Source organism: Balaenoptera physalus, assembly GCF_965194825.1.
Source record: "Balaenoptera physalus genome assembly, chromosome: 16".
Classification (NCBI taxonomy): Eukaryota; Metazoa; Chordata; class Mammalia; order Artiodactyla; family Balaenopteridae; genus Balaenoptera; species Balaenoptera physalus.
The window spans coordinates 55476078-55594586 of record NC_138898.1 but is presented as its reverse complement, the minus strand read 5'-3'; the positions used below and the strand labels follow the sequence as shown (position 1 = coordinate 55594586).

At 46.9% G+C, this 118509-nt stretch overlaps 2 protein-coding genes, 1 long non-coding RNA gene and 1 pseudogene across 9 annotated transcripts; 2 read left to right on the top strand and 2 right to left on the bottom strand.

Annotated features, from left to right (window-relative positions):
• Nucleotides 1-34617: 34617 nt before the first annotated feature.
• LOC309644859 lies at nucleotides 34618-83771 on the bottom strand. 2 transcript variants are annotated; one of them, XR_014254624.1, is made up of 4 exons: nucleotides 83052-83771; nucleotides 58866-59039; nucleotides 58447-58504; nucleotides 34618-46295 (listed from the first exon to the last, which is right to left on the bottom strand). It is a non-coding gene; the product is annotated as an uncharacterized lncRNA (long non-coding RNA). The 2 variants fall into 2 exon arrangements; XR_014254625.1 differs by lacking the exon at nucleotides 34618-46295 and adding an exon at nucleotides 52848-52916 and having other exon boundaries at nucleotides 58447-59039.
• On the top strand, nucleotides 59039-92690 carry LOC309644858 (ectonucleotide pyrophosphatase/phosphodiesterase family member 7-like; annotated as a pseudogene). Its single transcript has 5 exons — nucleotides 59039-59363; nucleotides 75825-75970; nucleotides 83726-84354; nucleotides 86804-87036; nucleotides 88176-92690. The product of its transcript is annotated as an ectonucleotide pyrophosphatase/phosphodiesterase family member 7-like (transcript).
• Nucleotides 92691-93053: 363 nt separating this feature from the next.
• Nucleotides 93054-106450, top strand: EEF2KMT (eukaryotic elongation factor 2 lysine methyltransferase). 4 transcript variants are annotated; one of them, XM_082429073.1, is made up of 8 exons: nucleotides 93066-93220; nucleotides 95075-95137; nucleotides 97032-97112; nucleotides 97724-97825; nucleotides 98491-98777; nucleotides 102774-103069; nucleotides 104317-104466; nucleotides 106200-106450. In XM_082429073.1, the coding sequence occupies exons 1-8, from the start codon at nucleotides 93125-93127 to the stop codon at nucleotides 106298-106300; spliced, it is 1176 nt and encodes a 391-aa protein (XP_082285199.1). In that variant the 5' UTR covers nucleotides 93066-93124; the 3' UTR covers nucleotides 106301-106450. The 4 variants fall into 4 exon arrangements, with proteins under 4 accessions (XP_082285202.1, XP_082285199.1, XP_082285200.1 ...); XM_082429074.1 differs by lacking the exon at nucleotides 98491-98777 and adding an exon at nucleotides 102557-102690 and having other exon boundaries at nucleotides 93067-93220; nucleotides 104222-104466; XM_082429075.1 differs by lacking the exon at nucleotides 98491-98777 and adding an exon at nucleotides 102557-102690 and having other exon boundaries at nucleotides 93075-93220.
• On the bottom strand, nucleotides 104497-117983 carry ALG1 (ALG1 chitobiosyldiphosphodolichol beta-mannosyltransferase). 2 transcript variants are annotated; one of them, XM_082429072.1, is made up of 14 exons: nucleotides 117735-117981; nucleotides 116725-116802; nucleotides 116488-116591; nucleotides 114938-115086; nucleotides 113371-113460; nucleotides 112923-113033; nucleotides 112051-112172; nucleotides 111830-111868; nucleotides 111454-111513; nucleotides 110628-110738; nucleotides 109380-109494; nucleotides 108400-108475; nucleotides 106572-106673; nucleotides 104497-104802 (listed from the first exon to the last, which is right to left on the bottom strand). In XM_082429072.1, exons 1-14 carry the CDS (start codon nucleotides 117934-117936, stop codon nucleotides 104761-104763), a joined length of 1401 nt encoding a protein of 466 aa, XP_082285198.1. In that variant the 5' UTR covers nucleotides 117937-117981; the 3' UTR covers nucleotides 104497-104760. The 2 variants fall into 2 exon arrangements, with proteins under 2 accessions (XP_082285198.1, XP_082285197.1); XM_082429071.1 differs by having other exon boundaries at nucleotides 104497-107287; nucleotides 117735-117983.
• Between the last annotated feature and the right edge of the window lie 526 nt (nucleotides 117984-118509).

Sequence of the window (118509 nt, the reverse complement as noted above, 5' to 3'; positions counted from 1 at the left end):
GACAGCAGTGGGAGTGAGCACAGTGAGTCCTGGGGCAGGCAGAGGCCCTGAGCTCAGAGCTTCTGGACAGAACCAAAGCCAAGCCCTCTGTGGCCCTAGGACTCTCAGCATCTCACCATCACCATCTTGATGTTTAAGGGCTCATTTCTGTGTGTCACTTTTTTTTCCAGAAAACTCTATGTAATGCATTGTGTGAAGGGGAGATTAAAATGAGTTTCTGTGGGCCATGGGATAAAAACCCATAATAGCTCACGCACTACTGAACCCACTGAGATTATATGTGTGTGTTTCCCTTTTTCTCAGAGAAAGATTCTGAATTCAAAATCACAAAGGGTTCCTTGAGCCCCCAAGGCAAGAACAACCAAACTGTGCATTCACTTCAATATTTAATATACTTTGATCTTGAATATGACCAAGGATAGGAGAAAAGGGGAAATGTCATTGTCTGGATGCCTCCACTGCACAAGGCACTAATGTGAACCATCTCATTTCTTTTTCACATTAACTCTATGAAGCACTTATTATCAACAGCCCCCTTTTTTAGATAAGGAGACTGAGGACAGAGAGTACAAGTTACTTCCACATGCCATCCAGTTGATAAGAGCTATGGTAATAATATCAGCAAGATAATAATTGCTGATGTTCCTGAGACCTTACTATGTCTCGGGCACTGTTCTAAACACTTTATGTATGTTAACTAATTAAATCCTCACTACAGCCCATTGAGGTGATTATTATTGTTATTATTATTATTATTATTAATACTATCACCATTTCATAGGTGAGGAAGCTGAAGGAGAGAGCTGAAACTTGCATCTCCATTATCTGCCTTGAGCCCATGCTCTTAACCTTTCAGTGACACCACCTCCCAGAACTTTCTGGTGATCACTGTAAGATCAGGCTGACTTGACTGTTTAGAACCAGCAAAGACCACAATGTGTTCTGTAATCATTCCAGGTTTAACACTAGCAAGTCTCCTCCTTAGTTCAAACACCACTTGACACCCAGAAGCCTGCATATCCATGCTAGTAAAAAAACAAGAGGTGAAGAAAGCTCACCCAAGACCACAGTGAGTGATGGAAATAAGGTTTGCAGCCAGGTATGTCTGTCTTGTGAGCCTGAGCTCTTAGCCACAATGAAGTCACCTGCCCAACATCTTACCTTCCTGCACGGAAAGCCCTGGCTTGATGGAAGGCAGCGAGGTCCCTGGAAGGTCCATGTGAGGCACAGAAGGTAGACGGCAAACCCCTGGTCACCTCCAGAAGATTATACCTGAGAAGACCAAATACCAACCATGTAGGTTGGAAGACACCCTTGATTAACCAGATAGAGGAGGAAATTCCCCATCCCTTGGGCTAAGAAAAGAGTCTCCTAAGACAGAACAGAAGTGGCTTTCATCTTTCCTCCCACGTTGCTGACAACACTCAGCAAGAGTCCCAGCAGGTAAGGCTACCTGTGTTTGCATCCCAGCTATGCCACTGTACTATTTTATGAGCATGAGTAAAATCAGTTTCCAAGCAATGCCTCCAATGCTGAGTAGAATTCATACAGTAATAATTACCACTGTTCTTACACACATGCACGCACAAGCACACATATTCATACATACACAGACAAAATTTAATGATTCTGAGGGAATGAACACTTGCAAAAAAGATATGTGTTATCTCCCTACCATGGACCTGTGGCATCTTACCCCTCATCTACACCTAGGTAGGATTAATCTCTCTCTCTCTCTCTCTCTCTCTGTCCCCTAACTATTATCTCTCTTCCTCCTAGGCTTTATCAGTACATAAACTCTGATAACCCTAGCCACATACCCCTTTTCTTGCTGGCTGGCTCCCTGCTTTCCAATCCTTCGAAGCTGGACCTGTACTTCAGCACCATGGCCAGAGCAAATCTCCCCCTTTCCTTCAGGGCAGTGGATGACTAAATTTCTGACTCACTCTCTGTCCCCATCCATCCCTCTCACTCCCTCTTGCTCTCCTTCTCTCTACCCCCTCCCTCCCCCTCTCATCCTCCCTCCTACGCTCTACTGCTCTTTCCCTCTACCTAATGCTGTTGCGGTGATGTCAAAGTTTTGCCCAAGGAGAGAAGTTGCTATGACAGATAGAGAGACACAATCCAGCTGGCCAAGAAAACACAGTTTCCCAGGCACGAGCACCACCTAGAGATACCATGTCTTGGCTCTGACGTCTGAATCATTTGGGCACTGAGCCCCTGTAGAAGGGACTAGGGGTCAAAAGCGTAAATACTGAGAACCACACTGCATTTACCAGTCCTAGGATGCACTCACTCCAAACATGACATTTCCATCCGAGTCCAGAGCAGGGAAAATATTGAGGAATAAATGGGCTAAGAAGTGAGCACTCAGGTTCTTCCTCACTGCCCACACTTGCTACCCTCTCCTACCTGAAACTAAGAAAGGACAGTGTGTGTTATGTATACCCAAGTGTGTGTGTAATTGGCTCTGTATGTACATATATGCTGTGGGGTAGGCAGGGAGGATTCGGGAGAGAGGGAGGTGTCCACGAACAGCCCTAGTAATAGGATGGGATGCAGTCCAGATCAATCCGAGAACAGAAAAAAAAAAACCAACAGATGTTAACTACCTGGGGACAGGTTCATTACCCTGTGCAAATAATCTTAAAATAGCTAACATTTTTGAGCAATTGACACAGCTAGGCACTGATAACTGCTTTGTATGAATCATGCCATCCAATCATGACAACTCTATGAGGTAGGCACTATTCCCGTTATACAGATGAGAACACTAAGGCTCGGAGAGGTTGAGTAACTTGATCAGAGTCACACAGCTAGTAAGTGACAGACAGACATAAGCATGAGCATAAAAAAAGCAAGAGCAATCTGGTTTAAAGGGCAGAAACTAGTCCTACGCAGAGAAGTTCAGTGAATTAGGGTTTCACAAGCTTGGAGATTATCTTTTCCCCTGTCTTCCAATCTCAACAAAGAATTTTTATAAAGACAATGCTGATGAGTTCTTCTCCATGTGTGTGGGATACCAAAGAAGAGAAAAGTGACAAATCAAAGCATAATTGTTTTTAGTTGGATAAATGACAGACCTTACTGTCAGGGTGTATTTTTTTTTAAGCCAGGACATTAATGCTGTGATGCAAACAGCACTGGGCAAGGGAACTGAGAGGCTTGAATTTGAATTCTGGCTCTTCTGATAGTTTGTTCAGTCCTCTGGGTCTTAGCCTCCCTCCACTCCACCCACCGTCCAGCTACCAAAAAGGAGGGGCTCCAACCAGGTTATCTGATCCTTCCAGCTACGGTAGTGCTTATGTTCCCAAAAGGTGCTTCATGACAAGGCCTCCTTCTTTTCAAGAGCAGAAAAAAAAAAAAACAGCAGCACTGGACACTCTCTCCCCACCGAGGAGATTAAGGATTAAGGAGCAGGGCATCCCCAGCCACCAGTGGGGGCCACATCTGACTTCAGTCCCCCAGAAAAACGTTCGCTGAGTCTGCCTGGAGTGCCAGCTGCCTCCCAGTCCCCTCTGAAGCCAGTTACCCACCCCCCTTCAGGTGCTAATCCATCAGCTAGGTTTCCTGGGGAAACCGAACTCATTCTTAAGCTCTCTTTTATGGCTTTTACCCAGAATTGATTTGAATAATCAGTCTAATGCTCTCTCTACAATGGAACCAATTGTAAAAAAGCTTTATTTGCTCAGCTTTGAAAGCAGGTTGGAGCTTTCTTCTTCCCATTCCAGGGCTGATGGTAAAAAAGGAAGCACACACATTAAATTTGACAAAGGAGGATTCCTCAAAAGGTGGAGACCCAAAACCCTCCCAGGATTCCCTAGCAAGGGGGGGGGGTCCCCTGCAGGACTCACACCTGGAGAAGGAGGCCAGAGGTAACTAAATGGGGTTTATCTGCTCCTGATGCTAATACCTTGATATGATACCTGCTGTGCTCAGCCAGAGGCTTGAGGAAGCAAGCCTTCCCTGAAATCTCCTGTTTTCCTGGTTCTTCTGATTTCTCTCATAAAGGACACAGCAAGAGCTAACCTCCACTGAGTCTTGCCAACAGGCCAGGCACTGCATCAAGTCTCAAAGGCACCTCTAGTTCAACGATCCCAGTGACGAGGGCTGTCTTTCTGTTCTGCAAATGCCCCCAAGGTCTTGCCTACCTCAGGACCTTTGCATGTGTGGTCCCTCTGCCTCTCTCCACTTCCCACACACACCCAGCCCTGCAAGGCTGGCCCTTTCTCTTCCTTCATCTCTTTTCCCCAATGCCACCTCATCCTAGGGGTGTTCCCAAAACACACTGGTACAAATGATATTCTCTCATGGACCATCCTATTCTTTTTCCCCATATCACTTTATAGCATAGAAGCAAAACACCATCTTGTCTAAGGATGCAGGTTTGGGAGCCAGGGACCTGAGAATGATTCCTCACTTCTCCTCTTATTAGATGCTGACTTGGAGAAAGTGACTCAACCACTCTCAGCCTCAGTTTCCTCACCTGTAAAGTAGGGGTTATAAAAGTGCCCCCTTCTTGGAGCAGCTGTAAAGATTAACTGAGCTGACATCTGTAAGGTGTTTAGAAATGCGCCTGGCAGGAGGTAACCACTCCATCAATGTTTGCAGCTACTTGTGTTGTGTCTGTTTGATGCATGTCTGTCCCCCCACGTGCCTGTGTGCTCCAAGAGCACAGAGCTTGGTCATCCTGTTTCTCATAAGAGCCCCACGGCCAAGTTCAGGGCCCGGCACACCTGGATACTAAAAAAATACTTGTCAAATGAATGGAAATTTTGTTTGTTTGTTTTATGTTCACCTCACACAGGCTTTAGAGAGACAAAGCAGAAATGGCACTGATTTTTACCATTTTACAAATGGAAAACTAAGACTGAAAACCAAGCCTGGTCAATCAGGTGTCCAAGCAAGGCAAAAGCTGTGTGGCCAGCTCTTTTCCCACCAGAGGGCAGGAAGCAGAAACCTGGGGCTGCCCCTCTCCCTCTGGGACCTGAGACCACCACACCTTCAGCAAAAAGGAAGTCATAGCTCAGTTCCAGGCCCAGGGAATGGGCTTACAGGGTTGCCGCAATCTTGCCCCACCTGCCCCTCCCAGGGGATCTTGATGAGCTGCAAAGATCAGGCCCAGGGCACTGCCTGATGGTACAAGAGGTGGGCAGAGGCCACGATACAGGGACTGAGGACCCAGGGCTCAGAGGGTCCTCACTCTCAAATGAACACGTCGAACAGGGGCGCACACTCACAAAGTGGATTGACCTTCAAAATCAAGCAGAGGTACGGACCACATATTCTTTTGTTCACTGAAATCCCCAGCACTCTTGGCAAAGAGCTGCTGTTGATAAATATTTGTTGAATGAGTGAGTAAATAAACTGATGATTGAATAAATCAGTGAATCGCAGCAACGACGATAGCCCTTATTTGTCCAGCTTCCTCCCTCCTCTCTGTAACTCCTGATTTGGGGAGGTAGAGACTCATTATGGCTAAGAAAGCATACTGTGAAACTGCTAGGGTTCAAATCCCAGCTCTACCATTTACTAACCCTGTGACACTGAACAAGTAATCTAGCCCCTCTGTGCCTCAGCTTCCCCATCTATGAAATGAGGGTGTTAATAGTCCCTTCCTAGTAAGACTGTGAGGTTTAGATGAATTCATACATGGAAAGCACTTGGAACAGTGTCTGGCACACAGCAAGCGCTGAAAATAAGTGTTAGCTGTCACTGTTACCGTACTGGCTTTTCTCTGTATGTTTATTATTTTCAGGCTTTATTTGATTTGCCTCTTGCTATAAGCTTCCTTGAGCCCTTTTGGGGAAGAGGCAGAACACAAATCAATTTAATAAATGAACTACTCAAATATAACATTTACAGGGTGGACTTAATCTAACAGATTTTCTACTAATAAGACACACTTGCAAATTAAACTGTCTAATTTGGTAATATCTTTCGAAATGTTAAATACTCATACTCTCTGCCCCAGAAATCTCACTTCTAGGGATTGATTTTAGAGATATGCTCAAATGAGTGAACCAAGGTGGCGTATAAGGAAATTCACTGCAGCATCATTTGAGAAAGCAAACAGCCGGAAACAGTCTACATGTCCATGCATGGAAGATTGGCTAAATGAATTTATGGTGTAGCCTAAAGCAGAATGTATGCTGCTACTAAAAATGGAGCAAAGTTTTATGCATTGGCATGGAAAGATCTCTAAGATAATACGGTTTATGAAAAAAAAGTTGCAGAATGTTGTAGAGAGGATGACTTCATTTGTGCCTCTAAATACACAGGCGCGCACACACACACACACACACACACACACACACACACACACCACAGTCATTATGCACATTTTAAAGATGAAGAAACTGAGGCTCAGAACCCTAAGATCCCACAGCTAGGCAATGACAACCTACACTCTTACCCACTCTGCCTTGTGACAGGGTCTCAGCACAGGGAGACACAGTGCAGATCAGAGCACAGCTCCAAGGAGCCATCCTGGTAACAGATAAAGAGAAGCTAAAACAGCCAAAAGTGCTGACATTGAGCAGAGCCTGGGAGTATGAACTGGCTCTTTTTTCTCCGCTAGTTCCAATGTCTTGTTTTGTCTCTCTCTTTCGGACTTCAGCATTTGGGATAACACTTTCTAAAAACGTGCCATCCTCCAAAAAATAAATCAATAAAATAAAAAGGTAAAAATAAAAAATAAACAAAATGTAGTATATGCACACATGGAATATTATTCAGTCTTAAAAAGAAAATAGAATTGACACATGCTACAACATGGATGAAACTTGAGGACATTGTGCAGTGACATAAGTCAGACACAAGAGGACAAATGTTGCATGAATACACTTATATGAGGTTCTTAGAGCAGTCAGATTTGTAGAGAGAGAAAGTAGAATGGTGGTGGGAGGAGGGGAGAGTGGGAATGAGTGTTTAATGGTAAGGAGTTTCAGTTTGGGAAAATGAAAATGTTCTGGAGATGGTTGGTGTTGGGGGCTATACAATAATGTGAATGTACTTAATGCCACTCAACTGTACGCTTAAAATTGGTTAAAATGGTAAATTTTATGTTACATCTATTTTACCACCAAAAAAAAAAAGAAGTTTTTAAAAATACGCTATTCTCCTAAACCACATAGAAAATCCATGGAAATCCATGTAGAAAAAACATGAGGGAGATGAATGGGATCAGGGTTGGCGACAGTGGCTCAGCTGTGAGTACCACCCACCTCTCACCCCAGGTGCCTCTGCCCTATCCCCTGCCTTCAACCTAAAGCAGTTGGTTGAAACCTTTTGTTTTGATATTCTTTGAGAAAATATCTCATCCTAAATCAATAGATCCATGACAATTATAAATTACTTTCAAATTTAGTCAAAAGACCAGACGGTGGCTCCATGACAACATTCAGGGGTCCCAAATTCACACTCTCCTGCTCTGAGCACATTTTCCACCTAACAGGAATTTCCACCCTGATAATTGGTCCTGGTTTTGTGTGGGTTGAAGGATGCATGGCTTCCCCTCATGACATCGCTCTCAAAAGTTTAAGGCCATGTCCCCAAACCACTCAGGTTCACTCAGTGACTGGTGATGCACAGACTCATCCAAATCCATGTGAAGCTTGTATTGGTTAGGATGATGCTTTTGGAGTCAAGTAACAAAAAATCTGGACTCAAGCTGGCTCACCCAGTAAAGAAATGTATTTTCTCATACAAGTGGCAGGCCAGAGGGAGGGCAGGGTCCAGGTGCCTTATGCATCTGGATAATTCCATCAAGATCTTGGCTCTTTCCATTTCTCTCCTCTGCCAACCTCAATCTGCACTCCATCCTGAGGCTGCTTCCCCTCCTGGTCACAGGATGGATGGGATGGTATTTGGGGCTTCATGCTCTACTTTCATGTCCAGGAGGATGCAGGGAAACTCTCTCTGTCACTCAGGAAATGCAAGTTCCCTTCAGCAAAACTAGGTCAACTTGAGGACACATTGACCAGACAGATAATAGTCACCAGGGTACAAGAAATATGTAGCTAATGATAAGAATGTACGGTGTCACACTGGAGAGGGACAAAATGGTTCTAGTGACAAAATTATCTCTATCAGAGAGAAAAACTCTTCAGTGGGATTTTTTCACAGCCTCCCATTCACTGCTCTGAGGAGTTCCCTTGCAAATGTCCATTATTACTCTGCTCAGTCACACCCTAGGACAGCTCTAGCCCTCATTACCCATTTGTAATAATAATACCTTGCATTTAATGTACTGCTTATCATATATATATGTCATATGACATTTATGATATATTTATTTACATTTAATTATAATTTAATAATTTGATGTATTTTATAACGTACTGCTTTATCATATATGTATACATAGTACATTAAATTCACGATAATTTGATACCTATCTGTGAAGTAAATAATTAACCCAGCAGCCTTGAGTTACTCAAATCTTGTACATTCTCAGAAAGGCCTACTTGTATGACTAGACTTTGGCTGGCTCCTAGGAACTGAGGTCTTAGAATGTTCCCTATGCTACTAACTGATTAGGGCACTGTGCATGCTTGAGGTCTTGAACCACACTATACCAGCTTGTGTGGATAGTTTGTGTAAAAAATGTGATTTATGGTGAACACCTGCTTTCCTTCTGGGGGGTCTGAAGTTTCAGTAACTGCAATCAGCACTGCAGTTACCCCAATAAAAACCCTGGACTTTTAGGCTCAAGCAAACTTCCCTGGCAGAAAACATTTTGCATGTGTTTCTGCAGTTCATTGCTGGGGGATTTAGTATGTTCTGTGTGACTCCCCTGGGAGAGGACTCTTGGAAGCTTATACCTGGTATCCTCCAGCTTCTGCCTGATGTACCTTTGTCCTTTATTGATCCTGCTTTTTATCCCTTTGCTGTAATAAACTATAGCCTGACTATAATGAAGAAAATAAAAAATAGTCACCAGGGTAATGACATACACTAATTAGGCTAACTCAGGGGGTCAGCAAACTACAATCTGCAGGTCAAACCTGGCCCACCATTTGGTTTTGTAAATGAAGTTTTATTGGAACACAGCTATGCCTATTCATTCATATACTGCCCATGACTACTTTCTCTGTACAGTGGCAGAGTTGAATAGTTGCAACAGACCACATAACCTACAAAGCCTAAAATCGTTACTATCTGGCCCTTTACAGAAAGAGTTTACTGGCCCCTGGATTAACTGGCCAGATGAGGTATAAAGGCCATTGGGCAGTCAACTCCAATGCCCACCACACCCCTGTTTATTAGTTTCAGTCAACACTGCCTCTTAGACCAACAAGGTTCTATTTTAGTTTATCACCCACTGGGTAAAATAGTACTTCCTTTTGAATGCTCTTGTCTCTTTCCTTTTAAACCACAAGGACTGTCATTAAGTTCTTTTATTTATTTATTTATGTGTTGGCTGCATCGGGTCTTAGTTGCGGCACGCGGGGTCTTTGTTGAGGCGTGCGGGATCTTTCCTTGCAGCCTGGGCTCTTCCTTGTGGCGCACGGGCTTCTCTCTAGTTGTGGCGTGCAGGGTTTTTTTCTCTCTCTAGTCGTGGCACGCAGGCTCCAGGGCACGTGGGCTCTGTAGTTTGTGGCACCTGGCCTCTCTCGTTGAGGCGTGCAAGCTCAGTAGCTGTGGCACGCAGGCTTCGTTGCCCCGCAGCATGTGGGATCTTAGTTCCCTGACCAGGGATCGAACCCACATCCCCTGCATTGCAAGGCAGATTCTTTACCACTGGACCACCAGGGAAGTCCCTCATTAAGTTCTTTCAATCCAGGATTTAGTGTTTGTGAGCAAGCTGATATAACAGAATGCACATGAGGTCTGGAGTAAATTGCCAAGCCAGCAGCCAAGTGGCAGCATTGCGATGGACATCTGATGTTACTGCCCACCAAGCATACATTCCCCTTTCTCTTAGTGAGGTCACCCCCACTTTTCCTTTAGGGCCTGTATCAGTTGTCTATCATTGCATAACAAACGACCCCAAAACTCAGTGGCTTAAAACAACAACTATTTATTCTGCTCACAAATCTGCAGTCTTGGCAGTGCTCAGCCGGGCAGCTCACCTGTGTTCCATGCAGCCTCACCCTGGTTAATGGAACTGTTTACTTTCAAGACGGCAAATCGGTGCTTGCTGTTGGCTGGGAGCTCAGTGAAAGCTGTGAGCTCTGGGCCTCAGTTCCTCTCCATGTGGTCCTCTCAGTGGGCTGCTTGGGTTTCCTCATGACATGGTGGCTAGGTTCCGTGATCAAGTGTCCCAGTAGAGAGGAGGAACGAGGAAGCTGTATTGCCTTTTATGACATAGACTCAGAAGTCACAAATTGCCATTCCCACCATAGTCACGTGCCCAGATTCAAGGGGAGGGAACAGAGATCCCACCTCTCAGTGGGAGGGGGGTTGGTCAGAACCATTCTAACTGGAGCCATTGGATATTCTTGTTTTAATAAAAACAGTTCAGCACTATATTTTTTTTTTTAATTTGGTTGTGCTGGGTCTTAGTTGCGGCAGGCGGGCTCCTTAGTTGGGGCACACGGGCTCCTTAGTTGTGGCATGTGAACTCTTAGTTGCAGTATGCATGTGGGATCTAGTTCCCTGACCAGGGATCAAACCCAGGCCCCGCATTGGGAGCACAGGGTCTTAACCACTGCACCACCAGGGAAGTCCCATATTTTTGCCTTATTTGTTGACACCACCTCTCTCTGGATGGAGTAATATGTTTGCAACATTCCAGACTCAACCAATACATTCATTAAGACTCTTTGACTTGCAAACAGCAGAAAAACAATTCAAACTAGTTTGTATTAAAATGCTGTTGACTTATATACCCAGGAAGCTTGAGGGAATGGTCCTAGCTTCAAGCTCAGCTGGATCCAGGTTCAAACAGTGTCATCAGGGCTCTCTGTATCTCTCTCTCTCTTTTTATCCCTCATCTCAGCTCTGCTTTATTATCAGACAAGCTTGATCCAGGTGGACACAAGATGGTAATTCAGAGCCTCAAGTCTACGTCCTAGACACAGCTCTCAATGCCAATTTATGAAGAACCATCTTTCCCGAAACCTCTAAGAAAAGATTTGTGGAAAACCATGATGAGCCCCATTCTTATAATATGCCATTCCTGAACCAATCAATAGCCGTTGGGATCAAGCCTTCCAGTTGGATGAGCTTGAGTCACATGACTACCCTGAACCACAGGAACTGAACAAGATTATTCTGAAAGTGGGAGAGAGTGGTCCACCTAAGGTAGAGGTGCTGACCTGTCCTTTGTACCCAGTGGTCAACAAGCATGATCTGAAGAAGTCAGGAAATCACAAAGGGCTCTAAGACAGTATCAAGTAATGCTCTAGGACCCCAAAACTACAGCTGTTCCCAAATTCCAAAAGGACAACTGGGTGAGCTGCTTGTTTGTTGGTTGGTTTTGATTCAATAAAGAAAGATGTGAGCTCCAGGATCTCTTGGGAGGCTGCCAGTTAAAGAACCATGTGGTTAAAATTCACTCTTGGAGCCCGCACTCACGAAAAATGCAATCATGGTTCTATATGGCTGGCATCAAGAAACAGTAATCTTTCAGCAAGTTTGAAATCTTACTTGGTGTATTTTTCTCAGTCTTGTCACTAGAACTTCAAAGTTAACCCGAAGATACTCCTGAGTTAGTAGGAAGCTCAGCATTATTTCTTTCCTGACAAATCTTTGCCCTTCAGCTCCAGCGATCTCTGGGAATGCAACGTGACTCTTCGTTCGGAAAATACTGCATTTGTCCTTTCCATAGGAAGGGTTGTTCCTCACCATACATAATGAGGTTTTTCCAAACCCAAGAAAGAAATATGTCCCCTTTGCTCCATAACCCGAGAAGAAAATAAAACCTAGATTCTCACAAATAGGAGAAGGTTGAATTGTGTTTGTTATTCTCAGCTTCGAGGCTGCATTGATTACTTCTAGAAAAAAAAAAGAGTTCTGTTTCTAATATACAGTCACCCCACATCAGATTTATATACTTGAGTTTAAAGGAAGCCAAGTAAAGTTATCTGTTCTTGTTGTACCTGATTAACCTCAATACACAAATCCTACAAATCAATAGTTAATTAAAAATGTGGCACTGCTTCTGTAGTTAAGTTACCTCATCCCTCGGCAAACACTACCCACCTTGTATATTATGAAGCTAAAAGTCATGCAGGCCACCCTCTAGGGCAATGTAGAATTGTACATACAAGAAAATAAACATAGTTCCAAAATATTTCTACACAGGAGCCTCAAATGTAATATTTTGGCTGTACTTATAACTTGAGGCATCCCATTGAAGCTGCCTCGGGTGGTCTGCAGAGCTTCCTAAGTCTTGGAATCATTTTCTCATATGGCCATGTAGCCTGTACCCTCTGCATAGTCAAGGTTTGTAAAGATGCTCCCATGGTGATTTGAAGCGCTGGCTTTCCATTTTCAAATTGTCTCCAGGCTGAGAGCCTAAGAACTCACCCTCACCCTGATTTCATATTCACCCACACCTTCAAAGCTACAAATAATCAAGAACAATAAGGTAGAACTGATTTATTTGTCATTTCCTGGTTACTGGTAATTCTTTGTGGGTTTCTTTGTTTTTAACTTCACACTCCTTTCTTCCATAACAAAATCATACATATTTTTTTAATTATATATATATTTTTTGGCCACACCTCACAGCATGCGGGATCTTAGTTCCCTGACCAGGGGTCGAAACCGCATCCCCTGCGGTGGAAGTGTGGAGTCTTAACCACTAGACCACCAGGGAAGTCCCAGAATCATATATTTTTTTGATAAATGTACTGGTGCCCTGCCTTATTCCAAAGGGGGATTGAAGTGGCTAAGGAAACAGTGCAGTGGAAATAGCTTTGCCAGAATCACCCATTGCGGTAGACTCAAGTCACACATTGATTTAACAAGTGATTTCTCCTGATGGTCTTGTCTGTGTCCCCACCACCAGCAGCCTTCTTCTGGTAACAGATGCATCCAACCCTGGCCCTGGACTCAGGCTGAGCCAATCATAGTATCTCAAACCCCTGGTCTACAGGTGGACAAGTGGCCCAGGAGGGCCCATCACAACCCTTTTCTGGGAGTTTTCATACTGGAGCTAGGAAAGGGAAATCAATTTTTTTCCTGGTGGCAAAGCCATTAGGATGAATGGTCAAGACACATTTGCCAAGATCTCCACCATATACAAAAATTCCATCTACTGTAGGAGCTAAGAAACTAAGATATAGAAGTGAGAGATGGAGAGGAGATGGGCAAGAGAAAGCTGTTCCGTGGTCTGGTTATGTCAACCAACACATTCCCTTTTCTGCTTCAGTGGGATAGATGCTGAAGCCTGGAAAAATACCCCATGAAGAGATAAAGACAAGACACCCATCCTCTGACCTTTACTGAAGTCAATGTTTACATATTTTAACTGATCCTCAATACCCAACTTAGCTGACAGAACCCAAAAGACCAAGAGTCTCACCAGCCAAGAGCAAAGGCTGGTGGTTCCTGCCCCTCCATCCTCCTCAGTTGCAGGAACTGGGGAAGACCCTATTCCTCCTTTATATAAACCAACCCCTACCCAGAAACCCAGCAATCAGGGGCACCTGACCCGCCTCTTGGACTGCCTGGGGTTGGATTTTCAAGAACATGAACCTGGCACTTGGTGGGCACCATTAGCCACGGGGCTACCTAAAGAGAAGTGGAATCCTGGGAGACAAGGAAGCAAACTGGGTATCCAAAGAGTCTAGGCAGAAGGATGGGATCTGGGGATCCCAGGGGAGGGGAGTATCAAAGAGAAATTGGAGAGTCGGAGGGGACTGTCTATGGAGATGAGATAGTGGCTGTAGACATTTCAGAGGAAGTCTGCAGCCTCAGAAATGGGCATTAAAGATGTCAACCCAGTTTGGACAACCTAGCTCAGGTCACCAGCAGCGGTTCCTGGAAGCCACCTTGCAGCTGTGGAGTTATTTGTAGTGGTCCTGGGATAAGTCAGGGGCATACCCAGCAAGCTACAGCCTCCCTAGTCTTTATTAACAATAGTTAACATGTTTTGAGTACTTTCTAGGTGCCAGGAATTATGGTAAGAGTTTACCAGCCATCATATCAATTATTTCTTGAAATAACCCTATGAGGTATGGATTCCATTTTTTTCTCCATATTACAGATGAGGAGAATTTATAGTCTTATAATTCAGAGAAATTAAGGCAGTTTCACCAAGTCAATGGCACAGCCAGGATTCCAAATGAGCTCTTTGTGACTCCAAAGCCACAATGCCAGGGTGCACTTCTGCCCAGACCCTCCCGGTTCTCCTCCAAGATAATGGACTCTATCACTGACACCCCCACCTTCAGGCACTGGGTAGCACCTTTTCTCCAATTCTCAGGCCACCAAAATTGGATCAAGGGTCAGCACTGGTTCAGAATTGCAGTTGCTGGCTCTACGCCCGTGGCTAGACCACCTTGGATAGCATCAACCCCCACCAAAGCCTGCCTACATTCTCCACCCCTTCTTTACATAGTAATGAGAATGCTGGGGTTCACCATCCCCTCATTAAAGCTGATTCGGTTCCTCCAGCCCCACTCTGCTCAGTCTCCCTGTCCTTCCCCATCAACTCAGCCCAGGGAGGCCCAGAGTGCCTCATGGTCAAATCCACCCATGTATTGACAAAGGGTCACAATTTTCCATCTCAATTTCAGAGCCAAGGTCTGTGCACTGGGCACAAAGGAGAGAATGCTTTGGATAATTTCCAATGAAATAAAAGTACAGAGAAGAGGAGAAATGAGGAAAACCAGCCCTGAAGCTGCACCAAGTCCCATAATGACAAATGCTGTACACTCATGTCAGGAAGCCAAGGCTATAAAAGCCACAAGTGAATTAGGAAGGAGGCCAAAGCAGTGATGTCATGTGAGAACATCTTTATGTAGCGCTGCTGCCTTGCAACGAGGTCGGCGCTCACCTCCTGGTCAGACAAGTTCTCAGACCCCGATGGTGCCTCCCATCAGGAGAAGGTGAGGAAAAGGCAGAAATGAATCCAAAATGAATTCTGGAGTCACTACTTCTCTCAAGGAAGCCAGGGTGGCCAGGGAAGACAGCCACCGTCTCCTTCTCCATGAAAAGCATTCCAAGAAAGATGTGAGAGTGGACATTTGTCGGTCTGTGCCGACACCCCCATTAGCATCCTGATCGCTCTTTGGGGAGAAGTCCTCACTGTGTATAGCCTTGGCAGGAGGTAAATCCCAAAGCCCATTTCGCACTGCCAACCCCCTTCCCAAACACCCATGATGCTTCCTACCAGGACTCTGACTCTTGATAAAGGATTGCAAAGACAGGGGTCAGTTCTATTCCAATAGGTAGCTCCAGCTGGCTGGCTCCAACCGCCACACACACACACACACACACACACGCACACGCACACGTGCACACACACACACAGCATTCCTGCCCATTCCCCAAGCCTGGTCCTGCAGCTACCTGTGGATTCTGCGAGCCCCCAAGAACCTTACAGTAAACTCTCTTCTTGCTTCATAGACCAGGTTAGTTGCTGGTGTTTGCAGCCAAGAATCCTGACTAATGCACACTTCATTGTGTTCATTGGGTTTGGGTTTTGGAGCCAGCAGCCTTGAGGATATTTCAAATCATGGGCATTGGTGCAATTCTATAAAAAGGAGCCAGAAACTACTTAGATATTTGTCAGGAAGAAGCACCTACAGATGCTTGAGGAAATGTGCATGACAGTGATGTACTGAATGAGGTTCAAATTGGGGGAGGTCCTTCCTTTAGAGCCTCAGGGCCTTTGTACATGCTCTTCCCTGGGATTCCCATCTTCTAACACCCACACCTCATCCAAGCCTCAGTCTAAATGTCACTCCCTCAGAAAAGCTATCATAATTGGCCATAATATGTTGTTGCCTTGTTGTTTATCTGTTTAGGGTCCATGTGCCCCACTAGACTGTAAGCTCCAGGAGGGAGAGACCAAGGCTATTTTTCTCATCACTCTCTCCCCAGTGCGTAGCAAAGTGTGGCATCTAATAGGCATTCCAAAAACATTTGTGAAGGAATTCACATTCATGTGATAGAATCACCCATCCAAATTATTATTATTATTATTGTTACTGTTATTATTAAACTTTCATGACATCCATGAGGTAGATGTTATTATCATCCCTATGTTACAGGTGAGGAATCTGAGAAACAAGAAGGTTAAGGAATTTGCTGTAAGTCACCTAGATGATGTAGGGTGGTGAGGGGATTTGAACCCAGGCATTCTGACTCCAGTGTCCTATTAATTATCCCCACAGAGCTTTATGCAAAGTAGATGTTCTGATTATCTTTTGCTGTATAACAAACTGCTCCAAAAGTTAGTGGCCAAAAAAATACATAATTTGTTCACGGCTCCACAGGAAAGGCTTATTTCTGCTCTTCGCAGTATCAGCTGGGGTGACTTCAGTGGGAGCTGGAGGGACCATTCTCAAGACAGCCTATTCCGTGGCTAGAGAGTTGATGTCAGTGTCAGCTGAGATCCCAGCCAGGGCTGTGAGCCAGAGGCCTCAGTTCCTCCATGTGGGCCTTGCCACGGGCTGCTTGGGCTTCCTCACAGCGTGGTGGCGGATTCAAAGAATAAGTTTGCAAAGAGAACTTCGCCTCCAAAGTCACAGAGAGCTACTGCCGCTGCATCCTATTTGGGGAAACAGACAGATTCAAAGGGGGCGGAATCATAGTCTGGCTCTCCGTGGGGATGTGATGGGTTTCTAAAAGAATCCATAGGATGGGACTTCCCTGGTGGCTCAGTGGTTAAGAATCCGCCTGCCAATGCAGGGGACATGGGTTCGATCCCTGGACCAGGAAGATCCCACATGCCGCGGAGCAACTAAGCCAGTGCGCCACAACTACTGAGCCTGTGCTCTAGAGCCCGCAAGCCACAACTACTGAGCCCATGTGCCACAACTACTGAAGCCCACACACCTAGAGCCCATGCTCCGCAACAAGAGAAGCCACCGCAATGAGAAGCCTGCGCACCACAACGAAGAGTAGCCCCCGCTCGCCGCAACTAGAGAAAGCGCGAGCACAGCAATGAAGACCCAGTGCAGCCATAAATAAATAAATAAATAAATAAATAAACAAATAAATAAACAAATAAATTTATACCAAAAAAAAAAGAATCCATAGGATGGGAGATAGTATTGACATTACGATCGGCCACAGCAAACAGGATAATGCATGACTTCACCAGACTGTCCTAACTTACAAACCTGACTTTAAAATAACCACCCCAATCACCCACTCCCAAGGACCCCAACTAAGAGTTTAGAAAACCAATGGACTCAAAGAAAATAAACTAGGGAAAGTAAAATTCACTCGTGGGGCAGACGTAGAGAAGGGAAACTTCTGCCATAATATTAACATATTTTCACTTCACTTCCCTACAATGCCTGAAGCTCTACTCATTAGAAGCTCATCTGAGATAACTAGTAACCAATTTAAAAATGCAAACACCTAAGGGTCTTGCCAGAGTCCTCCAAACCGTCCAAGCAGATTCATCAAGGATTTCCTCCTGCTCCCTGCTGAGAAGCAGTGACAAGGGGAGACTGGAGGAGGGCTACGGGTAACTATTGGTAAAAGCACTTATGGATAGAGATGTGCGGTAAAGAGCAAATGGAGTTCAGCAGAGGAGGTAGAGAGGTAAGCTTTTTTATGCATCTGAACAAGTGCCCTGGTTTGGGACTCTGCAAAAATAGCCCCAATCAGGCTGCACGATAAGTTGCTCCTGTTGGGCCAAGCCACTTTTCAAAATACCCTTGCACAGCTGTGCAGAGTGGCCAGCTCCACTGGCAGCTGGCAGAGCCATAATGCACACTGTCACCACTCCCCTTAAACCTCTTCGGTAAGCACTCTGAATCAGTGAAACAGGAGTGAACATTTGCTGCCGAGTGGCATGTGCCACAGAGGAAAATGGTTCCAGCTGAAATCAAAACCTTCCAGCTGTTTGCACCTATGAGAGCCCACAGGAAAAGCCCTTTATTCTGGTATGGCCGTTAGGCTGGGCAAATTTTCTCCATGGGGTGAATTTCTCTCACTGGGTTAACTTGCACTCTGAGGTGCCATCTGTCAATGACACTGTTCTCCAGTTGACTTTTCAAAGCACTGCTCCTCCCTAAATGGTCACCAGCCTTGCCCTGCAAGCCCCCAGATGATACTGAACTTAGGTGAGAAAGCAGGAGGTTTCAGGGGAATTCCAGTTCAGCATCTTAGAATCTCAGTGTGCATATTAACAAATTGAAGGAGAAAAACCATATGATCATCTCAATAAATGCAGAAAAAGCTTTCGACAGAATTCAATACCCATTTATGATAAAAATCCTCCAGAAAGTAGGCATAGAGGGAACTTACCTCAACAAAGGCCAAACATGACAAACCCATAGCCAACATCGTTCTCAAGGGTAAAAAACTGAAACCATTTCCACTAAGATCAGGAACAAGACAAGGGTGTCCACTCTCACCACTATTATTCAATATAGTTTTGGAAGTATTAGCCACAGCAATCAGAGAAGAAAAAGAAATAAAAGGAATCCAAATCGGAAAAGAAGAAGTAAAGCTGTCACTGTTTGAAGATGACATGATACTATACATAGAGAATCCTAAAGATGCTACCAGAAAACTACTAGAGCTAATCAATGAATTTGGTAGAGTAGCAGGATACAAAATTAATGCACAGAAAGAAATCTCTTGCATTCCTGTACACTAATGATGAAAAATCTGAAAGAGAAATTAAGGAAACACTCCCATTTTCCATTGCAACAAAAAGAATAAAATACCTAGGAATAAACCTACCTAAGGAGACAAAAGACCTGTATGCAGAAAACTATAAGACAATGATGAAAGAAATTAAAGATGATACAAACAGATGGAGAGATATACCATGTTCTTGGAGTGGAAGAATCAACATTGTGAAAATGACTATACTACCCAAAGCAATCTACAAATTCAATGCAATCCCTATCAAAATACCAATGGCATTTTTCACAGAACTAGAACAAAAAATTTCACAATTTGTATGGAAACACAAAAGACCCCAAACAGCCAAAGCAATCTTGAGAAAGAAAAACGGAGCTGGAGGAATCAGGCCCCCTGACTTCAGACTGCATTACAAAGCTACAGTAATCAAGACAATATGGTACTGGCACAAAAACAGAAATATAGATCAATGGAACAGGATAGAAAACCCAGAGATAAACCCACGCATATATGGTCACCTTATCTTTGATAAAGTAGGCAAGAATATACAGTAGAGAAAAGACAGCCTCTTCAATAATTGGTGCTGGGAAAACTGGACAGCTACATGCAAAAGAATGAAATTAGAACAGTCCCTAACACCATACACAAAAATAAACCCAAAATGGATTAAAGACATAAATGGAAGGCCAGACACCATCAAACTCTTAGAGGAAAACATAGGCAGAACACTCTATGACATAAATCACAGCAAGATCCTTTTTGACCCACCTCCTAGAGAAATGGGAAAAAAACCAAAAATAAACAAATGGGACCTAATGAAACTTAAAAGCTTTTGCACAGCAAAGGATGCCATAAATAAGACAAAAAGACAACCCTCAGAATGGGAGAAAATATTTGCAAATGAAGCAACTGACAAAGGATTAATCTCCAGAATATACAAGTAGCTCATGCAGCTCAATATCAAAAAAACAAACAACCCAATCCAAAAATGGGCAGAAGACCTAAATAGATATTTCTCCAAAGAAGATATACAGATGGCCAACAAACACAAAAAGGATGCTCAACATCACTAATCATTAAAGAAATGCAAATCAAAACTACAGTGAGATATCACCTCATACCAGTCAGGATGGCCATCATCAAAAAATTTACAAACAATAAATGCTGGAGAGGGTGTGGAGAAAAGGGAACCCTCTTGCACTGTTGATGGGAATGTAAATTGATACAGCCACTATGGAGAACAGTATGGAGGTTCCTTAAAAAACTAAAAAGAGAACTACCATATGACCCAGCAATCCCACTACTGGGCATATACCCTGAGAAAACCATAATTCAAAAAGAGTCATGTACCACAATGTTCACTGCAGCACTATTTACAATAGCCAAGAGATGGAAGCAACCTAAATGTCCATCGACAGATGAATGGATAAAGAAGATGTGGCACATATATACAATGGAATATTACTCAGCCATAAAAAGAAAGTAAATTGAGTTATTTGTAGTGAGGTGGATGGACTTGGAGACTGTCATACAGAGTGAAGTAAGTCAGAAAGAGAAAAACAAATACCGTACGCTAACACATACATAAGGAATCTTAAAAAAAAAAAAAAGGTTCTGAAGAACCTAGGGGCCGGACAGGAATAAAGACGCAGATGTAGAGAATGGACTTGAGGACAGGGGGAGGGGGGAAGGGTAAGCTGGGACGAAGTGAGAGAGTGGCGTGGACATATATATACACTACCAAATGTAAAACAGACAGCTAGTGGGAAGCAACCGCATAGCACAGGGAGCTCCGTGCTTTGTGACGACCTAGAGGGGTGGGATAGGGAAGGTGGGAGGGAGGCACAGAGGGAAATACTTCCCCATCAGACAACCCTTAAGTTGAAGACTAGAAGGTGATAAGAGTTATCTAGGTAAATAAGGAAGATGGTGGAAGATTGTTCCAAGCAGAGGACCAGCATATGCAAAAAATGAGAGATGAAAGAGTGTTCGAGGGACTTCTCTGGTGGCACAGTGGTTAAGAATCCGCCTGCCAATGCAGGGGACATGGATTCGAGCCCTGGTCCGTGAAGATCCCACATGCCGCAGAGCAACTAAGCCTGTGCGTCACAACTACTGAGCCTGCGCTCTAGAGCCCGCGAGCCACAACTACTGAGCCCACGCACTGCAACTACTGAAGCCCGCGCGCCTAGAGCCCATGCTCCCCACAAGAGAAGCCACCTCAATGAGAAGCCCGCACACCACAACAAAGAGCAGCCCCTGCTCGCTGCAACTAGAGAAAGCCCGCGCCCAGCAACGAAGACCCAACACAGCCAAAAATAAAAATTTAATTTAAAAAATAATTAAAATAAAATGAATGAATTTAGAAAGTCCTCTCATCCTTTAAAAAAAAAGAAAAAGAAAGTGTGTTCAAGGAGCTGAAAGAAGTTCATTTAATCGTTAGAGTAAGGGGTGAGGAATGTAGAAGTAAGTTGGAGCCAAACCATAAAGTTTATCAGCCATGTTTATCGTGTGGACAAAGGGAGCCAGTAGGTGTCTTTAAGCAGAGGAGTAACAATCCTCTTTGTGCTATAAAAAGAGAAATCTGGCTCTGGAGGATGGATGGGAGGGAAGGATACCAGGTGGGAGGATGCTATAAGCCAAGTGAGACAAGATAGTTGTCTGAACCAAGGTTGTGGCCATGTGGATGCAGGGGAGAAGATGGACTAACTTGATTGAGGTGGGGGCAGGGGGAGAATGTAGGATGGCATCTAAGTTTTTTGGAAGCATGATGGATGGTGGGGTGAGTTGGACCTGATGAACCAAAGCAGAAGAAGTCAGGAAAGGAAGGGTAAGCTGAGGTCAGTGCAAGAGGGACATACAAGTGGAAGTGACCCATGTACAGTTTGATACGCCAGAGTGGAGTCATGCAGAGAGTTCTGGAATGTAAATAAAGATTGAAGTGTTAGGGAACCATTGACTGAAACCACCCACCTTGGCCAGGCACGATGATAACCACTTACATGAGTTGTCTTGTGAGAGATCCAGATAAGGAACATGGTGCTGCCGTGAAAACTAACCAGGAGAATTCGGGAAGGGACAAAAGGAGGAAGGAGACGCCAGTCCATATGTCCTACCAACTTCCCAGAATCCTCCTCACTGGAATCCATCTTGGCTGAGAGATGCGCGTGCCACCAGGAAGGACCCTGAGTCAGACCAAATATGGGCCAAGCAAGATGCCTGGCCAGAGACAACCCAGAAACTAACCCCATTACATAAAACCTGAGACTGCAAGCTACATCGCAGAGCAGTTCTCCTGGGTTTCCTTACCCTGCTGCTCTCCACCCGGGTACCCCTTCCCAATAAAGTCTTTTGCTTTGTCAGTACGTGTGTCTCCTGAGACAATTCATTTCCGAGTGTTAGACAAGAGTCCACTCTCAGGACTTGGAAGGGGTCCCCCTTCTTGCAACAGAAGGATCCTGGGAGTAGGTGATCCCCCAAAAGAAGGTTCAGAGGAATAAGAATAGAACCCGGGGGATGGATGAAGGGAAGAGATCTTCCAACCCTCAGACATCTTCCCAAAAAACACTGATTGGTGGTTTCTTCAGTATGCGTTATTCAGGACCATATTTAAAGATCATATTCAAAATAACTCAAAACATTTAATATTGCTTTTTTAAGATTAAATCTAAAAAACAGGACTTCCGTTATTACATAGACCCTAAAGCAATTTTCCAGCAAGTGTCTATCAAACAAAAATCTGATCTGACTCAAGTGGGTGTCACATCAAGTGTAAGAATCCAATTCCATTGTCTATAAGAGCCTTCTGCCAGGTACACGACCCTAATCCAGTTGAAGTGATTTTCTATTGATTAACAGGCTGGGAATACACAGGTTGTTGGTTTTTGAGATTCCTTCTCTGGGTCTTGATGTCACCTGTGAATAATTTTCACAGAGTCAAAAAGCTCCCGACCGTCAAAATAAAAATGACAGTTGGTCACGAAGGAGGCAGATTATAGGTCAATCACCTTGATTATTTTTTAACTGTGAGTAGCCATTAATGTTACGGAGTAAGCAAATCTGTTTGCATAACCAGATGTTTATAGGCTACTGGGAATAAAGGTTTCCTAAGTGGATGATTTTTACAACGATAGCCTTTGGGTCTCTGATGGTACAGTTCTGATGAGGAAATGTTCCTTTAATTATGTGGAAGGCCAATTACCATGTTATAGCCACATTGTTTTGCAGATTGCATATAATCTCTCCATTTCCATAGCTTCAGCACTATAATTCTGGAGAAAACGCAGCCACCAAGAAGACACTTGAGGCACATTATGCTGGAGATGAAGATGTTTTAGCGAATTCAATTTAAGCTACAACATTAAAGTTATTTTGTTGAATAAAACATAATGCAATTATGAGCTTGTGTATGTCAACTCTATAGTGGAGGTAATAATAGCTAGAGAGACAGCATCCTCTCTCCCCTTTTTCGTGCTCATTAGAGTAACAGATAATGCTATGGAGAGAACCTTGCTCTAATATGTGCTTCATCTCAGGTTACGTGTGTTTCCTGCAACTGCACTTCGTGGGGGAAAAACAGTAAAGGGACTAATTTGGGAGCCATTCACAGAAGTGCTACTACTTGATGTTTTTTATCCACTGAGATTTCTTGTTCCCAATGCCAACCAGAAAAGCACTTTCTTGAGAAGCTCAGATTAATCACTATCTTTTACGTATTCAGCAATGGGAGGTTTGTAGAGAGAAAGTGAAGAAATCAGTAGAGTGGAGATAGAGGAAGAACATGATGGTGGAGAGGCAAAGATATTGCAGTGTTGATCTCAATCCTGCCACTAATTGGTGGAACCAATGACTTCCCCCTCTAGAACTCAGTTGTTCTTGTCTGTGAAATGGAGGAGTAGAAGGGTCTTCAAGGCCCCCTCAAAGTACTACCATTCCATGAGCACATCCTGAACATGTAGGAAGACTACATTTTCCAGCCTCTCTTGTGGTTACCATGTGACTGCATTTCCACCAATAGGAATGTAAGAAATCACATGTCACTTCTGGTCCAAGGTAATTAAAAGCAAGTGTGGGTTCTCCATGCTCCCTCTCTTTCCCATCCACATGGCTACAGGAGATGGCAGAATTACAAGATGGAAACCTCCAAGACCTCTGAAACACTGTTGGAGAAGGGCCACCAAGAAAGCTCCTGACTTGCACTGGACTGTTATGTGGGTGATAAGTAAATGGTTATTGTGTGAAACCTCTGAGATTCCAGCGTTTCTTTGTCACAACAGCACTGTCTAGTGTTACCCTGATTAACATATAAGGTTCTGAGAGATCTAGCAGACAGAGAAAGAAGTTAGACTTCAATTACACTGCTAATTTTGATTATATATTTAAAAAACAGATCATCCTACAAAGCAGATCATCCACATTCCTTTTAAGCATACATGGCATGAATGCAAAATATTGACCACATATATAGGCCATAAGGAAAATCTCAACGAAATCCACATAATTGTCATTATACAGATGACATTTTCTCACTATAATGCAGCAAAATTAGAAATTGACAGTAAAAAGACAGCTAAACACAAGCATGCATTTGAAAAATTAAAAATATCCTTCTGAACAATCCATGAGTTAAAGGAGAAATCACAATAGAAATTACTAAATATTTACAACTGAATGACAACAAAACTGTATATTTTATGCCTTTTTTCACATGGATTCATTCAGCTACTTGGCTTTCACTTTCATCATGTTATTCTAGGAGGCAGTGGTTGCTTATTCCACCCCCTACCTACTTTTATGGTGACCTGTAATTGGTAAGAACATACTTCTTTCTTCCAGAGAGCTAAACACTGAGCTGAATTGTGCAGCAACACAACCATGGTAGGAGCAACTATGTGTTACTGGTGGGGCAGACAGTGGGGGCAAGGGACGGTGAGCATGCACACACTTGCAAACTTGTGCAGTGACAGACACAAATAATCCCCCAGGCATCCCTCTTCTGCCATGTTGAGCATCTAGGCAGAAACTAAAAGCCAATCACTGAGCCATCTCAACACTCATTTTAACTTTTGGCAGCAGGTTGCAATTGAGAGAAAGAAAAGTGACAAGAGTGTAAAATAATATACACACATGTGTAAAAGAAAATGATGAAACCAATTGTATATTTATCTCTCTTTACCTCTTCAGGCCATTTGTCTCATCATATACTAGGTGGCCACCTACAAACTTTTTCCTGGGGTAGTGTCCCAGACATATGAGGCCCTTTCCAGGAGCCACAGTGCAGGTTAGCATGTGGGGCAAGTGTGCACTCGGGGAATCATGTGTAGGAAGGAGCTTCAGACGGTGCTTCCCTCTGGGAAGGAGGGATATGGGATTGGGTGGGGTGGCTTGGCTGTATCTGTGATGTTGTTTCTTAAGAAACGAAAAAAGGTCTGAAGCCTATATTGCAAAGTTATGTTGTTAATGGGGGTATTATTTCCTTGTTGTCTGTCTTTTTCTGCATGTTGGAAATGTTGCACAATTTAAAAGAAAAAAGAACTTAGAGAAACACCTAAACCTCCTTTGAGGCAACATCCCAACTGACTTGAAGTTGCTGAAAAGCTAAAAGCAGACCTAGCTGGAAAAGTGACTGAGAATTGGTCTGAGAATGCCTCAAAGGAGTGTCTCCCAAGGAGACGTCTTATGCGGCCCCACCTGTCCCATTGCAGGTTCACCCAGCGCCTAAGAGTCCTACATCTGGCCAAGAGCTAAATACTAGAATGGAGTTTGATTCCTGACGGTCTGGCTTGATATGCCTTTGTGAACTCCAAGGTTGATGTTATAACCACAGATGTAACAGCAGATGGGATATAAAATGTGGTCCTGGAAGGAGCAGGACAGCAGCCCCACTTCCCCCACTGAGGGATGCCGCAGGAGCACACCCACGTGCCCTCGAATGGAGGCCCCCTTGCACCCCCCCTACACCCACTCATTCTCCGCCCTGATTTGGGGGAAGGGTACCTTTAGCCCCATCTTGTATCAAACCTTCTAGGCTCTGGGAATGATCCTGGAACATTTTCAGATCCAACTTGGGCACCAGCAGACCCCAAATGGTTAAGCGCTTTCCCCTCCCACATCTGAAACACCAAAGTTCATCACAAATTTCAGCCTAAATTGGAATGTTTCTCTGCAGGTTTTATAATTAAATTCTAGCCTAAAACCAGTCATTCACTTACATTTTGTTTGTTTGTTTGTTTTTGTCTTTTAGGTACCAGTTGAATTTCTGATGAAGTCTCCTTGCGATGGTGGTGCCTGGCTCAGGGCCCAGCAGCAGGGCAGCCAAACTCTCCCTATACTGCCCAGGGCTCAGGGGGTGGGAGTAGAAACGAAAAGCTTAAGGCTGAGGCCCCAGATGCAACAACCAGGAAAATCTTGTCAATCAAGGAAACAAAAACCCTTCTAAACTCTGCAATACTACTATACTACTGCACACCTAAAAAAAAAAAAATTAAACCACTGCTCTCTAGATAATGGACAGCCTGTCCACTCCAAGACAGGGTTGCTGTAATCAGAGCTCCCTGATCAGCCCTGGATCCAGTCATCACTCAAAAAATGGTTATTGAGCACCTACTGTGTGCCAGGCAGTGCTTCAGACACTGAGGGTACAGCAGTGAGCAAGATGGACAAAAATCATGGATCTCATGGGGCGGACAGTCTAGGTGAGGGAGACAGACAGTAAAAAAATTAATATATTAACATGTGTTATTGGGGCTTCCCTGGTGGCACAGTGGTTGGGAATCCACCTGACAATGCAGGGGACACGGGTTCAAGCCCTGGTCCAGGAAGATCCCACATGCCGCGGAGCAACTAAGCCCATGTGCCACAACTACTGAGTCCACGCTCTAGAGCCCGTGAGCCACAACTACCGAGCCCGCATGCCACAACTACTGAAGCCCACGTGCCTAGAGCCTGTGCTCCACAACGAGAGAAGCCATCGCAATAAGAAGCCCGTGCACTGCAACGAAGAGTAGCCCCCACTCGCCGCAACTAGAGAAAGCCCGCGCGCAGCAACGAAGACCCAACACAGCCAAAAATAAATAAATAAAATAAATTTTTTTAAATGTGTTATTAATATATCATGTATGGAATGTATTAATACAGAGTTATAGCTAATTAATATATAGTAATGTAATAATATATGTATATATAACTATGTATTAAGACATTATATGTATAATACATGCACATTACATATACATATATAAGTACAGTTAGAAAGCTAGTGACTGAGTTCTAAGTGCTAAAGGGTAAAGTAAAGCAAGAAAGGGAATAAGTGCGGGGCATGGGCGGCAGCCTCAGCTGAGTGGCCAGGGAAAATGACCCTGAAGGCCAGGGTCAAGCCCTGCAGCTCTCTTATGAGAAGAGCATTCCAGGTGGAGAGCACAGCAAGAGTGAGTGACCTGCAACTTGGTTGGTTGCAGGAATCACCCGGAGCAGGTGAGGAGGGCGTGCGTACAGCAGCAGGAGGTGGGGGGCTTGGCTTTGCCCAGTGAGATGGAGCTGCAGGAGGTGATGTGAGCATGGGGGTGGCATATTCTGGCTGCTGCAGGAGGAAGGACAGGAGCCGAAGAGCCAGTCAGAGGCACTTTAATGACCAAGAGGAGAGATGCAGTGGGCCTGGAGCAGGGAGGCAGCTATGGAGGCAGAGGCAGGGAGAAGCCCTTGGGAATCACTGCTGGGAATCACTGCTGGAATGGGAGGGGGATGCAAATCTTGGGAGTGATTTTATTTCTATGTCCTTTCACATTTCTGTGCCTTCTTTTTCCCATCTTGAAATTGGGCATAACGTCAACTTGCCTGCTTCCCTGGGATGTTTCGTTAGATTCGGTGACTCAGAAAGGAACCAACACTCATGACACTGACGGGAGGATAACTTACCTTCCCGGTTATGCTGTCATAAATGTAACACCCTCGAACTCGTGAAGCTAGAGTCCATCCTCCGTCAAGATAGGAGTGGTGGAGAAAACCACACCCCACACACAGAGAGCCAGTCTCCCCAAAAGCCCATCCCCACTGAGATCCTCTTTTATTACTGTCAGAAAATGGTGCAAAAATTTGATTAGGCAAGATACCAAAGTTCTGCTGTGTGACAGAGAGGGCTCTCACTTGCTGATGACGTGCAGACACGGCAGGTCAGAAGTACTTTTTTATTGCTCTGGGGCCGCTCAGTATCAGAGTTCCAAAGCAGCGGGCTGAGTCAGCTCGTTCCCAGCCACTCAACCTTCCAGAACATCATCTCTGCAAATCTGCAGTGCAATGCTGATTTCTGAGATCATCCTCTGGGGAGGTTGGGTGGGATGGGCCACTGTCTCCACAACAAGCGGCAATGATAGCAGATGGCAGATGCCCAGGCTTTCCCAGGTTGGGGGTGGGGTGGTCACTGTCCTAGGAACACAGGTGTTCCGAATGTAACATCTGTGAAGGATTCTCCTCTCTGTTCAGTCCCACCACAAGAATCTCATTAACAGATGCTACTGTGTTTAAAACGTTAAAATCTCTCCTTCGGAATATGCAATGTCTGGATTTTGCTTCTTTAGTACAGAGGCGTTGGGGGCGGGGGTGGAGAGTGTATGAGGGGTGTAGATGAAACAAGATTGGCCATGAGCTGGGAATTGTTGAATGGCGTCAAGGGTACACAGCATGCATTAAACTACTCTCTCTACTTTTAATATATTTGAAATTTTCTGTAATAAATTTTTAACCACCTTAGAGCAATTTGGCAATATCTAATAAAATTACATTCCCTTTCACACAGCAATTCCACCTCTTGAAATTCATCAGATATACTAGCAAAAGTGCCAAATAAAGTGTTATTCCTTGCAGTACCGGTTCTAAGAGCAAGAGGCTGGAAACAAGCTAAGTGTTCATCAAGAGGGGATTGCTTAAATAAATTATGGCACATCAAACAATGGAATAGATCTGTGCAGCCGATAAAAGGAAAAGAACACTCTATGCCCTAACATGGGACAAACTCTAAGATAAAATATAATGGGCAGAACAATGGCCCCAAAAGAGTCTATGTTTTATCCCTGAAACCTGAGAATATGTCCCCTCACATGGCAAAAGGGACTTTACAAGTAGGATTAAGTTAAGGATTTTGCAATCAGGAGATTATTCTGGATTATCCAGGTGAGTCCAGTGCAATCACAAGAGACCTTATAATAGGGAGGAAGGAGGGTCAGAGTCAGAGAGGGATTTGAAGATGTTATGCTGCTGGCTTTGAAGATGGAGGGAGGAAGGGGCCACGAGCCAAGGACTACAGGCAGCCTTTAGACGCTAGACAAGGCAAGGTAGCAAACTTGGTTTTAGCCCAGAGAGACCCATTTGGGATTTCTGACCTCCAGATTGTACAAAAATTAATTAGTGCTGTTTTAAGTACTAAGTTTGTGGTAATTTGTTATAGCAGCAAATAGGGAACCAATACATCATTTAAATGGAAAAAATAAGATGAAAAACAGTGTTTATAGTAAGCTATCATTCATAGGAGATGGGTAGGTATAGGTATAGATATAGTTATGATATAAGTATACTTTCTGGAAGGAGACAAGAAACTGATCACACTGATTGCCTGTGGGGAGAACTGGAGGCAGAGGAAAGGGATGGAAGGGTGACTTTTCAATGTGTATCTCTGTCTTAGTCCATTAGGGCTGCTATAACAGAATATCATAGACTGGGTGGCTTACAAACAACAGAAATTTCTTCCTCACAATTCTGGAGGCTAGAAAGTCCATGATCAAGGTGTCAGCAGATTTGGTGTCTCCTGGTTCACAGATGGTGTCTTCTTGCTGTGTCCTCACATGGCAGAAGGGGTGAGGGAGCTCTCTGGGGTCTCTTTCATAACAGCATTAATCCCATTCATGAGGGCTCCACCCTCATGACCTAATCACCTCTCAAAGGCCCCACCTCCTATAACCATCACATTGGGGGGTAGGATTTCAACTTATGAATTTGATGGGGTCGGGGTTGGGGGGCAGGGGACACAGACATTCAGTCTGTAGGAGGCCTTTGTACCTTTTGAGTTTTGTACCATTTGAATGGTTCGTCTAGAAAAAACAATAAAATTTCAATTAAAATAAACCTCCTTCCATTACCATGATGTACAGATTTTCAAGGTTCAGGTTATTTTAAACGTGTAAACTCAAGAAGCACGGAAACAGAGTGATCACTACCCAGTGGCTGGGGCTCCTGGGTATCTGGGAAGCAGAGACAAAAATGGGAGGAAAATCTTACCAGATTTCATTGCCTACATGGCATTCATCAACTCAAAGGGAGTTGGGCAGTGGTTCCTTTCAGGACTGACTTGGGAAGTTTCTTCCAAATAATAAATAAGCCGATACTACAGACCTTCTCCAGTCTCCGCTGGGTTCTTCTCCCTCCCCGAACACACCCCAAAATGGCAAAAGGAACACAGCCAATGCCACCTTTCCTGGAGCCTGGTCTATCCTTCCATGCTCCACATGGGCCACAGCTAGGCCCTTCACACCCCTTGTTCCACCTAAAAAAATCCTCAATTCCCCTGATTTTATATATCAGCTAGGGAACCAGTGGAAGACTGTAATAGCCCCAGGCAAAAATGCTTCCAGACCTAAAATGATTAGCTTTATGGGAGCTATTATGCAAATATATGGCCATTTCAAAGCTATTCAGCCTTGCAAAGACCTAGATGAGAATGGGGAGTCGAGTCGAATTCAAAAGTTTTTGATTATCCAAGTTCACTCAAATTCTAATTTGAATATTAAAACTCACTACAATTATTATGTGACCTCCCCCCCAACACCCGTACCATCAGATTTTTTAAGCCTTACTTCTATCGTGCTCAAAATCAGGGCGGTGGAGAACTGACCCAAGAACAAAGGTTGGTCTAGTGTTATCAGTCCCGGGGGGGGGTTTCTCTCCCCTCACCTTTGTACCTGGACCACAGCATCAGCCTGATCTCTTGGACAACCAAGAGGAGGCAGCTGCAGGCACGCCCAAGCTCAAAGACTATGAGCCAGGTCCAGACTGAGATTCCTGACAACCCAGAAAGAGACAGGAGAACATTTACTCAGCACTTGCTACCAGCCAGACACACTTCAGAATATATCACTTGTATTAACTCATTTACTCCTCTCAGCAACCCTATGAGATCGGTATTGTTACTACCAACCACTTTGCCAAATGGGGAAACCGAGGCACCGCTGATGCGTGGCAGAGCTGGGCTTCCATCCAGCGATTCAACCACTCTGCCCCACCATCTCCTGGATCCATATATGTTTCCCCTCTGAAGCATATAAAACTAGTAATTTGGGGTTTCTTAGGTATGACATGGGTGGATAAGGATCTGGAAAGGACGGTATTGGACCCTGGAAACAGCCTGAGTTCAACCTTGGCCCTGACAATACTCCTTGTGTCATCATGGTTGAGAGTCTTTTATTAGTGTTGTTGTTCTTATTATTATTATTAACATTAAGATATGACTCTTACTGTAATAATCACCCTCTTTTATTAATAAGTATTTTCTTTTTTTTTAATTTTTATTTTACATTGGAGTATAGTTGACACTGGAATGTAGTTGATTAACAATGATGTGTTAGTTACAGCAAAGTGATTCAGTTATACCCATGCAAGTATCCATTCTCTTTCAAATTCTTTTCCCATTTAGGCAGTTACAGAATATTGAGCTGAGTTCCCTGTGCTATACAGTAGGTTCTTGTTAGTTATCTATTTTAAATATAGTAGTGAAAATTCACCCTCTTAAAGTATACACTTCAGTAGTTTTTAGTATATTCACAAAGTTATGCAACCATCGCCCCTATCTAATTCCAGAACATTTTCTTCACCTCAAAAGAAACCCCATACCTATTAGCAGTCACTCCCCATGCCCCTCTCCCTGCAGGCCCTGAAGCCACTAATCTAGGTTCTGAGGGACCAGACTCTCTTCCTCTCCATCTGCACAGAAGGGTTGGTAACAGCACCCGCCTATTGGTCTGTGATGAGGATGAGATGAGATGGTGTGTAGTAACACACTGTGCAGTGAATGACATACAACATATGCTGAGATCTAAATCCAGGCACTGGGCTGATAAACGCCTCTCCTCTCTACCCGCCATCCTCAAGGCTATGTCAAGAGAGACCCCCAGCACCAAGGCCTAACTCAGAAATGCGGGATATTGGTCAGCACGTTCTCTCCTTTCCCAAATGAATGACCCTCCTGAGAAGACTTTCATGGATGAGTGCAAACCCTGCCTGATGAGTCCTGGACCCCACACCCAGCAAAGGGCTTGGATGTGACAGTCTCAGACTGTCTGATCACACCATTCCTTTCCTTAAGAACCTTCAGTGTTTCCCCATTCTCCAAAGATAAAAAATGCATGCCTGACTCTCCACAATCTGGCCTCCACCTACTTCCTCCAATGATCTCTGAATGTTGGAGAGATTCCAGTTACTCTGGAAAAGCTCCTTTGAACTCAGGTTCCTCCTATTGCTCATTTGTGACCTTAAAAAAATCACTTTACCTAAAGAAGATGTGGTACTTATATACAATGGAATATTACTCAGCCATAAAAAGGAATGAAATAATGCCATTTGTACCAACATGGATGGACCTAGAGATTATCACACTAAGTGAAGTAAGTCAGACAGAGAAAGACAAATACCGTACGATATCACTTATATGTGGAATCTAAAAAAAATTATACAAAAGAACTTACTTACAAAACAGAAATAGAGTCACAGATGTTATGTAGAAAACAAACTTATGGTTACCAGGGGCAAAAAGGGAGGGGAGGGATAAATTGGGAGATTGGGATTGACATATACACACTACTATATATAAAATAGATAACCAATAAGGACCTACTGTATAGCACAGGGAACTCTACTCAGTACTCTCTAATGACCTATATGGGAAAAGAATCTTAAAAAGAGTGGATATATATATATGTATATATAACTGAATCACTTTGCTGTACAGCAGAAACTAACACAACATGGTAAATCAACTATACTTCAATGAAAAGATTTTTTAAAAAATCACTTTACCTCTCTGAGCCAAAGGATCCTCGTCTTTAAGATAAGGGAGCAACAATGGCTCCCTTGCAGATCTGCGGTGGTTATTAAACAGGGATATAATTGAAGCGAAATTGTATGGCTCCTGACATACACTAGACCAGAGCTCATGTATTTTTTTTTTTTTTGTAAAGGACCAAATAGTAAATATTTTACGTTTTGTGGGCCACACAGCCTATCACAATTACTCAAGGCTGCACTTGTAGCACAAAAGCAGCCAAACACCATATGTAAAGGAATGGACGTGACTGTGTTGCAATAAAACTATATTTACAAAAGCAAGTTGTCGGCCTGTTTGGACTGTAGTTTGCCAGTCGCTAAATCTCTCTCGTTCTCCTACAACACTTGATTCCTGAGCCACACCGGACCCCTCACAGCCCCCTGCCCACACGCTGCACCCCTACTCCATGCCTCCACTCCAGCCAGCCCACAATCCCAGAATGTCCAGCACGAGCATCCTACCTCTTTTGTGGATACTTGCCTGGCTCCCCTGTGCTCTGCAGGCTCTCCTAGCCCGTGCCCCCAATCAGCAAGCATCCATACCATCTCATGGTGAGTGGTTTACAATTCTAATTCTCTCTTCCAAACTGGACAAGGAAGCCCTATGGTCCACCTATCCTCAGGGCCCAACACAGCACCCAGCACATTGTAGGTGATTAGTAAATGTTTATGGAAAGAATCAGCAGTAATCTCCACATACAGCAGGACGAGGAATCTCGCAGACATGACGTTGAGTGAAAGAAGCCAGACACAGAAGAGTTACTACTGGATGATTTCAGTTATACAAAGTTTAAGAACAGGCAAAACAGATCAATGACCGTAGAAATCAAAATAGATGGTTACCTCAGTGGAGTAGGAGGTGATGATCTGGGCAGGAGCCCAAGAGAAATGTCTGGGTGCTGAAAATATACTGTATCTGCATCTCCCTGGTGGTTACACGGGATATCAGCTTGCTAAGCTACCACAACAAAGTACCGCAAAGCGGGCAGTTTAAGACAACAGAAATTTGCGGTCTCAGAGTTCTGGAGGCCAGAAGTCTGAGATAAAGATGTCAGCAGGGCCGTGCTCTCTCTCCAGTGGCCCTAGGGGAGAAATCTTTCCATGCCTCCCTTCAAGCTTCTGGTGGTTGCCAGCAATCTTGACTTCTTAGTTCATAGAGGCATCATCTCAATCTGTGCTTTCATCTTCACATAGCCTTCTCCCTATGTGTGTGTGTGTGTGTGTGTGTGTGTGTGTGTGTGTGTGTGTTTGTGCGTGTGCCCAAATTTCTCTCTTCTTACAGGGACACCAGTCATACTGGACTAAGGGCCCACCCCAATCCACTATGACCTCATCCTAACTAATTATATCTGCAACAACCCTGTTACCAAATCAGGTCACATGCTGAGGTCCTGTGGGTTAGGATTTCAACATAGTTTTTGTGGGGACACAATCCAACCCACAACAACAGTGTACACATGTGTAAAAAAAATCAACAGGGGCTTCCCTGGTGGCGCAGTGGTTGAGAATCTGCCTCCTAATGCAGGGGACACAGGTTCGATCCCTGATCTGGGAAGATCCCACATGCCGTGGAGCAACTAAGCCCGTGAGCCACAACTACCGAGCCTGCGCGTCTGGAGCCTGTGCTCCACAACAAGAGAGGCCATGATAGTGAAAGGCCCGCGCACCGCGATGAAGAGTGGCCCCCGCTTGCCACAACTGGAGAAAGCCCTCGCACAGAAACGAAGACCCAACACAGCCAAAAATAAATAAATAAATAAATAAATTTATATATACATAAAAAAAAAACTAAAAAAAAATAAAAAATCAACAAATTGCACATTTAAGATGAGTGCACTTTACTGTGTAAATATTATGTCTCGATAAAACAAAATGGAAGGAAAAAAATAAATAAGCAATAACCAAAAAGCCCCACTTCTCTGTCAGCATCTGAGAGACAGAGCCAGTAATAATACCCCCCCACTTATGGTGAAGGTATAATGTGTTTTTAAAAATTATTTTTCCCCTCATGGGATCAGACATGTACACCCTCCCCATAAAATCTGCTGGGTTCCTGGGATCTGCCTCTTCCAGAGGTCAGGGAGAGAATGATGGTGAAGCAGAAATCATTTTCTGAGTGAAGCCGCCTCAAAATTAGCAAGGACCAGCCAGCTGCTCACTTTCCACCCTCACGTGCTGCCCTTGGCAGACAAGAAGGAATTTTTAAAGACTGATTACACATTCTTTTTTATTGGTGCCATGTTTGTAGTATTTGCTGTCCCCAGCTGGTGCCACAGTAGGTGATATAAAAAGATGTATAAATAATGTATACAACAGCTCCAGAGTCATCAGAGAACCTAGCTGCCAAAACAGGGATGGCACGGCGGGCAGAGAGAATGGATTTGAGAGGGAAGCAAAGGACATGCATATTCCTGCTCAGCTTTCCCTGAAAACCGTGGGCTACTGTCAGCTTGAAGATGAGCAAGTGGGATCTGCATCCGGCCCTAGAGAAAGCTCCCACCAAGAATGCACAGGGTATGAGACTTCCTTGGTGGCACAGTGGTTAAAAATCAGCCTGCCAATGCAGGGGACAGGGGTTCGAGCCCTGGTCCAGGAAGATCCCACATGCCGCGGAGCAACTAAGCCGGTGTGCCACAACTACTGAGCCTGCGTTCTAGAGCCCACGAACCACAACTACTAAGCCCGCGTGCCACAACTACTGCAGCCCGTGTGCCTAGAGCCTGTGCTCCACAGCAAAGAGAAGCCACCACAATGAGAAGCCCGCACACCGCAACAAAGAGTAGCCCCCGCTCACCGCAACTAGAGAAATCCCGTACACAGCAACGAAGACCCAATGCAGCCAAAAATAAATAAATTTATTTTTTAAAAAAAAGAATGCACGAGGTATGTATTCCAACACAGCAATCCCACATCCGGAAATGCAACCCACCAAAATACAATCATGGATGTACAAATATTTATGGACAAGGATGTTCATTTCAGCACAGTCTTAACTGTGGGGGGAAAGAACTTAAAGCTACTGATATAATAGGGTTTCTCCAGAAAGTCCCCCTCCTTGGGGCAGGAGCCCTCCAAACAGAAGCTGCCTCGTAATGAGACAATCCTTGACATGTGTTGATGCATGTAGATCTTTTTTTTTTAATATCTTTATTGGAGTATAATTGCTTTACAATGTTGAATTAGTTTCTGCTGTACAACAAAGTGAATCAGCTATATGTATACATATATCCCCATATCCCCTCCCTCTTGAGCCTCCCCCTCCACTCTCCCTATCCCACCCCTCTAGGTCATCACAAAACATCGAGCTGATCTCCCTGTGCTATGCAGCAGCTTCCCACTAGCCATCCATTTTACATTTGGTAGTGTATATATGTCAAGGCAACTCTCTCACTTCGTCCCAGCTTCCCCTTCCCACTCTGTGTCCTCAAGTCTGTTCTCTACGTCTGCATCTTTATTCCTGCCCTGCCACTAGGTTCATCAGTACCGTTTTTTTAGATTCCATATATGTGCATTAGCAAACAGTATTTGTTTTTCTCTTTCTGACTTACTACACTCGGTATGACAGACTCTAGGTCCATCCACCTCATTACAAATAACTCAATTTCGTCCCTTTTTATGGCTGAGTAATATTCCATTGTGTATATATGCCATATCTTCTTTACCCATTCATCTGTCGATGGACATTTAGGTTGCTTCCATCACCTGGCTATTGTAAATAGTGCAGCAATGAACACTGTGGTACATGACTCTTTTTGAATTATGGTTTTTTCAGGGTATATGTCCAGTAGTGGGATTGCTGGGTCATATGGTAGTTCTCTTTTTAGTTTTTTAAGGAACCACCATACTGTTCCTCATAGTGGCTGTATCAATTTACACTCCCACCAACAGTGCAGGAGGGTTCCCTCTTCACCACACCCTCTCCAGCACTTACTGTTTGTAGATTTTTTGATGATGGCCATTCTGACCAGTGTGAGGTGATACCTCATTGTTGTTTTGATTTGCATTTCTCTAATGATTAGTGATGTTGAGCAACTTTTCATGTGTTTGCTGGCAATCTGTATGTCTACTTCGGAGGAATGTCTATTTAGGTCTTTTACCCATTTTTGGATTGGGTTGTTTGTTTTTCTGATATTGAGCTGCATGAGACCCTTGTATATGCTGGAGATTAATCCTTTGTCAGTTGCTTCATTTGCAAATATTTTCTCCCATTCTGAGTGTTGTCTTTTCATCCTGTTTATGGTTTCTTTTGCTGTGCAAAACCTTTACGTTTCATTAGTTTTCATTGTTTCATTTGTTTATTTTCGTTTTTATTTCCATTTCTCTAGGAGGTGGGTCAAAAAAGATCTTGCTGTGATTTATGTCATAGAGTGTTCTGCCTATGTTTTCCTCTAAGAGTTTGATAGTGTCTTGCCTTACATTTAGGTCTTTAATCCATTTTGAGTTTATTTTCGTGTATGGTGTTAGGAAGTATTCTAATTTCATTCTTTTACATGTAGCTGTCGTTTTCCCAGCACCACTTATTGAAGAGGCTGTCTTTTCTCCATTGTATATTCCTGCCTCTTTTGTCAAAGATAAGGTAACCATGTGTGCGTGGGTTTACCTCTGGGCTTTCTATCCTGTTCCATTGATCTATATTTCTGTTTTTGTGCCAGTACCATACTGTCTTGATTACTGTAGCTTTGTAGTATAATCTGAAGTCAGGGAACCTGATTCCTCCAGCTCCGTTTTTCTTTCTCAAGATTGCTTTGGCTAGTCAGGGTCTTTTGTGTTTCCATACAAATTGTAAAATTTTTTGTTCTAGTTCTGTGAAAAAATGCCATTGGTAATTTGATAGGGATTGCATTGAATCTATAGATTGCTTTGGGTAGTATAGTCATTTTCACAAAGTTGATTCTTTCAATCCAAGAACATAGTATATCTTTCCATCTGTTTGTATCATCTTTGATTTCTTTCATCAGTGTCTTATAGTTTTCTGCATACAGGTCTTTTGTCTCCTTAGTTAGGTTTATTCCTAGGTATTTTATTCTCTTTGTTGCAATGGTAAATGGGAGTGTTTCCTTAATTTCTCTTTCAGATTTTTCATCATTAGTGTATAGGAATGCAAGAGATTTCTGTGCATTAATTTTGTATCCTGCTACTCTACCAAATTCATTGATTAGCTCTAGTAGTTTTCTGGTGGCATCTTGCGGATTTTCTATGTATAGTATCATGTCATATGCAAACAGTGACAATTTTACTTCTTCTTTTCTGATTTGGATTCCTTTTATTTCTTTTTCTTCTCTGATTGCTGTGGCTAAAACTTCCAAAACTATGTTGAATAATATTGGTGAGAGTGGACACTCTTATCTTGTTCCTGATCTTAGAGGAAATGCTTTCAGTTTTTCACCATTGGGAATGACGTTGGCTGTGGGTTTGTCATATATGGTTTTTATTATGTTGAGATAGGTTCCCTCTATGCCCACTTTCTGGAGAGTTTTTATCATAAATGGGTGTTGAATTTTGTCAAAAGCTTTTTCTGCATCTATTGAGATTATCATATGGTTTTTATCCTTCTATTTGTTAATATGGTGTATCACATCGATTGATTTCATGCACGTAGATCTTGAGAGATAACAAGATGACAGGACTTTCTTGCAGTGGGGAGACTGAATACAGTGACATAGAAGAGCACAATGCATTAGTCGGAAATTTATTTGGAAGAGTTGGGGGGGGGGGGTTGTTCATCCATAGGTAGAGGTCCCTCCTCTGCTCTTTCTTTCTCTCTTAGCTCCATCTACAGAGGTTGAACAAAAGAGATGCTTGCTTTTCCAGCCTCCCTTGCAGCTAGGGGCAGCCACGTGACCCAGTCTTGACCAATGGGATGCAAGGGGATGTCTCCTGGGAAGATGTCTACTCCTTCATAGAAAGACTAATCTCATTTCTTCTTCTTCTCTCCTCCTCCCCCTCCTCCTCCACTTCTCCCACCTCCTCCTTCTTCCCTCCCTCCCTCTCTCTCTCTCCAGACCTTTGCATGGAGCTCTATAAAGATTTCCTGCTTGAGCCACAGCAGCCATCTTATAACCATGGGGGAAAAGCCAAGAGAATGGCAGAATCCCCATCTCAGAGCCCTGACATCATGGAGCTTCTGAACCATCCCCAGAAACACCAACCTCTAGGCTTCTTGTGGATCTTCCCAATCATGTGCCAAGAGGTGGGTTCTTGGTTGCTTGCAGGTGAATGTGCCCTAACTGCTCTGTGGCCTGGCCTGTAGCACCCATTCAGCCTCAGAAAAGTCTTGGCCTTTTGCCTGGGCACTTGGAAATACCAGGACAATTCCTGTAGTAGGTTGAAGAGTATCCCCCAAAAATAATCACATTTACCCCCAACCTCAGAATATGATCTTATTTGGAAATAGGGTCTTTGCAGATATAATTAAGGTAAGAATTGAGATGAGATTATTAGGGTGGGCCCTAAGTCCAATGACAGTGTCCTTATAAGAAAAGGACATAGAGATATGTAGGGAAGAAGGCCATATGAAGACAGAGGCAGGAATTGAGGTGATGCAGCCACAAGCCACGGATTGCCAGGAGCCATTAGAATCTGGAAGAGGCAAGAAAGGATTCTCCCCAGAGCCTTCCAAGGGAGCATGATCATGGCAACACCTTAATTCCGTACTTCTGGACTCCAGAACTGTGAGAGAATCGATTTCTGTTGTTTTAAGCCACCCAGTTATGGTGATTTGTTGCAGCAGCTCCAGGAATCTACAACACTCAAGTCTATTCCATGGCCCTAACACTAGCTGGGACCCACTGGTGAAACTGCTGTGCCTCCCTGACCAGGCTGTGGGGATGACCACCTCACCCCCACACCATGGCCAGCACACCTCCTCCCTTCCTTCCTGGCTCAGAGACCTGTTCCTTTCTCTCCACTGGGTCTGGGATGGCAAGAGGCAACAACGAAGTGAGCTGTCGTTTTACAAGTCTAGACAGTCTGCGTCCTCAGTGTAAGGTCCCCTTCAGAGGAGGAGAAAATACTTTCATTTAATTCACTTTGCAACTAGAAAATGTGTCTTTATCTAGATTAAACACAGCTGAAATGCCCATCGACAGGAGACAGGATAAATAAGTTATGGTATGTTTATCAGTGAATATTAAATAATAGTTAAAAAGGAATAAGGTACACTGAGATATTTATAAATTCAGTGATACAACATTTGCGATTTTCTTTAAAATAATGTGGGAATGGGGGAAGCGGATGGAGGGGGCATCTAGATGAAATATGTTTGGTCAAGAGTTGATCATTGTTGAGTTGGGTAAAGGGGGATTCATCTCACTATTCTACTTTTGTTTATGTTTGAAAGTTTCTGTCACAAGGAGTTTTTTTTTAATGAGGCAGTCTTTCTGCACTGTCTTGGAAAGATGTTCATGATATATTCTATATTAAAAGAAGCAGCAAATTGAAGAATATATACAGTATAATCCCACTTATTTGTACGTGTATGTGTGCTTTATATTACTAAGCATGGAGAATCATCTATACTTATTATTATGCATAATAATTACAAGATCTATAATGATTTAATTATGAACTCTATAAATTCTGTAATAATCTATACAACAAACCCAGTAACAGTGATAAAATTTGGCCCACTCTTATTCTCTCTCTAATCACCATTTCTTTTCCACAATAGCACTTCTCGTCAATGTGATTACACATTCACAGGCCCGCAAATATTAATACTCCAAAGATATTTGCCCAGTGATTGTGTGACTTCACTGCCTCATACCTCTGGTGCCCAAGAACTTGCTGAATTCACCAAATGAGCAAGTGAGAGACTGGACCCCAGGAGACTCTGGAAGTTTATTACCATTCCGGAGCGGTTTATTTATTTACTTCTTTTAAAATAGAAATTCTGCTCTTGGCAGAATAGCCTGTGGGCTCAAGTGCAAAATTCTAACATGAAGGCAGACCTTGGGAACCACCCAGGCAGCCACAAACAAGATCACAGACTTGAAATCGATCAACACAAAAACCCTGCAAGCCTTCCAACCAGGAAAAGTCGGTTTTGACAGAAGGATTTTGCTGGGACCCAGAGGTCTGCTCACAGGGGTTGGGGGTTGGCGGCAGAGCTTAGGCCAAGGGCAGTGGGGAGCAGGGGGCTCCACCAGAAAGAGTCTATCTTGCCTGGGGTTCGCTCTGCCAAGTTCAGCCCACATAGTTATCAAAAGGCTTGGACACAAGTAAGCTGGGCCCAAGGTAGGCACACTGGCTCAACACGGGGCGTGGTGCCTGATGTCAGGATTCTTGCCTTCTGTACCCATACTGTAAGTTTAAAGAGGTGCACCATGAATGCCCTCTCGGCTCGGAGGGTGGCAGGTGTGGCAAGAGAAGATCAGAACTCGCCCAACCCAACACACGCCACGTACCACCCACCACTTACCTAAAAACACTGTACAAAGTACAGGCTGAGAGTTTGGGCATTGGTGCCAACAGACCTGGGTTCCAGTCCTGGCTTGGCCAAGTGGCTTCAATTCACTAAGCCCCCATTTCTTCATCTATAAAGTGGGGCATGATGGTTCCTACTGGGCAAGGCTGATGTGAAGATTAAATGAGATGATATGCTTAAGGCAGTTTAAGCAGACGATGTCCCAGAAGCAGACCCCTTGAGATAAGGGTTTGGGTACAAGTAGTTGATCTGGGAGGTGATCCTAAGAAGCACGACTGGGGAGTAGGGATGTGAGACAGTGAGGAAGCCAATACAGGAGGTGTGATGAGCAGGTCCCTACTATGGGCAACTGGGGCTCAGTCACACTGGGAAACTCAGGGAAACAACCTGGAGCGAGTCTCAGAACCTTGTCTCCTGAAGTGGAAGGAAGCTGGGTTCTGGAAGGAAGCTGCCTGTGGTTGGCTGAGGATGTTCCCGGTGTGGTAACTTCCTGGTACATCTGGTCTACCCCCTGTACAGCTAAGCAGGTGGCCATGGGTGCAAGAAGAAGCTCTGTGTACACAGGAGTGTCTGCAACAGCCACATGCTATAGTGGACAAGAGAGCAGACTTCGAAGCCAGGTTGCTGGGGGTGGAATCCTGACTCCACCACCCACAAGCTGTGGGGTCTTGAGAGAGTACCCCGCTGATAACCAGGGCTGTCGACAGAATATGAGGACATGAAGGTGAGCAGCAAAGGTCCCTCCACTGGGCCACAGTGTTCATTTAGAACGTCAACCCAGTGATCCGGGAGAAACAAGTGCTTTGTAATATAAAATACAAGTATAATCAAGACAACCACCCAAAGGTAGGTGGGATGGCCCAGCAGACATGCAGAAAGAACCCTGTGAGTCTCACCTATAGCAGTGATTCTCCAGATTCTGTACATCAGAGTCACCAGGGAGGGTTTGAAAAAATGCAGATTCCTGGGCTCCAGCACCAGAGATTCTAATATAGCAGGTCCCTCATGGTGCCCAGGAATCTGCACCTTAGCACACTCTCCAGGTGATTTGATGTAGGTGGACAAAGGACCCTGTTTTGAGAAACACAATGCTAATAGAACCCAAGGCATTAGTTTTCATATCTCCTGGCAACACCAGGTGGGTAAGAGACGCCTCCAGGGAGAGGTCACTAGTCAGCTTTTAAAACAAATGTGTACATGTGACCTCACATGATACACACACATGCACACATCAACAACACCAACAAACAGGTCTTGGAACACCAGCTGTGTTGACTCAACAAAATTAATGACCCTGCTCCCGACACACTCCAGAAATTATCAAAGAATAATTCATACGTTCCACCACCACTACAACTACCACCAACTCTCCCCCCGATAAAAAAAAAAAAAAACCCTCTTGAGAATGAGCCAAGGTTAATGAGGCTGGTGATTATCTGCTGAATAAGTGCTGGTCACGCAAGTTAAACTGCCCGAAGGTGGATTCAGTCTGTGGGTCCAATTTTTCCAGTAATGCAAAGAAAAATGTTTGCACGAGAAGAGAGGCCAGACGCCACAGGCCTGGGTGAGAAAGAGAGACAGCAGTGTTCCACCAGGACGAACTCGGAATTTGGTTCGGGGAGGGCAGCTGGTTCCCCAGATGCCTTTGCTTCCTCTCTATCAGACTCACTCTTTTCCCGCTCCATCTCCTGAGCCAAAGGCAGCAAGAAGAACCTCTCCCAAACCTTTCTGTCACCTTGAGCGACTCTCCCTACCCCCTGCTTCTGAAAGTGAAGGTAGTTTCCACCTTTTCTGCTTATCCCCTCATCTGTCTCCAGACAATGGGCAGACAGGCTACATTCAATGCGTGTCAGAGCTGAGGAATTTCTCCTCTGATGTGCACAGTGCCTTGAAAACTTCATTGCTCAAAGCGAGGTCCTCTGGCCAGCAGCATCGTCATCAGCACCTACTCAGGATCTCGTCAGAAATGCAGAACCTCAGCCCCCTCCCCCGCTCCCGCAGGCCCACTGAATCGGAATCTGCATTTTAGTAAGATCCTTATGCGATTTGTATGTACACATTAAAGTCTGAGGTCCCACTGTCCTCAGAATAGGGCCTGAAATCCTCTTCATATGGAGGGACCCTGCCTCAGAAAGTTTGGGGGTGGGAGAATAGACCTCTGCTGTCTCTGTGAGGCCTCCCTGGAGATAGCACCCAGCTCCTCTCCAGTATATGTTTTTTTCCATATTAACGGGAAATTGGTCAATTTTATACTGTCCCGAAACAAACAGAATTGTGTTTGGCAATTTACATAGATAATTTCACTTACTTTGAAACTTTTCTCATGAGGTCTTAGATGGTTAGACCACAGTCCAAATCAGAGCTGCACACCTGTTTGGTTTTGCCTGCACACTGTTTTTACATTTTTGTTAACTAGCTGCCAATATTTTTAAATGAGGATTTCCACGTATTTTTAAAAATCTGATTTCTAACTTCTACTAAAAAATCATACCACACGGCAGTCAACCGAAGCAGAGGGGTGGCTGTACCTCCTGGTGGGGCCTCTGTTTGCCCCCAGCCCCATCCAGCCCCGTGGGCAATGGAGTCGACAACTCCCGATATCACATTTCTGGTGTTTACACGGCTTTCCTCCTCGTAGAAACTGGAGGAACAGGTATGTTCCCCGCACACGTTCCACCCCTCTGTGTTGGTTTCCCGTGGCTGCTATAGAAAACAAGTAGGCTTAAGACAACAGAAATTAATTCTATCACCGTTCTGGATGCAGAAGTCCAAAATCAAGGTGCCAACAGGACTGTGCTCCCTCTGAAGACTCTAGGGAAGACTCCTTCCTCCCTCTTCCAGCTGCTGGTGCCTCCTGGCGAGCCTTGACATCCTTGGCTTGTAGCTGCATCACTCCAGTCTCTGCCTTTATCACACATTCCCTTCTCCCTGTATCTTTGTGTCTCTAGATCTAAATCTCCCTCTTCTTTGTCTTGTGAAGACTAGTCATTGGATTAGAACTCCCTACTCCCAATCCAGTATGGTCTCACCTTAACTTGATTGCATCTGCAAAGACCCCATTTCCAAATAAGGCCACATTCACAGGTGCCGGGTGTTAGGACTTGGACATATCTTTTCAGGGGACACAATTTAACCCACTGTGTACACCACTAACCACACTTCCCTCTGCCTCATTTCTTACCCTTCTCCCTGCCCATCGCAGCTGCCCACCACAACCTTGGGAAGCTCTGTCCCCTGACCCTTTGCAGGGGTGCTTTTCAGCATTCCTCCTCCAGGCCCCCATCTCAGTCTCAGCCCAGCCATCACTTCCCCTGGGAAGCCTTCTCACCCCAAGTCCCCCATTAAGGGGCCCTTGTCTTTTCCCAAGCTATATGCCATGCCTTGAAGTTGCCTTTTAGAGTATCTCTCCTACCACTGTCCGTAAACTCCCAGAGGGAGTTTGTCCACTATTTTAACTCTAGTATGTAGCACTATGTGGATATGTATGTAGGAACTCAGATATTTGTTAAATGAATGAATAAATGAATGAATGAATGAGCAACAGAATGAATGGAAGGCAGAGAGCAGGGAAGAAGAGGGGGACACAATAACATGTATCACAGCAAAGGTTTACAAGGATTGTATGCTGTGGTAAGAGACACTTTAAACAAAATGTCAGGAACTGCTCGGCACTTTTTATTTCCTTTCTTAATCAATACTGCCCCATCTCAGTGTTTGCTCCTGTCTCATTAACATTTATCAACAAGCTCGATGATACGTGGGCTTTTGCAATTGTTTCCCCACTCTGAATTTTAGTTCATCACACAGGCAGCCCATTTAGCATTGGGTGAGGACAAAGGCTTCTTCTAATCTGTATCCCATGGGTGACACCGGCTTTATCAATGTCATTCCCAACCCAGGACGGCTGGGGCCCTCCCTCCTCCTTTAGAGCTGCATCAATTCTAAGAATACTTCATAATCCAAATTGACCTTCCACCTTACTCTATCATGCCACCCTTTTTGTTGAGAGAGGAGGGTCCTTCCCCATCCTGCCTGGCAGTGATGTACAAGCAAGCAATTTCCGTCCCTTCTGTGGGACAGCTATTGACAAGAGTGTGTTTCAAAGCCCAGAAGGAGCTGCATTTGCAGAGGGAGGGAAGGGGGCTCTGGGGCTGATCAAGATGTCACCAGGTGCTTCCTTCCCTGCAGTTCCATTAGGGGAGCTGTGGGCATCTGTCACAGGCCAGCCCAAAGCAGTCTCGAAGTGACCCTCTCAACTTGCTCCCCGGCAATAACCTCGTTACACTCAAGCTTTGGCTGAGAAGAACCTAGAGACCTCAGGGTTAGTGGCTTTTTATGTCTAGCCAACCTTGACTTCTATATCACTTGTTATTAAGTGTACCCCACGGCCCCGTGAGCACGAAGACACTGTTTTTCTGCACAGGTGGTTGGTAATTTGGTTCTTGAACCTCACACCAGCTTCCCTGGGCCTCCTTCTGCGGAAATGAGACAGCATTTGTGTTGTTTCAAAGAGCCTCTGACATCTGGTAGATTCCAAAAAAAATCACCACTTAAAATTCATCTTCTGGGCTTCCCTGGTGGCGCAGTGGTTGAGAATCTGCCTGCCAATGCAGGGGACACGGGTTCGAGCCCTGGTCTGGGAAGATCCCACATGCTGCGGAGCAATTAGGCCCGTGAGCCACAATTACTGAGCCTGCGCTCCGCAACAAGAGAGGCCGCGATAGTAAGAGGCCCACGCACCGCGATGAAGACTGGCCCCCACTTGCCGCAACTAGAGAAAAGCCCTCGCACAGAAACGAAGACCCAACACAGCCATAAATAAATAAATTAATTTTAAAAAAAAAATCGTCTTCTCTCTGAGTTTTATTTCATCCAAGACTTGTTTTCCTTGGCTGGCAGTCTGCGGAGCCATTGGGAAGAAGCATCAAGGGTGTTACTCTGTTCCTGTGGTCCCACCTGTTGCTCACCTGCAGCTCTGATCATGGCACCTCATGATTCCAGCTCATGGCTCGTGGGTCTTAGGTTGGGAGGGGGAGGGCTGGGGGACTGCAGACACTGCCTCGGGAGGAAGAGAGAAAAGGAATCTAAACAACCAGGTCTTACCTTGGTTGTGGCTGGTTAGGAAAGCACGGCCCCAACAAAGCACAAATTGGACAAAGTTTTTCACACTTACCTCTCAGCCTCCTCCATCCTAGGCCAACACCAGGCTCTCTCAACCTCTGGGATGCACGCAGCTGTGATAACCCCTCCTCCCCCACCAATGTCTGCTCGTCTGGGAGGAAGGAAGTTTCAGTAGGCAGAATTCTAAGATGGCCCCCAATATTCCCACCCTCTGTTGTCCATGTCCTGTATAATCTCTCCTTGAGTGTGGTCAGAATCTGTGATTAGGTTACGTGGCAGAGGGGAAGGGATTTTCTGATGTAATTAAGGTCCCTAATCAGTCTACCAGGAGTTAAAAGACAGATCATCCAGGGTGGGCCTGACCTAATCAGGGGAGTCCTTTAAAGAAAGTGAAGTTTCAGGGGCTTCCCTGGTGGAGCAGTGGTTGAGAATCCGCCTGCCAATGCAGGGGACACGGGTTCGAGCCCTGGTCTGGGAAGATCCCACATGCTGCGGAGCAACTAAGCCCGTGAGCCACAACCACTGAGCCTGCGCGCATCTGGAGCTTGTGCTCCGCAATAAGAGAGGCTGCGATGGTGAGAGGCCCGTGCACCGCGATGAAGAGTGGCCCCCGCTCGCCGCAACTGGAGAAAGCCCTCGCACAGAAACGAAGACCCAACACAGCCAAAAATAAATAAATTAATTAATTGGAAAAAAAAAAAAAGAAAGTGAAGTTTCAGAGAGATTCACCCCTTGGCCTCCAAGGAGAAACAGAGGGTGATGCTGTGAGCTGCCTGTAGAGAGGGTCAGCCTCTAGGAGTTGAGAGCCTCAGCCCCACAACCACAAGAAACTGAATTTGGCCAACAAACTGAATAAGCTTGGAGGAATACCCCAAGCCTCATATGAGACCCCAGCCCTGACTGACACCTTGATTACAGCCTGTGAGACCCAGCTAAGCTCTGCCCAGACTCTTGACCCACGGAAACGGTGAGATAATAAATGAGTGCTATTTTAAGCAGCTAAGTTTGTGGTAATTTGTTACCCAGTAACAGAAATTTAATATGGAAGTAAACTAACACTTTTGATCATCGATGGAAGTTATTTTCATTCCCTCTGACTTAATCATCTTTATCTCCACTCTGAAAAATGGATGCTCTTAACTCCATTTGTTATAGATGAGGCTGAAGCCCAGGAAAGCAATGGAATTTAGCAAAGGCTGCCTCACTATCTGGCACTTGAGATAGAACTCAGCCCCAAGTCTGTACAAATAAAATCCACAATCTTTAAAACACCCACTAAGTTTTGCCCCTCTCCCTAATCCTTACTCTTCAGAAACCTGTTCCTTTGATAACTCCCAACCAAGTGTTCAAAGTTGTTGAACTCTTAATTTTGACAAAATTTAGTAACTAACCCCCCAAACCAATAATAATAATAAATAGTACTTTGAGCCCATATGTTTCAATCACTGGGCTATCCCCATAGGGATAGATGATACTATTATTGTTGTTGTTGCTGTTATCTCCATTTTACTGATGAAGCATAAAAAGATAAAGAAAGAAGAAACTTTCCAAAGATCACACAACCAACAAGCAGTAGAAATAGCACTTGAACCCAAGCAAACTAACATCAGAGCCCTGCTTTTAACCATTACACCATACCGTCCTCCAAGAACAGTCTTAAGTCTGACATTCTGAAACAAAACAGTGCCCAATAAGAGCTTGGAAATGCACATATCTTCTGAAGGCTAATGGATTAGAATTCGCTTCAGAACTTGGGAGGAATCACAAATAAGTAACTGTACTTAAGTGAGTTCTTCTGTGTAACTGATGGGAGCAGCCAATGAGGCTGTTCACAAATATTCTGGCTCTCCTTCCAGGCACATGGAAGTTAGGCATGACCATGTGATCTATTTTGTCCAATGAAACATGAGCAGAGGTAACTCATGTCATTTCCAGGTAGAACACTTAAGAGACTGTGGGATTCCCCTGTGCTGGTTATCAAGGAGACACATGCAGATGGAACTTTCAAAAGCCTGGACTCCTGAGTGACTAAGAATGGACAGACTACCTCCAAAATGCCCAGATATACACTAGACACATAACATGACCAAGAATAAACCTTGCTGTATTGAGCCACTATGATTGGGGGACTGTTGTTACAACAGCATAACCCAAACCATCCTGACTAATACACTGTCCTAACTAGGGCTTCTTATCCAAAGCAAAGGCATTTTTAAAGTTAATGACATTGTAAATAATAGAGCAAATATCAACACAATCTGCCACTTTGTTAGGCTAACGAGCCCAAACAAAGCCAACAGACATAAGTTAAAAGAAATAAATCATTATATTGAAAACAGAACTGTCAAAAGAGGCACAACTGACTAATTTAGTGATTGGCGATGAACATCAGGCAAGACACAGATGTTGTCATCATCATCATTTATTATATGCCTAATTGCACATAATTTCTGACTAAGGAAAACACAAGGTGTTTAATCTCATCATCTATAGTTCAGAGAAGTAACTCTCCATTTTTTTACCCCTTCACTCTGGACTTATTTATCCAGCAATGTGTCAGGCACTGGGCTGGGTGCTGGTGACACAACAATGAACAAGGTAGGTGTGCCTTGGCCCTTGAGGAGCTTATTGCTACTGGGGGAGACAAAGAAAAAATAATAAAGTCCATGAAGAGAGTAGCAAGAGGCTGAAGTGGAGAATAACCAAGAGTCCTCTTTATAAAAGGGATCAGGAAAGACCTCCCTATGGAGTGGACATTTAAGCTAACACTTAAAGGATGATCAGAGGCTAGTTTGGGGAGGAGCAGAGGAGAATCATTCCAGGCTAGAATAACAGGTTCTGGGGTGGGAAAAAGATTGCTGAGTCCAAAGACCCAAAAGGAGGCCAGGGTGACTGAAGCAGAGTAGGCAAAGAAGAGGAAGCAGGAAGGAGGTGGAGAGGTGGGCAGGAGCCTGAAGGAGACCCAAGGTCTGGATAGTTTTCTCCATGCAGTGGGAAGCCAAAGCAGGGACCCTAAGATCCCTTTAGCTTCCAGGTGGGAAATGGGTTGCTAAGGGTTGAGAGCAGAAGCAGGAAAACTGGTTAGGAGACCACTGCCGTAGCCCGGCTGAGATATGATGTCCTGTCCTGGCAGCAAAGATGGAGAGAACAGACAAGTTGAGATAAAGTTCAGAATCACAGGACTTGCTGATGGGAGAGGGGGAAAGAGGACAATGCCTGGTTTACTGCCTTGAACAGCTGGGTAGCCAGTGCGCTATTTAAGGAATGGGGAAGGCATGGCTGGGGCACAGAGAGGGAGGAGGACGAAAAGAAAGAGTTTGCCTTTGCTGGCTTTGGACATGTTAAGCATGAGATGTTGACTTTGCTGACAAGTGGAAAAAAGAAAGAAAAACATTGGATGTGTAAGCTGGTGTTCAAAGGAGACAGAGATGGACCTTTGAGGGTCATCAGCCAAGGAGCGGCAGCTAAAGCTATGGAAACGGAAGGGCCAACCTAGGAGCAAGTCCAGAGAGAGCAGATGACAGTGTCTGGACTAGGCTGTGAGAACAGCCAACGTTTAAGAGGTGATTGTGTTGGACAAGCAAAGACCTGATTGAATGCCATCCCCCTCCCTCTCAACCCTGCATCATGCCAAGAGGGGGCTCAGCCTCTGGGGACTTCCAATGAGCTCCCACGTGTCTCTCTTTCTTCTGAGACCTTTTCCAAAATCCTCCTTCCATACTTAGTGAAACAGGATTCTCAACATACGTGCCTTTTCCTCCCCCACCCAGTCTAAGCAAAAACTTTTGACTATGAGAGGAATAAAGAAGCCTTCAGTGTCTGTCCTTTACTGCTAATTCCATCAGATTTCTTGTTATTCACACCTGGCAGTCTAATTTTCTTCTTTCTCCTCTCCCAGCACAGTCATAGCCTTAATTATTGACCTTTTCACTCTTCTAACACCTGTTTCCCCTCGTCTTTGTTCTCAGGAAGTTCTGCTCACATGATTATCTGCTGGTTCCTCACGTGGGGATAGAAATTATTTTCTGTGGACAAGACCTCCCCTTCTAATCTCAATCAGACAAGCCAGAGATCTCTGTACATCAAATATTAAATTCACGCTCGACAGATCACGCTTCTGGTTTCTTTCCTGCCAGCCTGTGGATGAACAGGTTTACATCCTTCACAGAGATGTCCCACCAAATTTTCACAAAGTTGGAGTTTCCAAGTGTGACAGTCACTCCTGCTCTCTTTCTCCTGCTCAAAATGCAGCAGGAGAGAGTGTTACATCATCACATTTGCAGAGTATGCATCTTGTTCTCAGGGCCACATTTTAAGAGAGACAGACAAACTAACAGGCATTCAGAAGATGGTTGCCACAATGGAGAAGAAAATCAAAGCCACAACAAATAAGCAATGGTCAAAAGAGTTAGAGAGGGCCTCCCTGGTCGCGCAGTGGTTGAGAGTCTGCCTGCCAATGCAGGGGACACGGGTTCGAGCCCTGGTCTGGGAAGATCTCACATGCTGCGGAGCAACTAAGCCCGTGAGCCACAATTACTGAGCCTGCACGTCTGGAGCCTGTGCTCTGCAACAAGAGAGGCCACGATAGTGAGAGGCCCACGCACCGCGATGAAGAGTGGCCCCCACTTGCCGCAACTAGAGAAAAGCCCTCGCACAGAAACGAAGACCCAACACAGAAATAAATAAATAAATAAATATCTTCAAAAAAAAAGAAAAGTTAGAGATATTCAGTCTAGAGAGAATATGCCAGTGCAAGGGGTCAGGAAAAACGAGACCTGCGGTGTATTTTTGCAAATAAAGTTTTATTGGAACTCAGCCATGTCCATTTGTTTACGTATTGTCTATGGCTGCTTATCATGCTACAGTGGCAGAGCTGAGTAGCTGTGACAGAGACAGTCAGGCACACAAGGTCTATCTGGCTCATCATAGAAAAGGTTTGCCAACCCCTGCTCTGGAAAGAAAAGGGAATGAGGGAGGGAGGAAGGGAGGGAAGGAGGGGAAGAGAGGAAATATGGCTGTATTCCAAATATCTATTGTAAGAAAGAGGAATTCGATTTGTTTAGCATGGCCCAAGATATCAAACAAGGAGCAACAGATCTGAAGTTACAAGACAAGAGTTCAGCTGAAGATAAGGATGAGCTCTCCAGCAGGCATGCAATCCACACCAGAAGGGCTGCCTGGAGGAGTGAAGATTATGTCGCTGGATGTCCACATGTGTCAAGTGGACTAAGGTCCCCCAAAGGCATGCAGGTTTGCTAAAGATTTTGCTAAAGGAAGCATGCAAGTTGAAGAGGTTTTGAAAGGCACGGTGTGGTTGGAGAAAGGGCTGTGGCTAAAGAGAGCAGAGGGGAGAAATTATGGGAAGGAAGGACAGAGTGCCGTGGCCATATAGTGAGGAACTTTACAAAAGATGGAGGTTTAACCATGTGATGTGTGACATTACCTCTTCTATGTTCTCCTGAAATCTTCAGTTAAAGCAATGTTCTGTCAATGCTTCTGGGGTTGCATTTGTGGAGATTTCTAGGAGGGGATGTGACGTGGCATTTGCCTTAAGGAAATAGCATATTAGCCCAAAGAGACCTGGGTCCATTCCAGCTGAATCCAACCCTTATAGGTATGTCAGAGATGCTGGGAGGCCATTCGAATCCTGCCAACCCTGAGGCCATAGCAGTCTTTGAAAACATTATCTGGCTTAACACTAGCACTTAGCTGAACACTCAACATGAATCTTGCCGAAGTGAAGCCATAGGAATACATTTTTTACATTTTTCTTTCATTTCAGATCCTTCTTAGGAATTGCTAAGGCTCAACCACATGTGGAAGACTCCAGGAGGCAAAATAATTTCTGAGCTTTGGGATTTCCCTGAGGATGGTCCAAATCTGTGAAAATTTCATAGGAATTCTCCAAACCCATACAATGTACAACACTAAGAGTGAACTGTAAAACTATGGACTTTGGGTGACTATGATGTGCCAGTGTTAGGTCCATCAATTGTAACAAATGTCCCACTCTGGTGGGGATGTTGATAATGGGGGAGGCTGTGCATGTGCAGGGCAGAGGATATATGGGAAATCTCTGTACCTTCTTTTGATTTTCCTGTGAACCTAAAACTGCTCTAAAAATATTGTCTTTAAAGAAAATTTTCATAAAAGTTTCAAACAAGGACACTGAGGACATAAGTTGGCTCTGGGTTGGATCCTAGGAACTCATGGATCTTCAGCAGATGGGAATTGTGTACCCCACATGCTCACACCCTCGTGGGCTATTTCTACTACACACAAAACTTAGTAGCTTTGAACCACAAAATTTGTTATTTCTCATGATTCTGTGCGATGGCTGGGCATTTCCTCTGCTGGTCTCATGTGGGCTCACTTGTGTGGCTACATGCAGCTGGAGGCTCAGCTGGGCTGGAAGGTCAACATGGCCTCACGCACATGCTTGGCAGATGGTTCTGCTGGTGGCTGGGAACTTGGTTTTTCTTCATGTGCCCTCTCGTCCTCCAGAGCCCTTCTCCACATGGCCCCTTGAGCAGGAGATCCAGGGCTTACTTGGTGCTGGCTTCCAAGAGAGCAAAAATAAGAGAAGCTACAAGGGCTCTCAAGGCCTAGGACCAAACATCAGACACCCTCACTTCAGCCGCATTCTACTGGTCCAAGCAAGTCGTAGGCCAGCCCAGGTTCAAGAGGAGAGAAATAAACTCCACCTCTTAATGAAGAGTTTGCAATCACACTGCAAAAGGGCATTTGTGGGATGCTGCACTCATCTTTGGAAAATACCTAACATACATACACACACACACACAAACACACAATCCTTTATATGCAACCGTCCCTCCAGGTGCATCCAATGCCAGCCAGAACCTAAACTTGACAGTACTCAATGGAAGAAAGAAATTAGAGTGTCCTACATGCCAGTTCTCCTCTTGCGTGACTTCAGCCCCATCAAAAGCAGACCCTATCAGAGTTTACATCCCTTGAGAAGCATTGTAATTGATCTTTGGATCAATCAATAAGTATTTGAATCCACAGCAACAGCCTGCCCATAGGAAATGTTCAGCTCATGCTAGGATTTTCCCTTTCTGCTAAATCATGCTGAAAGAACCACAGTGAAACTTTATATTCAGAAAAATGTTCAAAGCCCCAATCAGTAACAGGTTTAACAGGATGCATCTCCTAATCCTTTCCTTTCATCACAGACATCTCTTTTTTTTTTTTTTTTTTTTTTTTAGCCTACCGGCCCCTCCCTTCTGTTGAGACTTGCACCTTTTCCTACCCCAGTCACATGGCTCTGGTGGGGGCTGCCATGTTCTTACATGACTCCGCCCCCCTGTCCACAGTTGATTGGTTCAGGGATGGGCATCTGACCCAAACAGGCCAATCAGAGTTCCTCCCTCAGGTTTGTTTTTCCTAGCTGGAACTGGGAAAATATAGACATGCTCTGTGATGACAGGAACTTTGGAGTGAGACAAAGGGGAGTGTTTGTGGCCACACTCCTCACCTTATGGAGAAAGCCAGTCCCCAGTGAGAGAAAATTGAGGTGATATGCAGACAAAGGCAGACACAGAGATGGAGAGAGAGATCTGGTAATGTGTGAGCCCCTGGTTCCTAGAGCCCAGCTGCATCCCTGCCTTTCTGCAGAATGACTTCAGTGACATGGGAAATCATGCCTCAAAAGGCCTCTTGCAGATGCCATGCCCATAGCCCATTGGTACTCACCATTCTAGTACTGCACGCACCCCAGACTAAAACTCGCCATGCTGGCCTTCTTCCCTTCCTTGAATCACGTCCCCACTCCCTTACGGGTGCTCCCTGGAGTCACCTCTCAAATAAACCACTTGCACTCCCATCCTTGTTTCAGGGTCTGCTTTTTTAATATATATAAATTTATTTGTTTTATTTATTTATTTTTGGCTGTGTTGGATCGTCATTGCTGCGCGCGGGCTTTCTCTAGTTGTGGTGAGCGGGGGCTACTCTTCATTGCAGTGCGCAGGCTTCTCATTGCGGTGGCTTCTCTTGTTGCGGAGCACGGGCTCTAGGCACGCGGGCTTCAGTAGTTGTGGCTCACGGGCTCTAGAGCGCAGGCTCAGTAGCTGTGGCGCACAGGCTTAGTTGCTCCATGGCATGTGGGATCTTCCCGGACCAGGCATCGAACCTGTGTCCCCTGCATTGGCAGGCGGATTCTTAACCACTGCCACCAGGGAAGTCCCTCAGGGTCTGCTTTGAGGGAAAACCAGACTAAAGCATAGTCCCTTTTCTTACCTACCCTAGTAAGATGTGGGTTTCTGTCACTTGCAACCAAGAGTTCTGACTATTACCTTCTGTTGGGATGATTCCTATAATGTGTTTGGAAATTTCTCCATCTCCACTCTAGTAACTATGTCATAAATATGTAGATTTCTTAACAAAGTTTAATGGGATTCTTGATCAACCGTAAGTTTCACAAAATGCACTGCACTTCTGTAACAATTCCCAGTGACTGATATAACTGCCATGCAAAAGAAAGTAAGAGTCAGAGATGGCTCTACCGGGCTGGCAAAGAAGAATCTAGTCCAGAATGGCATGGGTGGGAGATGCTTCTGGAACTGTGGGACCCTCAAGCCTGCATGACCCACAGCTGAGTACTAGGACAGCTTGAAAACATAGTGGCCAGGAAGAGATTTACTCTCTCCTCCATATTTCATCTTCCACCCCATCCAAAGTGCTCAATAAATATTTGCTAAAACAGATGATGGATTTATACCTTCCAAACCAGAGCTCACCAAAGAGAAACCAAGATACACTGCAATGCTGTGACCATAAGCATCATAGTGACTACAATTAGAATTCCCTCTAGCCAGCCACCTCCACTAAGCTCTGTTGATTACACAAAATGTTGCACTTTGGGGAAGTTTCAATGGACATGGTGGATTGCTGAATGACTGCTGGCTGTTTTTTATGTGTTTTATGTGTTTTTATGTTTTTCCAGAATATTGAGATATATATGTGTTGTCCCTAAAAGGGCCTAAGTGATTAATATACAATTCCCAAAGAGCCAGACTACTTAGTACCAGTATTCACATTCCCTTGGAGAATCTACATACCAGGGACTCAAAGTTCTCTCCTGACCAAAGAACGCCTGGCCTTGGACAGTCCTGATCCTGGTAACAACAGCTCCCTTCCAGGCCTGGCTTCCCCAGAGTAGCATACGTTGTTCTTTGCCACCAAGGGTATCCAGGGACGCAAACTAAAGATAATGATGCTTTATTGGCCCTCAATCATCTGTCTTTTCCACGTGTTGGAAGGAGTGCCAAGTCCAATTTGTCCAAGCACAAAATAGCATATTGGCATCATTAGATCAGACAAAGAAACTGTCAGTAGCAATTTATTATTGTACTGAAAGTAACTAACATTTGTTGAGCACTTACCAGTATAAGGACCCATGTAAGTGCTTTACCTGCTGCATTAGCCAGGGTAGACTAGGTTATGCCACAATAACAAATTAACCCCAAAATCTCAGTGGCTTGGCAACAGAGGCTGACTTCTCACATTCCATGTCCACCACGGGTTAGCTGGGGACTATGCTCTATTTGGTCACTCAGAGACCCAGAATGATGGAGACTACCATCTCAATGCAAGACTTCCACAGTTACTGTGGCAGGGGATGAGAGGGTGAGATGGTTATGCACCAGCACTTGAAAGCTTCAGGCTGGAAGTCATAGATGTGGCTTCCACTCAAAACACATGGCCCACGATTACAAGGGGACTGGGAAGTGAGGGGGCGCATGTGGATATCCCATGAGCAGTAAGCATTCCTGTCAACATGCATCATCTCATTGGAGCCTCACAACCTCAGGAAATATATCATTATTCCTTTTTACAGAGAAAGAAACAGAGGCACAGAGAGGTTATGAGATTTGCCCCAAGTGTGAAATGTAAGCCCAGAGCAGAGATGTGAGCCCAGGCCTGCAAGCTGCAAAATACCCTCAACTGCTTCGCTGCATACTCATCACAAAATTCTACAAAATTCCCTTGTATAGCAAAACACCGTGCTAATTAATGAGAGGCCAAGTTATGCAAATACAAAATGGAGCACCCCTGACACACCACCTCCTCACCCCAAAAATTCAACCTAAGCAAATACTTGGAACAGAATTCTCAGGCAATTTCAGGAAGAGGGAAATGTGTCATCTCATCTGGGTCTGATATCCAGCCCACAGTCCACCCACATCAAGATAAAAACCTTCTGAAAACTTCACCTGAAAACCTAGGCAGACTGTCACCTCCTGTCACTAGAAAACCCACTGGTGACATCTTTATACAATTCACAGATCTTTCCAAAGCTGTAAAGGTAAATGTCATCCATGTACCTGTAGAAAGCAGCCACAGGCAGATCTGTTAGGAGACTGTTGTCATATCTGGATGAGCGGCTGAGTGAAGATGCTTCCAACAGGCTAATTCTTCCCAGCCTGCAAAACTCAATTCTAGCACCACCTCCTCCAGGGAGCCCTCCTCTTCCTGGCTTCTCCAAGTTAGGACCCTCTCCCTGTTCTCCTGTGTCACCTCCCATTCACACCTCTGGCAGGACCCCCCTTATTTGTCTGCCTGTCCCCTGGACTCTGAGCCACCCACAGGCAACCTCGGCATCTATACTTCTGTGCCTCTGGCACCTGACACATAGTATGTGCTCAATAAATGTGGGGTGGATGGGTGGATGCTTAAGCCTGTTCCCTTGGGGAATTTAAACCCCTGTGTGCAGCAAATGTGTAGCCAAGTATTAAAATTACAGTCCCAGCCTCACTTCTGCTGTGTGGCCTTGGAGAGGTTCTATAGCCTCTCTGATCTGTTTATTCAGCTACAAAGTAAAAACCACCTCATAAATATGTTGAAAAACTTAAGTGGAAAGCAGAGGGTATTGAAACAAAAGCTCATACACAAATGTTCACAGCTAGATTATTCACAATAGCCAAAAGGTGGAAACAACCCAAATGTCCATCAGCCGGTGAATGGATATAAAAAAATATTATTCAGCCATGAAATGGAATGAAGTGCTGACAAATGCTGCAATATGAATGAACCTTGAAAACATGGTGCTCGGTATAAGAAGCCAGACACAAAAGGCCAAATGTTATGTGATTCCATTTATATGAAATGTCCAGAATAGGTAAAGCCAAACAGACAGAAAGCAGATTAGTGGTTGCTAGGGGCTGGGGGAGGGAGGAATGAGGAGTGACTGCTAATGGGTATGAAGTTTCCTTTTGGGTGATGAAAATAGTCTGAAACTAGATAGTGGTAATGGTTGCACAGCACTGTGAATGTACTAAATGTCACTAAATTTGTCCACTTGCAAATGATTAAAATGGTAATTTTTTTTTTTTTAATCTCAAAGACAGATCTGAACTCCCATGTTTATTGCAGCATTATTCACAATAGCTAAGGTATGGAAACAACCTAAGGGCCTGTCAATGGATGAACAGATAAAGAAAATGTGATACTCTCTCTTTCTCTCTCTCACACACACACACACACACACCACTGAAATATGATTCAGCCTTAAAAAAGAAGGAAATCTTATCACTTGCAACAATATAAATGAACATGGAGGGCATTATGCTAAATGAAATAAACCAGAGAAAGATAAATACTGCATGATATCAGTTATATGTAGAACCTGAAAAAAGAAATGGCAAGTTGAACTCATACAAACAAGAGTAGAATAGTCTTTTGCCTCCCCATATAAACTTTAGAATCAGTTTGTTAATAGCCACGAAATAACTTGTTGGAATTTTGATTGGGACTGCATTGAATCTATAGATTAAGTTGGGAAGAACTGACATCCTGATGATACTAAGCCTACCCATCCATGAACATGAAACATCTCTCCATTTACTTAGTTCTTTGATTTCATTCAACAGAGTTTTCTAGTTTTCCTCATATAGATCTCATACATATTTTGTTAGATTTACGTTAAGTATTTCTCTACTTACATATATACACATATATATGATATATACATAATTAAATACATTGTTGTTATTACTAGTATGAACAAACTTATTACCTGTTAGATCAACTAAAAAGAAGGAAAACAAAAGTTTTAATTTTACATTTACCTTTACTTATTCCTTCTTTGATGTTCTTCCTTTCTTTATACAGAACCAAGTTTCTGACCTATAAAAAATGGTAAATTTTATTGTTAATGGACCACAATGATTTTTTTTAATTCTTATAGGGAATTTTCAACTAATAACCTTTCTAGGATTTCAAAAAAATTAAATGGGATAGAATAGATGATGTATATACAGTTCCCAGCCCTGTGGGCACTCAATCCACAGTGGCTGTTTCCATAGTCATAATGAACAGTAATTTGTTCTCCCTATAAAAACAGGCTATGCTGAGTAAAGGAAAGCACCAATCTAATTTGTTCTCCAAATGTTCACAACAGTGGAATTCGTGTAAGAGTCCAAAATATTTCACACTGTCTGTCTTTTTTTATCGTGGTAAAATACACATAATACTTAGCATTTTTTACCGTCTTAAAGTGCACCATGCAGCGGCATTAAGTGCATTCACAGTGCTGTGCAGCCACCACCACCATCCACCTCCAGAACTTTTCCATCACGTCAAACGTGCCAACTCGTTACGCTCCAGGTGTTCTGATCCACAGCGGAGCTGGGGCAGAATTATCAATGTGAACTTTGATCAACTGCAGATAAAAAAAAAGGGAGAAAATGGGAGCAGGCCGTGAACTCAGCGATGTGAGCGTGTGAGGCACTGGGGACATGACGGGGCCCAGGGCCCTCGTGCTGCTGCTGCCCGTCCGGTTGGGCTGCGCCGGCTGCCACCCCGTCCCAGGAGGAAGAGCTTCCACAAGCTGCTGCTGGTCTCCTTTGATGGGTTCTGCTGGGACTACGACCAGGACGTGGACACCCCCGACATGGACCGCCTGGCCGGGAGGGCGTGAAGGCCAAGTCCCTCACACCGCCCTTCGTGACAATGACCTCCCCGTCTCACTTCACCACCACCTCAGGTAAGCTCCGCCCTGCAGCCAGGCCATGATGCGGGCGGAAACCCCGCAACTGTAGTTCCCTGAAACAGAGCTGATTCTCAGTCATCTCTGGGGAGACCGAGACAGCCAATGCCACTTGGGGTCACCCCCTGGAAGAAGCACTAGCTTAGAATACTAAGGGATGCACAGGGCTGTTTCTAGAACCCATGGCCTGCAGGCAGAATGGGGACCATGGCTGCAGCCTCCTAAGGGATCTCCCCAATGCCCAGGCCCACCCTACCCTCCACCCTGCCTTTCACATCGTGGCCGGTGATCTTTTTAAAAAGTAAATCATTAAAAGAATTTTATAAAAATAATAAAACATTAAAGTTTAAAGTAATCAGTTAGATCAGGTTACTCCCCTGCTTAATACTGGTGCATTGGAGGGACACGTATGATCTTTGAAGAAAATTCAAATTTTGTCTTTCAGTGATCCAGAAGGTCCCCATGGCCTGGCCCCCGACCTGCTCTCTCCAGACCTCTCTCATCTCTCTTCCCCTCACAAGCTTCCCTCCAGATCACAAAGGTCCCCTGCCTGGGCCTCCAACCAGCTCCCACCGGCCTCAGGACCTTTGCCTAAGCTGGTCCCTCCAGCTCACCTGGAGCATGTGGTCCAATGCGGGAGACAGACATTAGACAAGTAAACACACCAACAAATGTCATTACAAGTCAGAGAGGCACCAAGAAGGAAGAGAAGAGCTTCTCCAGGAGAAGACAGCAAGGGCAAATTGACTTGAACTCGGAGAGGCAGGGAAGGGTTCTCTGAGGAAGGGGCAGTTGAGCTGCGAGTGAAAGAAACCTCAGGAGTCCAGAGGAAGGAAAAGCATTCCAGGCAGAGGGAACAGCATGTACAAGGTCTTTGTGACAGGAAGGAACGTGATTGTTCCAGAATTTCAGTTGCCACTAAGCAAATAGATTCCAATCTAAAAGAGAGGCAGAAAGACATTCACACATTACTACACATAAAACAGATAACTAATAAGAACCTGCTGTATAGCACAGGGAACTCTACTCAATACTCTGTAATGGCCTATATGGGAAAAGAATCTTTAAAAAAAAAAAAAAAAGAGTGGATATATGTATATGTATAATTGATTCACTTTGCTGTACACCTGAAACTAACACAACATTGCAAATCAACTACACTCCAATAAAAATTTGAGAATAGGGACTTCCCTGGTGGCGCAGTGGTTAAGAATCCGCCTGCCAATGCAGGGGACACAGGTTCGAGCCCTGGTCTGGGAAGATCCAACATACCTCAGAGCAACTAAGCCCGTGCGCCACAACTACTGAGCCCGCGCTCTAGAGCCCTCGAGCCACAACTGCTGAGCCCGCGCACCTGGACCCAGTGCTCTGAAACAAGAGAAACCACCGCAATGAGAAGCCTGCGCACTGCAAGGAAGGGTAGCCCCGATTCGCTGCAACTAGAAAAAGCCTGTGCGCAGCAAAAAAAGACCCAATGCAGCCAAAAAATAAATTAATTAATTTTTTAAAAAATAAAAATACTTGGCCCTACCACATAACAATTAAATAAAAATCTTTGAGGATGGGGGAAGAAAAGGAAAAAAAAATAAGAAAAGGAGGCAGTCAGGATGCAAAGGACTCCACTATAATAAGACTAACATTAGCTTCCATTTCTCAAATGTGAGCCTGATGCAGGGCTCTGTGCCAGGTGCTTTGCCTCCATTATCACCGGTACGATACTGCAAAGCAAGCGTTGTCCCTGGTCCACAGGTGAGAAAACGATGACTCAGCAAGGCTGAGTAACTGACCAGTCACTCTGTCAGAAACTGGGAAAGGAGAAGCCAGGCTAGGAACAAGGGTGCCCCTGGCCACACAGAACTGGTTCTGCCCGGTTCTGATCTGGGAATCTGCAGACCCCTCTCACAGGGCAAGGAGGGGTACTGGTAGCATGAACCTCACCCCACAAAGAGAGCCACTCACTGGGGTCCGAGGGCAGCTCTGGGAACCTCTGACATGATGGGAAAACTGCTGGTGCCTTTTTGCTGGAAGAGGTTTTCATCACTTTCACCTGACTCTCAAAGGTGTGTCTGAATCAGAAACTCAAAAAATAAAGCTGAGCAACCGCTCAGAGAGAGATTTGCTGAGAGAGATTTTCCTACATGTAAACTCTTCGAGAGGCAAGTCATTCGGGAACTATTAGCACCAGGAAGCAGGAACTAAAGAGCCCTTTTCTGGAGAAAGCGAATGCTACTTCCCAGTGGCATTAACTTCATAACACTTAAAAGATCTCCCATGGGCAGATTCTGGGTCCCTGAATGCTGAAAATACAATGGGCACATAATATTGTGAGGTAAGGCACGCTCACCTTTTATTTATTCCCAGAAGGCTTCTGATGAGAAGATACAAACAGTGAGAGCAAATTTTTTAAATTACAAAATCACCCCAACACCTCTCCTACATTCACTGCCAGCAGGGAATGGAAACCGGTACAAGCTTCAGTGGAGTGTAAGTTGGCAACATCCCATACAATTACAAATGCACAAACTTTCTTATTTGGCAATTCCACTTGTAGGACTCTATCCTACCATTACATACTTGCTTGGTGGAAAATGATGTACATACAAAGATATTCATTACATTAGTGTTTGTAAGAGCAAAAGAAAATAGAAACAACATGACTATCCATCCAGAGGGGAGTGGCTAAGTAAAATACTGGACATGCATAGAACGGCATACTCTGTCACCTTTAAAAGAAAAACTGAGAAAGCTTTTTGTGTCCAGTAGGAAATTATCTCCAAGATGGATTAAGTGACAAAAGCAAGATGCAAAGAATATGTGTAGCATGCATATATGTGTGTATATAACATGTGTGTATATATGTGCATACAATTGCTTATAGATGCACAGAGGACCTCTAAAGAAATAAACAAGAAATTGGTAACACTGATTCCTCCAGGAAGAGAACGAGGTAGAAGGGAGACTTTGGATTGTACATCCTGTGTACCTTTTAGATCTTGGACCATGTGGATGTATTGCCTATAAATAACAAAATTTATATACATAAGGTACTCTTTTTAATTCGCCCCTTATAGTAAAAACATGTTCTTCTGTCCCTCTTATTTATAACCGACCTGCCATTTATTGAGTTGGTGAAGAGTCACTGCTTTTTTTTTTTTTTTTTAAAGAAATTCACGTTCTTTTATTTATTTACTTATGACTGTGTTGAGTCTTCGTTTCTGTGCGAGGGCTTTCTCTAGTTGCGGCAAGTGGGGACCACTCTTCATCGCGGTGCGCGGGCCTCTCACCATCGCGGCCTCTCTTGTTGCGGAGCACAGGCTCCAGACGCGCAGGCTCAGTAATTGTGGCTCACGGGCCCAGTTGCTCCGTGGCATGTGGGATCTTCCCAGACCAGGGCTCGAACCCGTGTCCCCTGCATTGGCAGGCAGATTCTCAACCACTGCGCCACCAGGGAAGCCCAAGAGTCACTGCTTTAAAACGGGTTTTGCAGCCTCAGCACTACTGACATTTGGGACCAGATGGTTCTCTGTGGTGCGGGCCATCCTGTGCACTGTGGGATGTTGGACAGCATCCCTGGTCTCTATCCTCTAGGTGCCAGGAGTGCCCCTCCTCCCACGGCGACAACCAAGAATGTCCCCAGACATTGCCCAAAGCCACCTGGGAGACAAATTGGCCCCCAGCTGAAAACCCGTCTTTTTTTTATATATAAATTTATTTTATTTATTTATTTATTGGCTGCATTGGGTCTTCATTGCTGCGCTCAGGCTTTCTCTAGTTGCGGCAAGCGGGGGCTACTCTTCATTGCGATGAGCGTGCTTCTCATTGCGGTGGCTTCTCTCGTTGCGAAGCACGGGCTCTAGGCGCGCGGGCTTCAGTAGTTGTGGCTCGAGGGCTCAGTAGTTGTGGCTCACGGGCTCTTGAGCACAGACTCAGTAGTTGTAGTGCACAGGCTTAGTTGCTCCACAGCATGTGGGATCTTCCCGGACCAGGGCTTGAACCTGTGTCTCCTGCATTGGCAGGCATATTCTTAACCACTGCACCATCAGGGAAGTCCTGAAAACTTCCACTCAGTCCCCTGTCTTGAGTGGTTGAACCACTACCTGGCTTACAAAAATGCTCAGCAAGTACCATGATCATCATATCCTTCGATTCTCGTAACAGTGACAAGAAGTCAGAACAGTTGAGATATCCAAGGTCCATGAATGTACAAATCTCTCCCGAGGTCCCACAGCAGCTGAGGGGCAGAAGCAGGATTTGAACTCAGCCCTGGACGGTTCCAGACACTGGTCCTCAATTCTTGCCTCTAGCATGCCTACAGCCCTCCAGTGTCCTTCCTTCTAATTAAGTAGTCCAAAGGTATTCCAAATACCTTTAAATGTTGCATATCCTCAGAGCTCCCAGGCAGCAGGTAGACACCCTGAATATGTTGTATTAATGACACAGATGCCACCCTAGAACCAGCAAAAGCACCAGCACTTGTCTTCATGAGCTGGGCTCAAGCCGACCTCTGACTCCAGTGTGGAAAAGCATCATCCGTAATAGAAAAAACAATGGATAAAAATTGGTGCTGCCAGCACCCAAAGACCTCTTCAGATTCCAGGGGTAGGCCTGACACAAAGTATGATAAAAGGGGCTCTCTAGGCCCAACGACTAATTAAATGGAGTTCTTACGAACACCTCGGGGCAAGTTAGCTCGGAAGAGAGGTGAGGAAATGATGCTGCTTCCCTGATTCTCAGCTCAGCTGCACAAGGAGGCAGCTCACATAAGGGCTCAGGTCTGACAAGCCACGTAACCACCCCTCCAAGCTTCCTAGACAGAGACCAAGGGACCAGGGACCACGTGGTCCCAGGCAGGGAGCACAGCAGGGAGAGGCCATGCCCTGGGCATAAGACTTAGCTGACTTGGCTCGTTAGGTCAGAACTCTGGGCCCCCTGGGTCCACATCTGGGCAGCAGGGCCTCTCCATGCCTGGGGTCTGTCAGGTGTGTGAATATCTGAGCCCTCACCCCAGAGCTAGAATCACATGGACCCTCATCGGCTTTCCTGATGCTGGTGAAGAAAGTCTTCCCGGAGAATTTGTTAGAGGGCTTACAATGTATTCATCCTTTCAGTTGACGAATATTATTTGAGCATCTCTGTTGGACCAGGCAGTGTAGACGGTGGCCAGCTACACACGTACATGTCTCCAGGGTCTGGCCATCTTTCTAGGGCTTGACGCACAGCTCGGGCTCCCGCCCCCTCTGCTCCCAAATCCCACAGATCTTTTGGGGGGGTTGTTTCCTTCTCTCTGGAGTTCCGCCAGAGTAAAGGACAAACAGCCCCTTTCTTGGGGATCCTTCCACCTCTTTGCTTCCTCTCTCAGGGAATCAGACAGGAGAGATTTGTTCTTACTCCCCTGGGTCCCCCCCAAACCTTCCTCTACACCCGAACTCCTCCATGGCTCCCACAATGGGCTGAGCGTGTGACACCCCAAAGCCAGAAGGAGTCTCTGCTTTCTCCACTTTCTCCCATGGCATCCTTTCCTCGGAGCATGAAAAACAAAAATCCTGACTGTTTGAAAGGAAAGAATAAGGGAGAAAGGATTTTAAAAATAAAGCTAACTATTAATTCAAAATATCTCACCTCATCTCTTCACGTGAGAAACTCTTTGCATCTTTATAAAGGGTGTGTTTTTCCTCCAAGTATTTGCCCCCCAGCACCACCTGCAAGACAGTGCAAGTGGGGCCTCTGTCTAGGGTGGAGGCTCCCAAGACCTGACACTGGGGGCGATGTTCTCCCTCCAGCTCCCAGGGCTGGGCACTGGGCAGATCTGCATGTTGCTCAAACTGCTCTTCTCTCTCATAAGAAAGGCAATTACTTCCTCCAAGGTAGTTTTCTTCTTCCCACCTGGCTCCATCCCCTGCCCTTCATCATCCCCCACCTCCACGTACACACACACACACACACACACACACACACACACAGAAACACACACACACAGGGGTCTTGGCCACAGCACCTGGTAGTTCCTTAAAATGGAATGCCGTATTCATTTTCTATGGCTGCATAAAAATTAACCACAAACTTAGCAACTTAGAACAACACCCATTTATTATCTCTCTGTCGTCAGGAGTCCAAGCATAGCTGAATTTAGTCCTCTGCTCAGGGTCTCACAAGGCTGCAATCAAGGTGCTGGCTGAGGTGGTGTCTCATCTGAGGCTCGGGGTCCTCTCCCAAGCTCACGCAATTGTTGGAAGACTTCATTTCCTTGCAGCTGTAGAACCCATGGCAGCTTGGGTCCAGACCCTCTGCTAAGAGCACACCTGAGGAGGTCAGGCCCACCTGGGATGATCTCCCTTTGGAATAACTCAAAGTGAACTGATTAGGGCCCTTAGTTACATCTGCAAAATCCCTTCAACTTTTCCATGTCTACTGGTTAGAAGCCAGCCACAGGTCCACCCATGTGCAAGGGGAGGGAATTATACAAGGCGTATATATCCGAGGCAGGAATCTTGGGGCCATCTTAATTCTGCCTACCATGAATAGGTCTTGGATGGGGCTCAGACAACCAGGGGGTGAGCATCAGTCTTTGTGTAAAGGCAACAGGTAACAGGATGATGTCCCAGCATGGAGCTCCAGAAAGCCCCAGAATTATGGTCTAAACCTGGAGGCCCAGGGGCCGATGCAAGAGGGGCACTGACTGACCATGGAGGCTGGACAGCCCACATCACAGTCTCCACATCCATAGGAGACCCTCTCTATTGCTTAGGCAAAGGCGATGATAATGATGATGATTTTGAAGAAGGAGGAGGAGGAAGAGGAAGATTACTGATTTGAAAGTACTTATACTAATCTCCTAGGGCTGCCATAACAAAGCACCACAAACTATGTGGCTTAAAACAACAGAAATTTATTGTCTCACAGTCTAGAGGCCAGAAGTTTGAAATCAAGGTGTTGATAGAGCAATACTCCCTCTGAAAGCTGTAGGGAATCATTTGTCTCTTCCTAGCTTCTTGTGGTTCACTGGTGATCTTTGGCATTCCTTGCCTTGCAGATGCATCCCTCCAACCCTCCATCCAAACCATGGAGTTCTTCCTGTGTCTCTGTCTTCACATGACCATCTTATTACAAGAACACCAGTCACTCAGATTAGGGGCCCACCCTACTCTAGTAGGACCTCACCTCTACAATGACCCTGTTTCCAAATAAGGTCACATTCTGAGGCTCTGGGGTTTAGGACTCCAACATATCTTTTTTGAGGAACACAGTTCAAACCATAACACATAATTAATTGATAGTTACAGGCATGGCTACATCCAGATCCTCAAATTATATCATCAGAACGATCGAGCTCTCTCTTTACTTCTCCCTCTCCTCTCTATTTCTCTTTCCTAAGAGTGACCACAAAATTCCCAAGATTGACTCTCATTGGACCAATTTGCTTCTCAGAACCAATCTCTGTGGGGGGATGGAATGATGTTGACCACCCAAACTGGGACCACATGCCCACCCCCAGGTCAGGGTGGGGAATGGCAAGTCCCACACAAACCACGTCACCCACTGTGGGGGGATGGTAGTGGGCCCCAAATGGAAAGTCAGGGACTGTTATCAGAGGAAGGAACAATGGAAGAAGGACTGGCAGAAAGCTCAGTGACCCACCACCCAGCCTGAGCCCAACAGTGTGGGGATGGGGTGAGTTGCAATCGATGACCCAGAGTACTCCTGAGTCCCAAGAAACCCCAACTCCATCCATGGGGCTGCCCACACGGCACGGGCTGCCAGTGGATTCAGTGACCACACCTCCCAGCACTGTCCCTCTGTGTCTCTGAACTCTGTCATAATTTCCCTCAGACCTTGCCGAAATGAAAAGCCATTCTCTGGGGGTGAGCAGCTCATTCTGCTAGTTTAAGTCACACTAGTCTCTGCTAGTTTAAGAGAGAGTCCCTCTCTCTCTCCAGAAGCCTGTACTTACTGCTCCATCACTGGTAATGACAGTGAACATTTTTGCAATCACAGTTTTTATTGCAAAGTGATTGAAGACCAGCAAGAATAAGTTATGCTGCTGAAACTAAGGAAATCCCGCCAAGCAAATAGTGGGTGGATAGGAAGTCTTATGGCAGCAGCGTGTATTTCCTCCCCCAAGGAACTGATTGAAAATAAGAAGCTATCACCACCATGTTTCAAACAAAAGCCACGATATTATAATCTGACAATTTTAGATCTAGTCAAATGGATATGGCCCAGGGGTGAAGAGGAGACGTTCCATAACGAGACGATGGTCTAGAATGATGCAAGTGAGGTCCTCACAGTTCCACATTTCCTCTTTTCTTGAAAGGACACTCGCTGGCATGCTCAGGGCTCACGGTGGCCAGAAATAAAGTCTCTCCCAGTTCCAGAACCCCCAGGGCAACCCCAAAATTGGAGCAACCACTTATAGCTGTGTAGACCGTGTACTGTGCAATTCTGAAAGGGTTGTTTTCATGAATACTATGTGGGTGGTGTCCCCTGAAGGTGTGCAGGGCACAACTTGCACAAATGAGCAGTCACTTATATTCTATCCCAAAATCAACTTACAAGAAGTAAAAATTCCTCAGAGATGTTGTAATCAGTCATGAGTCCACCTCTCCTTCATGGGACAGAGCAAAGAAAGTGTGGCGAAATACGCTTGGATGATCTTTAAGACTAGATCAGGGTTTCTCAACGTCCCGCTATTGATATTTGGGGCCAGATCTTCCTTTGTCTTGGGGGAGCTGTCCTGTGCGTTGTGGAGTGTTTAGCAGCATCCCTGGCTTCTTCTCACTAGATTCCAGCAGCATCCTTCTCCTAGTTGTGCCTATCAAAAATGTCTCCAGACGCTGCCCCATGTTCCTTGGGAGGTAAAAATCACCCCCTAATTGAGAACCTCTGGACTAGATGTGTAATATGCAAATCACATGTAAATCAGAGAGCCGAAGGTCACATACATGATACTCTAGTCAGTGGACAAAAAATCTGAAAGAGGTTAAGAGAGGTAGGGAAAGAGAAAGGAAATTAAATTCCTGCTGCCAGTAACAACACAAGCCCAGCAGATGTTGTTGGAAACCCAGTTAGAACATGCCATAAACCTTAATCAGCTCCCATCCTGCTCCCCCAGAAACAACTTTCTGCTGAAAAAGCCCTGAAAGCCAGCAAAACCACAAACATGAACAAACAGAGCAAAGAAAACCACAGACTGAGATAGAAAAGATGTCCCTCCAACACCAGCCATTTCCACTAAGGGATAAAAATGGATTCATGGAAAAAAACTGAAAATAAGGAAGGCTGGGAAACCAAGATATTCCCTAACTTTTCACTATGGAAATTTCCACCTTGCAGAAAAAAGCAGAGAAAATTGCACAATGAAGCCCCTTGTACCTAGCACTGAGCTGCAAAAACGTGTCCACATTTTGCCAGTCTTGTTCCATTGTCCTCACCCAAGGCCCTGTCTTTCCTCCTTCCTTTCCTTCCTTCCTTCCTTCTTTCCTTCCTTGAATCTTTTACAGCAAATTTCAGACATCATGTCATATTATGCGTAACACATCAGCATGCAGTTCTAACCTAAGGGTTTGGTCTGTTTTTACAAAACCTCCATGTCGTATTTAACAGATTTGACATGAGGAAGCTAGGATACTTGGAGAAAAGATCTGAGTGACACCTTCGAGTTTCTCCTACTAGTGCTTCTCAAATTTGAACGTGTATATGAATCACCCGGAGATCTGGTTAAAATGCAGACTCTGGTTCAGTGGGTCTGGGGTGGGGCCTGAGAGTTTGCATTTCCAACAAGCTCCCAGGTGATACCAGTGCCGCAGGTCCATGCGTCACACAGAGGAAGGGTTGGAAGGGTCCAAGCGTAGAACTGTTTGTTAACAGAGTTCCCACATGGAACGCAAGTGCAGCCGTCTGCTTCCGGCTTCTTGAAGAGAGAACGTTTCTGTTTCTGACAGTGGATTAAAGGAAGAGGTGGGGAGTGAGAAAGCCATTCTCTGTTGGTCTAGTTCCTGAGGAATCGTGCCTCTGCCTTAGGGCCATCCTCAAGTCTTGTTCAAGGATAGAATGATTTATTGATGGCCATAATTAAAAAGCAATGCCAATAAAGAAGCAGTCAGCACTTTACATCTGCACTTACACATGAGCAAGAGCGGTTTGGTAAAATGGGCACTAGGGTCTTATTTCCCCATCCAGAAAAGGGCTCCCATCGTGAGGTGTCCTGTTGGGGTCAAGCCTCATGTCTGCAGCAGGAGTTGATAAGGTTTTAAATTTCAACTGGTACACTGAGCCACCTGTTCTCATCCCCAGCACTTTTATTACAGGTCTAGTGGATCATCAGTGGGTGGCACTCTGGATGTGTAGACTTGGGTAAGTGTGGTTTTGAGCCCCAGTGGGGGCTGTTTTTCCACCAGTGTCTTGGCTGTAGGTCTGAACTTGTCTGCTTGAGACTGGAGCACTGGGTTGATTTAAGGTGTTTGGTTGACTTGATTTAGCAGCTGTTCGTCCTCATTGATTTCATACTAGCTGGTTAATAAGACCTTTCTTCTTTGGTTTGGGGAATGTGAACTTAATGAAGCGCTGGACCCCACAAATCAGGAGGAAAATGAAGACATGTTTACAGCTTAATATGGTAGGTTGGTTCAAAGGAACTACTGAATGAAACAAGTAGGTCCTTAAAATATTGTTAAACAACTGAATGCATAATAAAGTGTGTCTATCCCCAAATGGTCTATTGGCAAATAGTTACTGTTCCACCTGAAAATTAGTAGGTAGGAATTGAGCAAATGTTTTTGGGGGGGGGGGGGGGAAGGAAGGGAGATGCTCTTATTGAGTATATTAGGTTATGCATTTTATTTTAATTCCACTAAAGGTTTATTTTATAGGTTTATTTAATGATTTAACTATTATGTATAGGTTTATTTTCATCCCACTACAGTATTTTTTTCCCAAATTGACTTTGGACTAAATCAAGGTCAGCTTCCTACTTCTTCAGTTTGTACCTGGCCGCCTACATATGGGGCAGAGGATGGGAGGGAATTTGTTCAATTAAATCCAACAAATATTTGTTGAATGCCTACTAAGGGCAAAGGTCTCTGCTTTGTGCCAGGGAGACACCAAAATAAATAAGGCACAGCCCTACTCTCAGCCACGTCAGGGAGCAACAGTTGTAAGAAACAGAAGGCAAGGCCCTAACAGGGAAACTCATGAGGATGGGAACCAAATTAGAGGGAATCAGGGAATAGAAACTGCAATTATAGAAACCAAACTTCCTCCTCTGGCTCTCAGAAGCCCTGTGGTCTTTCTTATCAGCCCCATGGGCTTTCTTGTCTCTGCTTCCCTCGCTCGTGACCACCTTTCTCTTTTCACTCCTGGTTCCTCATGGGAGACAGCAGAGCCCACCACCAGCTGGTTAGTTACTGTGTCTCTTGGTTCAAGTCTTGAGAAAGACAGAATTGGGTTTCCGGCCAACCAACTGAACATAGGGAGGAGACTTGGTACAAATACGGTGCCTAAACCTGCCTTTCAGCAGGGCCTATGAGTAGGGGAATTCCAAGAGAAAATACCTGTGAGTACTGCAGGCACCAACACACTCTATTTTTTAACTCTCTCCCGCCCCCTAGAGGGTAAATACCATGAGACAGTTTACGATAGTACTTGGCTCAAAATATTTGAGAAAGGGAGGGAGAAAGGAAGGGGTTGGATCAAACTCTAGACTTCCTGGTTTCCTAAATTCACGGTGCAAGTATTTGGAAATAAATAAACATCAGTCCCTGAGAACCAGGGGAAGGAGTTGAATCTAGCTGGGTTCTTTCCCAGACCTGAAATGCTCGGCTGGGTGAAATACCTGTACCTTGCCATAACTGATACAGTGTGGGAGTATGCATTGTACCCTGATTAAAGCATAATTAGCAAGCAGCAGGAATCCCATTCACTAGGAGAGCTCATCCTACTTCCTGTTTCACTTGCATAATTACCCACGTCGCCAGACACTGAAATGACAGTAATGACAGACTCTCAGAATGATACAGCCAGAAAGCCCCTTGGAAACCATTAACCACATTCATTCTACATACAGGGAAACTGAGGCCCAGAGAGAGAGCACGGGCTTACAAGAGCCAAGGCCAGGTGTCCTGCCTCCAAGCCCAGCCCCACTTGTGCAGCATCATGTGACCCAAGTGAAACCAGCTCCTTTGCAGTCTCTGGAACTCCAGGCACAGCCAACACTATCGCCTTCACGTAGTTTTTCCAGCCAGGTCCCCCCATGGTCTCCAGAACAGAAAATGCAATTCAAGTAAAACCATGATAGCTGCTCCCTGCAGCTGCTTGTTTCTTAGCTTCCCCTCTCCTCTGTCTTGTTTTGCCCACGTTCCATAACTGGCCCTTGACCAGGATAAAGAGGCCTGAGAGGCGGGAAGGAGGAACTGACAGGGCAGTGGAAACTCTGCTGGGTCTCATGAGTGGTCCCCAGCCACCGGCTGGATTTAGAACATGCCTTTAAGTGTCAGGGTGGAAATAACCCAAACACCATGGAGACAATTCCCTTTGTACAATTACTGGGACGAGCCATGCCACAGAATGGAAAGGTCATGCTCCCTGAGCTCATTTTAGGTTAGTTGTTCGAAACTTGGGTAATATCGCTTTGAGGGGAAAATGGATTCTATGATTGGTTCCCAGGCTACCCTACTTAACTGATGTTATAATTGACCTCTGGGTCCCAGGGCATGCAAGCCAGAATCCATAGGGTGCAGGAAGAGGAATTTTCTTTGCCCATGGCTTCCTCCAATCCCTCCTGCCACGTCCTCCCAGTGGCTCTGGACCCCCATATTTCCCCAGATACCAGAGGGATCCAGGTTCTGATGGCTGCCTGCCCTCCCCCTGGTCCCTTAAGGAGGGGGGCAGTGGGCTACTGTCAACCCAGATTTTGGAGCAAGGGGCAGTCTGCTGGAACTAATCCACATGCAAGTGTGAATAACAAACAGCCCCTGAACCAGTGGTTCTGACATGTCAGCGGGCACTAAAACCACCTGGAGAGACTGTTAAAATGCAGACTCCTGGACCCCACCCCATGACTGTAAATTCAGCAAGGGCTACAGTGGGGACCCGGGAATCTGTTTTTAACAAGCTACTCAATTGATTCTAATGTTGATGGTAGAAAATACCGTGGAGAAACACTAGAACTGGTGAAATGGCAGGTGTTCATAATTCCGGAGGGATTTTTCTCTTTACTGGGTGGAGAGTCACATAGACCGGGATTCAGGATATTACAGGTTTCAAAAAAAAAAAAAAAAAAAGGCAAAGGAGCACTCCCTGGGTGAATTATCTCTGTGCTTCCATGTCATCTGCTGCGATGGCATGGCTCAGCCATCAGGAAGCTGTAACAAGAGGGTTTCTTGTAGATTTCAAGAGCCTTCCATTATTCATTTGTGAGGCTCCAAAGATTCTTGCCCATTTGGCTTCTACCTACCCCTAACAGAGTACTCTCACTCATGGTATTCACAGGCTGCAATGCTCAACATCATCAGGCATTCCGGGAAAAGCAACTAAAAACCACAATGAGATACTGACACCTGCTAAGTTGCCCATAATCAGAAAAAGGAAAATAGCAAGTGTTGGCAAGGATGTGGGGAAACTGGAACCCTTGAACATTGGTAGTGGGAATGTAAAATGATGCAGCCACTGCGGAAAATAGTTTGGTAGTTCCTCAAAAAGTTAAACATAGAGTTACCATATGACCCAGCAATTCTACTCCTAGGTTTAGACCCAAGAGAATTGAAAGCAGGGACTCAGATACTTGCACACGAATGTTCATAGCAGCATTATCCATAGCAGCCAAGAAATGGAAACAACCCAAATGTCTATCAATTGATGGATGGATAAACAAATTCTGGTCTATCCAGACAATGGACTATTATGCAGCCATAAAAAGGAATGAAGTACAGATTCATGCTATGATGGGGATGAAGCTGGGAAACATGATTCTCAGTGAAAGAAGCCAGACACAAAAGGCCACATATTGTATGAGTCCAATTCTATGAAATGTCCAGAATAAGTAAATCCATAGAGACAGAAAGCAGATTAGTGGCCGCCAGAGGCCGTGGGAACAGAAGGCTGTGGAGTGACTGCTAGCAGGTAGAGTCTCTTCTGGGGGTGATGAAAATGTACTAGAACTAGAAAGAGGTAGTGGTTGCACAACACTGTGAATGTACTAAATGTCACAGAATTGTTCACTTTAAAATGTTAATGGGGCTTCCCTGGTGGCACAGTGGTTAAGAATCCACCTGCCAATGCAGGGGACACGGGTTCGAGCCCTGGTCTGGGAAGATCCCACGTGCTGCGAAGCAACTAAGTTTGTGCACCACAACTACTGAGTCTGCGTTCAAGAGCCCACGAGCCACAACTACTGAGACCACGTGCCACAACTACTGAAGCCCGCACACCTAGAGTCCATGCTCTGCAACAAGAGAAGCCACCGCAATGAGAAGCCCGTGCAGCGCAACAAAGAGTAGCTCCCACTCACCGCAACCAGAGAAAAGCCTACGCACAGCAACAAAGACCCAACGCAGCCAAATAAATAAATAAATAAATAAATAAAATTTTTAAAAAATAAAATGCTAATGGTTGGGACTTCCCTGGAGGTCCAGTGGTTAAGACTCCTTACTTCCACTGCAGGGGGTTCAGGTTCAATCCCTGGTCGGGGACTAAGATCCCACATGCCGCGCGGTGCGGCCCAAAAAAAAAAAAGGTAATGGTTAATTTTATGTTAATTTTACCTGGGGTGGGGAGGAGCAGGGGCTGTAATCAAATTTCCCAGGTTCCACACCCTACTCTGCCTCATGACCTTGAGCAAACTCTGTGCCTCCGTTTCCTGCAAAGAGGGAAAGCTCTAAGGGGGCTATAATAGTTCCCACCTTACAGGGCTATTGGGAGCTTTAGATGAGTTAATGTTCCCAAAGTAACTCGGAAAAAGGCGTTGGCGTATGGCATGATGGTAAATGTGTGCCATGATTCCATCACATAGACCCTACTCCCCATTACACATGCAAACCAAGGCTTGTTCAAAAGTTCACACAGCAAGTTCAGAAGCCAAGTCAGGGTTGGCACCCAGCTCTCATGGACTCGAAGTCCATGCTCTTCCCGTCAACAGTCTGACTTGATCCCTGACCAAATCTTGACACCTCGAGGTCCCAATCCCTGGCAGCAGCACAACTTCTTTCTGGTGACCCCACTCATGGTTGGCTGTCAGGCCTGCCGGCAAGGCAGAAGCCACAACTGTGTTTGCTTTTTCCCCATTGAAAGCTTTGGCCACCCTAGGGGGACTTTACCCACCAGCAGTCTGGCAGCGACTCTGACCCAGTGGAGAGCTTTTCCCTTCTCTGTGCCCATGACCATCAAGTTCTAGTCACAGAATGTCCCTCTTACCATGGATATTGGAGACATCATCACTATCTTATTACAGTCAGTAGGGTCACCCAGAGGCTTCATCTCCCAGGAGGCTAGGGAGTGGACACTCAGCTCTGTCCTTGGATCTTTCAGCTCCCTCTTTAGACTGGCCTCCACATGCAGTCCCCTTTTCCTTGGTGCAATGTAAGATCACAGGGGTTTTTTCCATATCTGGTTCAATTGTTCTCAAGAACAATCTAGCTTACATTCCCCCAGTATCTGTCTTCTTTCCCTAAGCAGAAAGAAAGAAGTCTGCACCCATCTATGTCTAGAAATCCTTCCTGGGACTTCCCTGGTGGTCCAGTGGTTAAGACTCCACACTTCCAATGTGGGGCAGGGGCAGGGGGGCGGGTTTGATCCCTTGTCAGGGAATGAGGATCCCACATGCCACGTGGGGAGGGAGCGAGGGAAGGAAGGAAGGAAGGAAGGAAGGAAGGAAGGAAGGAAGGGAGGGAGGGAGGGAGGGAGGGAGGGAGGGAGGGAGGGAGGAAGGAAGGAAGGAAGGAAGGAAGGAAGGAAGAAATCCTTCCTGATTCCCTTGGTTGCCTCAAACAGCACAGCCCGTGGGAGTCCCAGGAGAAACCCTGGGATGTTTGCCGAGAATCAGGCCCACTGGATGTTCCATATAGAATCAGATCGTCACAAGCAAATGACGAAACTCATCCCACAGGAAGTGTCCAAATCCCAGGTTCTCAGCTTCTGGACACAGAATAACCCGAGGAACTTGGCCTCCCCACCCCCTGCCTTCCCGCCTCCCTCATCAGCTTCCACAGCCAACACCAACTTCTCCCAGGGCTGTGAGGTCTGTTCCAGGGAGCAGATCCAATCTGACAGGTGTGAGATGTGATGACCCTTCCTTTGTGGCTGCCAATGTTTACATCCCAGAGAAACAAGTCTGAAGCCCAGAGGGACAGCCCCAGGATTAAGTAGGCCAACCGGAAGGATGTTGGGGGAGGTGGTCTTAAGAACACATGGACACCCCTGGCAGCATCCGTTCACAGAACTTACCAGTACCTTCTCTCCTTTATTCCCAAGGTCGCTGTATCGAAGATCACGGAGTCATTCACAACATGATGTTTAACACAGAGACACTCTGGAAGTATTCCTTCAAGACCACACAGAACAAGACTGAGTGGTGGGACAATGGCATTCTCCCCCTCTGGATCACAGCCCAGAGACAGGTACCACCAGAAACCCTGGGCTGACTTCCTGGGACATCGTCTCTCATTCCTAGGCATGTGGGTGGGGGGTTAGACGTTGGGTGGCCTTGGGCAAATGACTTAACCTCTCTAAGCGTCTGTTTCCCTAAATGTGGTATAGGGATCATGATGATGCTCTTATTTAATAGAGTTCATGTATGGATTAAATAAGATGTGCACTTAATGCATATCTCAGTAAGTTTTAGCTGTTATGGATGGATGAGGCTCCATGAGGGCAGAGTTGGCTTAATCATGATTGTACCTCCAGGGCTCATCATAGGGTCTGGACCCAGCAGCTCTTTAATAAATATCTCTTCATACACTTGCCTCTGACTTAGGCATAAAAGCCCTTAGGAACAAAGTTGACCACTCAAGGCATGAAAACTCTGATGAGAACATTTGCTTGAAAGTATCCCAGCAGCCATTCATTATTGCTTTGAAAAGGCAGAAATCAGATTTGTGTGTTGAACTCCCAGCCCCAAACCTGTTGCCAGCTTTTGCATTTTCTCAATGAGCTTCCAGAGTCATCACTTCAGAACAGATCCTCCTCCTCTTCCCCCAAGACACCAGCCTTGGCTCCAAAGCTTCCTTGGGTCCTGACACTTCATCTCTGTGCTCCCAGCCCATGCCGTGCACATTACATTGCAAGGGGGTGTAATTGCAGCAGCTCAGAACACAGTCTGTGGACTTACACTCCCAGAGCTGGGTCCAACCAGCTCCACCCTTCTCCAGCTATGTGACCTTCAGCAATGACCTCCACTCTGTGCTTGATTTGCCCCACCCGTAGAATGAGGATGGACAGAATCCCTGCTTCATAGGCTTGTTGGGAGGATTAACTGTGATAACGCATGTAAGTTGCTTGGCACTAACTGCTCGAAATGATCAGTCATTCTTATGAATGGAGGCTGAACCATTTTAGCAGGACTTCAGCTACAGGTCACTACAGCTCTAGGCCAGAACTATCCAATGGAACATTCTGTGATAACGGACATGTTCTATTCTGCATGGTCCAATGTGGAAGCCACAAGCCACAGGTGGTAATTGAGCCCTTGAAATGTGACTGGTAAGACTGAGGAACTGAATGTTTAATTGTATTTCATTTTAATTAACTTCAATTTAAATCTAAATACTACACAGGCGAGGGGCTACCATATTGGACAACACAGCTCTAGAAGAATCACAGGGGGCTGTCAATGACCCTACTCTACCTCAGGTTCATATTCTCCCCCTAAGTGTTGGGCTCTAGAGTCCTTCCTCTTCTGTCACATTTTTAAACTTTGAGGCATAGACCATGCAAATAAACTCTGTTCATACAAGAAAAATAACAACCATAACACTCACTATGCACGAGGCCCTGATTTAAGTGCTTTACGTATATTAACTTATCACAACCCTGAGGTGGGTGCTAAGGTTATGCCCCTTTAACAAATGAGTAAACTGAGGCACCAGGTGATACCATAACTTCTCACAGTCACAAAGCTAGTGAGAGGCAGAGCCAGGATTTGAACTCACTCTGGGTTCAGCAACTCTTAACTCTTAACCATGACATAATATTTCTTCAGTGGCCAAAGCATTTAGTCATGGATTTCAGAGTGAATCTTGTATCTGCCTAGCTGCTAAGAAGGTCTGGATAGTCTTCCTTAATTCACTATTCAAAACCCAGGGCCTCTCTTGCTAAGGAATTTGTTCACTGGCATGAGGCTTCTGGTGGCATTCTCCCTTCCTGGTGTTTTCTTATACATGGTTCTTGTCTCCTTGTCATTTATTTGCAGGACTTTGTTTCCTCCTGCTCAATTCATAATCTGAGTGCTTTTCTTCTTTGCTGAATTCATAAGCAGTTGTGCAAAAAGAGGGTCTGGTGCAGGGCCAGGCGACTGACAACACACCACTTGTTTGGCAAGCGAATGTCAAGTTGGTGCATCGTGTTCTGCCATTAGCAGCTCCTGCCCGGGACAGGGCCATCAGCCAGCTCCCTGAGGAGGTGGTGCAAAAGCTCCTGTAATCAGAGCAAACCTGCGGCCCCGGGTCAACCCCTCCTGCCCCAGAAACAGGGGGACAAATGCCAAATGCCATTCGGGGGCACATCTGCATTGTCGGGCAGGGCTGCAGGAGGGTGGCCTTCCCTGTACCCATCACTGGAAAATTCCATCCTTCTTCTGAGTCTCTTCCAGGCAGGCTTTGTGGAGACTGATGCGTTAACCTTTAATAGGACTAAAATGTTTTCCGTCAGTGACATTAATACTGCCAGAGTCTATCATGATTCATGAGAATCGGTGTCCCTTGGCAGATGATGCCTAGGAGATGGGATTCCCAACCACCTTTGTCTCCACCATCCACGGTCCACGAGTGTATCCACACTCCATCAGGACTTCCCTAATGGTCAGGCTATGAACAGAGAGGCTCCAATGAGAGCAGGCTGGGATTTTAAATGAGCTCCTGGGATAACTGAACCTGATCAATGGCTGAGGTGTTTCACCAAGTTCAGTAAGTCCTAATTCTCAGAGAAAGGCAGACAGCCATGACTGTGAGACCCAGGAAAACCATAAAAACCTAGGAGCATGTTTCTCCTCTCTAAGGAAGAGCCACAGATCATATTAAGATGTGAAATGGCAGAGGGATGATGTGGGTGAGATCCTCATGTCTTCCAAGACAGGACCATGGTAGGCTACCACCAGGAGGGGATTTGGAGAGAGGGTGGGGAGGGGAGCTATGGTTCTTGGTGTCAGCCAGGTCTCCAGACAATAGCTTCCAAACTTGGAAGAGGTGTGAGAAAGAGGGTGCCGTCAGCTTCTGCTTAGAAAAGTATTAATAGAAACATAATGCATCCCAGTATTGGCTCAAGCCTTGTCTATCATGCATCATAAAGATTCTGAGAATAATAATCCGACCTCCGAAAACGTGTGGGAGGGGGAGAAAACACAGAATCTTGGCCATCTAGCTTCCTTCTGTTCAGTGACGCCTCCAGAATACAGAAAAGCAATGAAAACACTCAGAACCAACCTCAACTTCTGAATTTCAAAAACATGGAGTCCATCTCTTTCCTCTCAGCCATTCCCTAGAACAAGTAACTAACTCCTTTCCCTAAACCACTAAACATACTCTCCACCAAAGCACAACTGTGATGAACACTTCACAGGCCTTCCTAAAACCCGTGTGCTTTTTGACATTAATTCAGTCCCCTAAAAAAGGGGACAAGACAGAAAAAACCAAACTAAAACTCTTTCTTTAATGATTGGTTCTGAAGAGTTTTGGTAGATTCTGTACAAAACCCAACAGTCAGGCTTTGCCATAAGAAGTACCAACTCTTGTTTTAAAGAAGCAACTTAAGAGTAATAGCCACACTGAAGCAACACTACACTAAGGAAGGATAATGCACCCAGTAAAACTAGCGATTTTCCAATTGCTATTGCTACTGGAAACACTGATTATGCTAATTAAAGGGCAGAATAGTAAATACCCACTCTTTTGCATCCAATTAAGTGCTGAGATTGTTTCTCAGAAGTATCTGTAGAAAATAGCACTTTTGCTTATCATAGGTCCCAAATAAACAGAGTCAAGTGTGTGTGTGTGTGTGTGTGTGTGTCTGTGTCTGTGTCTGTGTCTGTGTGTCTGTGTGTACACATGCTCACACACACATTTCTCTCTGAAGCTCATTTCACAAAGCAGCATAAATCCTCAAATTCTTATGGGACCAAGTGAGAAAAATCATAGTTTCCTAAGACTACAGCTTGGGATACCTTTAAAGAAAGAGTATGTGTTGAGGGACGTCCCTGGTGCACAGTGGTTAAGCATCCACCTGCCAATGCAGGGCACACTGGTTCAATCCCTGGTCCAGGAGGATCCCACATGCCATGGAACAACTGGGTCCATGCGCCACAACTACTGAGCCTGTGCTCTAGAGCCCATGAGCCACAACTACTGAGCGCACGTGCCACAACTACTGAAGCCCACGTGCCTAGAGCCCATGCCCTGCAACAAGAGAAGCCACCGCAATGAGAAGCCCGCACACCTCAGCGAAGAGCAGCCCCCGCTCGCTGCAACTAGAGAAAGCCCACATGCAGCAGCGGAGACCCAACGCAGCCAAATAAATAAATTAAAAAAAAAAAAAAAAGAAAGAAACAATATGTGTTGAGAACATAGCACAAGAAAACAATTTCAAGTTGGGAACATCTGAGATTTAACATGCAAATACTTAACTGGATATGCAGGGCTGCCTAAGACCCTCACAATGTCAATGTCAGCTTATTCTAAATAATAAAATAGCCAGTCAAACTATGTTCTACAAAATGTTAGAAGCTTCATCCTTCCAGTCAATTCCATACTTGACAGCAAAGTCAATTTACATGGATGTTAAAGTACTGTCGCTAAAAACTGAGAATTATGTCTAGTGCCAATCAGAAATGCAATAAATATTAGAGGATTTTCAAGTTAAAGCAACCATGGAAATTCTATTATCAGAAAGGAAAATGTGTTACCTGTAGAGGTTACAAATAAGATGCTAGAACCCAAAAGCGAAAGCATTTCTGTAACTATTTCCATAAGTTAATCAAGAGTGAGAATAGGATGGGTTTTCCACCCCTAAAAGGGGACATGATTCATGCATTCGTTCAACACACATTTAATCAGCAGTCAGCACTTACTCTGAGCCAGGCCTGTTCTAGGTCCCAGGAAAAGTACGTTCAACAAGATCAGCATAGCCCCTGATTTCCAAGAGCTCACATTCTAGAGGAGGGAACTAGATAGTAAAAAAGTAAGCAAATTAAGGTAATTTCAGGTTGGAGAAAGTGCTTTAAAGAAAATAAAACTGGATCTCAAAATAGGAAATTAATGCTGGAGGGCAGAGGGGACAATATTTCACCTACAGTTACGGATAGCAGAGCTTCTGGAACTTTGCAAAGTACTTAGTATTAAGACTTCTGTCTTAGGTCAAGCTTCCTAAAAGCAGAGCCTGAGGCAGGGATGTGGTGCTCATAATGTATTGAGGGAGAGTTCTCAGGAGATGGGAGTGAGGAAAACTGACAGGGCAGGAGGAGGACCTAAGTGAGACGTGGCCTCAGCTGGAGACCAGCTTCAGCCTGATCTCACGGGGAGCACTTGGAACATGAATTGCACCCCCAAGTCATCCCACCCTGAAGCCAGGGAGTTGGCTTTATGTCCTGACGTCAATCACTGGCCATGAGCTGCTGGGGATAGAGGAGCCATATAGGATACCTGCCCAGGTGAGGCAGGATTTGGCCACTTGGCAAGGGAATTTTCCAGAACATGGGGAAACTGAGAGACATTAGCAACCACCCTCACGGAAATGGGTGTGGGTGCAGGCCCAGTAAGGGGATCTGGGTGGGGTACCAACGGCATCCCCTACAACTTCCAAATTTGTTTCCTGCTTCTTTCTCTCAAATGGTACATGGGAAGTTTTGGCATTACGCTTAGTTATACTTTTCTGCCCATTTGTAGACCAGATAGCCACAACCCAGGTGCCATTATCCCACAATTCTTCCCTGTAATTTAGTCTCCATACCAAACTGACACCGTTACACCAGCACCCTCTCTTGGTTCTTTTAAAGCCAATGAACTTTACAGTGTTTTTCAGAACATCCAAATCTTGGGTGATACAAGAAGTGTCCCAGAACAGCCCTCAAGTTAATAGCCAAGATGAAGGAAAATACTTGCTCCCCAAATAAGCAGGTCAGTCTTTAATGGAACCAGAAATCTATCAAGCTCATACTATGTGCCCAGTCCTGATTGAGGAGCTGCTTTACAACAGAAACTATTTAGTGAGATGAGTCCATCTTATTGTTAACTCGTTGGTGAGTGTACATAAAATGATTTTATTTTCCTAACAATTTTACCAAGCTTTGTCAAAATCTAGCTTTCTGCTGGGGAGTAAATCGCTTAATATTTTCATGACTTTGAAATCACTTGTGTTGTTAACACAGCCTCATTTTCGGTCTTAAGACTCAGTTCGGCTCAGAGTAAATCCTTCATCTTGTAACCAAGTCAAAGCTCTGCTCCCCTGCATGCTCCCTACCCTCACCGTAAGCCCTCTGGTGGCCCCAGCAGCCTGGGGTAGAAGGAGTATGGTCTACTCCTCTCAGGCCCCCCACACCTCTTTCCCTGGTTTACCCACTGGTGACAAGGAGAGGGAAGAGATGGCAGCTCGTCCCATGATGGCTTGGTGGTAGGCCAGGGCCCTTTTCCTGTTGGCTGTAATCTACTGCCCTGTGTAGTTGCCCATGGCCTAACACAGAAGATAAAGGTCACTGGGCCCCACTGACAAGGACTTCAGGGTCAAGCAGCAACCCTAGGCCCTGCCCAGGCCTTGTAAGACTCAGCTGCATTTCATGGCTGACCCACCCCATTCCTCTGACGTAAGGAATCCCATGCCCCATGCTGCAGCCATTTCTGCCATGACTGGAGGCTCCAATCTCATCTTCCTTCTGCAGACTCCAACCTTGGGGTCTACAGGCACATTTCAGATCCACCTTCAGGACCCCTCAGGAGACAGAAACTGGAGGAGAAAATCATTGCCCCCTCTTCGTCTGACCATGCGGTCTGGCCCATTGCTCTTTGTTCCTCTCCAGGAAACTAAAAGCTGAGCTCAATGAACACTAACTAACATGCTCCACATGCATTTAGTCCTCACAACCACCCCACGAGGTGGCATTAACATCCCCGTTTTACAGATGAGGAAACAGAGGTGGAGAGCATCTGAGTGACATGCGTCCAAGTGGGAGAGAAAAGATAAACCCAGGCAATCCAGCATCGAGCACACCTTTAACTGCCCTATTGTTGCCTCTGGGTTGGGCGTCAAGCCCAGTGGCTGAGCAGACATCTGCACAGGGAACAAGATGACAGTCTCCCCTTCACGCAAACACCCCCAAATTTCATAAACATTATACATGGGAACCAGTTAGGCATATTCTCCCCTCTCCAATAGCCCCAGAGGAAATCCACAGATCTTATCTCATTGGCTCTGACTGGGACCTGGGCCCAAGGCTGAACCAATTGCTGTGGCCAGGGAATGCAGCATCCTCTGACTGGCCAGGCCAGAGCCACATCCTACCTCTGGAGCCTGATGTAGACCCAACACATCTTGCATGGAGCAAGAGTAGGGAGGAGAGCCACCAGGGCATGTCAGATGTTCCAAACCAGCAGACGGGGGAGGGGGTGCTGGGCAGGCAATCATAATAGCTGTCCACTGCACACACCAGGGAAGGCTTGTGGTGGCTTCTTAGGTCTAGAGGCGAAGAAAAGAGTGCCTACTATGGCCAAAACACAATGCCCAATACTTTATCTTAAAGTTACCTGGATTAACCCTCACAAAAATCCCATCAATTTTTTGGCATTTTACAGGTAGGAACACTGAACCACTAAGAGATTAAACTCACTCACCATCACCAACTTAGAAAGTGCCATTTTTCTTCCATTCTAAGGAACTGTTTTCTTCATTTTGCCGTCCCAAATTGGAATGCATATGCCAGTCACTGGAGTGTCGTGGTTTCATAGGCAGCATTTTTCTTCGTAGGAGCACATAACGGCAGGTCTCACAATTAACGGTGTTTTAGATTCCACGAGAGCCTGGTGATGCCAGGAACGAAGCCCAATCCTGTCTGACTCTGAAGCCACATGTTTTCCATGCCTTTGGACTGGGGCAGGGATGCTGACACGTTGGACTTTGCACATTATGAGAAAGATAGGAGAAATGGCCCTGACAGACTTTTCTTCTTGCACTTGCAGGGGAGGAAAACAGCGTCATTCCACTATCCCGGGGGAGGCGCCAAGTACAAAGGGGAGGCCATCCAGCGGTCCCTGGTGGAGCTGTACACCGACCCGGATAGCAACGAGACGGAGTGGAGGGAGAACATCGATACCATCATGAACTGGTTCAGTAAGGAAGACTTTGACTTCGTGACTCTACTACGGAGAGCCGGATAACGTGGGACGCCGCTTTGGGCCTGAGACAGAGAACAGGAGGGTGATGACTCAGCAGATCGACAGAACCATCGGGTACCTGTTGGAAGCCACTGAGAGGCACAGCTTGACTGAGCACCTCAATGTCATCATCACATCTAACCACGGCATGACCACTGTGAAAAAGAAGCCCAAAGTCACTGAGATCCTCCTGACCAACTACATCAGCTTCAGGGACTTGGTCAAGTTTGATGTTGTGGACTATGGCAGCTTTGGGATGCTCCTGCCCAAACCAGGGCAAGAGGAAGCTGTTTACCAAGCGCTGAAAAATGCACACCTTCACCTCAATGTCTACAAGAGGGAGGAATTTCCAGAACACTTCCATTTTGCCAAACATGAGCGGGTCTTGCCAATCGTGATGTATGCTGACTCTGGTTATAACATCAGTGGGGTGAGTAGATTCTAAAATGAATAAATTCCATCTTGAATTTGGAAGGCAGTCACTAGGGAAGGACCGTTATGAAAAAAATTAAAACATAAGTGCATGCATGATGAGTTGCAACCCACTGTTTTCCAAGTGTTCCCCACCCCCCACCCCACATCCCAGACAACCCATCCCGTCCCACGTTACCATTATGCAATGATGACACACATCCCTGACCAAGGTTAAGTGCCCAGGGCTATGTTAAAAATTTAACATGAGCTATTTCATTTTTGTCTTCCCAACAACCCTAAAGATAGGTACTCTTATCTCCCCATTTTAACGAGGAAGAAACTAAAGCTAGAGAGAAGTGATTTGGGATTAGAAGTGTAAGGCTGATGTCTGAACCCAAGCCTATGTGTTTGATCATTATGCACAGATCACCAGGAGACTGACCCAAAAAAACACCTTCTGGTTCCCATTTGCATATATCCAGAAAAAGGCAATCCTGTTCACTTAAAAATTTATACACAGATGCCCATAGCAGCATTATTCATAATAAACAAAAGGTGGAAACAACCCAAATGCCCATCAACTGATGAATACGTAAACAAATTACGGTCTATCCATACAGTGGAATATTATGTAACAATTAAAAGGAAACCAAGTACGATACATGTTATAATTTGAATGAACCTTGAGAACATTATGCTCAGTGAAAGAAGTCAGATGCAAAAGACCACATATTGTATGATTCCATTTAAATGAAATGTCCAGAACACACAAATCTATAGACATAGGGCATAGACTGGTGTTTGTCTAGGGCCAGGGGAAGTTGGAGGGAATGGGGAGTAACGGCTGAAGGGTACAGGCTTTCTTTTTGGGGTGATGTAAGTGTTCTAAAATTGGTTGTGATGATAGTTTCACAACTCTGTGAATACACCAGAAATCACTGAATTGTATACTTTAAATGGGTATATTGCATTGTTTATGAATTATATTTCAACAAAGCCATTATGAAAAAAATAAGGAAGCCTAAAGAAGAAAGTACCAAAATCAATGCTAATTGTGAGACATAAGTGAGGTCTTTTTTTTTTTTTTAACTACTAACCAATAATTCATGGCAGAACAAAGTTTAGGTGATGTTTAAACATCACATGACAGAAGACCATCCCAGGTACAGCTTGAAGAATCCTGTCTAAGGCTATGAACAGGAGTCAAACATTATGTTTGCAATCTGTATACTCAGCTTGCTACAAGCCCAGAGTATAACAGGTATGGGAAAACTCATAAGCTTATTGTTTATTGTTAGTGGAAACATTCACAGTAAAATGCAACACTTTATTGGTATTTTGTAATCCTTCAAGTGGCCTGGAGCTAAGGCCTTGTCAAGAAAAGATTCCATAGCCACTGGCCTCTTTTTAAACCTGGTTCATGATGTAACAGGTTGAGAGGGATGTTAAGACATTTAATCAAACAGTCATATTCCCAGAGTGACCAACCATTTAGTCTGAGGGACAGGATGCTGTGATGAGTTTAATCTTCCAGAAAACTGACCATTAGACAGAAAATCCTTTGGGTCTCAATGCTCTCGTTAAATCCACTTCTCAGATTCCCACCCACCTGCCTGCCTTGATGGGCGTGACTCTTCTCACTTCAGGACTGAGGAGCTTGCAAAGCACATGAGGCCATCACTGGGGGGCACTTAACAGTTCTTAACAGGCTGCTCCATGGCCTCAAAGGCCATTGGACCAGTTCCTTTAGACAGGTGAGGGAGCCTAAGCTGAACAGACAAGCGCTTTCTATATTGAACAAGCCAACTAGGAGACCAACTTTTCAATATACAGAGCATCACATGTCTTACATGCCAGAATATATGCTGGTCCTAAGAAAAGATAAACAGTGCTGTGCTGTGACTGATGTTACCTAGTCATTTGAAAAGGAGGACAGACAAAAACCTACCCAGCATTCATTAAGCAATTACCTACAGTCCTTACTCCCTCCTCTCTAATCCTCTCCCCGACCCCAAAATGATATAGATAGATAGATGCACTTTTGTGCCTTAAGAAACATACCTGGCTCTAGAACCAGTCTGGGTTCAAAAACCTGCTCCAACACTGGCTACTACATGACTCAGGGCAGTTTCCTCATCTGTAAAATGGGGATGATAATGATAGTGCCCTCACTTTATAAAGCATTCAGAACAATTCACAGTACACAGTAAGCCCTCTATGTTTAAGCCTATTATAACTGTCAGTATTACTATCTTAATGCTGTTTCTAATGGGTATGTTTTTCTTTATTCTCTTCCTTAAAGATCTTCCATTCCTTCCTCTCTCTGCCACTGCAGACAGCAGTGTCCTTCCTTGTCATTTAAGTTTTCAAAGATTTCCTGGATCCAACAAGCATGACATTAACTAAAGGGCAGTTTTCTTTCAGGGGACTGGAATCTAAAATGGCTCGTTTGTTATTATTATTTTTTAGCAAATTATATTTCAGCAAAGGAGATCATGGCTTTGATAATGTCTACATGGACATGAAGATCATATTCAGAGCTTTTGGGCCAGACCTCAAGAAGAATCACCTGGCTGAGCCTTTTGACAGCATCCACATCTACCCCCTCATGTGTAAGCTCCTGGGGGTTACCCCTGTGCCCCACAACGGCTCCCTGGCAGTCACCCAGGAAATGCTTATAGATGCTTATGACCAGCAGCCAGGTAAGATAAAAAAGCCACCACTAAGAGATTAGTAGTGTGTCCTGAGACAGAAAAGATTCAAAAGGGGGTTTCCTGAATGGCGGAAAAGTCAAGCGGAATAATCCTGTTTCCTGGCAGCATCAGTGCCCCCAGCACAAGATTATCATCAGCAGCTCTGAACAGGTAGCAGAAGTAGGAAATCCCTCACTGTGTTGGTGACATTTTATATAGTGCCTTTGGGGCAAAAAGGAAGGCTCTCCATAGAGGAAGTCAGGCGATAATCCTTCTGAGCCTCAGCAAGCATTTGTAGTCTGCCCCCAGATGCCCCTTGTAGATTCTGAATAGCAGCCTTCCTTCAGCAACTCTGTGCATGCGGGTGCCTGGAGGAAAGCTGCTCACAGGGGAGGAACGAAGCCTTAGCACTCTACTCATGGCTAAAGAGAGGGGCAGGGGTTCCTGTAAATGAGGTTGCGAATTCTGAAGGCTTCAAAATCCTAAATCTGGGTGACATAAAGGAAGAAAGGAAGCATCTCTGGGAATTCATTTGTTTACAAACACTGGCCAGCTTTTCTTCTGCGGGGAGAGACTTAGAACACTGCCGGATGATTTATCAAATGCTTAGAGCAACCACACTTAATTGAAATGGAGTACAAAGAACAGCTTCCTGCACCCTTTTCCTTCCTTCCAACCCACTGCCCACAATCTTCTTGTGAATTTACTGGAAGCAGGCTGTTTTGCAGAAAACTAAGTGAATGAATGCCAATTCTCTAAGTTATGAGAAATTTTTTTTTAAGTTTTAGAGTTTTGCTACAACTCTTTGGTCCCTACCGCCTGTCCCATAGTCCTGGGAGCCTGAGGTAAAGTGTGTTTGACCACCAGTTACTGATAAGCAGGACATCCCACCAACTGATTTTCAGCGAATTGGCTTTTGGCAAAGTGGTCACTAGGCAAATGGGTCATTTGGCGAAGAGGCTGTTTAGTAAATCGGCTTTCAACGACTTCCCCTAAGAGATTTCTCTACAGTGAGCACTTGATTGGGTTAAATGTACATTTTGTTTCCATAATTAATATTCACTAGCACCTCGATGGGAAACTTCCCAGGGACCCAGGAGCAGCCTCTTAATCAGTTCATTTAAAACCACCTGATTTTTTATTAACAGGAGCGGACATGCAGAGGGCATCTGCTCTCCAAAACACAGCGATTGGTCTCGGGATTGTCGCAGGAGTTCTTGTGGTTCTGTTTGTTGCTGGTGTGACATTCACGGCCTTTGGTTGGAAAAGAAGTGAGTAGTCTCTGCGGGTTTTCTGTGGTTGATCAGTGCACATAGTAATAATCCATTTCTACCACTTCCTGAGTGCCTAGGGGTCCAGCACTTTGACAACCCAGTAACCAGGGATATCCTCGTGGGCTTGCATCCTGGACAGTCATACAGGGCCCAGGACTCAGAACAGCCCCCAGCTTGGTCTGATCTCGAAAATCTTGATTTTTTTAACAAAGGCCCCATTTTCATTTTGCACTGGGCCCCAAACATTATGTTCCGGTTGCATGCGTTTCCCAGGGCTGCTGTAACAAAATAACACACACTGCGTGGCTTATAACAACAGAAATTTGTTGTTTCACAGAACTGGAGGCTAGAAGTCTGAGATCAAGGTATGCACATGATCCCTCTGAAATCTGTAGGGGAGAATCCTTCCTCGCTTCTCCTAGCTTCTGGTGGTTGCCAGCGATCCTCAGCATTCCTTGGCTTGTAGACACAATCTCTGCCTCCACCGTCACACGGCCAACTTCTCCCTGTATCTCTGTCTTCACATGGTGTTCTCTCCTCTTATAAGGACACCAGTCATGGGATTTACGGCCCCCTGTATTCCAGTATGATCTCCTCCCATCTTAATAATACCTGCAGAGACCTTATTTCCAAATAAGGTCACACTCCTATGTACCCAGGGTCAGGACTTCCAACATATCCTTTTGGGGGAACACAATTCAACCCATAACACTGGTCCTGCCACCAACCAAAGCATTCTATGGACCTGTTGCACCTCCTTCTACATTTCCATAGTTATATCAGGAGATTGAGCCACCTGCAACCCTTATTACACCCAATCCTGACCATTCCTCTACGTTCAAAGAGTCCCTGACTCAACAGCACGGGGGCCTCCCTGAACACTGTAAACAGCCTAAGGGAAGTCAGAACTTTACTTAACCTTAACTCCATTACAAAGCCCACATTTAACGTAATTTATATTTGAACTATAAAATTTTCCTGTAAGTTGAAACATGACCTATAAAGGTCTCTACACCCCGAAGCAACATTTTAGAAAGAAATCAGTTGGTCTTTTTCTACAGAAACCATTAGCCATAGGAGAGATAAAGGAAAAACCTCAAGGTACTGATTGAATGGCCAGTCCCACAGCATAATTTCTAGAAGGCAACCATTCCATACAGTTAAAATGCATTAGCTTTTTATCATCATCATTAAAGAAAGCCTCAAACCCAAAGGGTGAATCTTTACTATAACATGTGCACATACACATCTCCTCTGCCACTGACAGGACTGATTGGATATACCCTAATGCTTCTTTAAACATCAACACCACCAGGAATTTTCACTTTTTATGTTAAACAGCAGTCCTAATCTTCACTTACACCTGAACACACCACACCTGTGAGGTCCATGGGACATTACAAATCCCTTCAGTGCCTTGATCCTTCCAAGTTCAGATCTGAGATGTATTACCTTATGATCTTTGTCCCCACACCAAGAGCCCACACACAAAGATAAAGGTGTCTTCTGTGTGCAGGTCAGTGGTGTGGCCCACTCACGGTTCTTCCCCAATCTGCTAGCCATCTATGGCATCAGGAAGGCTGGACCAGCCTAGATTTATTAATATCTTAGTATAACATCATACAGTATCACTTACTCTGGTGTTAACTGTGCATGCCCTTTTGCTCCTCAGAGGAAAGGTAATTAATAGCTATTATGTGTGTTAATAGAAAGTGTGGTATTTATGAGTTTAACTGACCCATTCCTCTTGGTGTTCACTGTCTACTGCAGGCAGAAAGCTGATCAAAACAGCACAGGTGAACCAGTACGCCTGACCAAGCTCTGACATCGTTCCTTCAGGACAAGATGCAACCATATCATACGTCAGGTGTTTCTACCCCAGGACGCTGTGACTCAAAGGATTTATGCAACATCTCAGACCCAGAAACCTTTAATTCCGTGTGAAAACACAGCAATAACCACAGTCCACCCTCTTTATTTAAATCAAGTGTTGATGGAATAAAATAATTTTTGTGTCAGATGCTGTGCTCACGTGGTTCTAGTGGAAGAAGAACAGATATAAGAGAATAAATGCATTCAACTAGAATTAATTCTCCTCTCTCGTTCTCATAGCTGAGCAGGGCTCAAGTGTTTCTCATCTGAAAGGGGTAATAAGATTTCATCTGTCCCCCTCATCTACCTTGTGCAAGCACATTTAACAAATTAGCTCCCAAGACACTTCCAAATGGAGTTTTATGAGAGATTTGTGAAGGTAAATGTATTAGACTTTGAACACAGTTCAAACTCCAGAGGCAGCACCAGTGCCTTTCACTGTTCTGCTTTTCACTCAAGACATAATAAGGTCAAATGAAAGTAAATTTTTTTCTTTTCTTCCCCATCCCCACCTCTGTACCATGCTTACTCTTCTTCCGGATTCCTTTCCCTGCAAAGTCAAAGCTACTACTCTAAGCCCTCATAGTCCCATGTGCTCACCAGCGCGGTACATATTGCCATTGTACTTCTTTATTTGTTTGTGTGATAATTAGTTCAATACCTACTTCCCGCACGAGACCCTGAGCCCCTGGAGAGCAGGAACCACTCCTGGTTCTTCTCACTGTTGCATCCTCAATGCCTGATAGTGCCAGGCACATAGTTGGTGCTTAGTAAGTATTTAGTGAACGAAAGACTCTATGGGTTAGAAACAGACCCTAACTGGGGTCTGGGGCTGGGGGATCAGGGGCTCCTACCTTGTGCTGGAAGACGTCATTGAGGTCAATGAAATCGAGGGTAATCATTGTTAAATCCATCACACCTGTAGCCTGCCTTCACCACTCAAGCTCGCTTTAGTTTTTGCTATAAAAGACTGGCAGGTCCTCTAAGCCTAAACAATAAGATGTAGCCTAAACAATCAGATGGAGCCTAAACAATAAGATGGAGCCTAAACAATAAGATGTTTGCCCAAGTTGTTTTCCAGGAACTTGGAATCAGCTCTCTCTAGTTCAAGCTGGTTAAGACTGGTTAGCACCACCGACCCTCCAACTGGGCATGCGCGAGTGTCCGTTCGTTGACCTTTTGACGTCAGCGGGCCAAAAACCCCACCCTCAGAACCCGCTAACCATTTTCTGGACAAGCGTCCCATGAAGATGCCTGTAGCTCAGCTGCACCTGCGTGAAACGACCATTACCTCACATTTTTCCTATATCCAATCACCTTACCCCACGCTCTCCCCGTCCTAGACGACCCTGCTTCTTTAGCCCATAAATACCCCAGCCCCTCAGCCATAGGTTTGAGATTTTTCTCGTCTCCTCACGTGGCTGCCTTGTGAATAACCCTTTCTCGGCTGCAAACGTCGGCGCCTCAGCGTCTGGCTTGCTGCGCCTCTGGCAAACGAACCTGTTGGGTAACAAGGTGACCGCCGGTTGACCCTCCGAGCTGGTCCTGGTCAACCAGCGTCTCCTCACCCCACCCCGCCCTCAGAAGTACATTCTGCCCCCTGTTCCCACAACAGAAGCTGTTTCAAGAATGCAGCCTGGGGAATTCCCTGGCAGTCCCGTGGTTAGGGCTTGGCTCTTTCACTGCTGGGCCGTGGGTTCAATCCCTGGTGGGAGAACTAAGATCCTGCATGCCGCACAGCTCGGCCAAAAAGAAAGAAAAAAAAAAATTCAGCCTTGAGAGCAGTGTTCTGTGGAGATACTGGACTGTGTACTGACTGGACTCCGTTAAGGCCTCGCTATAAACTGTTAAGCTTCTGGCAGGAGGGTGTGCAGAGGCAGGACGTCATCGAGGTCAATGAAATCGAGGATAATCATTGTTAAATCCATCACACCTGTTGCCTGCCTTCACCGCTCAAGCTCGCTTTAGTTTTTGCTATAAAAGACTGGCAGGTCCTCTAAGCCTAAACAATAAGATGTAGCCTAAACAATCAGATGGAGCCTAAACAATAAGATGGAGCCTAAACAATAAGATGTTTGCCCAAGTTGTTTTCCAGGAACTTGGAATCAGCTGTCTCTAGTTCAAGCTGGTTAAGACTGGTTAGGACCACCGACGACCGATCTATTCACCTTGCGGTGCCCACGACATGCCTCGTAAGTTCCCTCACTTATTAAAACTTCCACCTACCAACCTGGAGGGACCTGCTGCTTTCTTCGGTCTCTCCTTGCCCCCGTGTACGCGGCAGTTTGCCAACCAACACCTTTGCCTCGGTGCCTTTTACCAAGGCGAGAAAAGTCTGCGAAAGCGTGAGCCCACCGGCCCACAGACCTGAGGAGACCCCCGCACCCGAGGCTGAGCTTGAGGGCGCAGTCCCAGAGGGGTCGGGGGAGGGCTAGGATTAAGCCCAAGGGACGACGCGTCTGCCCAGAGGGCCCCTGCCAAAACAGACCCTCGAGAAGGCGCTGGAACAGCGAGAATGGTTACCTGGCCCTTGGCCTGACTGGGAGCCTTCGCTGCCTCGCCCGGCGGAACCTGGCGCCAAACCCTGACTCCGCCCCACCGAAGCCCTGGCCCCGCCCCTTCCGACCCTGGCCCCGCCTCCCGGGCCCCAAATCTGCCCGAGAGCCCGCTTTCAGGGCCCGCCTCCAATTTTCCCAAGTCCCGCCTCCCAGGACCCCTGCAACTCCTCGACCCACCCCCACCCACCCCCACCCCCGCCCACCTCCGCAAGCACCTCCGGCTGGCACCGCCTCCTGAACCCCGGCTCCCTCCCTAAGCCCCGCCTCCCAGGACCCGAGCGGCGCCTGGCCCCGCCCCAAGCACCACTCCGGCTCCGCGCGTTGCCTCGGGCCGCCTCCCGGCGTAGCCCCGCTCCCCCCGTCTCTCGGGCAACGCAGCGGCCCCGCCCCGCCATGGCGCCTGAGGAGAGCGCTGAGGCTGCGCCCCTGCTGCGAAGTTTCGAGCGCCGCTTCCTGGCGGCGCGCGCCCTGCGCTCTTTCCCCTGGCAGGTGGGCGGTGGGGAGCGCGGAGGGCGGGTGGGGGGCGCCGGGGTTGCGGTGGGGCGGGGCTCCGGCCTCATACCCCTGCTCGCCCAGCCACGCGGCGGCCACTGCTCCCTCGCGGGTCCCGGCATCACATCCGGTTCCCCGGGCATCGCTGGGGCCCGCGCGGGCTGGCGGCGGGGAGCAGTAGGTCCACCTAAGCACCCTTGGGCCCACCCTGCGCTCAGCCCCCAGCTCCCTCCTCCCCTGGGCCCTTCCCGCCCTCCGCTGTTTCTGCAGACTGAGTCCCACGAATTGAAGGAATGCGGGGTTTCCTCCCAACTCCTTTTTTCGCTGGGTTTTTAGGGTCATGGACAGTTTGTGCCTTTTTTAGCGAGTTATTATTCTGGCCATTGGGTAACAGCTGCTGCTGCTCATTTAAACAGCCCACGTCCTCAGGGCAGCGGGAGACCACGCTGCGTTGAACTCAGCGACCAGGTCACAGACCCCTCGGGCCTGGGTGTTCTCTTCTGTGTCAGCAGCATTGGACAAAGCCTTCTCAGAGGCAGCTGATGGAAGAGACAGGGAGGTACAAAACAGTCCAGGAAAGAGACGAAAGAGTTCACTTCCCTGCCCTGGGGACCTGCCGTTCACACAGAGGCGCATGGCCGAGGCAGCAGCTTCTTTCTGCCAAGGCCAGGGCTCTAATGACACTGCGTCCTTTATAATCCATAATTCAAGTGCGGTGAACTCACTGGGATGACTCAGTTTGGACATGTATTCCTCCCCAGGTCTGCCCCATCTTAAGAGTGGAGGTTAGTCATTTGTGTTTCATTGACATAAACCATTTAGCATTCTGGGAGATCATTTCCCGTCAGAAAGGAATGTGTACATTTTTTAACCCCAAATTTAAACCTTCATGACAGCATCCATTGGGCCCAATTCATATCGACTGTAATTGTGCACGAGTGAGTGCTTACTCTGCACCAGTCCCATGCTAAGTGCTCACTTAGGCTCACCCACAGCACCCATGTGGTGAGAACTATTCTTACCATTGGTTTGACTAGAAAAGAAGTTGAGAGCAGCATTGGAGCACTCAGACCTGGGAGACAGACAGCCTGCTTTGAATTCTGGCCCTGCCCCACCCCACACAAGCTGTGTGACCTTGGGCAAGTGACTTTGTCTCTCTGTGCCTTCATATTCTTATTAGTAAAATGGGTGTATAATGATGTTTAACCTCATAGGGCTTTTGTCAGTATTACATGAATATGTGTTAGCTAGTATTTTTTATTCTGTCAACAGATGTTTACAGAATGCCTTCCACAAGCCAGGCACCAGGATCAGCAGAATACAGACAAAGCCCTGATTAGATGGGAGAGCCAGAGAATAAACAAGTAAATGAATAAGCAAGAAAACACGGGGAGATGATGGTGGCTGGAAAGTCAATAAAACAGGGAAATGTATCAATTTAGGAGAGTCGGGAAGGCCTTCCAAGGAGGTGACATAGGAGCTGGGACCTGAACAGTGAAGCAGCCAACCTGCCATGGGAAGGTTTCAGGTTGCCCACCAGGTGTTAATGCTGTGGCTCCCCCTGTAATTCCAATTCAGCCACGGAGCTGGTCTGTGACCCAGGCAAGGCTAAGCTGCCAGGGCTAATGCAAACCAAGAGTCTGTCTTCTGATCTTTCTCTGCCTCATCCAGGTGTAACCCGGGACTTCTCAAGGTCAGGCTTTCAGCCGCCTGTGCCTTCCACATCATTTGGCCCTAGTTCCCTGGGGAGAGATCACTTAGCATTTTGCCAACATGTCCCACTGCATGTGTAATGTTCCTGTGATAATGCTCTTGAGATTTCTTTCTCTTCCCCCCTCTCTCTTTGAATAGAGCCTAGAAGAGAAATTAAGGGACTCGTCAGGTTCTGAGCTGCTGCTGGATATTTTGCAGAAGGTAAGAATCATAGAATCACTGGAACGCATCAGTGGCCTGATTTGCCCATGAAGATGTAACAGGTGCACACGTATCCTTTAAAAAGAAAGACGCTGCATCTGGGTGTGAGCACCTCAGACAGCTCCGGCTCTTTTGTTTTCTTAGATAAAGACATCAGAATATACAACAAGCTGCATGAGAGGAGGGAATCTGAGGGATGTTTTTTTAAACCATCTGCAAAGAAAGTGGAGATGACAGCTGTAGGAACATCTTCTAGCATTTGCTAGCTGCTCAGAGACTTTTTTTCTTTACGTTTAAGGGGAAAAGAAGCAGGCAAGTCTTGCCCACCCGTGTGTCTTTTCTAGTTGTGGATGGGCCCCTGCTTTTTGTAGGTGGGGTTTGGACTCTAAGGTGCATCTGGGTGCGGGTAGAGGAAGGACCACCACTCTGCCTGGCCTGTCCCACTCTGCCTGCCCCTGGCCATGTGGGTCAGGTGTACATCACACTGCATCCGGGCTCTCTACCCTTTTAAGGGTCATGAATCCTTCTGAAAACCCAAAGGTGTGGACACTACCCCAAGGAAAAAATGCTCCAGAAGAGTACATTTTGTGTACAAATGCATAGGAGTCATACACACCCCTCCAACCACTGGTCCTGTCCAAAGAGCCCAGGGTCAGAATTCCTGTCTGGAGGGTGAACCAAGAGTATCCATCTGACCACTGTGTCGAGAAGATGCAGCCAAGCTAGGGAAGATTCCCAGGAGATCCAGCAGTTCAGGACTGCGAGCTCAGACCTCTCTGAGGCCGTTGTCATGCAGTCTGCTCTGATTTTTCACCCCAAGGTTAAAACCTAACACCCGCCAAGCCCCTGAAGAGTTGTGTGGGCATTTTGTTGCCCTTGAGTAAAATCACGTCCCTCCAGTCAGCAGGTCCCATGTGACACAGCCCCTACTCTCACTGTTCCCGTCCCCTGCCCTCCCTCCCAAAATGCCAGGTGGGGGCCTGCACAAGTACCCAGCTGCCTGGAACTCGTTCCCCTGCTCTCTGCTTCTCTCGGCTTCAGCCGAAGTGTTGCCCTCAGAGCCCCCATCCCTCTCCACTACATCCCAGGCAGAGCCCCCACCTTCCTCTCTCCTGGCCAGCGCAGCACTCCACCCGGGAGTGTGAGCTCCAGGAGGGCAGGTGCTGAATCTGCCTTGTCATACCACTTGGAGCTCTCACCCCTTCCATGGAGCCAGACAGTCCCACATTTGTCCTCACTACAAACTCTAGTTCCTGCTGGCTGCTCTGGAATGGGGCATGTCTTAGTCCTGCTATAACAGAACCCCACAGACTGGGTGGCTTGTGAACAACAGGAATTTATTTCTCACAGTTCTGGAGGCTGTGAAGTCCAAGATCAAGGTGCCAGGAGATTCAGTGTCCTATGTGGGCCCACTTCCTGGTCCAAAGACGCTGTCTTCTTGGCTGTGTCCTCAGATGACAGAAGGGGCAAGGGAGCTCTCTGGGGTCTCTTTTATAAGGACACTAATCCCATGTATGGGGGCTTTACCCTCATAACCTAATCACGCCCCAAAGGCCCCACCTCCTGATATCATCTCAGTGGGTGTTAGAGTCAACATGTGAATGTAGGGTGGACGCAAATATTCAGTCTACAGCAGGGTGTTAGCTTGAGTCCATACGCCCTATGTTCCTGCCCAGAAAGGGCATTAGAAACACTGCCATGGTCTGTGCCACTGTAGTGGAGAAATATTTTTAGGAAAGGGCTTATATATTAAACTCTTTCAGATGCATAAGGGTCACCCAGGGCCAGAATTCCAGGAATCGGATAACTGGGGTTTGCCCTGTATTCCCTTGAAGCTCATGGGAGACTTAAGGCGGAGTCTCTCCAGCAACCCACACTGTGTTCCTCGTCACAGACCGTGAAGCATCCTCTGTGCGTGAAGCATCCACCGTCAGTGAAGTATGCCTGGAGCTTTCTCTCAGAGCTCATCAGAAAGGTCAGTGATGGGCACTGTCCATCTGGTAACCAGGCAGCATCTAGGACTTGGCTGGCTTTCCAAATATGGGCTTTGCCTGTTGGAGCTCAGATCCATCCCATACTCTTTGCCTGCTCTACAGATCCCCATATAGCAGGGGGCTCCCTGGGCAACTGCTCCCAGCTGGGTTCCACCAATGAGAAGCCATGGAGGGGGGGAGGAAAGGAGGGGCCAGGGTACTTCCTCTGTGCTTTGAGGGGTCTCCAGCAGTGGCTGCATCTCCTCTGTGGTCCTGGTCCCCCATGGAACCTTCCCACTCCAACCAGGAGCCCCTGAGTGTGAGAAATGCCACCTTCTCCCACTGTGCTGCCAGCTCTCACATATCCCATTTCTCCTGCCCTGCACTACACCTCACCCTCATCCTCTCTACACCTCTCTTTGAGGTCCCCCAGGTCCCCCCACCAAGTGATCTGTATTAAGTCAATCACATCCCAAGTCTCCCCTCCAAATTTGGTGAAAATCCTCCAGCCATTTTTACAAGTCATAGTAAAAGCAAGCAGGTGGAACCTTGGTTTGATTCACGAGGGTCAACTTAATCCTCTTGCTGAAGCTCTCGCCCTGCCCGCCCCCAGCACGAAGCTATCCACACGGAGCCTTTGGACGAGCTGTACGAGGCGTTGGCGGAGATCCTGACGGCCGAGGAACCCACCCGGTGCCACCGGAGCTACCTGCTGGTAGGAGACATGCGCCCTCCTCCACACACACAGTTGATTCAGGCTCCAGTCAGCCTCATGTGGCTTCAGTCCTGACGCCTCAGCTCTGCAGTCTTAGACGAGGTCAGTTAACCTTCCTGAGCCTCGGTTTCCCCACCTGTAAACCAAGCACTTCAACAAATAACACCTGTCTTATGGGGTGACTGGCGTTAAATTAGGTAACACACATGAATTGCACAGCAGCGACCTGGCACTCAGACCTCAATAAATATGTGATGGATGGATGTTACAGGACAGCAGTCTCTCCCCGCTGTCCACTGCCACCATCACCAGGCTGACCTGGTGCTTGGCCTTCTCACTGGTCACCTGGCTTCTTACCCCACAGAAGTCCATTCTACACACAACAGTTTTTGTTTTCTTTCTTCTTTAACCTTTTATTGTAAAACAAAGATACAGAAAACCATGCAAAAGAATTAGATTATCGAATTGTCGCAAGGCGGCCACCATGGTAACTACCAATCTAGCTAAGGACTTTGGCAGCCAGCCCACAAAGCCCTCATTTAACCCACCCCAGCCCTCCCTCTCTTCAGAGTAATCACTCTGAGGTCGTACCACTGCCATGTGCACCTCTGGACATAGTCTTGCCCATTAACTAGGTCTGGCTCAAAATTTCCCTTCATCCGCAGGTCCCCCCAGCTCCTTCTCTTCCTGGTGGTTTGGCCTGGACAGCTTTCCACAGGCTGGCTTTTGGTCGCACACACGTGGTGCTGTTCAGCTTGTTCCTCTGTCCTCTGTTCCCGAAAAATTGGCAGCTGGATTCACAGGTTCACTCGGACTCTTGTCTGTTTGACCCCTTTGGCAAGAAAACAGCCTGGGTCCTAGAAGGCACATCATCTATTTTTTATCCTCTTCATGGTAGCACTTGTGGGTGCTTAAAGCTTAGACTCATTAATTCATTGAAGGATGCAAAAAGGTGATTTTTCTTATTTATTTATTTATTTATTTATTTATTTCTGGCTGTGTTGGGTCTTCGTTGCTGCGCACGGGCTTTTCTCTAGTTGCAGTGAGCGGGGGCTACTCTTCATTGCGGTGCGCAGGCTTCTCATTGCGGTGGCTTCTCTTGTTGCGGAGCACAGGCTCTAGGCAAACGGGCTTCAGTAGTTGTGGCACACGGGCTCAGTAGTTGTGGCACACAGTCTCAGTTGCTCCATGGCATGTGGGATCTTCCCGGACCAGGGCTGGAACCCGTGTCCCCTGCATTGGCAGGCAGATTCCTAACCACTGCGCAACCAGGGAAGTCCCGGTGATTTTTCTATCATTTTGTTTTCATTCATTAGCTGGAGAAATTTTATAAGGAAATGCCTCCTTTCATCCGTATTTGGTTACCTACTGGTACAGCTGGTACAGGAAAGGCAGAATACAGACTTCTTTCCTTTTCAAGATAGTGAATTGGTTTCCTGTCATTCCCAGTAGGGGTTCAAACCATTGCAAATCACGTCGTTACTGAAGCTCAAAATGTGCTATTTTGAGTCACTTCAAATAGGCTTCTTTTTTTTTTAAGTAATTTTATTTTATTTATTTTTGGCTGTATTGGGTCTTCACTGCTGCGCATGGGCTTTCTGTAGTTGCAGCGAGCGGGGGCTACTCTTCGTTGCGGTGCGCAGGCTTCTCATTGCAGTGGCTTCTCTTGTTGTGGAGAACGGGCTCTAGGCGCACAGGCTTCAGTAGTTGTGGCACGCGGGCTCAGTAGCTGTGGCCTGCGGGCTCTAGAGCACAGGCTCAGTAGTTGTGGCGCACACGCTTAGTTGCTCCGCGGCATGTGGGATCTTCCCAGACCATGGCTCAAACCCGTATCCCCTGCACTGGCAGGCAGAGTCTTAACCCTTGCGCCACCAGGGAAATCCCCTCAAATAGGCTTCTGAGTCCTTTGACATCACCTCATAGTTTTCTTACTTTAGTTTATGTCAAGCTTTTCCAGACTCATCTTGTATGTTTCCTGCCCCAGACCTGGAATCAGCCATGTCTTCAAGAAGCCCTAGTTTCTTTTAGTGGGAAATGATATTTAGAGACCACAGTCTGGGCATTAGGGATGATCATTGCTGCTGTCTAGGCCTTTCCATGGACAGAGCTAGGATATGGGTGGAGATACATAGCCATACTTCTTAAGAGAAAATACCTCATGAGTCCATATTGATGTTTCAGATTCAGGATCAGAAGGGTTTTCACTCAGCCTCTTCTGCATTGGATCCCTATCTCCTTTCTTCTGCTCTGGAAATTTTGGTTCTCAAGAGCATGGGCATGATGTTAGGATATCCCCCAACTGCCTTTGGCTTATCCCATATTATTCGTGCATGCAGCGATCTCAGAACAACAGCACTAATCCCTCACACCAACTGTGGTTACTGAAAACAGCGTAAGGTTTTATATGTGTCATCCTCGTTCTCCCTACATAGTCATCCTAGAGCCGTTACATAGTATCACCACAAACTCAGCAGCTCAAAGCAACATAAATGTACTATCTTCCAGTTCTGTAGGTCAGAAGTCTGCTGGGCTCAGCTGCTTTCTCTTCTTTGAGTCTCACAGAGCTAAAATCAGGGTGTCTGTAGGACTGGGCCCGGGGGGAGGACCATTCCAGGCCCTTCAGGTCGTTGGCACAATTGCGTTTTCTGCGGTTGCAGGAATGAGATTCCATTTCCTTCCTGGCTCTTGGCCCGGGGTTGTTCTCAGCTTCTAGGAGCCGCCCTGTCCCCCTGACTCATGGCCCCTTGATTCCAAAGCCAGCAACCACTTCAAATCCCTCCTGCCTCTTTTTCTTCTGCATCTCCCAGACATCAGCCCTGATGATTAAATCGGGCCCACCTGGATAATCCAGGATCATTTCCCCATGTCACGTTCTGTAACCTTAAATGCATCTTCAGAGTCCCTTTGCCAAGAAGCAGAGCACAATCATAGGGTCCTGGGATACAGGCAGAAACATTAGCGACCTCGTGCACATACTGTAGTCTCTTACTTTTCAGTCTCTGTATTGGTCCGTATATTGATGTCTCTGTAGCCATTTTGGTTGTCTCAAGTTCATTTTCTAGGAGGTTCTTTAAGAAGGGCTCATCGGATGGACCTTCCCAGACTTCTTGCATGTTGATAACAGATTGAGCCATTTTTACTTGAATCTTGACTCACACCTTCTCTCCCTGAGTCTCTTAAATATATTTCTCCACTTTCTTTGGCATAAAGCATCATTGTGCAAAAGCCTGAGGATAATTTAATTTTCTTTCCCTTTTATGTCACATGCCCTTTTCTCTTAGATAGCCAAAGCATTTTTTTTCTTTAAAGTCCAGTAATTCTATTAGACTATGTCTGGAGGTTGTGATCATTCTGGGTCAGTGACCTCGGGTGTAGTGTATACTCTTTCAGTATTCATTTCAAATCTGTTTGTTTTCTCAGGAATGCTTTCTTGAATTATAATTTTTAGTATTTGTTCTTTGCTTTCGTTTCATTAAAAGTACCTAGGGCTTCCCTGGTGGCGCAGTGGTTGAGAATCTGCCTGCCAATGCAGGGGACACGGGTTCGAGCCCTGGTCTGGGAAGATCCCACATGCCGCGGAGCAACTAGGCCCGTGAGCCACAACTACTGAGCCTGCGCGTCTGGAGCCTGTGCTCCGCAACGGGAGAGGCCGCGACAGTGAGAGGCCCGCGCACCGCGATGAAGAGTGGCCCCTGCTTGCTGCAACTGGAGAAAGCCCTCGCACAGAAACAAAGACCTAACACAGCCAAAAATAAATAAATAAATAAATTTATAAAAAAAAAAAAAAAAGTACCTAAAAATTTGTGGCTTAAACAACAGAAATTTATCATCTCACAGTTCTGGAAGCTATAAATGCAAAATCAAGGTGTCGACAGAGTTGGTCCTTTCTGAGGCTGCGAGGAAATGTGCTCCGGGCCTCTCTCCTCAGCCTGCAGATGGCCGTCTTCTCCCCGCGTGTGTGTCCTAATGTCCTCTTCTTATAAGGACACAGTCAGATTGGATTAGGGTTCCCTTATGTCCTTATTTTAACTTGATTCCCTCTATAAAGACCCCATCCTCAGGAATTCCCTGGCGGTCCAATGGTTAGGACTCCGTGCTTTCACTGCCAAAGGCAGGGGTTCAATCCCTGGTCTGGGAACTAAGATCCCGCAGGCTGCACGCTGCAGCCAAAAAAAGAGGAAAAAAAGACCTCATCTCCAAAAAAGGTCCCATTTTGAGTTGCTGGGGCTTAGGACTTCAGCATATGAATTTTGGGGGGAAACAATTGAAACCATGACAATCTCTTAATTTATTTTTGATTTTTAAAATTTCGTTCCTTTTCACTTCCTGTTTCTCTTTAAGGTTTATCTGTTTTTATGTTTTGGTTTGTTGTTATGCTTATGCTTTTTTGAGTAGCCTTTATTTCTGAAATGATGTTTTCTGTTATTGTCACACATTTCTAAGTGTTTCTAGTAGCCATTCAGGCCTTGCCCCGGGGCCCTCACACCCCCACTACCGGAGCAGGCAGTTTCCCTCCTAGGCGGGCTCTGGGGTCACTGTCCTCGGGTCCACCACATGCCCTGTTGCTTCCCTCTTCTGTCTCCACTGACACGTTGAGCTCACGAGGGTTGTGTCACCTGCTCAGAACCCGCCAGTGGCTCCCCATCACATTTAGACTCAAATCCTAATTCCTTATGTGATCCATGCCTGCCCTGGTTGCTGGATTAATTCTCTCTCCCTGTTTCTGCCTAGCCCTCCGGGGACTCTGTCACGCTCTCCGAGAGCACGGCCATTATTTCCCACGGCACCACGGGCCTGGTCACGTGGAACGCTGCGCTCTACCTGGCGGAGTGGGCCATGGAGAACCCAGCGGGCTTTGCTCACAGGTGACCTGGGGGTGCAGGGCTGGGCACCAGGGAGGTTTGCCACAGGGGCATCACAGACACAGCCGCTTCTCCCCGTCATGCAGGACTGTCTTAGAGCTTGGCAGTGGAGCCGGCCTCACGGGCCTGGCCATTTGCAAGATGTGCCGGCCCAGAGCATACGTCTTCAGCGACTGTCACAGCCATGTCCTCGAGCAGCTCCAAGGGAACGTCCTTCTCAACGGCCTGTCATTGGAGCCAAATGTCACCGCCCTGGCCCAGCACCCAGGACACGACACCGCCGATGCAGAGAGCCCCCGGGTGACGGTGGCCCGGGTGGACTGGGACGTTGTGACGGCCCCTCAGCTTGCTGCCTTCCAGCCAGACATCGTCATTGCCGCAGGTACCGCCCAGCTCAGGCCACTGGAGTGTGGCCTCCCTGAAGCTCCACCTGGCTTTCAGTGCTGGGAAGGGGACGGTGAGCGCTGCCTGGTGGGAGGAATGATGGGATTTGGGTCGTGTGGGCCTCCAGGGTGACATCAAAGCACAGAGCGTGCCTCTTGGGTGCCCTAAAGCCACAGCCCTCCCATTTGAGACAGTGGCTATGCCTACTGCCACGCTAATGGTCCATCCTATAAAGGAACCAGCTCTTCCCAGCAAGGCCTGCGATGAACAGAACCGGCCCCAGGGCGCCAGACTAGGGTGACCAGTCTTAGCCAGGCCCCAACCCAGCGGACAGACTTCACGTCCCTCTCCAGCAGCCTGAGGGAGGCCTCTCAGTTGCCATCCAGAACCTAAATGAATAGGCCAGAGCAGCCCCACAAAGCAAGGGAGCTGAGCTGGCCCCACCTACACCCCGTCTTCAGATGGGGGCAGAAGTGGCCACAGCAGCCTTCCTTTCAGGACCACAAAGAACGGCATGATCCTGATTCCTCTGCGTGCCCTGGGCCAGGCCGAGGGTCGGGGAAGGAGCTCTGGGTGCCCCCACCTCTGTCAGCACCTGCTTCCGTGCACACTTGTGTGTCCCTGAGGCCGAGGGCTCTGCCTGTGTATCTCTGTCCTAGGTCCTCAAAACGAGTCCCACAAGGAGGGACCACCCACTCTGGTGCAAGGATGGGACCCTTGAGGGAAGGGGCATATGGTGTGGGCACCAACGGGCCCATTGCCCTCCACGGCGCTCCCCAGCCCCATCTGGCCGCTGGTACTGTGCTCTGGCCTGGCCATGGCCCTGAGACCCAGGCCCAGAGCGGCTGGAGCACAGAGGCTAAGCAGCTCACCCCTGCAGGCCCGGCTGGTGGGCGGGAGGGGGCTTGTCCCCCACAGGAAGGAAACGAGAAGTCGGAGGCAGTCAGAGTTTGCTTCATTAAGCATCTTCTAAACAGGCCATAGGCAGAGAATTGATTTTTTCTTTTAAAGGAACACCAGTGAGTCCTGGATATTTTTCACATGTTGCAGTGTCTTTCAGCAGCTTTTTTTCTCTGCTAAGGGTTTTTTTTACCCCCGTAATTTTCTTACCGTCCAACAGCACGAACCTAATAGAACTGCTGCTTTCCAGGCCTTCACCCTGCTGCCCATGTCGGCACAACCCAGAGGCCTCCATCCTGGGGTCCTGGAGGAGCCCCTTCCAGTAACCTGGGGTTTTCATCGCAGATGTGCTGTATTGCCCAGAAACTGTCCTCTCCCTGGTTGGGGTCCTGCAGAAGCTCTCTGCCTGCCAGAAGGACCAGCGGGCTCCTGACGCCTACGTTGCCTTCACCATCCGCAACCCAGAGACGTGTCAGCTGTTCACCACGGAGCTGGGTGAGCCCCGGGCCCCTGGCCGGGCTGCTGACTCTGAGGGGCTGCCACCCAGGCCTGCAGGGCCACTGCACTGGCCACACACAGGACTCCAGGAAGGCAGAAATCAGGAAAGTAAAAGAATGGGGCCCTGGAGACAAGCCAGGAAGCCCCAGACCACAATGTGCTGAGCCAACGACCCCCCACCCTCCGCCCAGGAGGTCAGCAGAGGAGCCAGGGCCAGGGAGTTGGTGCTCTGGGAGGAGACGGCTAACGCGGTGATCTCAGAAGTCTGAGACCAGCAGTCCTACTGTGTGTTTAGGGCAGGTTTTGATAGGCTTCAGGCCTCGGTTTTCTTGCCTGTAAAACGGAAAGGATGGTGGATGCCAGCTGGTATCAGGGTAGATGAGTTCTGGCCACACAGCAGTCAGGTGCAGGCTCTGGAGGTGGGTCCCAGGTGGAGCTGGGCCACCCCTCTCCAGGTCCTCATTCATTGTACAGCAGAAACATCCACCTCAGAGGTGGAACAGGGCTGGCACGAAGGGTGTGCTCGGGAAAACGGCAGCTGCTGTTACTAGATCAAGCGCGCAGTAAATGGAAGAGTGAGTGATGCTTTAGAGAAGGGGGTGGGGTCTGCCTGAGTTGGCACTGCTGCAGGCGGGCACTGTTCTCAGACCTGACCCGCGTCAGCCCCTCTAGCATCTGGGGCGGGGGGGGCGCGGTGCTGCCATCCTCTGTCTCACCCGTGAAAACACCGGGGTGCAGGGCAGCTGAGTAATCACCCAGGCACCCATGGACTGAAGCCAGGCAGCCGGCTCCCACTCTCCATCCCCCCACCCCATAACCCCCACCCTGCAATCCCCACCACGAGCCAGGCCTGATCAGGGTTTCCTACACATGACCGGGCAGCAGTGCAGAGCCCTACGCTTGCCCCAAACCCCCACCCCCCAAGCAAAGCTCTCCCACAGCTGCCTCTGCCAACAGAGAGGACCAGCGCCCACCCCTGTACAGCGTGTCCCACTGACTGACGGGGTGTTCGGCCTCGAAAAATAACGAAGTCCTTCTTCAGATGCTTATGTGAAAAAATATCCACGCTGTATTTTAAGAAAGCTGAGTGCTAAACAGCATATACAGTATAAACTCATTTTTTTAAGCTCATTTTTATTAAAAAAAAAATAATTGTCATGTTAATACACATATGGGGAAACTCCATACACACCAATTAACATTATTATTAACATGTTATACCTAGACGGCAGTATCATGACACTTACACACTGTATGTCTAGTATTTCATTCTTATAAATACTAATTTTTCATTCCTAAAAAACTGATGACAAAACAGGTCTTGCCAGGGGCTCATCAGACATCTGTGCTTACACAGAGGACGTGAGCCCCTCTGATGCAGGTCCAGCCTCTGAAGGCACCAGGCTGAGCAGTCAGGCAGACGTGGGTTCAAACCTCAGCTCCTACTGAGCTGTGCCTGGTAACGGGATGGAGGACCCAGATGGGGCCATGACTTTCCAGGAATGCACACGGCCCAGTGGGCAGACGCGGCAAACCTGGCTGCTGTGAGCTGCTTACAAATGGGATTCCTGGTCCCACCCCTGGAGGCTGATTCCAGGTGTCTGGATGGGGCCTGGAAATCTGTAGTCTGTACTCCCCCCACCCCCAGGCCTGTCCCAAAGCCCCACACTGATAGGGTGGTGTCCCATCCCCAAACCCCACATCCTGAGACGCATATGTTCTGTCTCCAGGCCGGGCTGGGATCCCGTGGGAAGAAGTGCCTCGTCACGACCAGAAACTGTTTCCCTACGAAGAACACTCAGAGATGGCAATTCTGAAACTAATGCTGTAGATTTAAAAATGGTTTTGAAGAATAATGTGAAAATTAAATCACTGTCCTGGAAAGAATCTGATAAAACTTCCACTGGACTTGAATGTTTGAAGAATGTTAAATTCTGAATCGGGAACCACAAACTGTTCTAATAAAATATAAACTGTTCAAGCGTGTAGGTACCCCTCTCTGCCAGCTGGCTTAGTTGTTAAGAAAATCACCATAAATCAGAAATGAAATTTTTGGCTCAGAGATCAGCATTTCATTTGCGCAAATAAAAACAAACAGATACCAAGTATGTTTCCCCCAACCTGGACGCACATCCCTCGCAGAGCCAAGCCCGCTGCACACGTGGCACGTCTGACTGCCCTTGCAGGGCGGTGGGCTGCAAAGTCTGTTTTCAAGGCAGGAATCAAAATATTAGGGACACGACCAAGCAATGCTGGGAAAGGCAGACACCAGGAGACAAAACAAGGATGCAGAGATGTTCAAGACGACACAAATATCAGAAAGGTCATAAACTGGGGGAAAGAAAGACTCATAAGACAGGAAGAGAAGAAAGAGAAGGGATTCAGATCCTCCAAAGATGAAAGCAGGCTGAGCCAGCTTCCTGGGCAACAAAAACTCCTGATTATTAAAAGTAACTTCATTCCCCAGGCAGTGCCCGCTGCCAGCCTTTCAGCTGCCATCCACCAGGAGGCGCTGCTCTACAGAGTTTGCCCAGGGACTGGCCAGCAGTGGCAGCTGTGAGGAGGGGAGTGGGCCGGCTCCTGGGGAGGAAGATGAAAGGTAAGGAGGGGTGAGTGTCAGCGTGAGGGTCTCTCCATGACGTCGAGCACAGGACACCTCAGGAGTTTCAGTCGTTGGCCCGAGGGGTCATGTGTCCGTAATCAAAGGGAGCACTGTCTGCTTCCAGCTCTCATCCCAGCGAAGCTGCTCTGACTCCCGGAGGTTCTTGCAGAACTGGTTCAGTTTGCCAGCAGGATCAGGAAACTTTGAGAAAAGCATCTAGAAGACCAGAACTTACCTCATCACTGCTTCCTGCCCCCACCCCAGGTTCCACCCGGAGCTGCCCCTCCTTCCCAGCAGCCCAGGCTCCTGCTGCACCCCAAGCCCAGCTGCCAGGCCAGTCATTCTGCCAAAACCCTCCCTCCTTCACCACACTTCCAGAACCACCACCAGTGTCCTGGGGTCTCCAGCGGGACTCCCGCTCTGGCCCAGCTTCCACACCAGGCCTGGCTAACTAACCCTTCTCAACAGCTCTGACCCCAATGTCCCTGACCCAGCAAGCCCCCTCCCTCACCAGGCGCAGGGGAGCCTTCATGGCCCAGCTATGCTCTATCTCCTGCTCTGCTCCGACCTGATGGCACAGCCAAGCTGCAGTGTTCACCATCCACACCCCATGCTCTGCCGGCAGCCCCCCGCCTCTGCCTCTGCAATGCTCTGCTGTTCCTTCCACCAAGAGCTGGCCTCTACCCAGCACTGTCCTGCCCACGTGCTGAGAACTAGGTGATGCCTGTGTTCTTTCCAACTCTGCTAAACTGAGGTGTCTGCAGACGCCAGCCTGTGGGCTACATGCGGCCCTCCGTCTGTCTTTGTAAATAAAGTTTTATTGGAACACAGCCACACCCCTTCATCCACAGATTGTGGATGCTTTCACGTTACAACAGAGTTGAGTAGTTCTGACAGAGACTATGGCAAAGTCTAAAATGTTTTTTTTCTGGGCCTTTCCAAAGTCTGTTGCCCTTGGTCTCAATGATCAAGAATGATGACGTGTTACTTTTTGTAATTTGTAGTAAGAAATAAGTATCCTTTGAAGATGCCCACCCATCTCATAAGGCCGGCCCAGGAAGCTCCCTCGCTCCTCACTCTCCCTTCTCAGATCCAATCACCCCCTAAACAGCACACGGTCCACCTGGCTCTAGCATCACTGTGTGGTGTGAGCTCCGTAAACCCAGATGGCAGGTGGGGCGAGCCCTGATCCCCCCGGGACCCAATGGGGCCCAGCCTCTGAGACCGCTGCTCGCTCACCCAGACACAGCCCGGGGCCACCCACCCAGCTGCAGGAACAAGGAATCTCCAAAACCCTGCAAGCCGCAGTGTGGGAGCAGACACGCTACCTGCAGCTGAGCTGCCAGCTCCTCTGAGTCCTCGAAGACCAGGCCATTTTCCTCATGTTTCACAAGCTCGTGTAAGCTGCAGAGAGAATGGGGGGAGGTCTGAGAGCTGCCTGGAGGAGATACAGAACCCAAGCTGCCCACCTGCTCCCCCACAACTCCACCCACCCGCAGGCTAAGCTGGAGGCAGGAACAGTCAGTCTGGTTTCAGGAAGCCTGTTCTTAGATTTGGCGTCTGAATAGAAAAAAGAACTGGCAGGATACACATTAAAAATCCAAACCAATTTGGGGAAGGAGGGACAGTAAAGGGGTATTTGGACTTTTTGTGCTACATGCTCTCTTTAGTGAGAACGTTCTTGGTAAGTTCTGCCTTTTTTTTTCTTAATTCCACAGCAGAGAAACCAGGTAAAAGGCAGCCCTGCTGGAGGCAGGCTCAGAGGTGATCAGGGGGTTGATCCCAACACGATCTGAACTCGGGGTCCAACATCCTGGATTTCCCATTCAGAAGCTGGCTCCTCAGCTCATGGTGGGGCCACTGTTTCTAGAACCTTTTCTAACACCATCGTCTCCAAATGCCCTCTCCTGCCCATCTTTGCCAGGAAGAGCGGAGACAGAAATACACTCATTCAACTGATTCGAACCCAACTACATGAGCTCAGACTAAAGGGACAGAGAGAGAAATAAGTCCATGTGAGTTGTGCGGGCAATTCCAGCCACCATTCCACCCTGTGAGCACAAGCCCCCAAGTAGAGTACTTAAGACTCCAATTTTTATTCAACATGAGCTCTAACTAGAAGCCACCCTGTCTGGTGGGGCACAGCCCACCCACAGGGACCAGAGGGCTCCTGCTCCCTATGGGTGGCAGAGCTGCACAGATGGGGAGGTGGAGCCCTCCAGGGAGCTCTCCCGAGCAATTCTGCTGGTTCCCCCCCAGCTGCTGATTTGAGAACCTAACCCTGGGAGGACTGGGTTTCCGCTCCTACCACTGGAAGTTCACGGCGCACACAGGCAAGCAGCACCCGAACATGTCCACCACCTTCATGGGCAGGTCCAGGCCACTGGAGGACCGGTGCAGGCAGACGCCCAGGTCTGCAGACCCTGCAGGGCGAGGGTGAGGGGGCCATCAGCTCTGGCTATATGCCCGGTGACCACACATCCTGCAGGACTGTGGACCGAGGCCTGCGGGGAGGAGTGGAAAGGGGGCAATAAAGGCCCCAACCCCGCGTACGACTGCCTGGGGTTGGCCGAGCAGCCTGGCAGGAGGCGGGGACACGGAGGTGCTTCCCACCTGCTGCTCCTGGCCTCTCGGCCCTTTCTGAAAACTACCTGCCCTGTCACCAGTGTTTTTCTTTAAACTGACCCCCTTTTTCTCCTTAACCACGCTGTATTTTAAAAGAAGCCACAGCAATGATTGTTTAATGGGTTCTGAGTTTCTGCTTGGGGTGATGAAAATGTTTTGGCAAGAGACAGTGGCGGTGACTGCAAAACACTGTTGAGTGTAATTAATGCCATTGAACTGCATACACTTAAAAATGGAAAAATGGTTAAAATGGCAAATTTTGTTATGTGTATTTTATGACAATAATTAGAAAAAGAACCCAAAGCAGACCCAACAGAAAACCAGCTGTCGCTGTGAAGATAAAGCCAAGGAAGCAACCTCACATCACTCAGTGCCGCTGGAGCTCCTGCCTACAAAAACGCTCCCCGCCTCCCACTCCGGAGACAGCTTAGTGGCTGCTGAGACCTATCAGCACCGAGCCAATAAGCCCTCCCCTAGGGGTCAACAAAGCAAGAGAAGGGAGGGCGGCCCCTTCTCACTGGGAGAGTCCACACTGTTTACCTCGTGGTCTCTGTACCTCCCAGACTTGGGAATTGGCCCCAACCCAAGCCCCGGCCAGCCCTTCTGCCCAGGGGAAGAGCAGGATGAGTGGAGGGCGTGGAGGCCAAGAGCACTCGGAAGTAACCCTGGCAAACAGGCAGGGAGGAGGTGGCACACCAGGAAACAGTCTCATTCTCCAGGAGTCCAGCCAGGGCCCATCCCAGCCTGAGACCTACAAGTGTAGGGCCCCTGAGCAGACCATGGCTTGAAATCATTAAAGGGTTAAAAAAACAAAGAATATGCAAAAGAACCTGGTAAAACATTCACTATCTGGCCCTCTTCAGAAAAACTCTGTCCCCTGCCCTCAGGTATTCCCTTATAAACCCCCGCCCTCCCCCTGCAGGCCTCTTACCTAGAAGCAAGGGGTAGTCCTCGGCCTCCAGCCATGGGGTACAGACCTGGATGTGCTGGAAATGCTTCTGGCAGATGAGGTGGCTGTAATACTCCTTCAGAGGCCCTTTGCCTTACAGAGAAAACCAGAGTCACTGCACTGGGCCCACATCTGGCCCTGTCCCCCAGCCCCAGGCCTGAGAAGCCCCTGCAAGGGCGTGAGCAGAAGGCCCACCGGCAGCAGCTCCAATCAGGCCCCCGTCCAGGCCCCTTCCAGAAACGACCCCCAAGGGGTGTGCACCTGGACTGCTGAGGCCAAGGCCGTTCCCCCAGCAGGCCTTGGGCTGGGAACACAGCCAGGATAAACTCTGGCCGGGCACCAGAGTGCCCACCAATACAGCTTCTCACACAGACTGCCCCTGTGCCCCGCCCAGATCCCCAGGTGGCACAGCATGAGCAGTGGGCTCCTGCCGCCCCTGGGCGTCCAAGGGCCTGGAGGAGAGGAGTGTCCAAGGTGGGGCAGCTGGCTGAGGACCCTCCTCCTCCAACCAAACCTCCTCTGCCTCTCTTTGGAAACACTTTGACATTGGACAGTGGATTCTCATTTTTTAAAAAAAAGATGCTTGGAAACTCAGTATCTCTGAGGTCACGCTATCTGAGATTGAAGTCTAGACTCCATGCCCTGCCATGAAGCCCTTCTGAGCCTCAGCCTCCCCCTGTCAAGCTGGTGTAGAAAACCATACATCAGAGAGTTGGGGTGAGAATTAATGAGACAACAAACATCACAGGCCTGACATGCCTCCACTGCCCCGTTTAATACAGGAACAGGGATGGTCCCAGGTGGATACCTGTTATAACACAGACCAGAGGAGGGAGCCTTTCTCCATCGTCGATCAGCTGTTCGAACTCTGTGTTTAGGAAAATAAATATATGATAACCAAGCTCATGTAGTCGGGTGAGTGAGGGGCTGATGCGAGGGGATGGGGGAGAGGAGGAGGGAGCACTGCTCCCAACCATGCAATCCCTTCTCCTGGAGGTGGCAATTCAGAGCTAGGCTGGTCACTCGCTGACCCAAACGGGGACTCACGCCTGCCACCTCCACCCAGTGGCCCTGGCCCTGGGGTCAGGAACACTCTGCCGAGGACATCACGCAAGGCCAGGTGAGCATCCTGCAGCTCAGCAGCCCCCGACAAGCCCAGCCCCTGATCACAGCCATACACCTACTTTCTAATGCTGCCAACAAGATGGAGAAGTCTTCATCCTCTACGGGAAAAGAGAACCGAGTGTCACGGGCCAGTTTCTAGATGCCTCCCCACCCAGCTCAATGTGCTCCCCTTTCTCATCGAGGCCCCAAATACGTGTGGGGTGCAGGCCTGGCAGCGGCGAGAACACAGGCTCAGCCAGGTGCCCCTACGAGCCCCAAGTGCCCGGGCGAGTCCTGAGACCTGTCCAGCTCGTGCTGCTGACCAGAAGGGCCGGCCGCCCGGGAAGGCGGGTCACCGTTCCACTCTGGGCGTCCCGCTCCGTGAAGGCCGACCTCTCCATGCCCGGGTCCGAGGGTTCTGAGCTGAAGGAGCAGAGAGAGCCCGTGAGCTGCCACAGAGCAGGCCCTTGGGCCTGAGAAACGGCCATTCTCCCACCAGAGTGAGGCCCGCAGGCTCCCAGTTGTCGGGGTGCAGCCACGTCAGAGCCACCAGGCGGCCCTACCACCCAAGGCCTGGGCACAGACCTGCACCTTGCTTTGTCTCTTACCTGTATTTATGTGTTGCTAGGTGCTGAGGTCGCAACAGCAGACAAGGCCGACTCAGCCCGTGCCTTCACGGGGCCTTACTGTTCTAATCATCCCCTAGACTTAAGATGAGGACGCTGTGACCCCTCCAACTGCCCCCACGTTACTGAGAGGAACAAAGACCAGCTGTATGGAGAGCCGCTCAGAAGGGCTCTCCCTACCCCTGGGACACGCCCAGAGAACACACAGGTGCACAGACACTGCCATGCGGTCAGGAACCACTGGCAGGAGGGTAAGGACACCCACAGCCTAGTACAGGGCAAACGCTTCCTTAAAGGGCCAAAGAGTAAACACTGTAGGCTTTGGGGAGCCATACGGTCTCCGTTGCAAAGCCCAGCTCTGCTCTTGTAGTGTGGAACCAGCCGCAGACAACATGTAAATGAATGAACGTGCTGTGTTCCAATAAAACTTTATTTACAGAAACAGGCAGCAGGCCTGCAGCCATAGTTTGCCATCCCCTGGATTAGATCTCCAGGTCAGCAGCGAGCATAAAACAAGGCAGCTGAAAGCTGAAGACAGCAGACTTACCAGTCCCTGAATGCAGAGTAGGTGCGGCTCAGCTTCATAAAGAGCTGGTGTTGCAGGTCCAAAGGCGTCTCTTTAAAGAAAGATGCTGGCTTGTCGTAGACGGTCACAGCTCTGCAATGAGATCATTGGGGGGCTCTAGGGAGGGGCAAAGAAAGGCCTAAGGAACATAAGACCCAGAAGTATCCAAAAGAAGAAGGGTGCTTAGGTATCCAAGTCTCAACAATAAGCTTTAGAATTACTTGGAGAAGCACAGAGAGAATTTCTAACATGAACACTTCCTGGACCATCTGGCTGGCTGGGAAAGAAACTCTAGCTTCCTCCTCCCTCAGCCTCCCCAAACCAGTAACCACCTCCCAGAACCCTGGGAGCTCCCAATGCCTTGCAACATGACACAGCAGCTGGGAGTCAACGGCGCTGGGAGGGACCCCTCGCCTCCCGAGGCCCCTACTTGATGCCCCAGTTCTTTGCCAGGTCTTCCCGCATCGCATTGGTCACACACAGGTTCAGGTGGGACAGGCGTCCGCAGAGTTTCTCATACCTGAAAAGACGTATCAGTGGTCAGCCCAGAGCTCTCTGGGCCAGGAACCACCACCCCAACCCCATGGGACTCGACACCTTCTGATACAGAAGAGGCCGCAGAGCTGGGATCTCCCAAATCAGGTCACTGGCGAGGCACCTTCCCCGTGTTTGCACTGAGTTCTACCGCCTGTGCTATTATTTCCCTCACACCTTTCTTTAGATTGCTTTTCAGCTTAAATACAATTACTTTCAAGAGAAACCATATATCACTACAGAATGGAAAATCCAGTCTCTCTTGCCATAAAATGAAGGAGAAATACAATAAAATCTTGTTATTAAATCTCAGCCACACTGCACTATTCCCTGCAAAGGCTGTGGGGCTGAGGCTCGCTCCCAATGTGTTACAAAGGGAGTTTAGCAAATGCTAGAAAGGCGTTATCAACAGATTAGCTCCAAACTGAGACTTGAGCCCTGGTGACAGGGCAGGACTGAAAAAGAACTGGAAATGAACAGGGTTATTTCACGTGTGTAGGTACCATGGCCTGTTCCTCACTCAGGATGCAGAGAAAGCTCTGGAGTTGGACTGCCTGGGATGGAACTTTGGAGCTCACACGTATTAGCTGTGTGGCAAGTGACATGAGGGCTCTCAGCTTCGGTTTCCTGGTTTGTAAAAAGACAGCTATCACAGGACACCCTTGCTGGGCAGCACTGGAGTCTGAATGGGATAAAGGCTTGGCCTGAGGCCTGGCATGCAGCAAGCGCTCACTGATTGCTGCTGTGACCACCACCCACGAATGACCCATCAGGGGAAACGCCACAGCCGGCCAATGGCTTGAGGCTGCAAGTCCACACCGAGGCAGATGGTATAACTCGGACTCAGAACACAACATTGCTTCCTCCTCCAGGTCCAACCTGCTCCCAAGGCCCTTCTTCCCTCTCCCTGTCTCATCAGCTGCAGCAGACTGTGACCCACGTCCCCGTCTGCCAGCAGCAGTCTCCAGTTTCCATTTGGGTATCTGGTATGGGTGCACCTGGGACCCCAGCTCTCCAGTGGAGCACTTGTCCCAAGCCTGAGACAACGGGGTACTGAAGCCCCCCAGGCTCAGAGGGAGTCAGAGGACGCCAGGTGAGCAGGAGCCAACCACAGGTCTGCTCTCTCCACTGAGCCTGGTGGGGTGGGGATGAGAGCGAGGGGCTCCCAGAGCCTGAGAAACACCTCTGGAGGAAGTGTGGAGAGACATGAGAGGGGTCCTGAGGACACCATTTTTGAGCTCAAAGCCAGCCATTTCTCAGGACTTTTCAGTTTCATGGGCCAACAAATGCCCTCCTTTGCTCAGGCCTGTTTCTATCACTTGTCACCAGTGTCAGCCCAACTCCCCAGCCTTGCCCTCACCCCCACAGGGCACACGGGAATCAGCTTCCCCGGGTCTCCGCACTGGCCCTTCTTCCCACCACAGTTTGGGGACGATGTCGGCACCCTCATCCCAGACTCTCACCACTTGGCCAGCAGAACAAGGGGGTGGCCGGGGCCGTGCACCAGACCCATAATGGAGTAGCCGTAGTTGTGCCAGTCGATGACGAGCTTGCTCCCGCAGAGGCAGCCTGCAAACCAGCACACGGCAATGGCGGGCAGGCCCGGAGGGTTCTGGGAAAGAGAGACTTGAAGGAAGAGAAGGAAACCAGACCACGGTCGAGGATAAACCAAGCAAAAATAAAGTACATGGCAAAGAGTCAATTATCTTTACAGAGCTCTTGATAATCGATAAGCAGAAGAAAGACCCTCCTCCTCACCAAGAGGTATAAACAGTCATAAAAGAAAATTGACCAATCTGAGAAGTCCAGGATCACTGATACTCAAGGAAACAAAAAATACTCAAGGAACAAGGAGGTACCATTTTTCACCTATCAGAATGGAAACTCTAAAACACCTAATGATACCTGGTGGTGGTGAGGATGGGGGGAAGAGGCCTCCCTGTTAGGTGGGGGATAAATTGACCCAACCTTACTCTAGGACTATCCAGTAACACGTCACAACATTTTGAAAGTGCATGGACTCTGACCAAGCACTTCCCGTCCTAGGAATTTATCCCAAGGAAGAAACTGAACCCATGCAAAAGACTTATGTTCACTGATACTCTCCACCATACAATTTTAAAAGTAAAGGGCTTCCCTGGTGGTGCAGTGGTTGAGAATCCACCTGCCAATACAGGGGACACGGGTTCGAGCCCTGGTCCAGGAAGATCCCACATGCCGCAGAGCAACTAAGCCCGTGCGCCACAACTACTGAGCCTGCGCTCTAGAGCCCGTAGAGCCCATGCTCCACAACGAGAAGCCACCGCAATGAGAAGCCCACACACCGCAACGAAGAGTAGCCCCCGCTCGCCACAACTAGAGAAAGCCCACGAGCAGCAATGAAGACCCAATGCAGCCAAAAATAAAGAAATATAAATAAATAAAATTTTTTTTTTAATTTTTAAGTAAAAAAATCAGGAAGAATCTGAGTGCTCATTAAGATGAGACTAAACAAATACATTAGGATACATCTCATATCAGGATACAATACAGTCAATTAAAAGAAGGAGCTTCTCTACGTTAAGAAGCAGTGAAGGTAAGTCTAAGAGTGGAACTCCAGAACTAGAGTGACAACCTGGTTCAAATCCTGACTCCAGCACTTCCTAGCTGTGTGACAATGGGTTACTTACAGAACCTCTCTGGGTCTAGGTTTCCTCATCTCTAAGTGTAGGTAACACAAGAACCTACTTCTCAGGATTGTTGTGAAGAATTAAATGAGATAATGCATGTAAAACACTTAGATATGTAACAAGTACAAAATAAGACTACCTGTAAAACACTGAAAAACAGTAGGGATGAGTACCATAAATAGAATGGACACATACCATAGGCTCCTACTCATGTTTTTAAAAGTCTATACACACACATGTGAATATGCAATTTATTTACCAATCTGTACATTTTTTTAAACTGGAAAGTAAGGAAAACTGTTAAAACAGTGGTTCTCACAGCAGGAAGTGGAGCTGACACATACCTGGAGAAAGATGTAAGCTGCTGGCTTCCTGCACATCAACTTCCACAGCAAGTGCACTGCCTGAAACACAACTTTGACTCCATACTGGAGAATGTGGGGCCCAACTGCAAGTCAGAAAACAACCATCACTAGTAAAGGAGTTCTTGGCGATTTGCAGATCCCCCCACCCCATGCTCCCCGCCCTCCCCCCACACACACACACAGATTCCGAGAAATCGGGAGGTGACTGCTTCCTACCTGCAAGTCTCTGAAGTTCTGTCAGCCTCACAATCCGAATTCTGTCGCTCTGCAAGAGCTCATCGTGGGGTTTGGAGGCTGAAAAGAATGTCCCTTTTAATGTGCTGGAGAAGATGATCTAATTTAAAGTCAGATGATCCCCGCCCCACAGGCTGCAGAGGGGAGAGTGTTTTGGAACCTCTCTGTTCCTCATTAGCCAGAACAGAGAATGAGGCCAGTTCTTGTCCAGATTCCACCTGACCACCCACAGAGGGAGGGCTGGAATCTTAGCCATTTTTACTTAGCACAATGCCTGGCACATAGTAGGCACTCAAGCTGACCTAGGTTCCCTGGACGGTGGAATTATCACACCATAGGGAGACCCCTAGGAAGTCTCACTCCAGCCCCTCACCCTGGGGTAGCAGACTCTAAACAGGGACCAGAGGCAACCAGTGCTATTCCTTCTTTCCCCTGACATGGGATAGAGCTACCTTTTAAAGATGTCAAAGTGGGGGAAGATGGAGGAGCGGACACCCCTGCCCCCGCACACTGAGGGAAAACCGCTGGACATCCTGCGAAAAGGAAACATCGCCTGCGTGCAGAGTTCTGCGCTGAGGGTGAGGAACGGAGAGGAGACAAGTTGCCTGTCGGCTCAGACACTGCCTGACAGAAGCCTCAGAGATGTGCTTACCAGCACTTGCCCTGGGGTCACACCCACCCGGGTTCCAGTACATCTTTCCACTTACTAGGAGTAAGTGAGACTATGCACTGAGTTCATTTAGCTTAGCGCAGTCCTGGCATATGCCAGGCGCTCGATTAATGCTGACTGTTCCTAGAGACCCACCCAGCAGAGGCTGGGCAGAAACCTGGGAACCGCTGTCCAGGCCACAACCTGGCTCGTCCAATCTCGGAGAGCTGCCCGACGGAGGAGAGGGAAAAGGGGCGTCCCCGCCTCGGCCCCCGTGGGGCGGTCAAAGCCGAGGGTCAAAGGCTGAGAAAGCAGCCTCCCTCCCAGGCCCCCGGGCACTCACTGCAGAACCCCAAGAAGGTCACGGAGAAGCCGCGCTTGGCCAAGGACAGTGCGTGGTACTGCATGCGGGGACTGCGGCCCACGTCGCCCAGCACCACGACAATCACGTGGCGGGCCGCGCGCTCCCACCGCCAGCGCTTCCACGCCACCAGCAGCAGCAGCGGCAGGGCCAGCGCCAGCAGGGCCACGCAGGAAGCCGCCATCTTGGCGGGCCGGCAACCATCACGTGACCGCGCTCCCGCCGGCTGGGCCAGCTGTCCGCAGCCGCAGACCGAGCCTCCTAGGTGGGCGGAGGGAAGGGAGGCGGGGGCGTGGTTACCTGTTCCCTAAGCCGGGGCCCGCGAACCTCCAACCTGGGAGCGGAGGTCTAGTGGTATTAAGGTAAAGTTGTTACTATGTAGGGATCTAGGAACATTTTTTTATTCAAAGTTCTAAGATAATTTAAAATATAGTGAGATAACAATTTGGATGAAACGCATAAGCATAATGTTGAGAAAAGAGACCAGCCAGAGTGCATACTGACTGGTTCCATTATATAAAATCAAAACTACTCTTTACTGTTAGAAGTTAGAGGGGTGACCTGCCTTGGAGGGTCGGGGAGTGAGTGGGAGGGGGCAGTGGGGAGCTGGTGGGGGTGTCCTGGTCTGTTTCTTGATCTGGGTGCTGGTAAGGTGGGTGTGGTCCATTTGGGAAAATTCATCAAGCAGCAAACATTCATTTTTCAGGATGTATGTTGTACTTGAATAAAACATTTAAAATATAAGGAGAAAGAAGGA

Coding starts and splice junctions, on each gene's coding strand:
- ALG1 (XM_082429072.1), bottom strand. CDS start 117,936: ATGGCGGCTTCCTGCGTGGCCCTGCTGGCGCTGGCCCTGCCGCTGCTG. Junction 115,087..116,487: donor CAGCTTACATCTTTCTCCAG/GTATGTGTCAGC, acceptor TCTCTTTCCCAG/AACCCTCCGGGCCTGCCCGC. Junction 112,173..112,922: donor TACTCTGCATTCAGGGACTG/GTAAGTCTGCTG, acceptor CTGCTCCTTCAG/CTCAGAACCCTCGGACCCGG.
- EEF2KMT (XM_082429073.1), top strand. CDS start 93,125: ATGGCGCCTGAGGAGAGCGCTGAGGCTGCGCCCCTGCTGCGAAGTTTC. Junction 95,138..97,031: donor TGCTGGATATTTTGCAGAAG/GTAAGAATCATA, acceptor TCCTCGTCACAG/ACCGTGAAGCATCCTCTGTG. Junction 97,113..97,723: donor TCTCAGAGCTCATCAGAAAG/GTCAGTGATGGG, acceptor GCCCGCCCCCAG/CACGAAGCTATCCACACGGA.